Source organism: Lotus japonicus, chromosome 5, assembly GCF_012489685.1.
Source record: "Lotus japonicus ecotype B-129 chromosome 5, LjGifu_v1.2".
NCBI classification, from domain to species: domain Eukaryota; kingdom Viridiplantae; phylum Streptophyta; class Magnoliopsida; order Fabales; family Fabaceae; genus Lotus; species Lotus japonicus.
This window is the reverse complement of record NC_080045.1, coordinates 14,771,999-14,891,129: the sequence shown is the minus strand read 5'-3', so window position 1 is coordinate 14,891,129 and position 119,131 is coordinate 14,771,999. Positions and strand designations below refer to the sequence as shown.

The following is a 119,131-nucleotide window of genomic DNA, read 5'->3' as shown; positions in this document are numbered from 1 at the left end:
CACTGGTTTTCTGGTTAATGGAATTTTATATCTAGAGAGTAAAAGTATACATATAAGTTCATCATTATGGAACGATAAATTATTATTTTTTGAGAACATCAATTGAGAATTTAACTACAATATGAATATGCTAAAATAAAGGTCCATGATGGACCATTATGTAAACTTGATAGTTTTGTAAAATTTGGGACTATGGTGGACAATTAATGTGTTTTATGTTTTTTTATATTGTAAAATTTGCGACTATTTATGGTTTCTAATCTTCGCAACGGAGTCATTGCAGTCGTGGCAGAGTCACCGCTACAGCCATCATCACCCCATAAAACAAGCCAAAGTAAACCCTCAGATCCCCTTTCACTCCAACTTCGACCACTTTCCTAATGGCAGAGCTTGGAGAGCCCAACACTAGCACCTAATCCCTAATATGCACCATAAACCCAATGTTGAATGTGAAGAAGATGGTGGTAAGAGTGAAGAGGCAAACACTTGAAAGCATGCATGAAATGCTCTCTTTTCCATAAGCTTTTCAAGCTTTTCAAAGAAGCTACTGTTGGTCAATCTGCAAGTGTACAGAATCTACCCGGTTTTAATTTATCGAACCACAGGGAATTGGATTGCGAATTTAGTTTAAGATTCGAGTTTACGGTAGGAAAGCGAGTAAAATTCAGTTTTATGGTTGATTGTTTCTTGAGTTATGTAAAAAGAACAAGTGAACAAAAGATAAAGTGAGTGAAATTCAGAGATGAGAATGCCTTGGGTTCATGCTCAACTAATTCAGTTTTAGCAAACCTTTCCTACTCACAAAGTCTGGAGTCTCTCCTTGATGCTCTAGCCTAATTAGTCATCTATGAAGGTATGAAAAACGGTAGAAAGGGGGGGGGGGTTGAATAACGTTTTCAGAATAAAACTTTCACCTTAAAGATTTTGGCAAATCTTTCGAGAACAAATAAAGTGCTTAAGATAAGAGATAGAAAAGCACACAAGGATTTTATCCTGGTTCACTTGATGAATCACTCAAGCTAATCCAGTCCACCCGTTAAGGTGATTTCTTCCTTCTTAAAATGAAGGCAATCTACTAATCAGGTACTTGTTACAACTGCACTTGAAACCTACAAGTGACTAACAATACACTGACTTAGCTCACACTAAGATTCACTCTCTTAGTCTTCTCTAGGATCCGATCAAACTTGATCTCCTAAAGGTAACTAAACAACTGTTTTAGAAAGAATGTTTACAAAGAAATTGCTTCTGAAAAGCTAATAGTAAACACAATGAATTCAGATGAAAGAATGCTTAGAAGGTTTGAATATAGCTTGTGCGTGTGATATTCTTCCAACCGCATCTTTCAATCTTCAGCCTCTATTTATACTCCAAGGATTAGGGTTTGAACGCTGCATGGGAATGCTACCGTTGGAGGGCAGTTCTGGAAATTCCAGCTTCTACTGTGGCTGAGAATGTTAGGTAGGTCTTCAGGATAGTACATTTGCTTTTGTACTTTGGAAAGTGACTTGACCTTTAACCTAGTAGACTTCTGATCAGAGGAATGCTTCATGTTGGAACTTGTGAAGCTTGTTGATCAGAGTTAGAGGGAAGTAGGGATCCTCTGACCGTTGTACCTTCTGATTCTGAACTCAGAGGGAAGTACTTGGTCTTCAGAGCCATCTTGCTTCTGGACTTCAGAGTCTCCACTTTTCAGCTTCTGGATCTTCAGAGTCTTCTACACCATCAGAACATCTGAACCTTCAGAGTGTCTGGGTTGTCAGAACGTCTGGATATTCAGAACTTCAAGTGACTGAGTCAATGTCAGAGCTTGTATGGCTTCAGATCTTCTGAAGCTTTTCTACTGTTCAGAGTGAACATAGATGTTGCGAAAGCGTTGCTTTGGGTCACTCTTTAAGCACAGTGCTTCTGATTTGTGTGAGATAAAATTGAGGTCAGAGCCTGTAAATAGCACACTCAGAAAAACACGTTAGAGTACCATAATTGTTCATACTAAAATGTTAACTTGTAATCATCAAAACATAGAGTTGTACTACTCGATCAAAACTTTATCTTACAATCTATCGATGCCTCGCATAGACAACCATCTCAAGTCAAAAGATAGGCACAATTCCTTGACAACCTAAACATTTTCTAAAGGAACTAAGCATGCAATTCAGGCCAACAAACCCCAACCCTTCCTCTATTCCTAGTAGCAAGCATAGAAGAGGTAATCCCACAACAAGTCCCAATTCTATAACAAACTTCAGTTATGATTATAGAAAAGCAAAAAGCTAGCATGCATTCAAGCTTAAAAGATAAAGCATAGGAGTGAGATTCAAGGGTTTACTCATAACAACATGAATAGAAAAGGAATTATAGCTAAAACATCCAAAGTCTTACAAAGAACCCAAAGCAAAAAGGGTTTTAGCTAAACATGACTATAAAATTCATACAAGAAAAGAAAGGTTAAACCTGGACCATAGGACTTGGAGGAAGCTCCTCAAGCTCTAGAACTTAAACCCTCTCTTCTATCTTATTAAAATATTACAAAATGACAAAAAGGTTCCAAGAGAAATGTCTAAAAACCAATTTATAGGCAAAACAGGCAAGCCTGGGCGCTCAGGCGCCAATTCAGAGCGCCTGAGCACCAATTCCAACCAAAAACAAGCTCTCTGGAAGGTAATTGGCGCCTAGGCGCCAATTCCCAGCGCCTGGGCGCCAATTCCAGGAGGCTTCAGAAAAATAACTAGCGCCTAGGCGCTCAAAGCTCGCTGGAAAGGATTTTTAGCTTCTTCATAACTCCTCTTCAAGCCTCTTTAACCCTTTCTTCAATTCACCAAGCCACTTGACCTTCCTCATTCATCAGTTTCAGACCTGGTAACTTAGGCACAAAGTAAAGGAAATATCCAGAAGCTTCAAAGAGTTAATTAGCAAAGAGAACCTTCAATTTAAAATAGGAAAATCATGCAAGTCCTAAACTTACTTAAAATGCAACAAAAGTCCCTATAAAAATACAAAATTACCAAAGTAAAGTAAAAACACAAATAAAGATAAAAATGCATGAGAATGCATAAAACAGTACATGAGACTCAACAAAAAGACTCGAAACAAACTAGGAAATGACCCTAAAAACACTACTAAAATAGGGTTATCACACCACTATACTCAACGACAGCTCGCCTTCGAGCGTAAAGAACACTCGCTTGCCCTCAAGCGCAAGAAATGCTCCCAAAACAAGTGCTCAACAAGGAATACTTATCACAAAACCGGGGGATAAAGCAACTACAACTGGTTCCAAAAGAAAGACACAACAACCTACTTCATGCAACTTTTAGACAAAGAAGAGTGTAGAGTCCATCATGAGGAGCATATAGATCTAAAATCATAGGATGAGATATATATTTAGTGCACTGAGCACACAAGCAAATTCATAGGTTTTGGGTATCATTCACTCAAGAGCAACAAAGATCAAACATGCACAAATTCGAAGAGACTTCACAAGGGTTGTAATGTTGGCTTGGTGATGTACAAGGTGGTTGGTCCCTAAAGAAAACTAAGGCATTAAAGCACATTGAGTGTGTTCAAATTAGTAACCCCGGAGCTTCAACATCAAACATCATTAGCACAAGTCTCTTGACCCCTTTTTCAAGTTTCTTTTCTTCTTCTTTTCTCTTTTTTTGACACTCCAACTTTGATCAGGAGTTCTTTTTTCTCTTTCTTTTTCTTTTTCACTTGGGGCAAGAGACAATTTCAACTTTAATTCAGCTCCAAAACATTGCAAGGACCAACACTCCCCAAGTTCCAACCTATCCTTCATCACATTCATGTGGCTAACAAAAGAAATCTTCAATAAGGCTCAAATGGGACAATTAGGGACAAATGTACAAGTCAACAAACTCTGAAGCTAAAACAAAACCTAAAAGTCTAAAGAATAAGGCAAGTATCACAAGCATGCAAAGAATGAAATCAACACAGAACCAAGAAGTACAAGTGAGTCAGGATCCTCCAGAGAATTTTTATGGTGAAGGGTCAAAGATGGGCCCTTGTGGACTCACACCTTCTCTATCCAAAAGAAACACTCGGAAGACCGAAGTCTTCTCCTCTCTTCCCCAAACATACAATCACTCATCCCCAAAAGAAAACACAAGTATTCACAAAAAAAAATTCAAAAACAACAACATGTTAGAGAGCATAACTACGGGCAAAAGCATGTGAGTATAGGGAAGCAAAGACCCAGAAACGACTCTAATAAAACAATGCATGATCAAAAGAAAAATAAAAGCTACAAAAGAAAAATATGTAACAATGCATGAGCTTAACTATGGGAAAGAGTTGACCTCCTTTACAAGTTACCATGGAGGCCTTAGATACACCTCCTACACCAGGATTCATGCTCTCATTCACTGCAAAATGCAACAAACAAACAAGCAAAATAAAACAAGACATGGGTTGTCTCCCAAGCAGCCCTAAGTTATAGTCCTAGGTGGACTCTCCTTCCTTTGGTGTTAGGGAGGAAATTTCTTACCATCAATCCAAATCCTTGCTCCCCCCTTCAAGGAGTGAGGGAAGAGCTTAATCATGAGCTCATCACTAGTCACACCTTCCATCTTTACAAGGTGACTAGCTTGAGTGAATCGAGCCGTGTGGGCTTGGAAATTCTCATCTTTAGACCCCCCATACTTGTTTTCACTAACAAGCTTGATGAGAGCTTTATTAAGCTCAACATCTTTTTCACTTACCTTGGGGGTCTCCTTTGAAGACCTGGACAAGCTTTTGATCATATCACAAACAAAACCATCATTAATGTTAGTTTGCAAATTAGGATTGAAAACCGAAAATCTTACCTTGTCCTCACCAACTCTGAGAATGAGCTGACCCTTATCAACATCGATCTTCGCCCTGCCAGTGGCGAAGAAGGGTCGGCCAAGAATGAGAGGAATCTTAGCATCCTCCTCCATGTCTAGCACCACAAAATCAACTGGGAACACGTACTTATCAACCTTAACCATCACATCTTCAATGATCCCATAAGGTGTTTTTAGGGATCGGTCCGCCATTTGTAAGGAGAGCATGGTCGGGGTAACCTCTCCTAAGTTCAGCCTTCTAAACATGCTAAGCGACATCAAGTTGATGCTCGCTCCCAAATCACACAAGGCTTCAACAACAGTCAACCCCTCAATCTCCACTGGGATAGTAAAACTCCCAGGATCCCTTCTCTTCTTAGGCATTTTTCTTTGCAAAATGGCACTACACTCCTCGGTCATCATGATAGTTTCATCAACCTCACTCAACTTCCTTCTCTTATTTAAAATGTCCTTCATGAACTTAGCATAGATAGGCATTTGTTCTAAAGTATCGGAAAAAGGGATATCAATATGGAGTTTCTTAAAAACATCCATAAATTTTGAAAACTTTTTATCCAAATTCTTTTTAGCCAATGCTTTAGGAAATGGAACTTTACTAAGCTCAGGAATAGGATCATTCATCAATCTAGTTTTAATAGGAACACCCCTTTCCTTCTCACTTTTTCCCTCAATTTGCTTTTTTAACTCATGTGACACTCTCCCACTCCTAGTGGTAACAACAGCAGAATTTTCTTGTTCGAGACTGGGGATAGTATCGGAAGGAAATTTACCTTGAGGCCTTTCGGCAATTTGCTTGGCTAGCTGGCCAAGTTGGTTCTCCAAGTTCTTGATAGCCGCCTCTTGGTTCTTATGGTTGTTGTTCATGCGGTTGATGCAACTCTCCAATACTAAAATAGGGTTATCAGCTACGTACCACCATATCTCTTTGCCTTTTTGATCTAGGTTTTCTCATCTCATGACATGCTATTAAGCTCCAAATAGTTCCCCAGATGTGATTTCGTGTGTGTGTGAGGGGGGGGGGGGTGTGTTAGAGACAAAGAGGACTGGTGGGGCGAAGGAAATGTTTTTGACGACAAAGACGGTGTTAGAGGCGAGAAATTTCACTTATGGTTGGTGTGGATGACAAAAATGGTCGGCGAGGCAAAAAACTGGCAGAAGATGGCAGTGGGAAAGATCGGTGTTTCTACGATGGCTCCGCCAACAAGAAAGCTTGGTCGACGACTCGACGTACAGCTGAGTGGCTCTGCAACAATCAGAAATGAAGGAAAAAAGACATTGGAAATATCAAGAAGGGTATTTTGTAAATTAATTATAAAATGTAGAAGTTTAATTTTTAACATTCAAGCTTTAATTTTAAAAATGGGAGAAAATGTTTTATAACCAATAATTTGGGACCACCTAGGACTATGATAATCCGGGTCCATGAAAGATGACGCTCTTTATTTCTCTTGTAAAGTAAGTCTCACATTTTAAATGAGTCACTAATGGTTTTGTGGGTGCACACTTTACATTTTCATGGTAGGATGATTTTGTCTCAATCTCATGGAGGGCATTCATCACTGCCTAGGGCTTCACTTCATTTTGAGCACGTCTTGTTCTTTTGCTTGGCTAGGCCCCTTTTCCCTCTCCTTATCAACCTATGATATAGAGTAATTATACATAATTAAACATATATACATATTTATGGTGACATTCTTCATACATGTGTTAGCTTTTGTGACGACTTTTTCCATAACATTTTGTTTCGGTTTTAAATTGTGGTGCCCACTAGGGTGGACCAGTTTTTTTTTTGTCTACCGGTGCACCATGATTAAACACCGTTAGATCTGAGAATCTTGGAATATTCTTTTATTAGATGGTTAGGATTTGTTGGATAGCAAAAGGGCAAAAACATAAATTGACAACCCTAGAACCCTCCTCATCTTACTGGTTCTTCTTCTCCCAGCTCTGACACATCCTTCTCCTAGCTCCGACGTTTCTTGCTCCATCGCCGGCCGTATCACTATCTTCAACCTCGCCGGCCGTATCACTACCTTCAACCTCGCCGGCGTTTCTGTCTCCAGCACCCTCTACCTTCCCACCTTCACCTCCATACCCTCTTTAATTTGCAACACTTCCGTCTTCCTATTACAAAACCCAGAAATAGAAACCAGAGAAGAAAAAATGAACATTCTTGGTTGAAAAACAAAGGCAATGCCTTGAATAAGAAAGACGAAACTCAAAAACCCAGAAACAACAACAAGGGAGAAGAAAGATTGAATCTTTTTTAGTTAAAACCCATAAAAAATAGAGACATGACATGCATTGATCTGTGCTAGCAAAGAGAAGATGGAAGAAGAAAAAGAATCAGAAGAAAGGATGGAAGACAGATCTGTGAGCTTTTGATTTTTGGCACTTTTGATTTTGACTTTTGAAGAGAAGAGGGTGATAGATTTGTGCTAGCTTTTGATTTTCTGGGTCTCATTTTTGAGTTTTCTCCCAACGGCAGCCATGGTGGTTTTGATGGAACCCAAGTGAGAAGAGAGGAAGGGATGGGAGAGCAGCGGAGGAAGAGGGAGAAGCTTGTCATAGTCAAACACTTTACTTGACTTACCATGGTTTAACATGAAAGCAACAATCAATTCGTGGGATAAAGTCTGATGAGAAGAGTCTGTGTTTGAACAAAAAAAAAAGAGGGGCCTGTGTAAGGAGGGTTAAGAAACTGGGAGGAAGAGGGAGAAAAAAGAATAAAGTCTAAATTACCCTTTGTGCAAAGTCGAATTTATCCCTGGTGCACCGGTGGACCAAAAATAAAATGGTCCACTCTAGTGGGCACCTTAAATTGTCAATGAAACGTATGTTCGAAATGTGTCAACACAAATGGCATACGCTAATGATTTTTGTCAACAAAAGAATTTAACTTTTTTTTTCTTCTGGATTTAAACTTTGAAAGTTTCTGTTAATAGTACTTAATACTCCCTCCGTTCCTAATTATAAGACCTAGTTTCAAAATTTTCATGTTTCTAAATATAAGACCTCTTACAAAAATCTAGCAAAAGGTTTTGTACTCTTCCATATTCACCCCTCACATTAATTGTATGTTTTCAATTCCAAAGTTACCACCTACCATTAATTACTACTATTCCAACTAACTATGAATGCAATGATTATTAGTGAGAGAAAATGACAAAGGGTAAATAAGGAAGAATGTATACATTTTTAAAAAACCAATACACTAATTAGTCACATTAAGTGCTTTCTTAATAAGCGCAATTTTTTGGAATAAGTCTTATATTTAGGAACGGAGGAAATAGTAGTTAGGCGAAACAGCAGTTATCTGTCATTGACTTTTTTGCGGAAGAGTTGGTGATAATAAGTGGCTGGTAAGTACCATGGCCAAACTTAATTACTATTGGACTCAATGCAAACCTACCACATAAATGTAACCTTATAGTAGTTATAGAGAAGAAACACATGATCTTGTGTAACGTGTATTGATGGTAAGAGAATTATGTTTCTTTTCAAACTAGCAGCAGCTTTCGCATATACCTTGGGGCAATAGGGCCAGTTGTTGATTAACATTGGAGCCAAACCGATGCGACCCCAAAGCAAACCTGAAAAGACAAAAACTTACATAGAAGAGGTTGTTAATTTTGTGTTAATAAAGCCAACAAGTAATACCTTAATTACTACTATTTTAATTGACATTGACACCAAAACAAATTTTAAATTGTACTCCCTCCCTTCCAAAACTATTGTAGTTTTAACTTTTTTATTTTATTCCAAAACTATTGTTGTTTTACATATCCAAAGCACTTTATCTCATTCTCTTCCATTCATGCCCTCATTTAATATTACATCACCCAAGTATCACCTCTTAATTCCACCAATCACAATTCTCACCAATTAGTTGACCAATGATTTTCATTCTCTCTCTTTCATATAACTCATATTAAATAAGGGTGTTTCAGTCAAATTATAACATCAATTAATGAATTCTTAATCTTTGTGCATAACCCTTAAACTATAATAGTTTTGGAACGGAGGGAGTAGTACTTAACAGTTATGTTTAGTTTGGTACACCGGAAAAGATTGTAATAATGGAGCAAGTCTTATATCTACTATGTTCAATGAATAAGAGGTCAAAAAAGAGTTATTGAAGCAGTCTCACATTATCTAGCGTGGAGAAGCAAGAGAGAAGCCAAGACTATATATATATATATATATATATATATATATTGGGCCTCTAAGTTTTTTGTTTGTAGATACACCAATCAGTAGCACTTTATGCTCATATATGACTAGTTTAAATAATTTTTTTGTTAAAGTGCGGGTGTAATGAGGTATTGAGGTGAGACTGAAGAGAGTTTATGTGTTATAAAAAAATTCACATACTGTTATTCACATGTTGTCAGCCGATTTTGGAGTCTTTCCATGTTATATTCTTGTGTTTCGATTGTGCTTATTTTATTTCTTTAGTTGTGTTATTTCTTAACAGTGTTATCAAGAACCTCAGTTCAACGAGATATAACATTTTTACTATGCTCTGTGGTTGCAACAGTGTATGATCTTTCACATCATAAAAGAAGCGTGATATTGCAAAGATGTTGGAGAAGTGTGATGCTGTGAAAGTGTTGTTCTAGAAAGGTTCTGGCTAGAAAATATTTGATGCTTAAGCATATTTGTAGTTACTTACCTCTCTTTCCTGTGAGCCTTCCTGATGCACGGTTTACAGTGAGCTTACAACTCAAGCGTCGTTATAACGTTTGACATGGAGAGGTTTGTTAAATGAATCAACTTTGACGTACTTATGAAAAATACAAGTCAAGGATGTGCTAATACAATCAGGAATACACAAGACTCTAAAAGGAAGCACTTTCAAAATGAATGACGAGAAGTGGGAAGAACTAGAATTGAGAGCTGCAAATGCAATTGTCTGTATTTGGAAAAGAATGTACTTGCGCATGCGCAAAATCCGTCGTCAGCCAAAGAGCTCTGTCATATCAAACAAAGGGCATCTCAAACCGGTTGTTGCTGAAGGAGCAATTCCACAATTTGCGCATGAATGGTGGTGTGAAAATCTCTAATCATCTTAGTAATCTGAACGATATATATTGTCTCTAAAATAGAAATATTGGAGTAAATATTGATGATGTAGATAAACCCTTAAGACTCATATTGTCCATTCTATCTTCTTATGTTCATATCAAACCTATTTTGATGTGTATGAAATTGAAAACTGAGAGCTATAAGAAGTCTCACATTGTCTAGCGTGGTGAAGCAAGAGGGAATCCAAGACTATTGGACCTAGGCTTTTTATTTGTATGTTCAAGTCAGTAGCACTTTAAGCTTACATCTAGCCTACATTAAATATTTGTTTTGTGAATGTGTGAGTTACTGGGGTATTGGGGTGAGATTGAGAGAATTATGTGTTGTAAATTTTTTTCACATAATGTTTATTATCTAGTTGTCAATTTAGACAGCAGTCGTGTTTTTTTCCATGCTTTTATAATTTTTTCACGCTATATTATTGTGCTTTTATAATTTTTTCAAATGTGCTCCTTTCTTAAAAAGAAAAAACACATGAAGATTTGAAAACACTCAAATCAAGGTTTACCTCTTTCCTTTGCATGAAAGGAAATTTTCAGTGGATCTCATCTAAATAAAATTCTTCTCAGAATGGGAATGAAAATGAGAACAAAGGCCAAAATGTCTTTCATGTCCATTTCCATTTGCTATATGATGTGACATATAAATAATTCGTAAAAATATATATATATATATATAGGAATAAAATAGGAGTTCTATTATACTACTGGTTATTTTTTTCACTTCTCTTTTTATTTTCTCTTCGACCATATAACCTAAAAATTCACAGCTAATAAAAAGACCTAAATATTCACCTCAATTCCTATCCTTTTTCTTTCTACTTACTTTTGTACAATCTTAGCAATTTATGAAGCTTACATAAATTAAACGCATTCGGATGAGTTGTTGATTTAAGTGGTACAATATTTAATTATTTTTAAACTTATCTGAAATTCAAGTCTTAAAACTCTATTAAAATGTGATGTTCCACCTTGAACACAATTGATCTATTGACAAAAATAAACTGAATAAGTCAACTACCACATGAAAATTCCATTTCTATTCCTTAGGATGGAAGGTGCAAAGCTGTCCGTACGGAGCACACTAAGTAAGAATATCAAAGTATTCTCATATTCCCATGAATAACAAACAAATAGCCCTGAGGTCTAGGCAAAGTCTCTTTCTTAATCCCATTTCTGGTTTCTACGTATATTCAATTGATACACACCCCTTCAATCGTATACACTTTTTATTGATACATCCGAAAATCTTCAATTGTCTACACTTGAAATGGAATAAAAATATAAAGAGAAGAAAAGAAGAAAAAATTGTAAAAAGAAAATTATACTAAAAAATAAGATGAAAGAGAGGTGAAAGTATAATGGGTATGAAAAATCAGAGTTGGTAAACACAATCACATACAGTCATACATATCCTTCCTTCAATTGAGTGCTGAATCTTGAGTCTCAAATTATTCTATATATCATCACACTTTGGAAAACAGGCTGTTCATTTTTGTTTGTTTATTGCTTTTGAGTAAATGGTTGTAGCAATGTCGATAAGTTGCAACCTCTCATATGGGAAAGTAACACCTTTTAGGTTCTTGGCCAACCACCACATGACACGTCAGCATGTAGAATCGTTACCTGACTTTCCCTTCCATGAAACTGAAAAAAAAAATGTTGTATAAGAAAAACGGTAGAAGGAAAAATGAAGATAGGCGTAATCAACAAAGTCTAACATAATTAACATAATTGATTCATAAATAGTTAATTTCCTTAAATATCAGTGGGTTTGATCGTTAATGATGCGTATACTAACTAAGGTAATCAATAAGGTCTAGTATAATTAACTGATAGATAGGCGGTAATCAACAAAGTCTAACACAAACGTTAAATAATTTAAGTTCCTTAAATATCAATCAGATGCGATCCGTGAATGATGCATATCAAAATTGATTTATTGAAAAATATTCACCTACTTAATATGATCTCAGAGTCTGACCGACGTGTTGGGTCGTAGGGTTTTCTTTCGGTTTCACTCCACTGGAGTCCATGATGCATGGTTGGTTACGGATAAAGCACACAACCCAAAATAATAATGTAACAATCATGCTTCCTTGAGTTCCTTCCTTTAATTTTGGCGGTTTCCTTTCTTTCTTGTGCTAGTGCCTCGTTTTGTGCTCAATTTCTTTCTCTCTCTCTCTCTCGCAAATACAATGGTTACAACAAGGAAGTTACAATTAAAATATCACCCGTTCACAACAATGACCACTTAGCTAACGCTCTCTCTCTTTCTCACACACTCTCTCTTCGTCTCTTTCTCCAGTTGGTGATGGTGGTTGCAGAGAAAGAGAAAGAGAACGTGATGGAATCATCATCATCATCATCATGAATGTGCTGAATTTGAAGAAGAAAACGCCGCTAAACGCACACAAATAGAAGCAAACACAGTGAGAATTGAGAAAGAGAAGAAGAAGAAGAATGTTTAGACTGCACAAGCACAGGTCTGCGAAATCAGGTGACAGAATCGAGTTCAGAATCTCTCATCTCAAGGCTCTGCAGGTTCGTTCGTTCCTTTCTTCCTTCACTGTTTACTCGTTTTTCAATTTCGTTTTCTTCTTGCTAGCTCGTTTAGCTTTGCGTCGATGATCAATGTTACTAGTTTTCTGTGATTTTTTCATCTTCGGAATTGTTGATTGATTCGCAATGATACTTCATTGATGCAACTGAAAACTGTTAGATTCTAATTTTGAAGTAGCAAACACTGGTAATTTGATATCTGTGTGCGTTATTAATCAATAATCATGTGAAGTGCTTCCACATTTTGGAAATGGAAAAACGTTCTAGCTGAGTGGAGTGATTGAAGTTTAGTTAGTTAGTGCTGAATTTTAGTGGAAAGAAATTAGTTTAGAAGTTTAATTAAGAAATCTAAATTGCGGATCTTCGCGCGTTGTTTGGATAGCTGATGCATTAGCTTTGTGGTTTCTGTTGTAATGGTGATTTGAGATGCAGAACTATGATTCATATATGGTTTTTCGTAAGGATTATTAATTAACAGTAGACAAATCATAAAATGAATTTAAAGATGAGAAGGTACTGTTATAATGTTGCTTGATTTCCTGGCTAAGTTTTGTTTTGGAATTGCATAACGAAATGCTTTATTCTTGAGTCAATTGGCAAATGCGTGCTAATTCTGATGTTTGCAGGTACCCAAGGGGTGGGACAAGCTGTTTGTTTCTGTTGTTTCAATAGAAAATGGCAAAACAGTTGCAAAATCAGGCAAAGTACCGGTGCGGAATGGGAGTTGTCAATGGTCGGATACATTTTCAGAATCTATATGGTTTTCAAGAGATGATTCTTCCAAGGAGGCTGATGATTGCCTCCTCAAGCTTATTGTTGCCATGGTACTATCACTCAAACACTCACTAGTTTTGCGAATTTTACTATATGCACGCCTTTTTCTGTTCCTTGATCATAATCACCTTAAACAGTTTGAAACTTCTCTGTTTGGATTGTCAAATAAATCACAGGGATCTTTAAGATCTGGCATCTTGGGAGAAGCTACTGTTAAAATGAACAGCTATGTGAGTTCTGATACTGCTATTCCACTTTCAATCCCGCTTAAGAAGTGCAACCATGGGACAGTTTTGCATGTAAGTCATACAACTGAAGCTAAATCTTATTTGTGACTGATTGCATAAAGTGATAAAGCATTTCTTTTGTGATTTCCTAGATAGTTATGTTAGTACCATTTAGGATCAGATTCAAAGTTGCTGAAAATCTGGAATATGTAAGCTGGCTAATTGATTTTACAAATAAAAGATCTAAAGTTATATAAATTGTCGTCTTCATTTATTTCCTTTTCATATGAGTTGAATTGGTGTGATACTGTAATGTTACCATTTCACTTAATAAATTGCTCTTGGACAATTACTTTATTTCCTTCTTGCTGATGCTTGATCCTTTTTGACAAATCTCTGTTTCATTAAACATAAAACAACCTGATGATGATGGCACTGTCTTTTGAGTATTTTTCATCTTTTATTCTTTTTTTTGGGGGAGGGGTGCATGAGGTTTAGGTCTAATTTATGGAGACCATGACCCGAAGTGTACTACAATCACATATGACACGGCTTTTCACTTGTTACTCTTATAAAATAGCTGCAGGTTCTTCTTTTGAATTCACTTGTTTTACTATTTCATTAGAACTATCTGTAAAGAGAATTGTAACTGTTAGACATTTGCCCTACTTTGCTGAGAATCCGCTTTCTTGGGTTCATTTCTTCTCCTTCAAGCAGAATTCAATGATTTTCCTCTCCCAGTATAGGGGCAAAACTATTGGCTTATATTCATTATTGCTATTGCAGTAAAATGTCATTCAACTTAAGAGTTGAGAATTCAGTGGTTATGCATTTTGCAGGTAACTGTCCAGTGCCTTACACCAAGAAAGAAACTCAGGTTTGTATTGGTGGGTAGTCTTCTGTATTACAATGCCTATTATTCTTGTAAGTATTGATCTCTTAAACTTTTTCAGGGATCAAGAATCAAGTAAGACAAATTCCCATTTGCAAACCATGAATGAAAATAATCATGATGTGGTTGTTAAATCAGAAGAATCAGATAGTTCTTATGTACAGAGTGTTGAATCTTCCTCAGTTGATGATGGGGACTCTACCTTATCCACCGGAGGAGTTGAAACAAGGGTAAAATTGTACAATTTTCCCTTTAATCATTGTTCTGGTGCACAAATGGTTATAAAGTCCTACCCTTACAAGCATGTTGGTAAATAATAGTTCTCTGTACTATACTTATCTAATTAGTTTGCAGACTCAAATAGTTCTACAGTTAAATAGTTTGTTTATATTTAAGGCCTCCTGATGTCTACCAGGAAGAATTCATTAGGTTTATACTTGAAAAACTTTTCAGTTGCACTAATGGTCATCTCCACCAATTTCAAATTTAACTGGCTTTTAATGACCCTTACTTAAGTATGCAAACATCTGTTTTTGAGAGACTTTCGTGGGGAAATCATAACTTCATTTCATCCTAAATGGTACTCATACGTCATTCATTGTACAAAGGTGTGTTCATTCAGGTTCCGGGAATCAAAAGGATTTATTTATGTATAGCTATCAGCTTGCTTGAGTTGTTATGTTTGAGTTGTGGCATAATTTACTGTTGGCCTGTCTTTACCTGATACTGAAAGGTTGCACCTTATCTGCAGACAACAAGCTTCTCTGGATCTGTATCAAATTACAGCTTTAACTCAATTGAGGGTTTCACAGAAAGGGGAAATATCTCCCCATGTATCAGTGATGAGCAGAGCCCAACCGGAAGACAAGATTCAGCCAGTTCCCAGAGAAGTGTTTCCCATCATGATTACACTGCTAATAACTTTTCCCAGTCGAATCATTCATCATCTAATTCTCAGAATATGCAAGATATTGGTGCATCATCTCCTAAGATGTCCAGTGCTTCTAACAACCGTCTGGAAGCTGCAGAAGATAAAACTGAAGAGCTACGGGCAGAAGCAAAGATGTGGGAGATGAACGCAAGAAAACTAATGGGTGACTTGGACATGCTGAGGACAGAATTCTCAGATCAATCCAAAAAACTGGAAGGTCTGGAAATGAACCTTTCAGAAGCTTATGTAGAACGTGATAGTTTTAAAAAAGTAGTTGAGGAGTTAAAATTGTCATCAGAGGATCCTACAGTGAGGCAGAAAGCATCGGAAGATTCAATATCTCAAAGTGAGTGCATTCCAGACATTGAAAAATCTCTAAAAGATGAACTGAAGTTTCAGAAAGAATCCAATGCTAACTTGTCTTTGCAACTGAAGAAGAGCCAAGAAGCAAATGTTGAGCTTGTGTCTGTTCTCCAGGAGCTGGAAGAGACCATAGAACAGCAGAAATATGAGATAGAAAACCTTTCATCACTACCCTCAAAATTCAGTGATCTGGAGAAATCATTCCAACAAAGTATAGAAGAAAATAAGAGCTTAATGCACCAACTAGAACAGTTGGAGGAATCAAAGAAAAGTCTGCTGGTGAAAGTGCAAGAGCTGGAGGGGACCTTGGAGGATAAAATACGAGGCATTGAACATGCAAGGTTTCCAAACAACAAAGCTCTTTCAGGTGTGGAAATGGAATATGAAAGCAAATTATCTGCTAAGGGGGAAGAAATTTTAAATTTGAAAGAAAAGCTGGTCGAATCTCTCCCAGAAAGATGTAATGCGGAGACAGTGTCCAGTAATGTATCTGATGGATGCCTTTTGAGAGAAATCAAAGTATTGAAAGATAAAGTTCAGGAACTTGAGACTGACTGCAATGAGCTGACAGATGAAAACCTCGAGCTTTTAGGCCAGCTAAATGAAGCAAAGAGCAATTCAAAAGATGGAAATGGATTTCAAAACAAGCTCAAGGATCAATCTTTTGATAGCTTTAAGTCTGAAGTAAGCAACAATTTGTTCCGAATATTCAATTCAGAAGACATACTTCAGGGGAAAAGTGCCAAGAAGATTATTAAAAATGATCATATTCCAATTCAAGAGCTTGAGACTTCTAAATTAGCTCTAGAAGTCAGAATCACAGATCTGAATAAGGAACTAATTAATAGAACATCTGAGATGGAAGATCTTGAGGCTAACTTATCCTGTAAAGAAAAGGAGATTGGGGTTCTTCAGAAGCTCCTTTATCAGTTGGAGGCCAAGGTTTATGATCTTGAACAAGAGAAACTTCAACTAGAGGAACACATGGAGGTCATCACTAAAGAAAGAAAGCATGAGCTAGAGCTCCAGGTATCAGATATAGAACGAGAAAATAAACAATTATTGATGCTGGTTTCTGATTTAGAAGCCCAACTGAGAAATTTGACAAATGAACAAGAGTCCCATTTATCAGAGCTTGAGAACTCTAGATCTCAAGTTGCAAGGCTTCAAGAGAAGATTATGGAGATGCAACCTGAGATGGATTCTTCGATAGAAGATTTGAACCAAAAATTAAAGCTGACACAATTTGAATGGTCGGAAGCACAGAAAGAATGTGAATATCTCAGAGGAGAAAATCAGCAGTTACAAATTACCATGGAGAATCTCGTAGAAAAATGCAAGTCTTTTGAGAAGCTAAATGGAGATTTGAAGAAGCAAAAGTTGAATTTAGAGGAGTATTGCTCCCTTATTAGAGTCAGGTTGAGCGAATCAGATGAAAGATTTGCTGATTGTGCTGAAAGAGTGGAATACTTGGCGAAGAAATTTGCTTCAATGCTGGAAGATATTGAATCAAAGGAGAAGCATCTAACTTCAGCTTTAGATGGTCTTTTGGATAAAAATAGGGAACATATGGAGCAAGATGAGATCTTATTTAGTCAGGTGCAATTGCAGAAGGTGGTAGAAATTCAGAACCTCAAATTAGAAGTTGAAAACCTCAACATGAAACTTTCAGCAGCCTATGATGAAAAAGAGAGAATAGCTTCCAATGCTTTGCTTGAAGTATCCTCATTACATGCTGATAAATCCAAACTGGAATCTGCTATTAAAGAAGTTCAATTGAAAGTGATTTTGTCAAAGACTGAGGTTAATATGATGCAGGCGCAATATGAACAAAATCTGAAAGACCTAACAACCGAGCTTTCAGATTTCAAAACTAAAATGGAAATGCTGATGGATGAACGTGAAAATTTGTTGAAGCTGGTGGAGGACTACAGATCAAGAGAACTGGAATGCAAAAGCACTATAACTGCCCTTGAATTAAAACTTACAGTCACGGAATATGAGCGACAACAGTTCATGGACGAATATGGAAATTTAAAGGTTCAGTTACAACAGGAACATCAATTTGAAAATGAGATTATGGTTCTCAAGAATGAGCTCAACGATTGCAATTCTGAGAAAAAGAGCCTGGAAGCCTCATTGCGCCAGAAATGTGAACTATATGAAGATTTGAAGGCAGAGAAGACAGCATTTGAACAAAGAATATTAACCTTGGAGAAGGCTTCATCAGATCTGGAGGACTGCAATAGAACTAGATCATCTCTTGAAGAAAAGCTTATGCAGTTGGAGAATGAGTTGAAGGCAAGAGAAACAAGATGTATCCAGGATCCTGAGCTCAGCAATATCAAAAGAGTGAACAGCCAGCATCAACAGACCATACAACTACTTGAGCATGAAAAAGCTGAGTTCCAGAGAAAAGCTCAAGCCCTTGAAGAGGAATTGAAGCTGATTAAGGAACAAAAGCGAAATCATGTTTCAAAGCTAAACAGGAAAACTTTACCTCTTCATGATGATTTGAAGGCCTCAAAAGTTAGTATTTGTTTTTCATTAATAACATGATAGAATTGCAATGAGAGGACTTCTAAATTTTCATTCTTTCTTTGATTTAGCAGAATCCTTTGGTGAAGAATACCAATCAACATCGAATTAACAGGAAAAAGTCATCTTCAAAGAATGACAGAGAAATCCCGAAAGATCAACAGGATCCTTATTACAGCAACAAACATCAGAGTGAGGTGATGTGTTTTGAATTTCTTCATTATATTTTACCTCCTTGTCAAAGGTTACCGAGTTATTTTTTTATAACTTCAACTGTATGGCCCATAGTGATAAATATAAAAAATAATTGTGGTCTCACTGGAAACTCAATGTTTTTTTTATGTCTCCTCTTACTCAATAGGTGGAAACTGAACATGGACTTCATGACGAAAGTGTTCATGATGTTGAAGTAGATCCACTATCGAAAACTCGAGTGCTTCAGACTGAACAAGAAAAAGCTCAAGCCAATGACATTTATGAAGTTCAACTTAACAGGTTAGAGGAATGCATTGTGCCTTCAAAGAAATTAAAAAAAGACTTTCAAATGTGTGTATGACCCCTTATTCTGTTTCTGTTACTAGTTTGAAGCTTTTCTTTTATTTTGAAGTATGCAGCAGCATCAATAAAAACAGAAAGTTTTCCCACTAGTGGGTTCTTTTAGCAGGATAACTCCAATGTCCTAAAAGAAAGTTGCTTGAAACTTGAATATATTCATAGCATTGATTCTTCTCCAGATTAGGACAAATTTGAGTGAGAAATTGTTGGTGAAACTTTAAGCTTATGACAAACTTAGAACATACTAACAAAAAAATTACAACTTGGTGGATATCTGTCTGTCAAGAATGTTTAGGGTTTTAAGCAATTAAGCTATGGGGTATTTGGCTCCCATCAGCCATTATCAGATCAAAATACCACATAAAAGTTATAGAAATTAAAGAGCATTAGTTACAGAGATTGATACCAAACACCTTGTGATTAATTGTCATTTAGTTTGGTTCCGTATTATGTCCAATAGGAAAACCTATCCAAGGAATTTAAGGGCATCAAGAATGGAATTTTGGGGAGTGATTTGAAGGGAATAAAGGCTGGGTACCATCTATCTCATCTGTGCTCATATAACCAAGAATGGTTTTTCTACAGGTTAAAAATTAAACAAAAGGAGAAAAACAAATGAAGAAGTTAAAGAGGGAAAAAAAAAACAGTGGTGCTTCATCCTTACCCTAGATGTCTAGGATGAGTCTACAAAACACTGTCAAATTCCTCCATGTGATTACATATTCTATATGTGAAAACAAAGGATTCAGTTTCACTTGGGTGCCTATTGAGGCTGGTGTTTTGTTCTTTTTAGCAATTATTTTAATTTAGAACCATGTTCAAAATTAAGTTGAATATAGCTTTACTTTTCATTTTAGAAATATGTTCACTATAAAATGGCTTCTTAAATACCATATTCTGATGTTTTCCCATGCCTTATTGATCTATTAAGTCACTTGGGTGAAAAAGCTCCTTGAATTTTTATCCTGCAGATCGTCCTCTCAAGACCGCAACAACCAGGCAAATGCCCCAGTAAAATCAATGGCTGAAGAAGAACTAGTGACTAAAGAAAAGTTTGAACATACAAAATCAAAGCTAGAAGCAGAATTAATAGACATTCAGGAGCGATACTTCCACTTGAGCCTTAAATACGCTGAGGTAGAAACCGAGCGTGAAGAACTTGTGATGAAGCTCAAGTCATCATCATCCAAGACCAGAAAAGGATGGCTCTCATAGAACTATGACCACACCATTGACCTTTGATACCTTGTTTCACCAATTTGGAGTGCCACGGAGTTTTCACTCTGCAAAAGGATGTGTCCCTATGGAAATGACTCATAGATTAGAAAAATAGCAATAAAAGTATAATACAGTTGTAAATATCAGAAATTTTGAAGGTATAATTACAGTTAAAGTGATATTATGATTGTCTTGAGCACAAAATACAATTAAGAAACTTCCATTTTTTGTACTTCTACAAGTGTAGCTATTATTTACAACAGAAAACAGGAATATACAAAATAAAAATGTCTCTTCCACAGTGCCAGGTTGGTCTTCCACACTAGAAAAGCAGAGCAAGCAATATTATTACCTCGTCAGATGAGTTTACATTGTCCATAAAAATGTGCTAAGCTAAACAGGTTAGATTGAATGGCACAAATAAAGTCCTAATACGTTATGCCTCTGTTTAAAAAAATTATTTAAGTTTACCTTATAGCATAAACGTTTATATAATTGTCTCAGGAAACTTATGTAAATAGCTTATAATCAACTATAAGTTGTTTTGACCTTACTTCAATGGGTAGATAAGCATAATCTAAATTTTAAGTCAAATGGTGATTTCTGGGGCAACACTTAGAGCATCTCCAATGTAAGGTTCTTAGTTCTTATTTTTGAGTTAAGAACTAAGAACTGAGTTCTTAACCATTGGAGGTGCTGACATGAAGTTCTTAGTTCTTAAAAATAAGAACTCAGTTCTTATATAAGGAGTTTTACTTTTTGAGTTCTTAGCATAAAAAATTATTTTTTCTCTCTCATCCAAATTATTTTATTACTTTTTGAGTTTTGTTTTATTACTTTATTTGAGAATTATTTTCTTAGTTCTTAAAAAATTATTTTTTCTCTCTCATTGCCAATTGCAAACAAAACCTGAAATTTGAGAATTATTTGAATATGATTTTGATGCTATAGTGTTCAAAGTAAATCAAAGATTATTGTCAGCTGTAGTGTAATAGTATCGTCGGCCTATACACGCGGAGTATTGATACATACACACCTCACTTTTATTTTCCATCTTATATCCACACATTTTTCTTTCTATCTCTCTTTACAATTTATGTCACATCACAAATCAAATCACTCGTCTCTCTCTTTTCTCTTCTTCTACACCTAAGGTGGAAGACTGGAAGTGGAAATGGATTGTTAACATTACATAAAGCACAATGCTAATCAAGGTTTTTTTGGTAGAACCATGATACCATATATAGTTGGTCGATTTTGTTAGCCATAATCACCCTGGGCCTGGTACAAAGGCTTGTAATAACGATGCCAATGCCATATTTGCTTTCTCTTGGCAAATTGAATGAGCAGTGAGGAATCATTCTCCTTTCAACAACGGTTGGATGGAGAGTTTGATCAAGACTATAATAAAACCCCAAGTGTAGCAAAAAAGAGAAGACACGTGAAGGAAGAATGGCAAAGGTGTTTGTCCTATGTGGAACAATAGAGGCAGCATTAGCAAGGGCATATCCCATGGAAGATGCTAAATTAGGAACCTCCTTTTCACCCTTTATCACTTTAATTTATGTTCCCTTTAACCAAAAAGTGACCCTCCAACACCACACATGGTACTTAAGTCCTCTCACTCTTCCATTGCCATTATGACCATCAAGCAAATCCTATAACAAGGCATCCAAGCTACAATTTGAAACCCTCTCTGAACTGCACCCCATTCCAAACATGTAACAATGCTTTTACTAAAGCTTTTCTCACCCACCCCACTGCCCCATGGTGACACAACTTGGCAGTGGGGGTGGTGGAGATTTGGATGGTGTGTTTAGTGGTATTTGTGTTTCTATGCTCCTTTTCTTTCAAGGCTAAGATTGCTGCAGGGAATGAACCTCCAATTTCTTGAAGGTGATTTCTCTTGGAAAGGGCAACTTCGATCCTTTGGCATTTTTCAACTTCTTCACCTCCTTCGTATTGGCAACATCTCTATTATGCAGTACTGTACTCTTCTCTGATTTTCTTCTGGTCCTTGTTTTCTTTGTTTGTAATGTGATTTTAACTTCAAGCTATCTCTATCTGTATGATGTTGTCTACTATGAGTATGAACTAAAGTAGCTTTGCAATAAATGTACGTTTTATTATGCCTCTGGCCATAGTGTATTGTTGGTGTCGTTAATTGATATGGATATGAGTATATCTTTTTCTCTAATCTCTAGTGTTTTGGCATCTTTCGTGTTGTTGATAAGTCTCACACCGACTAAAGATATTGTCAAAAGATTCCTTATAAATGGTAAAACAATCCTTACTTCTAAGCTAGTTTTCTGGGTAGAGGATTATAATATGATATTAGAGATCAATATATGTGGAAAGGGTGATCTGCAACTTCTAAGGAATCAGAAAGCATGATCCCTTCTTTCTAATTGGTTGAGACATGAGACCATTGGTCCTATTCTGTTTTCTCTTCAATTTATGTTAAAAAATTATACCCTCATGTTAATTTAGTGTTTGCTAGAAGGAGACATTATGCTAGCTGATGATATTCAATTCACACGTCAATGATATTATCAACATGGTGTGGTCAGGTTCTGATGGCAATTACAAATTTAGGAGCTAGCTATTGGCTGGTACTGATAGTCTGATACAAAACTCAAACTGTATTCGTTAGTCATTGGCCAATCACAAGGGGAAAAGCGGGTCCCAATTAATCTCAGTGTCTTTGCAGTTACGTCCAAATTTGAGAATAACATGGTCCTTGCTCATATCATCTTTAAATTTCTAATATTTATCTGTCTATTTCTGACAGTTTAATTTCCATGTGAGTGCTTGCGTGACTGTGTTTCAAGATGTTTACTGCTAAATTATGCAGTCAAAGTTATGTTCATAGTTAACTAATTGCTGATTGTTTTCTGGTATCAGAAAATATATAACCGGAGTATATAAGTAAAAATTAAATCACATGAGAGTTTAGACATAGACAGAAATCAGAATGCACATGTGATAAATCTGGAGTCACTTGGGATTGTCTGTGATTGGGTATATATGACTATGAAATAGACAAAAGAATCAAAATTAAAGTTGCCTTCATGTATAAAGTGAATGAAAATTGATGATATGGTGTGAGGGATATTTCTCACAATCATAGCATGTGAGAGGCATGATTATTGATGTATTTTTATAAGGAGTAAGCTACATTAGTGAAGGATACCATATTTTTCACTCAAATTTAAGATAATGAGCGTGTATGGTCATTTCACTTATATATTATATATTATTCAACACCCTCTTATTTATATTTGCAAATTTTCAAACAATTTTACTGAAAGTTTGTTAATTACATTTTGAACATCTGTTTCAGCTTTCAATTTACAAAGATATACTCATAACATGACTCACAAGCCTAAAGAAAATTGAAAAAGAGAAAACACTTCTGAAATTTATAATTGAAATTTGCTTTGACTATGTTTTGAATACTCAATATATACATAGATTTGATTCCTTATTTATTGGTTGAGGAGGAAAATATTTATTGAAAAGAAATATAAAGATATGGAGTTGGGTAGAGTAGATGGCCAACCATAGAAATATGAGTTGGATAGTTGAACTAACCATGGACACTTAAACCATGTGAATCATGTGCACCTTGGCATTCTATATTATTCTCTCTTGGTCGAAAAAAGACTCGTCCTTGAGGCTAATCACTATTTTCGTCGTAATAAGGCGAATTCAGTGACACTGAAAGTAGAAGAAGCATCATACGAGCCTGGCCATTCTATCTTGTAAGCACTATCATTGATTTTATGAACCACTTGGAATGGTACATCGACTCTTGGAGAAAGTTTGACATTTTATTGTTTAGAAAATCTGTATTTTAAAAGCTCGCCATTGATCGAAAACCTGTCTCCTTCTTTGAAAGAGACTTGCCTTCAATATTTATCTCTCGGCTTCTTGTACTTTGAGTTTTGCTTCTCACTCGTGTTTCAACTTGTTCATGCAGTTTATTGAGATCTCTTTTGTTCTTTGTTTACCATCTACCCTAAACTGCTTATTAGTGGATAGATGAGCTAAATCCAAAGGATTCATGAGAGGTCGAGTAACATATACTACTTCAAAATGATATTTTTGTGTACCTTGATTGGTGTAATTTATTGTAAGAAAACTTCACCCAAACCAATATAATTAAGATCTCAATGGCAAAACAAAACTTCAATATGCATTTCCTAGAAGCCTATTGATTGTTTTTTTGATTTGACCATCAGTTTAAGGATGATTGACATTAGGGATGTTCATCGGATCAATTTGATGAAACTGACAAACCAAACGAAACTAATTAAATTGGATCGGTTTTCTTTGGTATTCGATTCAAAATCGATCCAAACTGATAAAGATTAGTTCGGTTCACGGTTCGAAGAGTTAAAATCGAAGAACTAAACCGATGATATATATATATATTTATTTAAAAAATTAAAAAATAGGGCACTTATATTGGACTAATTATGTTTGTTAAGCTTATTATGTTTCTCTTTTCTATTATTAATTTGTAATAGTACTAATATTAAACACTACTTTAGGCATTTTTGCATTGTTAAGTAATGGATTATGGATTATGAATTATGAATTTGCGAATTTATTATTAAGTGAGTTATTGATTTGCAACTTTTTTGCATTAATAAGTTGTGAGTCATATATGATTGCATTCCTTAAGGAACATAGGGAAACACATAAGACATTATTCTTGAACAAGAAACATTGTTGTTGATGGTAATGCTGAAAAGCTTGACTTTAAGTGGATTCCCAAATGTTGCATAAATATGGGTCATCCTAATTTTTTTTCATTTTTTAGTTTTTCATAAAAACCTACGAGCCAACACCCTAACACACATTGGGTTGAGGCGAGTTGATCATTTCATTGCTCACATAAAAATGAGTGAGCTGACTCATCCACTTTCTTGACAACCCATGGTGAACCAACCTTGTTGGGTTGGATTGACTAGTTTTGACAGCTCTAGTTCTTCATTTGCCTCTTAAATACTCAAATATATTCAACTATTTATTTGAAATTTATTTCACAAAATATTTACAATAGAGAGAATCATTGCATGGATCTTGTTCTCATACGGGCGGTTCTATAAAGTAGGGGACATAGGGAAAAACAGTGTATGACATCTTATTATAGATGAAAAGCAGCACAAAAATCGCGCATCCTTATGCTTAAGCATTGTTCCTTGGATCTTAGAAGCAAATAAGCCATATAAGATTACTCTATCTACGGACATTAGTTTTAACACCCCCTCAATTAATCTCTCACCCTTTTTTATGCACCAAAATGTCTAAAATACCCTTAAAATTTAATTTCATTCCAAACATATCCCTTTTCCTACCTTATCACTACCATCATCTTTGTTTGTCACACCACCCTTCACTTTTACTCTCATTTCATAATTTTCTTCGTTGCCACTTTTCACACTTAATACATGTGAAAACATTTCATACTTTATAAGTGTGAACCGAGGTATGTTCATTCTCTCTTCACTTTCTTCCTTTCGTTTTAAGTGTTTCGCACTCAGTGAGTGTGAAAATATTTCACAGTTAGTAAAAATGTTTCACAGTTAGTAATTGTGAAAATTTCATTTTATCACTGTTGTTTGTATTTCACACTTTAGAGTGTGAATTTGGTTTGTAGTTCATACTTTGGAGTGGGAAATAGTTGTTCCATTCACACTCAAAAGTGTGAAATTTACTTGTTTGCGAATTTTCCTTTTTGATTCTTACTCTTTTCCATTTCATGATAGCTAATCATGTCTCCTGTACTCATTGAGGAAGTCGATAATGTGGCTGAAGGGGATCATATCAAGGTGGATCATGTGAAAGAAGTATATAATGAAGTGGATGCTATGAAAGAATGGGGTCACATATTGAATGAGGATGAAGATTTAATGAATGCAATAAATCACATGAATGCATTATCTCCTGTTGTTATGGTAGATTGTACAGAAGCCTTCACCACTGATAAGATTCACATATCTCATGTGCTTAATATGATATATACAATTGATTGACTTTATTAAATAATAATTGTTTGTAAAAGTTCCAAAATCGGCATGAAAGTCTTTGATTGGGCTTGGTTGGTGGGGAAGGACAATGACTTTGTTGTTGTTATGATAAGGTCTGATTATGGAACCTTGAACGGGAAGGAAAGTTTGACATTAGCGTGTGAGCAGGGTGGTAAATTCAAACCATACAAGGGAAAGTTTGACATTAAGATGTGAGCTTGCATTTTTTCGCACTCTTGAATGTGAAATTTAATTATTAGAAATGAAATATTTAAAATTAAAAATAAAATTCTTAACAGTTGGTTCCTTCACACTCTTGAGGGTGAAATTTGAAAATATTTCACATGCTTGAGTGTGAAATGAAAATATAAAAAAAAAACCAAAAATTATTTTTAAAAATAAAATTATTAACCGTTCAATAACTCACACTATTGAGTGTGAAATTTGAAAATGTTTCACACACTTGAGTGTGAAATTTAATTATAAAAAACAAAATATTTAAAATTAAAAATAAAATTCTTAACAGTTGATTCCTTCACACTCTTGAGTGTGAGTGAAATGAAAATATAAAAAAAAACCAAAAAAAATATTTTTAAAAATAAGATTATTAGCAGTTCAATAACTCACACTCTTGAGTGTGAAATTTGAAAATGTTTCACACACTTGAGTGTGAAATCTAATTCTAAAGAAACAAAAAATTTAAAATTGAAAATAAAATTCTCAACAGTTGGTCCATTCACACTCCTGATCTTGAGTGAGAAACTGAATTGTGTTTCACACCCTTGAGTGTGAAACACAACTGTGTGAATCGAGTATGTTCATTCTCTCTTCATTTTCTTCCTTTCGTTTTAAGCGTTTCACACTTAGTGAGTGTGAAATACTTACTTTCACACTCATTGAGTATGAAAATGTTCACAATTAGTGAGTGTGAAAATACTATTTCACACTTTATTTATCGGCTTTTGTACCCAAATAGTATAGTTTATTTTGGAAATTACAGCTTTGGGGTACATTTTTTATTTATTTACCAAACTAGTATAAATCGCCACTGTCAGTGGCGATTCTATTTTTTTTTTTACTTTTTTAAAGAATCGCTAATGTTGTTGGCGTTTTTGTTTTTGTTTTTTCGTTTTTTAAATAAATCGCCAACCATGTTGGCGTTTTCTTTTCTTTTTTTAAAAATTTTTTTTTCCTTAAAATCGCCAACACAGTTGGCGTTTTCTTATTTTTTATTTTTTTCTTAAAATCGCCAACACAGTTGGCTTTTTCTACTTTTTTTTAAATTTTTTTTTAAATAGTAATTAGAATGATATTTAATCAATTGATACTCACACACAATTTTGTGTCATTACTTACTTTTGCAACACTTTGATCATAAATATTTGAACTGATATTTAAAAATAAACATATGCATTACATAATTTAGTTCAAGAGAAAATTAATTTTTATTGTGGAGTCGAGCAGCAATGGATTTTTTTTCGCACACGTTGGGGTCGTTGCCTTCGAGGTTCTTCCAACACTTGATTTTCATTTCCTTCATTTCCTTCACTTATGTAATGCATATGTTTATTTTTAAATATCAGTTCAAATATTTATGATCAAAATGTTGCAAAAGTGAGTAATGACATAAAATTGTGTGTGAGTATCAATTGATTAAATATCATTCTAATTACTATTTAAAAAAAAAATTAAAAAAAAGTAGAAAAAGCCAACTGTGTTGGCGATTTTAAGGAAAAAAAAAGAAAAAGAAAACGCCAACTATGTTGGCGATTTTAGGAAAAAAAAAAATTAAAAAAAGAAAAGAAAAGAAAACGCCAACCATGTTGGCGATTTATTTAATAAACGAAAAAAAAAACAAAAACGCCAATAGCATTGGCGATTCTTTAAAAAAGTAAAAAAAAAAATAGAATCGCCACTGACAGTGACGATTTATACTAGTTTGGTAAATTAAAAAAAAGTACCCGAAAGCTGTAATTTCCAAACTAAACTATACCATTTGGGTACAAAAGCCTTAATTATCTCTTTATAAGAGAGGGTATTGAGGAAATTTAGAAAATAAAAGAGGGTGTGAGATTAATAAGAGGGGTGTTAAAACTAATGCTCCTCTATCTACGGAGAAACTATGATTTGGTCATCTATTAGCCACATCACTAATGAAAACTAAGATATTATAAAACAGGAACGTGAAACCAAGTTATATTAAAGAACTAAAATCACTTGTCTCACAATGATGCTCCATTGTTTGTCCCTCCAGTAAGAAACTGACATGTTATTTAAAAGAAACGTATCATCATTTTAGTAATTTAACCTCATTACTAACATTGTTAAGTTGTTATGTACCAGTAACACATGGTCCTCTCTCTTTCCATGATTGAAACTATTCAGACCACCCACTCCTAAACCATGGCAGCAACGTCTCTGGCATGGTGCGACGTATGCGGGAGAAACTTTGACGCAATGGAAAAGCAACCAGTCTCGGTGCTAGGGTGAGTTGATGTTGTGACAAAGATGATGACGCTTTTTGCTTGTGGATATGAAATCGTAGCGGGAAAGAGAAGAGGGGGTAGTACAGCCTTAACGAGGCAGTTCAAAGGTGAAGCTTATGGTGATGCGAGATAGAGTGACCATGACTAGATCATCCTCACACCTGGAAGGAGCAAAAATCATGAGATAGACAAATAAGGGTTTTTTATTCAGAAAATACCTCAAGGGGGAGCGACAAGCACGAGTGTGATTCACCTTAAATGATTTGGAGGTAGCTATTGATCTAATGCGACAAATAGGAGTGAAGCGTCAACGGTTCACAAGGGAAAAGAAGACACACTCATTAAATAACCAAAATAATCAGGTCAACAATGGAAGCTACTAAGTCATCAGAAAGTGTTGACGTCAATCGCTCGGTGTCAATGATAGCCACCATGTGATTCACTTATGGTGTTTCAACTAATAGAAGTATGGTTAACAAGGTTAAATTACTAAAATGATGTGTTTATTTTAAATTACATCTCAACTTTTTATAGGAACCGTCAATGAGACATCATTGTGCGAATAAGTGATTTAAGTTTATTTATAAGAAACGGAAAAAAACTATAAAAATAAATATTAGGAATTGAACCAAAATCAAATTTGTAAATAAAGATCTACGTCTTAGTCAAATTTGGAGATGGATGAAGAAGTAAAAACTTATTTAACTCTATTAAATTTTAATACAAATTTATAAAAGAAAATTGGTGACATTTGGAAAACTATAAAAGCACATACATTTTTAAAATCAATAGTAGTAAATAAATAAATGTAATTATAATAATTATTATTATTATATTTACAGTAGTGAAAAAAATATTGATTGTTATTGTTATTATTACTACATTCTCCGAAATGTAAGCACGTCATCCTCCCATTCGATGAGTTCAATCAACCCCATCCTCTCCTCGTTTACTGAGCTAGTCAGTTACCAGTGACTCACTGAGTCAAACTCGTGGACCCCTCTCGTTTCTCCCATTCATTCATTCTTCAATCGAAATCTCCAAATCTCTCAAACCCTCACTCACCAAAACCCTCTCCAAATTCCCATGTTCCCTTCCTCAATTCACCTCCCAACCACTCCCTGATTCCGCCGCAACCCATGGACACCGCCGCCGCCATACCAGAACCCGAAGCGGCGCCGCCGCCGCTGTACGATTCCGCAATCGACAGCCGCAAGGCGCGGCGCGGCGAGGTGGTGAACGGTTACGTCGTTTACACTCGGCGAGGTAAGAGGACTGTTCGTTCTGAGAATGAGGAAGCAGGTGGTAATGCAGCGGTGAAAGCGGAGGAAGGTGGTGGTTCCGGTGAGGCGGTGCTCAATGATCTGGTTTGCGGAAGGCTCAAGCGGCATCGGCGATCTACGTTTAAGAAGGCGGAGGCTGAGGCGGAGGTTGAGGCAGAAGCTGCTGCTGCTGCTGCTGATGGTGGTGATGGTGGCGGTGTGATTGCGAAGAGGGAGATGGAATTGAAGGTGTCGACTGTCAAGGAGCTTTTCGATACTGGCTTGCTCGATGGAGTTCCGGTTGTTTACGTGGGATGCAAGAAGGTTCGTCCTTGTTCATGTCTTAATTTTATTTCACTGAAGTACTTGACTATGTTGCTTGATCACTGTTGAGATTATTCATTGCCTGTTCGTAGATCCTTTCGCAATTGATTCTGAAGTAAAAATCAATTATATTCTGAGGAGAAGCTTAGGTGGTTAACTTTGAGGAATGAAGTTAACATGACATTAGTAGGATAAGTGATTAAGTGTGTTACTCCAGCCTCATTTGGGTTGATTGTTTTGGGAAATAGTCTCAACCTAGTTTTCGGTACGAAGAAACAACGGATATTAGAGTTGTAGAACATATAATGTGCAAGAAACTATTTTAAAAAAATTAAGTAACCATATGAAGGTCCTTCGAAATGAGGAAGAATTATCAATATTAATCATTTTACAATAGTCAAAACATACCTTAAAATTGAAATATTTTTATAGATTATTTTGTCATTATTTCCTTGTATATTCATTATTATTTGCGTAGCGAATATTATCGTTCACAAAAGTTCTTTACATTATTATCTAATCTAATCATATTTCAGCAAGTCATTTTGCCGTTTATTATATAATTAAGAATAAATAATATCAACCTCTTTTTAATGAGTTGCAGTCATGTAATTGAGTGATACGATGATACTGCACAATGGAATGGTATTGTAAAAGATTTTAGATTAAGTGTTCGAAATTGAACTCTTTATCATCAGTAGTAACCTTTTTATAAGGAAAATACTAATGAATACGAAACGAAACTCAAGAATAATGCTAAAACTCCATTATGGTTGGTCACCGACTCTTGTAAAGTAGGCTTGGCTTCTAATTGATTTGAAATAGTGATATTATACTGAAAGCAATTACTTCATCGTGAGTTTCGTTGAATATATTTTCGTAATATATAGCAATGCTCTTTTACAAAAACAGGCTTGACTCGATGTTTATTTTAAATTATTATTTTAAAGTGTTGCTTTCGTGAATAATTACTCCAATCTCTGAGCTTAATATTGGTGTGTTGTGATTTTAGGATTCAACATCAGGATTGCGGGGTGTAATTATCCACGGGGGTATATTGTGCTCGTGCTGTCTGTGCAATGGACGCAGAGTGAGTTATCATAATCATTCTGTCTTTCGGTCATTCATGGGTGCCCGCAACCCAGTGGTTTCTTTTGTTCGGGACTGTTTTTTCATTTGTTTTTACTTGATTCTTCTGCCAATATAGGTTATTCCACCTTCCCAATTCGAGATTCATGCTTGCAACACATATAAGAGAGCATCTCAGTATATTTGCTTTGAAAATGGAAAGAGCCTGCTTGAACTATTAGGAGTATGCAGAGCAGCTCCAGCACATGCTTTGGAGGTGACCATTCAAAATTTTGTTGGTTCGCCGCATGAAGAAAAGTATTTTACTTGCAGAAGTTGCAGAGGTAAGAGCTTTGCTTTTGTAATTTTGTTGTTAAGTTTGTCACGCTGATCTTAGTTTTTGTGGCACAACTAAAAAAGTACACTGAAGATTACGGAGCGTTCATTTTATTTTTCTTTGTATTTGTAGAACTATTATTACCATAGGATGTGGATTGCTTTACTGTTACTAGAGTTTTTGTAGTTGTTGTTGGGTTTGTCATGCTGATTATAGTTTTTGTAGCACAACTAAAAAACTAAACTGAAGACTATGAAGCATTTTTTGTTTTGTTTTTTGTTTTGTTTGTGTTTTTCTTCCGCTTTCTTGATTGCTTTGGATGCTAATTAGTAACATTGTTATTATTACCATAGGATGTTTCCCTTCTTCAACTGTGAAAAGAGTAGGGCCTATTTGCCATTCTTGCGTGGAGTCAAGGAAATCTGAAGACAATTCTATTCATGCAGTTGGTAAAAGAGTCAGGTAGTCATTTCTTCTCCCCTCTGGATTTAATAGCTAACTATCTTATTATATTTAGTTTTAATTTAAAAATTTAAGTACTGAGTAAAGAAATTTAGGAAATTAAAATTTTGTTTGATTGGATTGGTTAATTATAGAGAAACTGATTAATTTGATTTGGTTTAATATTGACACTCTAAACACATGTCATAGCATAAAGTGAAATGTGATTTCATGATAAATGAGACTAAGGGCGTTTCGTGAGGATCGAGAATGGTAACTTGAATTGAATATGTAGAGGTAGATTATAAACCGAAATGGATAATGTAAGCATTACAGGGAGATAAATAAAAATATATCGTAAAAACACAAAAAGAAAAGTGAACTCTCTTGTTAAAAAAAAAAGTCAGTTTCTTAGACTCCGTAAACTTAATGGATTTAGTTTTACAAAACTGCTTGTTTGCTTATTTTTACTAGTTTTTAATCTAATGAATGACATTGATTTACTTGGGAAATTCTGATATAGTGATTTCTTCCTTTATTAGAAAAACCTTGTTCAATTTCTAGGTTGTTCAAATATATGTTATAATTTCATTGTTCTGAAATAATGGATAGAGATAGGGATTTCTCAGCAACTATACTCATATTTAAGTCACTGGTTCGACTACCAAGTTGTATGGTTGCTATATATACTGATATTCAGATGTTTATTAGTGACTGTTAAATTGATGATAATATAACATGTGCCTTCAATTATAACTGTAACCAATAATATCTTAATCTTAAAGTAGGCAAGAACATAACCTCATGAACAAAACCAAACTTATCCTGGATTCCAGATATGTCATCGTTCTAGTTTAAGTGTAAGTAAAGTGTTTAAAATGTTGAAATAATGCGTAAGGTGCAATGAAGCTTGAGCCCTTTTCCCCTCTTTGACTGTCTTTTCCTTCATCTTATTGTTACAATATTTCAGGTCCCCTCGACCCATGCTGTTCTCCAGTCCATCCTGTTCTTCTGAACTATGTATCTCTTCACGAACTAAAAGAAACTGGAAGAAAAGAACAAAGTTGGTATTTATAATTCTTTCATATATCTGTATGTGAACCTAATTTGTTAAGTTAGTTTTGGCTTAATAATTTTGGGCTAACTAATAATCTGTAATAACATGGTTTCAAGCTTGATGAATTTCATAAAAGAATTCTCTCATGTTTATATTTCATCTGCTTTCTTGTTGCTGTTTATATTTTCGTTTTACTTACATGCTATCAACCTGTTAATAAGGTCATCGAAACGGGTTAGCAGCTCAAATTCTTCCAGTGGTGCTTCTGTGCCTATTTTATTCCAAAAGAAAAGGTTGTGCACCATGGAAACAAAGTTTGTTACTGGCTTCATTTATTTAGCATCCTTGATATAATTAGGATAGTATACTTGTGGTTTTACAACCTAGTCAGTGTTCCCTCTTTATTTAATCAGTTGTTATTACTAGGTCATCAGAACTGTCAGTTAAATTGAAGATTGCTCCAGGTACTTTGAATCCGGAGATCTTACCTCCACAAAATAAGAGCGAGTGGAGGATTGCTAAAAAGTAAGTTTCCTTCTCCCTTTTCATTTGTGTGCATATGTATCTCACTGTAGTCTTTTTATTTCTTTTCTTTATAGTGATAGTGATTATTTGTTCACCCAATGTATTCTTCTTAAGGTATCAGAGAATGCATAAATTAATTTTTGAAGAAAATGGGTTACCGGATGGAGCTGAAGTAGCTTATTATGCACGTGGACAGGTGTTTCTTGTGTGTGATTCATGTAGAAGTTATTGTATGTCTATTACTCTGTTGACAGTTACATTCTGATTAGCAGAAATTTCTCGAGGGAATCAAAAGGCACTCTGGGATTCTTTGTCATTGCTGCAACACTGAGGTATTCATCTTACTTTTCTCTTCTATGTTTGTGGGCACACCTCAGGAATTCATAAGTTGTATAGTTGATGCTTTTAATATTTAAATTTTCTGCAGGTCAGCCCCTCACAGTTTGAGGTCCATGCAGGGTGGGCTTCTCGCCAAAAACCGTGAGTTTTCTTTTTCTTCCCTACGCCCTGGTTTGGTGGAGGGGTGCTATGGTTATGTGGAAGGAATATTCAGAAGCTTTTTAGAACTGTTTGTTGCTTGTACCTGGCTACCTGCGGATTTTCATGGCAGTGAAATGTTTTTGGCAGTTATACATACATCTACACGTCGGATGGGGTGTCTCTTCAAGACTTAGCAACACTTCTCTCTAAAGATCGCAAATACAATGCGAAGTATCATGATGATGCATGCAATGTTTGTTGGGATGATGGAAATCTGATGCATGGTGATGGAGGCCCAAGGGCATTTCAAAAAGGTCAGATTCAAATCATAAATGATTTGGTGGACTAAATACCTAGTTCCTAGTAGGACTGTTCATGGTTCGGTTCTTTGCTTGAACCGAACCGAACCGAACCGAACCGAACCTGAACCAAAATTTTGGTTCGAGAGAACCGAACCGAACCGATATAGTATGGTTCGAACCGAACCGAACCGGTTACAAATTTTGGTTAACCAGTTCGGTAAAATATGCATATTTATAGATGGTTCGAACCGAACCGAACCGATATACTATGGTTCGAACCGAACCGAACCTGAATCGGTAGTTGATATTTTGGTTCGGTTACCGAACCGGTTTTTCAATTTAGGTTCGAGTTCGGTTCGGTTCTTAAAGGTTCGGTTCTTAAACGGTTCGGTTTTCGGTTCGGTTCTTGGTTAGCTTCGGTTCTCAGAGAACCATGAACAGTCCTAGTTCCTAGTGTCTGATGTGTGTGGAATCATCCTTTTTCCGCCCTAATTATTTATCCTCTGCTATTGTGGCAAGAAGTTCTATAGCATCTACATTGAACAAAAGATATTTGAGAGGCAACCACTCTCTATCACTGTTTCACTTACAATGCTAACATAGGAAAGTGCTCCTATAAAAGTGAGCTTATCCATAAAATGCACAAGTGAGTATCACTCAGAATTTTGTGGGATAAAATACAGTGTATTTTAAATTAAGGAAACTGAACAAGGAACTTGAGAAAAATGCTTGTCTATCTCTTCTTTGCTTTCTTTAACATCTTTTTTTACCTCATTTGTTAAATGCCTTAATAATAGTTATGTCTATTATATTTTTGTCTAATATAATTAATTGGTGGATTAGATTTTTTATCCAGTAGACTTTTGTACTTTGGCCATCCTTCTGGCAGTTTGTATATGAACTTCTATAATACTTGAACATTACTGTCTTAAGGTATAAATCTTCAATTTCATATATTAAAAGATGAAACTTATGTCCTCAATGCATAAAAATTTAAAGATTTTACTTAATTGGAAGAAGCAGTTATGCTTTGTTAGATAAATTACAACATAATCATCTTCTAAGTGAACTTTATTGTTCATGTGTTTGGAAGTGATAGAATGTGCATGTGTATAAAATTTTCCATGTGGTGTGTGGTATTGTCAATTTGTGAAAATGTTCCTTGGAAAAAGATTTGTGACATACAATGCTGATATGCTGTGGCAGCTGGAAGATCGGAAAGAGTTGTTCCTGTTGATCAGATTTCCAAGAGATGCATTCGCATAGTAAAAAGTATCGACTCTGAGATTGGTGGATGTGCATTATGCAGGTGATAATTACATTGTATCGATAAGTACTTGGAAGCCAATGTATGGGCTTGGCTCTCATCTAACATTGTACTTCTTCAAAATCAGCAAATGTTACTGACTTGCTGCTCTTTTAGTTCAGTTTTCATGTTTAATCATAGACCAATGTAATCGATACACTATTTTCCTCCTTTATGTTGTAAAGAGAAAATTTTGTGCATCTAGGGGTTCTGACTTCAGCAGATCAGGATTTGGTCCACGCACAATAATCATATGTGATCAGGTATGCATTCTAGTCCATTTTCTTTTTTGACAATGCAAATAAGGCCCTAGTAACATATAGAGTCTAGTTGCCTTGTTTAAGGGTATGATCAACAAGATGCGCTTCATTCTTGAATGGTGCAAGTATCTCTAAGGGATTTATTTGGTTCTACGGAACAGAACTAACTTAATGCTGTTCTCTTAAACACCCTCGCTGGCCTCCCTTGTTTGTTGTAGTGTGAAAAGGAATATCACGTCGGCTGTTTGAGGGATCATAAGATAGCATATTTAAAGGTATTCACTATGTTGCTATGTCTTTATATGTGGATATACATTAGTTTGGAACACTGAGTTCCCTTTTGTCTATTGAATTTGAACATATATATGGAACCAATGTCAGGAATTGCCGGAAGGAAATTGGCTTTGTTGCAATGATTGCACAAGAATACATTCTCTTTTGGAGAACCTCCTGATTAGGGTGGCTGAGAGACTCCCTGAATCTCTTTTGGATGTCATAAAGAAAAAGCAAGAGGAAAGATGTTTAGAACCCCTCAGAGAGATTGATGTAAGATGGAGACTTCTTAATGGTAGAGTTGCTTCTCCTGAAACTAAGCCATTGCTTTTGGAGGCTGTTTCAATGTTTCATGTGAGTAGTGCCTGTTCTTATGAATTGCTCCATCACTATCATGATCATTAAATCTTCTTTCCCTTGGGTCGTTGAAGATGACAGTCCTCGGTTGTTCCCCAACATTGCTTTACAGTTTTTTTATTATTGGTGTAACGGTTGTTTTCTTGGTTTTTGAAATGATTCTTATTTATTTTATGCCTTTGTATGGTTGTAGCATGTTGTTTAACGGCCATTGAAGAAATACACATAAATTCATATTTAGTAGCATGTTGAAAAGTTTTGCTGAACATAGATGCATGTTCACCCGTTAAGATTTTATGACCTTTTTCTTCCTGCCGAAGATTCTGATGACTTGAATAAACTCGGTTGTAATGACTCTTTTCACTTGTTGCACAATATATACAACATGTACATAAAATGTCTGTCCATATTGTGCAGAGCATTTCTTGTGTATGTTTTGCACGTGAGTAATAATGTCGCCAGTGTGTCTGTGCGCGTGTTTATATTATGTATGTATATATCATAGTGCATCTCTATTTATGTTTGGGAAACCCTTTTTGAGTTTTACACCACTTAAATAATATGATAAAACTATTAAACTCCCTTACACGTTTCAGGAATGTTTTGATCCTATAGTGGATCCTGCTACTGGACGTGACCTTATCCCTGCAATGGTTAATGGGTAAGATATTCCTATTAGAATATTAGTTTGCTTCTCATTTTTCTCCTCAATTTCTTTTTTCCCTTTATCTCAGCTAACTTATCATTCACATTCAGAAGGAATTTGCGGACTCAGGATTTTGGAGGAATGTATTGTGCATTATTGATGGTCAAGTAAGAAGTGGTTTTCTTCATCTGTCTTATATTATTTCATATTTCTCTTTCAGATAGTTCACATTTTGTTTTTTTTGACATTGAAGTTCATCTGTGGCATCTGCGGCCATGCTTCGAATTTTCGGTGGCGATATTGCAGAACTCCCTTTAATTGCTACAAGAAATAAAAACCGTGGGAAGGTGCAAGACTGTACTGACTTTATGTAATTTATACTTGTGTCTCATCTCCCCCCAACCTCATTTCCTTTTCAATACTGTTCATGCCTTTATCTGTCTTGTGGGAATCTAAAGTGGGCATGCTGGGGCAAGGTTGAAGTGATCTGTTCAACATATCTGTTAAGCTACAAAGTCTGCACATCGTTAGTTGCATTCTTTAACTAAATTTCTGCTTGCTCTCTGTCTCGCTTGCATCATAATCTTTTCTCTTGAAGATTTTTGTTCTGTAAAATTTTGATATTTTACTGTTATTATGAGTTTTTTTTTTCTTTTTCCTTTTTCCTTTTTAACCTTTTCTGTTATTATGATTTGTCATTTGAATAGTGGGATTGGTAGATAATACTTGTTTTTTTGTGAGGTTACGATCACATGTGCCTATGTCTTGGTATTATTTTATATTAATAATATTTGTTTACCCCTAACAGGGCTACTTCCAAACACTGTTCTCGTGTATTGAGAGACTGTTGTCTTTCTTGAGTGTGAAAAACCTTGTGCTACCAGCTGCTGAAGAAGCAGAATCTATATGGATTCATAAATTTGGGTTTAGCAAGATGGAACCTGACCAGGTATATGTTTAGCTTGACTATCACTAGCTAGGAGTAGGTTAGCTTTTTGCCACTTACTAAGCATTTTGTTTTACGTTTTGAACTTATGCTGCAGCTCACCAACTATAGGAAGAACTACTGTCAGATGATGGCATTCAAAGGGACAGTTATGCTTCATAAAACGGTGCCTCAATGTCGGGTCACCAATACTCAATCATGAGAAGTCTATATTAACAGTGTCAATCATGAAAGGGGAAAACCCCTAGCTAGTTTGTTTCCTTTTATTCGTTATGTTAGTTTTCTACAAGAATCAACTATTGGTTATTTTAAGCCATTCCTGATCTCATTCATGGCATTTGTTTAACGTATATGATTCACTTTTATTATGTTTCGGTTACTCGGTCAGCCATGCCGGAGTTCTTGATGTTGGACCTGTGCTTTGCAGTTTGCAGTGCAACACAGTGCTGTTTTATATAAATTAGACGTTCTTCGTATAATTTAATACTTTATATATCAATGTTAGTATGTGAACGGGCAATCAAAATTTGCATTGACGCCGAGCAACCAATAGAAACCATGAGGTGTGGTGTGGTGGTTGCTCACATCGTCCTTTAATCATGAGGTCGAGAGTTAGATTATTGCCCATGTGAATGAAACATATTTCGTGACCCGCTGTTTACTGTGTAGTGCGAGCATCTTCTGTGATGGGGATTAGCACTGTAGTTTGCGGGTGATATTTTATGGAGTTTGTGAAAGGTCAACTAGGCTCACCAAACTCACTGATATCACATTTTTGTGAGTTTACTTGCCGATATTGCTTGTCTACCATGTTACCACGACAGAGTCTAGTGTGTGCCACTTAGAAAAGTGTTGTAGCCTATAAGATTAAATAGTCAAGGCGGTATATGGATTTCCCTCGCATTTTAAAGGCTTTTGAAGTTTCAATTGAGTTGTTCAGTTGTGAAGCATTTCCATTTTGCTTTCACTAGAATGACTTCTGACCCTCGCATTTCCACCACCACTACCACCATAGGCCCAGCCCAAACACAAAACATAACCTACCAAGAACCAACCCATTGAACCACCATAGCATCCAATATATAGTTTTGACAATGAACTTGTTAGCACCTACCGAATCACAGAAAGAGAACGAGTGAGGCGAGACTTCCTGAGAAGTTGAAAACACACATTAGCTGTTAAGGGAACCGTCGAAGGTGTAGAGCTAGCTTTCAACAGGGTTAAAAGACAAAAGGGATCATGCATGTGGGACAAGGTTTGAGGGAAAATACAAAATCTTGGGTACGAAGCTGGAAGCATTTGGCAAGCTTCTAGAACACTTTCACGTGTGAAAAACATCAATAGGTTCAATCTCGTGAGAATAGGGTAGGTTTCATTTATTGAACTAGTCAATACAATGAAAATCGACTCAAAACAACCTTTCAAGTTGACTAGGAGAGATAAAACACCAGCACCTCATGATCTACGAGTGCTTGTAAGGATTGAGAACGTGGGTTAGTGGCGAGTGATTCTCAACTGCTGTAAATTAGCCAAATTTAGTCCCTATAAATAGGGGAATGGTAATGGTTTTTTTTATAGGCAAATGTTAGTGGTTAATTGTTAGTAAGTTAGAAAATTCTTTCAAATTTCACTTTCAGGATTCGAACCCTGGACCTTCAATGGTAATGGAAAGAATGATAATGGAATGATATTCACATATTTATTTAATGGATGTTTTCACTATCTATGTATTAATGGGAGGGTGCGAATATTGAAGTATCCATATCCATAGAGTAAGAGTTCTATATTGTGTTTAATCATTTATGACTTTGTGGTTGAGTTTTGGGTTGTGGTTCTCCTTCAAGTAAACTTGTACAATGGTAATGGTAAAAAGTCCTTAGATTCAAGAAAGGGAGAAGAAAATAAGTATTCACCATCATGCGTGAACCATGAGTCTAATCTTGAATCTAACTTTAATTTAATAAATACAGTTAAAATATACTTAATGAATATTCATGTGGGTATGAAAAGAAAGAGGGATTCAATCTCATAAAGTTCAATTTCTGTTCTCAATCCATAACTAATTTGAGTTAGAAGTACATATTTTACCTATAGAGTGGGTGGTGGATATGTACTACCCATGTTTGCCCGTACCTATTAACATCCTTGTATATAACATAAAGGATGCATACACCTACTACCTTGAGTGACTTAAGGTTTTGTTTTATTTGGATGTAACTTAAATTCTAATATGGTATCAAAGTCTTATCTAACGGCTCATGATACAGAAGAAGAAAATTGAAAAAAATTTATAAAAAATATTAACATTAAATTCTAATATGGTATCAAAGTCTTAAATGACTGGTGTGTGTATATAACTTAAATTCTAACATTATTGTATCACCGTGTGTTAGAAATCATTAGTGAGAAGCAGCTAAAAACAAAGATTTAACTAAGAGAATCACTACCTAGCTATAATAGAATCTTTAACTTCGCCAACAAAGAATTCACTCCCAAATAAGAGGGAAAAGTAACACAGAAAAGTTGATCATGTCAAGAATTGTTGCTACATTAATTAACTTTCCATAATATCTTGAATTAAGCTTGAAATGTTGAAACGAGAGGAACCATCCTCCTCTAAAGCCCTTGTAGCCATGTTTCCAAGTTCTGTTGCTCTAATCCTCCTCTTTTCTCCCTCTTCACCTCCCTCCAAACACATCTCTATAGCTTCCACAACTCTACATTTTTCCACCAATATCCCAGCTTTCTTTTCATCACCAAACCTCACCTGAACCTCAACTCCAATTCTAACTCCAATCTTCAGAACTTCCACAATCAACTTCTCATTTAGAAATTGTTCAGCAAACAAAGGCCATGTTATCATTGGCAAACCGAAGCACAGGCCTTCAATTGTTGAATTCCATCCACAATGTGTCAAGAATCCCCCAACTGCAGGATGAGACAGTATTAGAATCTGTGGTGCCCATCCCTTAATCAAAAGCCCTCTTCCTCTAACCTTTTTCTCAAAGTTTTCATCTTCTAACCATTTTTCCACCTCTGAATAATTTTCTCCTGCAGTTTTAACTACCCAAATAAAGGGTCTATTTGATGCTTCTAAACCAAGCCCAATCTCTATTAATTGTGATGGAACAAGCCTACACAAGCTACCAAGGCAAACATAAATAACTGACCTTGGCTCCATTGAGTTAAGCCATTCCAAGCATTGTTTTTCTTCAATTGAAGGCTTATCTCCTCTCTCAAACTTGTCCAAACTCTCCTTGTTGCATAAAGACACAGGACCAATACACCAAACTCTCTTGTTCATAGCATTCTCATACTCCTCAGCACAACCATGCTCTAATTCTTTGAAGCTATTCACCACAATCCCATGAGAAGACATTTCAGCCTCATTCATTTTGTCCCTTAAATCATCCAAATCAGGAAGAGCAAAAAATGCTCCTGGAAGCTGTTTTCTTGTTATCTCAATCCTATGAGGTAATCCAGGAATGACAAAAGGCTCTGAGTCAGTTTTGACAGAGTGGTGAGCATTGTGAAGTTTGATGTTGGAAGTGCTGAGCAATGAGAAGCAGGACATCCCATGGAAAACAAGCCTTGTGTAGAAATGGTAAAAATGTTAAGTTAGTTTCATTGATAATAATTGCTTTGCAATATATTTATACAAAGATGATGCATGTTAACAGTCACAATAAAGTCATAAACAGAATGGGTAATTTGGTAAGCTAATCCTTACAGAAAGAGAACAAACTAACTGAGTATAAATCTAATTAATACCTTGGGATGTTGAACTTCTGAGCTGTTGTTGATGTCCATGAGATGAATTTGTCTGAGATAATGCAGCTTGGTGCACACGCATGATCTTGAAGGTACTGCTCCAATGGTTCCTGCAGCATGTGAAGTGCATTGTAAAAGTTTCTGAGGAGGTTTCTTGATGGCAGAGTGTCGAGATTCTCACAGCCTAGTGGAAGTCCAACTTTTTGGCATGGAAATGGGATTTTGAGAAGGTGGATTGGAAGGCCAGATTGTGCTGCTCTAGAAATTGTGTTCTCAAATCTTGAGGCATTTTGTGGGGTGCTAAGTAAAGTTACTATCACTCCTTGCTGGGCCAAGATCCTTGCCATGTCTATCATGGGGATCATGTGGCCTTGAGCAAAGAGTGGAACCAACACAAAGTGGGGCTGCTTATTGAGTTGAAAGGCCATTGCATAAGGAACTATGTACCTGTGCTTGTTTGATCTCTTGAGCTGGTGACTTAGATATAGTGTAAATAAATTGATCACATGGCTGAGGTCAGTGGATTAAGAACTCTCGTCCATGTTTGTTGTTTACTTTGATATCTCATTAATAAAATTGTGTCATGTCAATTAAAAATGGTATGAACATAATAATTGTAACCTTACACATGTAATTAATTTTTAAATGACATGAGACAATTTTATTTTGTAATCAAACAAGGATAAAGGAGGATTTAAATCAGAGGTTGGCTTAGTCAAGTCTAACGATTAAAAAAAAATTCATCAGCATTCCCCGTAATACTGAAAACTCAGTACATCCCTGTCACACAGTATGTCAGTTATGCTTCATTTTCTAATCTTAGAAAAAATTTAACATTACGAATAACTTATCAAGTGGTGGAGTATATACTACGGTGAGTACATAAACAATTTCCCATAGGATGACCTTGACTTTGAATATTTCAATTGTTCACATGCAGCAGCAGCAAGCGTTCACATGACACCACTATTATTTTTTCTTAGTAAGCTTTTCACCCTAAAATATATAACAAAATTCAATCCTGTGGATAATTCACTCCTTCAATTAAGATAGAAACACTGAAGAGAGCACTGAATTTTGTTCCTAAACAAAACATATATTTGCTTGACTTATAAGGATTCCGCGTGGATTGGGTCAAAATTTGCGTGAGAAACGAGCAAAAACAAATATCCCAGTAGTGAATTATTGCTATGTGTATCAACTACATGCAATTTCAAATGTTAATATGAATTTAAGAAAGAGTATAATACATGTATTCAGTGGACGGTAATTAATTTCAATAGTGAAAATTGAACTGAAAAAAAAAAAATTTACCTCATTGCAATTAGATTTGTATTCCCGTCCAACCTTTTTCTTTCTTTCCTTTTTTAACATTCATTGACCAGTAACCCTAATTCTCAAATTCCTATATAAATCATCTCATCCTATTCTTTAACTTCATCATCCCTTCCTACCAACTATTAGCTTCGAAATATACTTTGTTCTAATGGCTATCAACGATCTCGCCACCATCGATGCCTCAAAGGAGAACTGGTCTATTGTTGCAAAGGTAAACCGGTTGTGGCTTAGTCCGAGCTTATATGGCTACAAGCTTCCATTTTCCATGGACATGATTCTTATGATGACAATGTAAATCACTTTTTCACATAATGACCATGTATTACGTTCTTTTTTTTTAAACTATAAATCTCAAATTTTCTCATTTTATTGAATTTCAGGGTTGTAAGATTCATGCTACGGTTAGGAAGACTCTTATATACCGATTCCAATCTTTGCTGAGTGAAGGACGTGTATATCAGATTTTGTTTTTTGGTGTTGGTGAAAGCGGTCGTGATTTCCGTTCAACCTCGCACCCATTCAAGATCAACTTTGATATTCATACATTTGTGCGCTTGGTTCCCAACAAGGCCATCAACTTAAGCCCTTACAATTTTGTGCCAATATCTGATATAATGTTTAAGGACCTTTATACGTCTTTTCTTATAGATATATACTCTTTTTTAGTCTTTTGATTTTTAAATTACTGTTCTGGGTTTTGGATTAATGTTTCTATGATTTTGCAGATGTGATTGGAATTCTCACTGGCGCAAGTGCTGAAACTGAGTTTGAGAAAGATGGAACAAAGCAGAAAAGGATTACTGTTGAACTTGACCAAGATGGGTACACACAATGTTTAATGCTTATTCATATTTTTTCCATCTTTGATTATTATGAGTAAGGTTTTATAATTTCTCAATTTTCTTAATAGAGTTCGGGTTGAATGCGCCTTTTTTGGAAAGTATGTTGCTGAAGTCTTTGGTTATTCTCTTTATTGTTGACAGCATAAAAAAGATAACAAACAGTTTATTGATCATCTAATTTGAAGGTGTATTGACGTTTCTATAAGGTTAGTTTAACACTTTCAAATTATACACAATTTATATTTGTATTGGCACTGATAATTTTTTTTTTCCTTTATAGGTTCTATAGCTCAAATATGCTTGATTGACAACAAGCTCGGTTATGAAGTCTTTATCATTAATCATGGACTACAATTTCGAATAAGGGTTCATGTTGCTGTCATTGTTATGTTTATCTTATTTCAATTTCAATGTAATGCATTATTTAAAAACTTGACTTTTATTACTATTCAAGTGTTGACACTGTGAGGTATCTACAACCTCATCAAATTAATATATTTACTGTTGTCCATTCATCTACATGTTTGTAACATATGTTCAGTTCTATATCTTTTATACTTACTGAAAAGAGGCTAAACTAAGTTAAAACACATTACTACTGATTTATCTTTACAATAAAGAACACTAGTTCAGTGATATATTGTGTTTGAGTATAGAATGTGACCAGGAGCGAATTAGGACACTCATTATGAAGGGTCTCTCATTCTTCTCGTATCTAGTGATCATGCGGATATCGGAGGTGAGTACCTCAAAACTTTCTGATGCTCAAGTCCAAAAGATTGAATGAAAATATGGATTATAGCTAGATAGATAGTGTGTTGCTGATATGCGTCCCTTTATCATATCTATACATAGAGTTGTAACAAAGTTGGAGAGAATCAGGTGTAGATATGATATGATTATATAAAAGATATATTTTGACAACCATTGATATTTCCTTAATTAGTAATCTTTATTCTCACAATGGTAGAACCTCGTCAATACTAGACCACGCGATGTTCTTAATTGGCCTATCATTTTATTCTCTAACAGCTTCCCCCAATCTAAGTAGTTGGGGCAATAGGATGCTTTGAATGTCAAGATCAAACGTGTGACCGACCCTTTTTGTATATTGTGATCTAGAATGAGCTTATAAGCTTTTTAGGTGAGTATATATCCGGAGTACGGATAGTTCTTAAGGTTATGCTGCAGGCTCTCGCCTTACCAATGAGCACATTATTTAATCACGTGTGCCTCTTCGACTTGTGAGGATTGACATTTCCAGAAGGCCGCGTAATGATGAATCGTGGGGTGCGAAATGTCGCCCTTTGTAATTCAAAGAGAAGGGAGTTATTTATCCTTCTTCTACTCTTGCCATATTTGAAATTGCCTCTATCAGGAAGTCACCACTTCAAGAAACGCACATGTGGTTTCTTCCCCAACATCTCCAACCCATTCTTCAATTTGTTAAGTCCTTCATCTCATCTTTTGTCACTTCCTTCTTTGAGCATGTTTTCATGTTAGGATGTAGTAAGGGTTGGGGACTTTGCGTCGTCCTCTTGTAGGATATTCGGCTGATATGCCAGTGGCTGTCATGGGTTATCTCACTTCCTACCATCTTGGGCGATTTGGATAGTTTGAGATTTAGGATTTGATCATAATTCCCAGTTCAAAATATATGTTTCACGTCGGTTTAGAGTGACGCTAGTTCTTTAAAACGCATCTAGCAGCGGTTGTGCTGGCGATTGCCTTTTGCCGCCGCTAGTTTGCTTTGTGGCGCTGAATTTAGTGTTAGTTAGTTGACCGTCGTTAGTCCATTTAGCGGCGGTTCTAACCGACGCTAAACGAGGAAACTGACCGATGCCAAACCAGTGAATTTTTGTAGTGATCATCCTGTTACAAGTAGTTTATGATCATTATGACAAATTTTAAATTATTCTATATTTATTCTAATTATTTGATCATAATTGAATTTGTATATTTTTTAAAATTTTGGGAAATATGACTTGGGATCTCGAATCCTCATGGTTCAAATGTGAGCGAGGGCCCCAAGTCTCGTTGGCATTCACTTGAACGCTATCCAAAAGCAAACATGCCCTAAATCGATGGACGAAACATTGATGAGGAAATGACTTAAGCCATGTAGGATCTCCACCAAGAACTCCACATGGAGTCACGTAGGCATTTCAATTAACTCTCATTTACACGCGTATGGCAAGGGACTAACATGCTCGACTTTTGCACATTTAGGGTTTTTAAAACCATTTTCTTCTTCCATAGACAAAATTGCGAGCGCCATGAACTTTCATGGACCAAATCGATCATTTACTCAAAAACTTATTGATATTGTATCTAGAATTTTATTTATGTTTAACATTTGAGAAGGAAAATAGTTCATACACAACCTAATTGTACCTCCACATTGATAGAGATAAGAATAAAAGAGATATGACGAGTGATGTAATAAAAAAAAGAAAATAGAAATATAAAGAAAAAATATATGGAAATATGATAGAGAAGAAAATGAGTATAAATGTATTAAAATTGATATGAGAAACAATGTAATTGGCTATCGAGGATCAAGGCTTCTCCAAGAAAAACTTTTTCCTCTTCGCCTCCCACAACCTCGCTCCGTCCCACGACCTCTCTATTAGAAATATAATATAAACCATTTAGAGTAATTTATCTAATAGGTTAAGCACTACAATTTTATTTATGTTTAAAACTTGAGAAACAATGTAATTAGCAATTACCTCTATACTAAAAAAAAATCTAACGAAGAAGAGCCATATAGATAACCAAATGCATATAACTATGTCTATGAGAGAGCTTCAAGCATCTAACTGAAAAACTCATTCGAGGACTGAAGTTCAAACTTCACACTTCATTTATAAAAAAAGGTTATGAATATAACCACAAGTAAAAACCACCATAACAATTTCCAGAGCAGAAAAAAAAAAAAAATCAATACTTCCAACACCAAATGCTATCATTTAGAGGCAATGCCTTACCAAAACACAGATACAGCCTAGCTTGGATTTTGCAATTTCACATTCATTATGTCTTCAATCAGCAGAGACATGTTCCGATAAGAAGATCCACCTTGTTCAATCGCTTTCTCGGCTAATTCAGCATACTTCCTAGCCCTCTCTCTTCTCTTCTCTTTCTCTTCACCTTCACCCATTACCTTCTCCAAAGCCTCTTTCACATTGTCCCTAGTCACCTGAACAACACCACCAATCTCCTCTTCATCTCCAAAGTGTACAGAATTTTCAACCCCAATCCTCACCCCAGTCTCAAGAACTTGCACTGCAAGCTTCTCATTGTAAAACTGGTCAGCAAACATAGGAAAAGTCACAACCGGCACGCCTGCACAAGTTGCTTCCAGCGTCGAATTCCATCCACAATGTGTCAAGAACACTCCTATGGCTCGGTGCGAAAGGATCAACACTTGCGGCGCCCAACCCCGGATCAAAATCCCTCTTCCCTTCACCCTCTCTTCAAATCCCTCTTCCTCCAGCCACTTTTCGAGTTCGTCTCCTTTATATGCTCCTCTCAGCACCCAAATGAAAGGCCTTTTCGTCGCTTCGAGTCCTAAACCGAGCTCCATCAGTTGCTGTGGTGTAACCCTGTTAAGGCTTCCTAGACAAACATAGATCACAGAGCTTGCAGGCCATGAATCAAGCCACTTCATACATTGCGTTTCAATTTCACCATTTGAGTCTTTCCTACCTCTACTAGCTTTGTCAATGTCATCCTTATTCGATAGCGAAACCGGGCCAACACACCATATCTTGTGCCCTGTGACTCTTTGATACTCTTTCACATACTCTTCCTCCAACTCTTCAAAACTATTCACCACTATCCCATATGCTTGTGCCTCAGATTCCCTGATTCTCTCGCGTACAGCATTCAGCTTTTGGTTTGGGCCAGGGGTGAAAATCACAGGTAATTGAGATTTCTTCATTTCAATTCTGTGTGGCAATCCAGGGATAACTATAAATTGATTTGAATCAGATACAGTTTCACAGACCTTTGAAGTGTGCAAATTGTGATTGCATAGGAGATTGAAGCAACTAGTCCCATCAAAGATTATTCTTGGGACTTTGAATTTGGTGGAGATATCAGCAACACATGCAATGTTCTTGTCAGATACAATGCAGCTTGGAAAGGGGTTCAACTTTTCAAGAAGTCCTTCAAGTGGTTTCTGCCATAGACTCAAAGCTGTGAAGAAATTCTCCCTGAGATCCATTGAAGGCAGAGTTTCTAGGCTCTCACATCCTTCTGGTATTCCAGCTTCAACATTTGGGAATTTCACTGGTAGAAGTTGGATTGGTGAGCCTGATTGAATCTCTCTATCAATGCTAGCTTTGATTTTGGTGGCATTGAGGGGTGTGGTGACTATGGTGACTTTCACATCACGCTGGGATAACAACTTGGCCATATCTACCATTGGAAGAATGTGACCAGGTGCCATGAAAGGGATGAATATGAAGTGAAGGTTGCATGGTGATGTAATTGAACCCATTGCTGGTTTTTTTGTGTCACTAGAATGAAATATGAAGGCAATTCTGACATGTTTCAAGCGGCATTTCAGATTAGGATTTATATTGAGGCTGCTCTGCTATGATTCATTCATGTTCATGCATATCCTGTTATTCCAAAGCAGGACATCCTAATCTTAATTCCTTAAAGTTCAACAATTAAAAAAAATACTCTAAGAAGATGGTAGAATTTCAATTTTTTTTTTGTCATTAATTTATTTTCCAGATTTTCAATCTATATTTTTAGTAGGAATTTTAGTGCTTAAATAATCTCAATATAATATTTAGCATAATAATTTAACTCAATTACCTTCTTTCCTTATACGAAAATACAATGCATTTACCACCTCATTTCCTTTAAGAATTAATAATTACAATATTAATAGTAATATTTTTAATTTATTTCAACAAATTTCAGTCTAAAATCTCATCCTTAATTTTTTTTAAACAAAAAATAATAATTTTACGTTAATTATAAGCATAAACTTTAAATTTTATTAATTTTATTCCTCAACTATATAGTTATATGCATATATGTCCTGAATAAATATATAATAATGTGTAATAATATAGAAAGGAAAATATGTTACACGAGGAAAAACACATTATATGAAAAGGCACCAAGCTATAACATTTCATTGATTCTTGTACGTGGTTCAGAATGTCACAATTTCAATACTGTTTCAAATGTAATTTACTACTAGAAGATTTTAAAAATTTAAGGGTTTAGGATTTCTTATGTGAGACATTTATAAGATTATAAGGTCAATTGTGATAGTGTATCTTCCTCTTTCATTCTAATTGATATTTAAACAGTCTATATATCTATTTCTATTATAATATAGTAATTCTGAAGCGCGGGCTGTAGTGATGCAATATCATCTTTTTACTTTTATATAAATCTTTCATGTTAGCTTTTAATCCTAGGTGGCAATCTAAACCACGTCCTTGCATCTTCTCAAACAATTTCTGTTTTCACACTTTTGTAACAATACACAACACTAAACTATTATTACTCACAATATTGTATTAGTAACATATCAATTAATAACATTAATAAAAATGTATCAATTAACAATTTTAAAAACGAATCATTGAATACTACAATGTGAAAGATTTAGTATTAAATTAAATAATTAAAAAATGTTTTCCTTCTTCAACTTAAATCTTGAAACCCACTTGGTGGTTGAGTTCTAGATGAGTAGTTAGTGGCAAAAATGACAGCAGTGGCGGTGATCCTCGAATGTAATTGGATCATATATAGTCGACTATAACAATGACAAATGAGTCTCGTGATACAAGGATCCTAGCTTGCCTCATTTTTAAGTAAAACTGTTTAGATTTTAAGAATCATATATTCGACAACCTGTTTGCACCGGCCTATCCAATAACAACAGTTGCATTGCAATCAGTGTCAAGTGATAGCGCCCCCCGCGGATCTAAGTCTAGTTTCATTTATTTATTTAGAAGCATAGATCAATGTCATATACACATTATAGAAATATATAACATGGTTAAATAAGGTTTTGGTCCCTATATAATACGCTAAGTTTGGAAATGATCATTTTCCGAAACAAAGTTTGAACTCAATCCCTAGTGTTTTAGAAACTACTTGGTTTAGGTCCTTGTCAGAGGTGGTAGTCTGGTGGCCTTTGCCCCACGACTTCACTGATCTACGTGTAATTGCCACATGGCTTAACCAATCCTGTCGGGGTTATGTTAATTAATTAGTGGCGGAGGTCACCGACTGACAGGGACCAAAACCAGGTAGTTTCTCAAACAGTAGGGACCGAGTTCAAACTTTACTCCTGAGAATGACCATTTTAAAATTTAGCACATTATACAAAGACAAAAACCTTATTTAACCCCATATAATGAAATAAAGATGATAAATAGTTAAAGTTAAGGCAGTGCAGCGGTGTAACTTTATTTTACTGGTGAAAAGTTGTTGTTTAGTCTCTAGTTGAAAGTTTGATTTTATGAATTACTTTCTTAAGGAGACATTAATCCCTTACAACATCCAATCCCCTACAACATCCAAGTAAGATTACAAGAGCAATTTACAACACTAAAAGAATTTAACTTTTCCTTCAAAATATATATTACCTATTCCTATAGTGCAACTCCCAACCACAATTAGTGTTTTAAAAATTGGATCAGACCAACCAGTCAGGCAATCAGATCGAGAATTGAACCCGATCAAGATGTTTTTTGGATTCGCAACTAGACCGGTAAAAACTAAAACAAACAAGGCAGGGTCGGTCATTAATTGGATGATTGAACTAGACAAACTAAACTCGATCCAATAATGACTCACAAGTTGAACCACTGGCCAAAACGATCTAGTGCATCGAACTTATTTTTAAAACACATCCCTTAACCAATCCTTATATTATTCTAGTAAAATATATAATATATTAAAATATAATATATTAAAATATAGTATATTATAATATTTTATAAGTAATTATAAATTACAATAATATTCAATAATAGAATACTAGTTTATAACAATACTATTATAAAACTATTATATATTATATTATAATAATATTATATCATACTCTAAATTATATGATATGATATTATATTATATTATATTATATTATATTTAAGTAAATTATCTATTATATTTTATTTTATTTTAATGTTAAAATGAGTGATATATAAATAAAAAATGAAGTGGGGAATGATGAAGTCAACTCATGCCTTGCTTTTGTTCTTATCTGAACTCTTCTCCTACTTGTCCTTAACTCACTCTATTCCCCAACAACAACAAGCTCTTAGCAATAGCAAATGGCTTCACCACCCAACCACCACGACCACCACCTTCATTTCCTTCTCCTACCATATCCAAGCCCAGGCCACCTCATTCCCATGGCAGACATAGCAAGACTCCTATCCCAGCACGGCGTCTCCGTCACAATCGCCACCACACCCCTCAACGCCGCCCGAATCAGACCCATGCTCCACCTCTCCACCACTGTACCTGAACCCCACAATATCCAACTCGTAGAACTCCATGTTCCATTGCTCGAATCAGGCCTCCCAGAAGGATGTGAAAGCATGGAGCTAGTCCCCTCACGAAACCTCATCAGAAACTTCCTTGAAGCCTTCAGCAAGTTGCAGAAACCATTAGAGCAGTTAATCGAGAAGATGAAACCTGCACCAACTTGTCTTCTTGTTGATAAACATCTCCACTGGACACAAGATGTTAGTAGAAAGTTCCAAATTCCAAGGATTCTGTTTGATGGCACTTGCTGCTTTTATCTTCTGTCCATCCACAATTTGTTGAAATCAAAATCTTGTTATGAGAGTGTCCCTGACTCTCAGCCTATTATGGTGCCTGGTTTGCCTCACAAAATTGAGTTAACAAGATCACAGCTTCCATTAGACTTGAATCCAGAGTCACAGGACTTCAGTGATATTCATCAGAAGATAAGAGCTTCTGAAGAAGGAGCTTATGGGATGGTTGTCAATAGCTTCCAAGATTTGGAGTTGGATTATGTCAAAGAATATAAAAAGGTTAAAGATGGAAAAGTATGGTGTATTGGTCCTGTTTCACTATCCTATAGAGGAGAACAAGATTTGGCTAAAAGAGGTAACAAAGCCACTGTTGATGAAAACTTTTGCATGAAATGGCTTGATTCATGGCCACCAAGATCAGTTGTTTATGTTTGTCTAGGAACACTTAATCGACTTGCACTTGTGCAATTCAAAGAACTGGCTTTGAGCTTAGAAGCTTGCAACAGGCCATTCATTTGGGTGATGAGAGAAGATGATTCAGGAGAAGGAAATAAGTGGTTGTCAGAGGAGGGGTTTGGGGAGAGGACAAAAGGAAGAGGCTTTATAATCAATAATGGTTGGGCGCCACAAGTTTTGATACTTTCACATCCCGCTATAGGAGTGTTCTTGACTCATTGTGGTTGGAATTCAACTCTAGAAGCCATTTGTGCTGGTGTTCCAATGGTAACTTGGCCTATGTTTGGTGATCAGTTTTTGAATCAGAAATTGATTGTGCAGATATTGGGTGCTGGTGAGCCACTGGGAAATGAGGTTTTTGTCCCCATTGGGAAACAAGACAAGTTTGGAGCCATGATTAAGGGGGAGAAAATCTTAGAGGCTATAGACAAGGTTATGGGTGAAGGAACTCAAAAGGAAGAGAAAAAAGAAAGGTCTAGAAAGCTTGCAAAGTTGGCAAAGCAATCTATGGAAGCTGGAGGATCTTCTTATGAAAACATGAAAATGCTAGTAGAGGACATTGCAAAACTAGCCTTTGGCAATCCTCAATAATAAGGTCATGCATTCCCAGTTGTTGTAACAATTTAAGAATAGAGATGCTCCAATAACGGTTAGGCCAGAGGCTAACCCAATTAATGACTTGAAACAATATAATTATGTTTTAGCATTGACCATTGTGGTCAACGCGTCTGTTTAACCGACTATAAGCTGACACAACATACTTTGCATTACTGTCAATAATTATTGCTTATTAAAAAAAACTGTCAATAATTATTTATTATGTAGCGTCGATCGTACAAGTCAGCTCCAATTTATACTTCTTAACGTCGGCTGAGATGAAATTAATTTGTGGAATATGATTTTTCAGGTTTCTTCTAATGTTACCATATTCGAGAAACATGAAGACCCAATCATAGGTAATAACATAATATCATAGAGCTTCAACCACCTAATAACAAAATCCCAATAATTATGCTAGGAAGTTGGTTGAAGTTGATCTGTCAAGAACTTAAACAAAATTATGCATACAAGTTTAGTCGACACTCATGTAACTTTCATTCAATAAAAAAGTTGATCAAACAATGATAATGGAAAAAAAAACTAATTGTAACTTGACACAAGAAAAGTATATCGCATTCGCTAAGTTGGACATAAGTTTTTTTGGTAAGCCAAATGAATATATTGAAATGAAGTACAAGGGGTACTTCAAACCCAATACAAGAAGATACAAATAAAGCGGTAAAAATACAACTTGAAAGAGCAATAAAAACATAAAACAGCTCCTCAAACACCAGAAAACCCCCACTCCTTCTTGAGGAAAGACATTATATAACAAGCCTCATGTCCATAAGTTGGACATAAGTATATAAAATTCTAATTCTTTTGCATTAACAAAATGATCAAGTAATTAAAATTTTCTCCAACAACAACAGTGTTGCTCATTTCATTCTTTTCACCTTTTTAGTTCTAACTCAATTTGTTATCATGCGACATCTTTTTTCATGTCCTAAAAAAAATTCAAATGACCATAACTCAAAAGTTGCATTTCTCTACAACAACTCAAGCGAAGTATAAGATAAACGAAATAAGAAAGTGAATTTGAGAAAACGACTACCTCTAGTGGTTGAGCTAGTGATGCATGTAGTTGGTGAGATTGCATGCATAACCCTTATTGTTGACATTTCTACTACAAGACATCCTATAATCATCCGCTTATGAAGCTCAATAAAGTGTTAACTTGATGGTCATTTATTCTTAATAGACTAAGATGAATGTCAGATGAAGTAGAATTTTCAATTTCAATATTTCACAAAAGTTAGAACAATAAAAAATCTAGTTGGATAAACCCGCTTGCTAATAGATGTTTCCAGGATTTAGTAGTATTGTGAATACTCCACACTAACTATTATGATACGGAATACTAAAGAAAGATTGTTCATCTTAGCAAGAATTTCAGGGTGCCTTAAAATAACAGAACCGAGATACCTCAAAATGCCATAAAATATCATATATAAAAGGAAAATATTTACAATATTCTTAACTTAACGTAATTATTTACATAATATTGTGATTACACATGCTCACAAATATTAATTTCATACTTTTATAACTAGCTATACAAGCTCACAAAATATTATTTTCAAAGAAAAAAAAAGCTCACAAAATATTCATATTCAACTTAAGTGGTGCAAAACAATTTAAAGATGTCACGAAAAACCACACATACTTATACTACAAAATAAAGTAACACACATTAGGTTATTGTGACGTGCATGACCCATATATAGGTTGCCGACACCTTTTTTTGTCTATAAGTTGTAAAAGGTTCAAATTATCAACGTTTTGCTTGCCAATAAATCAGATGGTGTCATAAATGCTCAGGTTTAACAAATTACTAACGGTATAATTAAGCCATCAAGAAGTACCTGGTTCGAAAGGTCAGGATGATCGGAGAAATCAACTTGATAATAGTAAATGCATTGCGATGGAAGTACAAATCAACGCCCCTGCTGACATATTGATTTTCTGCAAAAAAGTATAACAAAAGTAATTGTGATGGAAGTAACCTACGCAACAAGGTGTTTACTAGGATGCATGTTCTATAAATATGAGATGAGTTGTTAATTCTACTCTTTACTTATCGGCATGGCAGGACGAAAACAGATGAACACAGTAGAAAAGAAGATGAACACGGTAGAGAAAAAGATGAAGGATTAGGTTAACAGATATGCCCGAAATTTACTTGAAATGTTTAAAATTAATTTCAATTTGAAAACTAGGAAATAAAAATTTTCTGAAACAATTATTGTGCTTTATCATATTGTAAAGTTTATAATATAAAAAGTTGGAGGAACAATTTTATAATTTTTTTTTGAATTTAATAATTTTATAAATTAAAATGACATAACATAAACCTCCACTTTGCATTTATTAATTGAGTGTGAGAAAAACACACTCAATTAATTGTGTAACCTTAAGCATTTTAAAGTTGGTGTTTGTTATGGTATTTTAAGCATGATCAAGGTATGATACCCAAAATAAGTTGAAATAGTAATATAATAATTGTATTTTCCCAATAATGTACCCTAAGGTTGGTGTCGATTCAGAAGGTGATAGGTCTCTCTCTAGATTGAAACCATGTCGCTCAAGTCCAATGCTAGGATTGAGATTCACGACAACCGCTTTAAGGTCCCGGTGGAAGCCAACACAGGTCGTCGTAAGATAGTTGAGTTGCTCAGTGAACAATAACACTATTGCCCCAGAATTATAACTTCAAAAATTATAATTTCAATTACTACATGTCATTAATCTATTGAACTACCTAATATGGCTATAAAAAAAAATGAGGGTACCAAATAGTGAACAGAAACAACACGCGTGTGGCCCCATGGCCCATATGTCTCTTTTTAACTTCAAGCTGTGCTGTCCTGATTGCTTTAGAGAGTGGAGTTGGTATGGAGTGGAAGTTTCCTTATTGTTCGTGGAAAACGTGCAGCCAAAACCTTACGCAATGTTTTGAATTTGATACTCAAACCGTTCATTTTAGAGTTGAAACAATGAAAATACATATTAATGGACATAATGAGATTAAACCCCACAAATGATCACCCATAGAGTTCTGCAAAAGTTCCAACCTACCTAGAGAAATACTGGGATCAAGCCATATACAAAAAAAAGTACCTTATATTACATATACTATGCTGCAAGGGTTTATTGATTTATGGAACTTCTTGATAAATTCCTAAAAATATCTATGTACCACTATTTTCTAGCAGACCGCCACAAATTGCATTGCAGGTGTCTAGCCGAAAATACGGTACATGAATAGGCGTACATGGTGTGCCCCAATCTAAGGATTGACATTGAAACTTCTTAATACTTGTGAACATATGGTGTACACTAATCTAAGGATTAACCAATTGAACATATTAGTACTAAGAAAAAGGCTTAATTGCAGTTTTGCTCCCTCATCTTTCACCTATGTGCGATTTGGCTCCCTCATGTTTAAAACGAGCGATTTTGCTCCCTCAAATTCTAGTTTGTGAAAATTGGCTCCCTCCGTCTATTTGCCGTCAAATTTCAGACGGAATTTGCTTGTTGCACAACCGAGGATGACTTGGCTTTGCTAATTGCACCACACAAAATGACACATCAGTAGATAAACAAAATTAAAAAAAAAATTAAAAAAAAATTAACCCTAAATGAATACTTTTTTAAATACTAATCATTCTTTTATCATCTTCATCCCCATCAGGCTATCACTTGCATCCTCCTTCTTCCATCATCTTAAACAAAACCCAGAAAATCTTGGTTTAATCCTTTAAACAAAACTGAAACAAATTAAGTTTGCTAAACAAGCCATATTATATTATTATCCTTTGTGATTTACTCACTAACTTCCAGTCGAAAAACACAATACCAAATTTTTGGTTATGCCACGAGCAAATTTGGGAAGTTGAAGCAGAGAAGTGAAGAGGCGAAGAGCTTGGTTTTCATATATGGGAAAAACTTAGGTTTTAAAACCTGAGAACAAAACCTTAATCTAGCTCACTTCTCACCCAACCTCATCGTCAGATCCATCATCAGCCACCTCCATTCTCACCACCTCCACTCCCTTCTCAGCCTCTATTTTCTTATCCTTCTTCTTACCTCTCCTTAAACCAGAACCCCAGCCACCATTAAATCCAACACCTAGACCTGAAACCCCCACCCCCTGAACGAAAACCACCACCCACAAATTCAATCGACCTGGAGATTAAAAAGATGAAGAGAAAGACCTCACACTCAAAGACCCATTCAACACACCACCACCTTTCTCATAGCCATCACCTTTCTCAATAAAGCCACCACCTTTCTCAATGAAGATGATGATGAACCCATATTTAATTAGGGATGGTATTTCATTTTTTTAATTAATTATTTATTTATTTAATTACTTTTTTTATTTATTTAGTGAAATGGCATCCAAGTGTTCAATCTGTGGGAACCATGTCATTTAATGAACGCCACGCCGTCAAACTTTAAACAGCTAACTAACAGAAGGAGTTGATTTTCACAAATTGAAAGATAAGGGAGCAAAATCGCTCGTTTTAAACATAAGGGAGCTAAATCACACATAGGTGAAAGATGAGGGAGCAACACTGCAATTAAGCCTAAGAAAAATCATTTTGAACTCTTGGTTTGTTGCATGATATCTTGAATAAGGAGGGTCACATTAGTGTGAGAAGACCCTCCTTCTTCCACAGCTCTCTTAGCCATCTCAGCAAGCTCTTGAACTCTTCTTCTCATTTCATGACTTTGGCTACTCTCATTCATCAACTCTTCAATTGCTCTCTCAACATCTTCCTTCTTCACCAGCACCCCTATTTCCTCCTCCTCGCCCCATTTCACAGGAGCCTCCACTCCAACTCTCACTCCAACTCCCAAAATCTGCACAATCAGCTTCTCATTGAAAAACTGATCCCCAAATAGTGGCCATGTAACCATAGGAACACCGCCACAAATCGCTTCCAAAGTCGAATTCCAACCACAGTGAGTTAAGAACCCTCCAACTGCAGGGTGTGATAGTATCAACACCTGAGGCGCCCAACCTCGAATCAAAAGCCCTTTACCTTTGTTCCTTTCCTCAAATCCTTCTTCCTTAATCCAATGCTCCAACTCATCTAATTGACTTCCACTCTTTTCCCTGATCACCCAAATGAAGGGTCTATTTGATGCTTCTAAACCCAAACCAAGCTCTATCAACTGCAGAGGAGTTAAATTGCACATGCTTCCAAGGCAAGCATAGATCACAGCCTTTGATTTCTGCAAATCAAGCCACTTCATACTGTAATGTTCATCTTCATCAATAGAAACCTTATTATTGTTGCTGAGTGAAACAGGACCAATACACCAAACCTTTTCATTCTTCACCTTCTTGTAACCCTTTGCATACTCTGTCTCCAGCTCTTCAAATGAATTCATAACAACCCCATAAGAAGCAGCTTCCGCCGCAGCGGTTTCGGCGTAAAAAGCTATCCGATTCTGGTCCATCCTTGCTCCAGAAGGCCCAGGAATCTGCGCTTTTGTCATCTCAATCTTGTCAGGGACACCAGGGAGAACAAAGTACTCTGTTTCTGAAGTCACGTTCTGGCGAACTTTGTGGCGGCCTATGTTGTAGAGACAGAACAGTGTGAAGCAGCTCTGTCCGAGGAAAGAGATTCTCGGGATGTTGAACTTGGCTGCTATTCTGGCGGTGTAAGGCAAACACATGTCGGAAATGATGCAGTTTGGTGGCGGTGTTAACTCGCTGAAAAGCTGTTCCACTGGTTTCTGAAGGTTGCTTGCTGCGTTGAAGAAAGTTAAGGCGGTGCCCAGTGAAGGGAGCATGTCGAGATTCTCACACCCTTCTGGTAATCCAGTTTCGTTGTGTGGGAATTCGAGTTCGAGGATTCTGATTTGGGATCTGGATTTGGTTGTGTGAGTGAAGCGTGATGCGTTGTGGGGGGTGGTGATTACTGTGACTGTAACATCTTGCTGCTGTGACAAGATTGTGGCGATGTCCATCATGGGGATCATGTGGCCTTGGGACATCAGAGGGAACAAGACGAAGTGGATCTGGGAAGCTTGGGAGGCCATTTTTGTGCTGAGTGTTGGAGATGGATATGCTGAAAGTGAGTCTACTACTACCTCTTTATCAATTAGGCTTAAATACTCTAGAAATCCCTGAAATTGTTCCCCGTATGAAAATAAGTCCCTGGAAATTTTTTTCCCGATTCTGAATCCCTAGAATTTTTTTTTTAATCAGAATAGGTCCCTACTCGTATTACCAGCTTAGGTGACTCAATTTTTGCTGAGTCATTGATTCCACGTGGCTTATGAAACGGCTAGCAAGTGGACACTTTATACACACTTACACCAATGAGATATAAAATAATTATTTGTTCACACTTCAAAATGAGGTGGAAAGAGGTACATGAGGAGAGAGATAGGAAGAAAATAAATTGTTAACATTATTCTATAAACAATAAAAGCATTTGGAAAAGAATCAAGTCTAATAATATAATTAAGTATGTCAACTGAAGTATCATTTTCAACTTTTATGATTTCTCTTAAAATTTTCAATTCTAAAAATAAGTCTAGTCGATCAAAATTAGAATTTTCATTGTGTTTTAAGGAACATTCAAGGTTAAGACAAGATTCTTTTAAACTTTCAACTTCTAAAGACTTTAACTTCTCAATTTTAAATAGAAAGCGAAGAATAACTTTATATTTATATATATATATATATATATATATATATTTTAAATTGTTCAAATCTACTTTGAAATAAACCAATTGCTTGATCTACTATGTACTAAAAGTAGTTGGATTTAAATGATTCTTTAGCAAATATTTTTTTAAAAGATGAGATCTTTGAAGTGGGCACGACCTCTATCAACAAATCAATTGTTAAGGACTACTAACGGCCAAGTTTTTCATATACTACTTTATTTACAAGGGATTGTCTAATAACAAGGCTGGTCCAACCCTAAGTGAGGCTTAAAGTAAACTTTAAAGTGGGGCATTTTTATCTAAAAAATATTTCTTTATTAAATTTTTTTATTTAAAATTTGTTTTTTTCAGCTTTTTGAGATGCAAAATCATTTATTAAATTATCATAATCAATTTGATTTAACATGTTTTTTTCAATTGATAATAAAGCCAATCCATTTAATCTTTGTTGAGGCAGGGTTGATCTAAGATAAGATTTTAGTAATTTTAATATTGAAAAACTTCTTTACGCTAAAACAACAGTTACATGAATTGTTAACATTATTCTATAAACAATAAAAGCATTTTGAAAAGAATCAAGTCTAATAATATAATTAAGTATGTCAACTGAAGTATCATTTTCAACTTTTATGATTTCTCTTAAAATTTTCAATTCTAAAAATAAGTCTAGTCCATCAAAATTAGAATTTTCATTGTGTTTTAACGAACATTCAAGGTTAAGACAAGATTCTTTTAAACTTTCAACTTTTAAAGACTTTAACTTCTCATTTTTTAATAGAAAGCCAAGAATATCTTGATATATATATATATATTCTAAATTGTTCAAATCTACTTTGAAATGAACCAATTGCTTGATCTACTATGTACTGAAAGTAGTTGGATTTAAATGATTCTTTAGAAGATTTTAAAACTTCATTGTCGGCAATCTCATCAAATTGTTTCTTTCTACGAATATTACGTTTTTCATGAAATTTGGGTTCTATATCCATTTCAATAGCAATTTCTTTAGCAGAAATTATGGCAATTTCAAATCCATCGTCCCTATATTTTTCAAAATAAGAAATAAGTCCTTTCAATTTCTCCATAGCAACATCAATACGCATATCTTTTGATTGCAAATTTCTACTAATTAAATTACAGCAAACAAGATCTCATACCAAATAGTCATACTTAACAAAAATAATCTCATTTTAAATTCTTTTCTTTCTTTTCTCCTTTTCTTTCTTCTTACTTTTCTTTTTTAATCAAACGGACCCAAAATCATCTATGGTAAATATTATGTGAAACGAGTTTTATGTGGGCTAATAATATTTTAATATGTGTTATGAATTAGAATATTCAAAAACATATGTTGAAATATTATTAGACCAATTAGAGTATTTACCCATCTAGCTCAAGTGGTAGGAGATGGGGGACATACGGGTTGGTAGGGGGAGGTCAAGAAATCGATTCTTGGCGGGTGCATTTTACCTTTCCGATGTGCCAAAAAAATAGCATTTACCCAAAGTAAATTTTAGGTGATTTTAACAACCCATTTTTAAAAATAGCTAAAGAAAAAATTAATTCCATGGTAACTTCATATAGTAGTACAAATTTGTATAAGATGTATTGGAATAACATTTTAAATAAATATATAGAATAAAATTAAGTATTACCATAATGTGTGAACATATAGGGGAATAATTTTTTGCTGAACAACTGAAATAAAGAAAACCGATCACTATACTAAGCTAGTATAGTCGCGTCTGTCCGAAGACAGAAGCAAAGTCAACTCAATAGAAGGCATAGACCACCTATGGAGATCAAATTGGGAAACACAATCCAACAACGCTAGCTTGTTGATACGCGTTCTGCAAGTGTTCAAAATGCCCGAAGTAATATAAAATAGGCTAACAGGCTTTTGTACCCAAGTGGTATAGTTTATTTTGGAAATTACATCTTTGAGGTACTTTTTTTTTATTTACCAAATTAGTATAAATCGCCACTGTCAGTGGCGATTCTATTTTTCTTTTTTTACTTTTTAAAAGAATCGCCAATGCTATTGGCGTTTTTGTTTTTTTTTTTCCGTTTTTTAAATAAATCGCCAACATGGTTGGCGTTTTCTTTTCTTTTCTTTTTTTTCTTTTTTTTCCTTAAAATCGCCAACACTGTTGGCGTTTTCTTATTTTTTTTATATTTTTTTTTTCATAAAATTGCCAACACAGTTGGCTTTTTCTACTTTGTTTTTTTAATTTTTTTAAAATAGTAATTAAAATTATATTTAATCAATTGATACTCACACACAATTTTGTGTCATTACTCACTTTTGCAACACTTTGATCATAAATATTTGAACCGATATTTAAGGATAAACATATGCATTACATAATTTAGTTCAAGCGAAAATTATTTTTTATTGTGGAGTCGAGCAGCAATGGATTTTTTTCCGCACACGTTGGGGTCGTTGCCTTCGAGGTTCTTCCAGCAGTTGATTTTCATTTCCTTCATTTCCGGTTGGAAGCACCGTTGGCGATTTATTTGAAAAAAATAAGGAACCAATAAATAAAAAGAAAAATAAGAAAACGCTAACGGTTGGCGATTTTAAGAAAAAAATAAGAAAACACCAACAGTGCTGTCGATTTTAAGAAAAAAAAAGAAAAAAAAAAAAAAGAAAAGAAAACGCCAACATAGTTGGCGATTTATTTAAAAAATAAAAAAAAAACAAAAACGCCAATAGCATTGACGATTCTTTTAAAAAGTAAAAAAGAAAAAATAGAATCGCCACTGACAGTGGCGATTTATACTAGTTTGGTAAATAAAAAAAAAAAGTACCCCAAAACTGTAATTTTCAAAATAAACTACACCACTTGGGTACAAAAGCCTATAAAATATTGTCGAATCACAAAGATTGGGGAAAAACCGATTTACAAGAGCAATGGTTGCTTAAACCTAAAGAAAAGGTAAAAAGACAAATTATAATTGATTGGTTGGTAGAGAACTTAGCAATCTGAAGTAAATAGGAAGAAACAATGTTCGAGAGCTTAACATTTGGGTTAGTTTTACCAAAATAAGTGATGCTTTAAAGAATCTGAATGCATATGGAAAAAGGTAAAGTTTTCATGCTTTCTATTGTTGATCTAGCCTATATCTCTAAGTGTTGATTCCTCAGGTAAAAAAGATCTTTCAAAATACTTCCCTTCTTAAATCTCAATCGATTCCTAGCCACCTATGAGCCGTCAAATTGAAGATTAAGTTCATTTTAGTTTCAGACCATCAACTACTAGTCGTTGCCCTTATTCCTAAGGCGCAAATGCTCCAATAAACGGACCCCCAGTTCCCTATTTCTAAAATAAACTTCTATTTGTGCAAAGAAAGGTAAGATACCTTGCATGGATTTCAAGTTCATATTAAAACAGAAGGGTAGACTCATAGAAAGAAAACTCTTTATTCCATATGAAGATTATGAAAGTTAAAACATTAACAAGTAAAGGATCGACATCCCAAATGATAAAAGAAAATTAGCCAAGCATGGCTAAGATAAACATGTTTCTAACCTAAATAGGAACCTTGGAAGAGCTCCTTAATCCTTACACAAGCTAAAACTTCGGAAAAACTAAGATAGAAAACTAAAATTGCAAATTCCTATTTATAGGCAAAATTAAACGCACATGCGTGCAAGCTTGGCTGAAAAGCCAAGCCACTGTGCCTCCACGCATGTGCGTGCAAGGGGGTGCACGCACATGCGTGCAACCCTCTCTGAAAGTGCCAAGCCTCTAACTTTGCATGCATGTGCCTGCAGTATGGTGCACGCACAAGCGTACACACCTCGCTGGTTGGGAATCTTCTCTTTAACTCATTTCTTCATTTATGGCTTCCCCCCTTCAACAGCTCTTTTGGCTTTCAATTCTTCATTCTGAAACCTCCTAACCTTCATGCTTCATCGAACCCTTGTAATTCTTCATCAATGCAATTCCTTTGACAAGAAAATCTTCCTTTAAAAACCTTTACTAAGGGCTGCACATTCACCATCAAGCCATTCTTTGTAACCTAAAACCTCTTAAACCAATGCATATAATTCCATGAAAGATCAGATTATAAGTTACAAGATTCCTTCCAACAATGCCCCTAAATGCTCTAACATCTAGACTAAGGACTTCAATGCAAAAAGACTCAACTATTATGGATTTAAAATGCAATAAAAGACTCAAAAAGGACTATAATGCAAATGATGACTCTAAAATAGTAAAAGTACTAAATGCAACTAAAGACTCTAATAAATCAACTAAAAAGATAATAAAACCTAGGAAAAAGATAAGAAAACAAAGACAAAAATACCATATTAATTCCTATCATCACTTGTCAGCACACACACATTGGCTTCACGCCTAACATGACAGAAAGAAACACACCATGGGTGGTTAGAGACAGGGACGGATGTAGGTAGGTGACTATGAGGGCAAGTGCCCTCACTTGATTTTGTAAAAAATCACTAGAAAAAAAATTAAGTAGTAAAAGTATGTGTTTTTTATGGCACCGTTGGTAAAAAAATTCCCTCACTTGTGCTCCACATTGCTAAATGCCCTCACTTGAGTAGTAAAAATTTGTGGTTTTTATGGTCCTTTATAAAAAATGTCATCATTGTGTCTCCTTTAGTAAAAAATGTCTCACTTCTAATAGTATGTGTTAATTTTTTTTTACAAATTTATATATATATATATATATTTATATATTGCCCTCACAACATTAAATTTCTGCATCCTGGGTCTAGTGGTAAGCAGAGACGGATTCAAGTACAACACCATGAGGGCATTTTCCCTCACTTAATTTTGAAAAGAATCATTAGAAAAAAAAATTGAGTAGTAAAAGTATGTGGTTTTTTGTGGCCATTTTGGTAAAAAAATGTCATCACTTGTGTTCCACATTGTTAAATGCTCTCACTTGTATTCCATATTGCAAAATTCCCTCACTTCAGTAATAAAATATGTTATTTTTTATGACTTCTTTAGTAAAAAATGTCTCACTTGTGTCCTCTTTTTGGTAAAAAATGCACTAACTTCTAATAGTATATATTAAAAACTTTTATACGAATTTACAGGTATATATTGCCCTCACTGAACCAAATTTCTGGATCCGTCATTGGTTAGAGATAGGAGCAATGTCCAACAACATGGCACCTAAATGCGATAATAGAGGAGGATACTCCAACATCATATTAGCATTTAGAGAGTCATTCTCACACAAACTCGCGTATAACTCAAATCTCAGACGAGGAGAAGGCTATGCTTGATGGCCATGAGCTTAGCGGAGAGGGCGCACGAATGAGTTGACGATCCAGAAAAACACCCAACCAACCAACGGATGCATTGCGCAAGAGGCCACCATAACCAATACGATGGTTGTTCACTCTGAAGCACCCATCTATATTGAGCTTTACCTAGTTTGACCTTTGGCAAGACCTTAGCAGTTTCCTAGATTGATCCTAATCTATAGTAATTGCATGCGTTAGGAACTCATCCCAGTTTGCAATAGAAGAGGCAACATCACGGAGAATTATTAATGATAGCATTGTTCTTCTAATACAGAGGCCACCAAAGAATAATGTCAAAGCGACATTGATCCTTATGATGGATCAAGAAACCAATCCAAGTTCGAACATGTTGGGGGAGACAGGGGAGCCCATGGGCCAAGGAGTAACGCCACATCTTAACCCAAAACCTTAAGGCATTAGGTTCATGGGTCCATCTTCTTATAAAGTCTTCTCCTCACCCAAACTTAACCAATGTGGGACTCCAACTCCGCACTTGAATTCTCAACAATCTCCCCCTCAAGTGCGAGTAACCACCACATTATCATGGCCCCCCCCCACCGCGGAAGCATATCCACCCTTGCACCGCCGTTCGCTTCACCGCGTCAACGGAACCCGCCGCCTAGCCACACCGCTAGGAAGACTTTCGACACAAGGAGCCGTAACCATGGCTACACCAACCATCGGCTCTGATACCACTTGTTGGGGGAGACAGGGGAGCCCATGGGCCAAGGAGTAAGACACCAAGAGATATCGACGCCACATCTTAACCCAAAACCTTAAGGCATTAGGTTTATGGGTCCATCTTCTTATAAAGTCTTCTCCTCACCCAAACTTAACCAATGTGGGACTCCAACTCCGCACTTGAATTCTCAACATAACACATAATGAAAGAAAGCCAAGTCTGTGGGAACCCCTAGTCTAGTTTGAACTTCCCTAGCATGGATGCAATCTCACATGCAATGATTTGTAGTTTCCTTACAATTCGAACACTGAGAGCACACATCAAAAGGAGCCAAACCCTTATTAAATCTAAGGGTACTAATGGTTGGAAGAGAGTTGTGGAGAAGAACAATAGGGAAAGAGCTTCCTTTTCTATGGAAATTTAAGATGCCAAAGCTGCAAAAATGTAGGATCACAAAGTGATGAGGATGAAATAGCATTCAGAGCCTAGACATACGCGGAATAAGTCGAATAAAGACCCTTTGTGTTACCCTTTCATCAAATCCAAGAATCCCCAACATTAGTATTTGAAGGCTAAGGTAGTATCGGAATTTAATGAGGCAACGCGAGTAGTCAAAGAATTCAAGGACCATGTACGTACCATTAGCCCAAACATCACAAACCAACATGTCAAAGTCCGAAATATAAACATAATCAACCTTGTGCATAAAGGGCCAAGACTTGACCAATTTATGTACCAAAACAATTAATGGTTGATAAGCGAAACTGTTAGAATATAATATAAAATCATTCATTTGGCCCTTACCTAACAACTTAAGCTTTTGCGATAAGTGGTTGTTTGACATGGTATTAGAGAATCTATGGCCGAGAGGTCTAGAGTTCGATCCTTACTCCCCTTACTTTCTAATTAAAAAGTGGAATTTAATTAAGCACATAGTAGGATGGCCTGTGCATTTATCCACACTTCAAGCCCAAATGGCTCTTGCGTGAGGGGGCTGTTTACACCAAATTTTGGTAAACAAATAAGAGAATCCAATGATCAATCTGGGGACTGGATTCGAGTCCTCTTGGGTTCTTTGGTGAAAATAAACTTAATTCAATCAAGAAAAACTAAAGAAAATTGATAGAAAGTTGGAAACAAAACAGATAAATTCGACTAAAGTAAATAAGGAAATAAGTAAACTTTCTGAATAACAATTGAATTTAAAGTACAAAGTGTTTCACGAATCCCTACGTTTTCCTCTAACTTGGCTTGTAATCATTGTGATCGATTGTAAGCGCTTGAGAGTTATTTCGAGTAAAGATTCCAAACCCCTAATTCTATACAAAAATCTACTATTTATAGACCCAACATGTAACTGATTCCTAACGGTCAAATGATAAAACAATTACAAGTGTCTTCTATGCGCTCCTTCGTCCTGCACGTGTCCTCACATCTTATACGTGTCTTTCATGAGCTGTATCCAAAATAACCAGCTTCCTGTGCTGAACTTCATTTACCTCGAAGGAAACTTTTTAGTCGAAATCAACATGTCGAGGTCACTTGACACTTAACAGATTTTTCCTGAATCTTCTAATTTTCGACTTTATCATCAAATCGAATTATACAACATAGGTCGAAATTATCCAAACTTTTTGGTTAACAGATGCCCCCCAAAATATCATTTTTTCGATCAGAAAAATGATATTTTCGTCTTACATGATTTCGACCGAACACTAAATGCTAGTTTTTCCCTTTTCATTTATGACAAGGTAAAAGTCCCTTTTAACCTTTAACAACTTCCATACTCCATTACCATAAATGTCTAATCATGTCAGACACGTTCTTCAATGGTAATCATGAAAATGGAAACTGCCATACCCCACTCAGAATTCAAACGGATTTTATTTATTCCCATTGAACAATGTTTGGAATCTGGTGCAATCCTAACCGCTCATCTTGCTCAGGCTCAAGCCTATAAATAAGTGAGAAAATTTCCCACTTCTACTTCTTCTTCAACCTCTAGCTTTTACTCTCTAAAAACCCACCTTCAACCTTCTGTAACTTTCTTGAGTTTCAGAGCTCTGTTAGAACCACTTTGGTTCACGCAAACCTTTACCGACACCACCATTGCGACATCGTCTTCATCCGGCTCTCCGCCAACTACCATGACGTCTACGTCTTCTTCCTAGGTCCCGTCCGCTGCATTTCTTCCAAAACCCATTGAGGTTGAGGGAAGAACTTATGTCCCGGAACCTCCCAATGAAGAAGAGAAGGTGAAAATCTGTAATTCCCAGGTAATTATCCCCTTCTTCATTGGTGATAAAACACATGCATATTTAGGGCCTTATCAACCCATTTTTCCTAAGAATGCATCTGCATTTTTTCCTTCACCTCTTCCAAATGAAAAGATTTTGGCCTTTAGGGATTCCTACAACCTATCTGTTCTAGGTGACCCACCTAGAGCTTTCCGGTCTTCACCCCCAGTGAAGACGAATCCCTACATTGAATGGCTTAATAAAGTCGAAAAAGTGAAAGACAATTTTTGGAAATCTTTAGGTATTTTCGACATAATCCAACTTTCAAGGTCGAAAATTATCTATCATCCTGCCATGTTAGCCAGCTCCTTTTTCTTTTGGGAATGTTCGACCAATACCTTCCACACTCCTCACGGGATGATCACACCTACTTTCCTAGATGCAGCTGCCATTGCTGGCCTTCGACCCACAGGCTCTTCTTTCACATTTGACCTCCATGTCAAAAAAGAAATCAAATTGGATTACAACCACTTGACCTATAAAAGCTTCATTCTGAGAAACCATAATAAGACCTCTGCAAATGTGTCCGACTCGGAACATGTAGCTTTCCTCCTCTTTTGGCTATCTGCTTTTTTCTTGTGCTCTAAGTCCCTCCAGGTTCCTCAAAAATTCGTGCTTCTGGCTCAACTTCTACACGAAGGTGCTGATGTTTGTTTGGGTAAGGTTTTGCTAGGCGAACTTTACCTTTCTTTAAGTCAAGCAATTACCTCTCTTCGACTTGTGAGGATTGACATTTCCAGAAGGCCGCGTAATGATGAATCGTGGGGTGTGAAATGTCGCCCTTTGTAATTCAAAGAGAAGGGAGTTATTTATCCTTCTTCTACTCTTGCCATATTTGAAATTGCCTCTATCAGGAAGTTACCACTTCAAGAAACGCACATGTGGTTTCTTCCCCAACATCTCCAACCCATTCTTCAATTTGTTAAGTCTGTCATCTCATCTATTGTCACTTCCTTCTTTGAGCATGTTTTCATGTTAGGATGTAGTAAGGGTTGGGGACTTTGCGTCGTCCTCTTGTAGGATATTCGGCTGATAAGCCAGTGGCTGTCATGGGTGAAGGTATGAAAAACGGTAGAAAGGGGGGGGGGTTTGAATAACGTTTTCAGTACAAGACTTCCACCTTAAAGATTTTGGCAAATCTTTCGAGAACTTAAGTGCAAAAGATAAGAGATAGAAAAGCACACAAGGATTTTATCCTGGTTCACTTGATAAATCACTCAAGCTACTCCAGTCCACCCGTTAAGGTGATTTCTTCCTTCTTAGAATGAAGGCAATCCACTAATCAGGTAAGAGTTACAACTGCACTTGAAACCTACAAGTGACTAACAATTACACTGACTTAGCTTACACTAAGATTCACTCTCTTAGTCTTCTCTAGGATCCGATCAACCTTGATCTCCTAAAGGCAAACTATACAACTGTATATGAAGTTCTTGTTTACAAAGAAAGTGCTTCTAAAAAGCTTATAGTAAACACAATGAATTTCAAGATGAAAGAAAGCTTAGAATATTTTGAATATGTCTTGCGCGTGTATGTTGCTTCTACTTAGTTTCTTCGCCGCTTCTTTCAATCTTCAGCCTTTATATATACTCCAAGGATTAGGGTTGAGCGTTGCATGGGAAATGCTACCGTTGGAGGGCAGTTCTGGAAAATCCAGCTTCTGCTGTGGCTGAGAACGTTAGGTAGGTCGTCAGGAAGGTACACTTGCTTTTGTACTTGGATAGCGACTTGACCTTTTAACCTAGGAGACTTCTGATCAGGGGAATACTTCATATTGGAACTTGTGAAGCCGGTTGATCAGAGTCAGAGGGAAAGCACAGATCCTCTGACCATTGTATCTTCTGATTCTGAACTCAGAGGGAAGAACATGGCCTTCAGAGTTTCTTGCTTCTGGACTTCAGAGTTTCCACTATTCAGCTTCTGGATCTTCAGAGTCTTCTACACCATCAGAACATCTGAACCTTCAGTGTTTCTTGGTTATCAGAACTTCTGGATCTTCAGAGCTTCTAGCGACTGAGTCCACATCAGAGTTTGTATAGCTTCAGAACTTCTGAAGCTTTTCCACTGTTCATACTGAACATGGTGAATGCGAAAGCGTTGCTTGGGTCACTCTTTATACACAGTGCTTCTGATTTGTGTGAGATTGAGTTGAGGTCAGAGCCTGTAAATAGCACACTCAGAAAAACACGTTAGAGTACCACAATTGTTCATATCAAAAGGTTAACTTGTAATCATCAAAACATAGAGTTGTACTACTAGATCAAAACTTGATCTTACAATGGGTTATCTCACTTCCTACCATCTTGGGCGATTTGGATAGTTTGAGACTTAGGATTTGATCATAATTCCCAATTCAAAATATATGTTTCACATCAGTTTAGAGTGACACTAGTTCTTTAAAACGCATCTAGCAGCGGTTGTGCTGGCGATTGCCTTTTGCCGCCGCTAGTTTGCTTTGTGGCGCCGAATTTAGTGTTAGTTAGGTGACCGTCGTTAGTCCATTTAGCGGCGGTTCTAACCGACGCTAAACGAGGAAACTGACCGATGCCAAACCAGTGAATTTTTGTAGTGATCATCCTGTTACAAGTAGTTTATGATCACTATGACAAATTTTAAATTATTCTATATTTATTCTAATTATTTGATCATAATTGAATCTGTATATTTTTTAAAATTTAGGGAAATATGACTTCGGATCTCGAATCCTCATGGTTCAAACGTGAGCGAGGGCCCCAGGTCTCGTTGGCATTCACTTGAACGCTTCCTCCAACTCTTTAAAACTATTCACCACTATCCCATATGCTTGTGCCTCAGATTCCCTGATTCTCTCGCGTACAGCATTCAGCTTTTGGTTTGGGCCAGGGGTGAAAATCACAGGTAATTGAGATTTCTTCATTTCAATTCTGTGTGGCAATCCAGGGATAACTATAAATTGATTTGAATCAGATACAGTTTCACAGACCTTTGAAGTGTGCAAATTGTGATTGCATAGGAGATTGAAGCAACTAGTCCCATCAAAGATTATTCTTGGGACTTTGAATTTGGTGGAGATATCAGCAACACATGCAATGTTCATGTCAGATACAATGCAGCTTGGAAAGGGGTTCAACTTTTCAAGAAGTCCTTCAAGTGGTTTCTGCCATAGACTCAAAGCTGTGAAGAAATTCTCCCTGAGATCCATTGAAGGCAGAGTTTCAAGGCTCTCACATCCTTCTGGTATTCCAGCTTCAACATTTGGGAATTTCACTGGTAGAAGTTGGATTGGTGAGCCTGATTGAATCTCTCTATCAATGCTAGCTTTGATTTTGGTGGCATTGAGGGGTGTGGTGACTTTGGTGACTTTCACATCACGCTGGGATAACAACTTGGCCATATCAACCATCGGAAGAATGTGACCAGGTGCCATGAAAGGGATGAATATGAAGTGAAGGTTGCATGGTGATGTAATTGAACCCATTATTGCTGGCTTTTTTTGTGTCACTAGAAGATTGAAATATGAAGGCAATTCTGACATGTTTCAAGCGGCATTTCAGATTAGGATTTATATTGAGGCTGCTCTGCTATGATTCATTCATGTTCATGCATATCCTGTTATTCCAAAGCAGGACATCCTAATCTTAATTCCTTAAAGTTCAACAATTAAAAAAAATATTCTAAGAAGATGGTAGAATTTCAATATTTTATTTTTTGTCATTAATTTATTTTCCAGATTTTCAATCTATATTTTTAGTAGGAATTTTAGTGCTTAAATAATCTCAATATAATATTTAGCATAATAATTTAACTCAATTACCTTCTTTCCTTATACGAAAATACAATGCATTTATCACCTCATTTCCTTTAAGAATTAATAATTACAATATTAATAGTAATATTTTTAATTTATTTCAACAAATTTCAGTCTAAAATCTCATCCTTAATTTTTTTAAACAAAAAAATAATAATTTTACGTTAATTATAAGCATAAACATTAATTTTATTAATTTTATTCCTCAACTATATTGTTATATGCATATATGTCCTGAATAAATATATAGTAATGTGTAATAATATAGAAAGGAAAATATATTACACGAGGAAAAACACTTTATATGAAAAGGCACCAAGCACTTTATACGTGGTTCAGAATGTCACAATTTCAATACTGTTTCAAATGTAATTTACTACTAGAAAATTTTAAAAATTTAAGGGTTTAGGATTCCCATGTGAGACATTTATAAGATTATAAGGTCAAGTGTGATAGTGTGTCTTCCTCTTTCATTCTAATTGATATTTAAAGAGTTTATCTATCTATTTCTATTATAATATTGTAATTCTGAAGCGCGGGCTGTAGTGATGCAATATCATCTTTTTACTTTTATATTAGTTTTTAATCCTAGGTGGCAATCTAAACCATATCCTTGCATCTTCTCAAACAATTTCTGTTTTCACACTTTTGTAACAATACACAACACTAAACTATTATTACTCACAATATTGTATTAGTAACATATCAATTAATAACGTTAATAAAAACGTATCAATTAACAATTTTAAAAACGAATCATTCAATACTACAATGTGAAAGATTTAGTATTAAATTAAATAATTAAAAAATGTTTTCCTTCTTCAACCTAAATCTTGAATCCGAGTTGGTGGCTGAGTTGTAGATGAGTAGTTAGTGGCAAAAATGACAGCAGCGGCGGTGATCCTCGAATGTAATTGGACTATAGTCGACTATAACAGTGACAATTGGGTCTCGCGATACAAGGATCCTAGCTTGTCTCATTTTTAAGTAAAACTGTTTAGATTTTAAGAATCATATATTCGACAACATGTTTGCACCGGCCTATCCAATAACAACAGTTGCATTGCAATCAGTGTCAAGTGATAGTGCCCTCCACGCATCGCGCGGATCTAAGTCTAGTTTCATTTATTTATTTAGAAGCATAGATCAATGTCATATACACATTTTAGAAATATATAACATGGTTAAATAAGGTTTTGGTCCCTATATAATACGCTAAGTTTGGAAATGATCATTTTCCGAAACAAAGTTTGAACTCAATCCCTAGTGTTTGAGAAACTACTTGGTTTAGGTCCTTGTCAGAGGTGGTAGTCTGGTGGCCTTTGCCCCATGGCTTCACTGATCTACGTGTAATTGTCACATGACTTAACCAATCCTGTCGGGGTCATGTTAATTAACGAGTTAGTGGCGGAGATCACCGACTGACAGGGACCAAAACCAGGTAGTTTCAAACAGTAGGGACCGAGTTCAAACTTTACTCCTGAGAATGACCATTTTAAAATTTAGCACATTATACAAAGACAAAAAACCTTATTTAACCCTATATAATGAAATAAAGATGATAAATAGTTAAAGTTAATGTAGTGCAGCGGTGTAACTTTATTTTACTGGTGAAAAGTTGTTGTTTAGTCTCTAGTTGAAAGTTTGATTTTATGAATTACTTTCTTAAGGAGACATTAATACCCTACAACATCCAAGTAAGATTACAAGAGCATTTTACAACACTAAAAGAATTTAACTTTTCCTTCAAAATATATATTACCTATTCCTATAGTGCAACTCCCAGCCACAATTAGTGTTTTAAAAATTGGATCAGACCAGCGAGTCAGGCAATCAGATCGAGAATTGAATAAATATATAGTAATGTGTAATAATATAGAAAGGAAAATATGTTACACGAGGAAAAACACTTTATATGAAAAGGCACCATGCTATAACATTTCATTGATTCTTATACGCGGTTCAGAATGTTACAATTTCAATCATGTTTCAAATGCAATTTACTAGAAGTTTTTAAAAATTTAAGGGTTTAGGATTTCTCATGTGAGACATTATAAGGTCATGTGTGATTTATTGTGTCTTCCTCTTTCATTCTAATTAATATTTAAAGAGTTTCATTTATTTATAACATAAATCATATCTATAAAATCTTGTATGAATCTAACATTGTTTAATATTAATTTAGATGCATAGATCAATGTCATATACACATTTTGAATATATAACATGGTTAAATAAGGTTTTGGTCCCTGTATAATACACTAAGTTTAAAAAATGATCCTTTTCCGAAACAAAGTTTGAACTCAGTCCCTAGTGTTTGAGAAACTACTTGGTTTTGGTTCTTGTCAGAGGTGGTAGTCTGGTGGCATTGCCCCATGGCTTCACTGATCTACGTGTAATTGCCACATGGCTACACCAATCCGTTCGGGGTTATGTTAATTAATGAGTTAGTGGCGAAGGTCACTGACTGACAGGGACCAAAACCAGGTAGTTTATCAAACAGTAGGGACTGAGTTCAAACTTTACTCCTGGAAAGGACCATTTTAAAACATAGTGCATTATACAAAGTCAAAAACTTTATTTAACCCTATATAATAAAATAGGCTAAAAAGCACTTTTCGCCCCTGATGTTTCAAGTTTGTGCAAATTTTACCCCCACTCTATTTTGTCGACGTTTCTACCCCCATGTTTTCAAAATGTTCATCGCTTACCCTTCCGTCAGCCAGGCGTTAAAATACTAACGGAGCTGCTGACCTGGACTTTTTTCTTTATTTCTTAATAAAGCCACGTGGATTTTAACAATGAAAAAAAATAAAAAATGAAAGGATTTGGGGACCCGGTTTGTAAAACCCGATTTGGGAATTTAGGGTTCTCCATATCCCTAATTTCAAAACCGTCTCAGAAAAACGAAAGAGAAGGAGAAAGAGTTAGTGGGGGGCAGAAGCTGTGATGGGTGGAGAAAGCAAAAATTGAGGCACCGTTGCTGACTATAAAATTTTTTTTCTCCACCCATCACAGTTTCTGCCCCCAATCGCTCTTTCTCTCTCCCCTTTCTCCTTCTCTTTCGTTTTTCTTCGACAGTTTTGAAATTAGGGATTTGGGGAACCCTAAATCCCCAAATTGGGTTTTACAAACCGGGTCCCCAAATCCTCTCCTTTTTTTTGTTTTTCAATGTTAAAATCCATGTGGCTTTATTGAGAAATAAAGGAAAAAGTCCAGGTCAGCAGCTCCGTTAGTATTTTAACGCCTGGCTGACGGAAGGGTAAGCGGTGGACATTTTGAAAACATGGAAGGTAGAAACGTTGAGAAAACTAGAGTGGGAATACAATTTTCACAAACTTGAAACATCAGAGGCGAAAAGTGTTTTTTAGCCAATAAAATAAAGGTGATAAATAGTTAAAGTTAATGTAGTGCAGTGGTGTAACTTTATTTTACTGGTGAAAAGTTGTTGTTTAAACTCTAGTTGAAAAGTTGTTGTTTATACTCTAGTTGAAAGTTTGATTTTATGAATAACTTTCTTAAGGAGACATTAATCCCCTACAACATCCAAGTCAAATTACAAGAGCAATTTACAACACTAAAAAATTTAACTTTTCCTTCAAAATATATATTACCTATTCCCATAGTGCAACTCTTGGCCACAATTAGTGTTTTAAAAATTGAATCAGATTGGCCAGTCAAGCAATCAGATCGAGAATCGAAACCAATCAAGATGTTCTATTGGATTCGCAACTAGATCGGTAAGAACTAAAACAAACTGGGCAGGGTCGGTCATTAACTAGATGGTTGAACTAGACAAATTAAACTCGATCCAACAATGACTCACTAGTTGAACCACTGGCCAAAACGATCTAGTGCATCGACTGATTTTTAAAACACATCCCTTAACCAATCCTTATATTATTCTAGTAAAATATATAATATATTAAAATATAATATATTAAAATATAGTATATTATAATATTTTATAAGTAACTATAAATTACAATAATATTTAATAATAGAATATTAATTTATAACATATACTATTATAAAATTATTATATATTATATTATAATAATATTATATCATACTCTAAATTATATTATATTATAATTATAGTATATTTAAGTAAATTATCTATTATATTTTATTTTATTTTAATGTTAAAATGAGTGATATATAAATAAAAAAATGAAGTGGGGAATGATGAAGTCAACTCATGCCTTGCTTTTGTTCTTATTTGAACTCTTCTCCTACTTGTCCTTAACTCACTCTATTCCCCCAACAACAAGCTCTTAGCAATTGCAAATGGCTTCACCACCCCACCACCACCACCACCTTCATTTCCTTCTACTACCATATCCAAGCCCAGGCCACCTCATTCCTATGGCAGACATAGCCAGACTCCTATCCCACCAAGGCGTTTCCGTCACAATGGCCACCACACCCCTCAACGCTGCCCGAATCAGACCCATGCTCCACCTCTCCACCACCGCACCTGAACCCCACAATATCCAACTCGTAGAACTCCATGTTCCATTGCTCGAATCAGGCCTCCCAAAAGGATGTGAAAGCATGGAGCTAGTCCCCTCAAGAAACCTCATCAGAAACTTCCTAGAAGCCTTCAGCAAGTTGCAAAAACAAGTAGAGCAGTTAATCGAGGAGATGAAACCCGCACCAACTTGTCTTCTTGTTGATAAACATCTCCACTGGACACAAGATGTTAGTAGAAAGTTCCAAATACCAAGGCTTCTGTTTGATGGAACTTGCTGCTTTTATCTCCTGTCAATCCACAATTTGCTGAAATCAAAATCTTATAATGAGAGTGTCCCTGACTCTCAGCCTATTATGGTTCCTAGTTTGCCTCACAAAATTGAGTTAACAATATCACAACTTCCATTAGACTTGAATCCAGAGTCACAGGACTTCAGTGATATTCATCAGAAGATAAGAGCTTCTGAAGAAGGAGCTTATGGGATGGTTGTCAATAGCTTCCAAGATTTGGAGTTAGATTATGTCAAAGAATATAAAAAGGTTAAAGATGGAAAAGTATGGTGTATTGGTCCTGTTTCACTATCCTATAGAGGAGAACAAGATTTGGCTAAAAGAGGTAACAAAGCCACTGTTGATGAAAACTTTTGCATGAAATGGCTTGATTCATGGCCACCAAGATCAGTTGTTTATGTTTGTCTAGGAACACTTAATCGTCTTGCTCTTGTGCAATTCAAGGAACTGGCTTTGAGCTTAGAAGCTTGCAACAAGCCATTCATTTGGGTGATGAGAGAAGATTACTCTGGAGAAGGAGAGAAGTGGTTGTTAGAGGATGGGTATGAGGAGAGGACAAAAGGAAGAGGATTTATAATCCGTGGTTGGGCACCGCAAGTTTCGATTCTTTCACATCCCGCTATAGGAGTGTTCTTGACTCATTGTGGTTGGAATTCAACTCTAGAAGCCATTTGTGCTGGTGTTCCAATGGTAACTTGGCCTATGTTTGGTGATCAGTTTTTGAATCAGAAATTGATTGTGCAAATATTGGGTGTTGGTGAAGAACTAGGAAATGAGGTTTTTGTCCCTATTGGGAAACAAGACAAGTTTGGAGCCATGATTAAGGGGGAGAAAATCTTAGAGGCTATAGACAAGGTTATGGGTGAAGGAACTCAAAAGGGAGAGAAAAGAGAAAGGGCTAGAAAGCTTGCAAAGTTGGCAAAGCAATCTATGGAAGCTGGAAGATCTTCTTATGAAAACTTGAAAATGCTAGTAGAGGACATTGCAAAACTAGCCTTTGGAAATCCACCACAATAAGATGCATTCCCAATTGTTGGCTTGTTGAAACTTGAAACAATTTAAGAACAGAGCAGCACCAACTTCTATATCTATTTTTTAAGCCTTGTGGCAAAAATTCTTCAATTTTATGTTCTTGTTTTGTTCTTATAATGGATTTAATTTTAAAACCACATCAACGTGAAAAAAGAGAACTTATAATGTTTAAAACATTAATGTGTGTATAAAGACCTTACAATATACTTTGTTAAAAGAAAAAATAGACTTATAATGCATAAAATATTTCATGACACAAAGGCCATTATATCATGATGAGCTAACAGAAGAATCTCATCTGAGACCTTCTTAATCCAGACTTTAAAACCGGTAGAAAAACAAAGTTTTGTTAGGCTATCGACAACAGTGTTACCACCACGACGCACAAAAGAAAAAATAGCAACATCAAAACAAGAAACTAAACAACGATAATCGCCAAAGATAGAGTCAAAGTAGGATGCTCCCCTAGTTATTCGCATCCACCTCTCAAAAAGATGAAGACAGTCAGTCTCAAGACAAACAAAACGAAAGCACAACTCTGTCGAAAAAACAAGAGCTCATGGAAAGCCCAAAGCCTCCGCAATCACCGGAGAGAGAGAGCCTCCATCAAGGAAGAGGTCGGTGAAGCCAAAACCAAGCCATCACTATCATGAGCAACAAGACCCAGACCTGTCATCTCAGAAGAAGAGAGTGAAGCTTTGAAATTGACCTTCACAATGTCCTCATCCGGTCGAGACCAAACGCAAGGAAGAGAAGGTGTGGAGGCAGCCACTATAGCATGCATCATCGCCGAGGGTAGCAACATCTGGACTCAGGCCAGCACACGCTCAAGGGCCAATGGATCATCAAGGAACAAGCAAGCATTCCTAGCTTCCCAAACACAGTACAAGATAGACACGAAAAGGCCAACCACAGTAGCATCGATCTCCTCCAAGATTCCTTGTTTATGCATGATTGACTCTGCATCTACTGGAACTTGGTTTCTTATGAAGTTATGATGAATATTGTCATGTTTCTTGTGTTCCTATCTCCTGTTTTGTTATCATAGTAGATTTAATGCATTAGTTACTTGGTTAATAGAGTTAGTTAGTTTGTTACTTAACAGTTAGTTAGTTTAACTGTTATGGTTAGTTAGTTGAACCAAGGTTAGGACCTACTTTACTCTTTGTATATAAACAATACACATTGTACAGTTTACTCATTCAATTGAATCAAATTTCAGTTCATATTCATTTTCACTTCTTCTTCTTCGTTTTCTCTCCAAGAACCTGCAAGTTTACAAGTTTGTTATGGTAGCTGCGCATCAATGGCGGCTGCACCAGAAGTCACGTATCCCTACTCTGTTCAAGATGCACAAACCGCTTCCCACACATTCTACATTCATCCCAACGAGAGCCCCTCCACCGTTCTGGTTTCACCACCGCTCTCGGAAAGGAATTACCACAATTGGGCGAGGGCCATGAAGATGAGTCTTCTGACGAAGAACAAGTTAGGGTTTGTGGATGGGTCGATTCCAGAACCTCCTCAAGATCATCCAATTTCATCGTTCTGGCAGAGATGCAACGTTCTTGTTCTTAGCTGGCTCATCAAGTCTATGAGCGTGGAGATCGCACAATCAATCTTGTGGCGTGACAAGGCCAGCGACGTTTGGAAGGAGCTTCGCGAAAGGTTCTCTCATGCCGATTTGTTCATAATTTCAGAGCTGCAGGAAGAAATTTTCAGCCTAAAACAAGGTGATAGCTCAGTTTCTAAGTTTTACACAAGCATGAAAATACTTTGGGATGAATTAGATGTCTTGAATCCTCTTCTTGTATGCACATGTAATCCTCGTTGTTCTTGTGGAGCAATCAAGAACATTGAGGATGAAAGGAACAAGAATCAGGTAGTGAGGTTCCTCAGAGGATTAAATGATCAATTCTCAGGAGTGAGGTCTCAATTGATGCTACTGGATTCACTGCCGAATGTAAATCGCATGTTTCCACTCATAGCCCAGCAAGAAAGACAATTTTCCACTGAGAATGTTTCATGATCCAAGGCAATGATGGTTTCAAAGGAAAATGGAGGTGCATCATCGAGTGGAGCTTCATCATCAGGTCATCAATCACATTCTGGGTCTCATTCTTCTGGAAATTCACAATCTCATTCAGGAGGTTATCAGTCAAGTTCAGGGAATAGGTACACTTCAAAGAAGTGTTCTTATTGTGGCAAGATGGGTCATACAGTCGATGATTGCTACAAGAAACATGGTTTCCCACCAGGTTTCAAGTTTAAGAACCCTAAGTATAGGTCTGCTAATTGTGTTCATGCTGTTGATGAGGACCAAGAAACTCAGGGAAGTGATTCGGGTCAAGATACAAGGTTTGGATTTACAGCTGATCAGTACCATAACCTGCTGGCTTTGCTTCCCACTTCTGAATCAAAGGGCTCATCATCAGGGCACATGGCTAGTGCCAATTCATGTGTTCAAGTTCATCCTGACAAACATGGTAATGGAAGCACTCAGTCTGCCTCAAAACATGGTAATGGAAGCACTCAGTCTGCCTCAACTTCTGGAATTTCAACAAAGAATGGTAATCCTTTTGATACTTTCTAGATAGTTGATACTGGGGCAACTGATCATATATGCAATAATCTTAGCTATTTTTGTTCATATCAACATGTTAGCTCTATTACAGTTTCCTTACAAAATGGTGTTGTAGAGACTGCATTGATCAAAGGCTCAATTAGATTTACCCCATCTTTCATTCTTGATAATGTACTTTTCTTGCCAAATTTTCAGTACAACCTGATCTCAGTCCACAAATTAGTGAAATCACTCCGTTATAGATTGAGCTTTTATGATGATATTTGTTTGATTCAGGATTCCACTACCTGCAAGAGGATTGGCATAGTTAAAGCAGTCAAGGGGGGCCTATACATCTTCAACAAGTCCTCAGTCACATCAGTTTCTTCATTACCACTTTGTAATTCTGTTTTCTCATCTGGAACTGTTTCCAATGATAGTTTTTCTTGTAAATTTGTTCCTAGTGTGCACAATTTATGGCACTATAGGTTAGGTCACCCCTCTTTCACCAAGGGGCAGTCAATAAAGGATTTGTTTCCCTATGTACATTGTATAAAAGACCACATTTGTGATGTTTGTCCTGTTGCAAAGCAAAGAAAATTGAGTTTCCCACTTAGCAGTTCTTCTACTTCAGCTATTTTTCAATTAATTCATGTTGATATATGGGGCCCTGTATCTGTTGTTTCATTACATGGCTATAGCTATTTCCTGACTATTGTTGATGACTATTCTAGATATACTTGGGTATATCTCCTAAAGTCTATGGCTGAAGTTAAATTCCTAGTTCAAGACTTTTGTGCATTAGTTGAAAATCAGTTTAATACCTCTGTTAAAAGTCTCAGAAGTGACAATGGAAAGGAGTTTGCATTGGATCAGTTTTATGCTAGCAAAGGGATAATCCATCAAACCTGTGTTGAGATTCCTCAACAAAATTCCATTGTTGAGAGGAAGCATCTAGAGCTCTTTTGTTTCAAGCACAACTTTCTAAACCTTTCTGGGCACATGCTATTGTTCATTCTATTTTTTTAATTAATAGACTGCCTACTCCTGTGTTAGACAATAAGTGCCCTTTCCAATGTCTTTATCAAACACTTCCAGATTTATCATTTGTCAGAGTGTTTGGATCTCTATGCTTTGCTTCTACTTTGACAAGCCATAGAACCAAATTTGACCCTCGGGCTCATAAATGTATTTTCCTTGGGTTCAAACCAGGAACCAAAGGATATATAGTTTATGACCTGAAAACCAAAGGCATTTCCATCTCTAGAAATGTTGTTTTCCATGAAAATATTTTTCCCTATTCATCTCTTTCCCTGTCTGATCATAACAGTTCTTCACAGTCCTTTCCTCAACCTTCTTTTGATTCAGAGGAACCATTTGACTACACACATCCTAGTGTAAACTCGAGTCAGAAGGGTGATCCACCTGTCTGATAACATTGATCCACCTCTCTTGCATACTCCTCTTCCTGTTACTGCTGAGAATAATGCACAAAGGGTGTCAACTCGAGTCAGAAGACCTCCCACATATTTGCAATATTATCATTGTACCCTCACTGCTTCTTCTACTATGCCAAGTACTTCTTCAGGTACAGGAACTCCTACAAGCAAAGGTACATCTTATCCCTTGTCCACAGTGCTTTCTTATCATCATTTAACCCCTTCATATAGAGCTTTCATCATGAATATTTCTACTACTGTTGAGCATAGTAGATATTCAGAGGCAGTGAAACATGACTGTTGGCGGCAAGCAATGGACAAGGAGCTTGAGGCATTGAATAGAAACAATACGTGGATTCTTGTGGACAAGCCTCCTGACAAGACACCCATTGGATGCAAATGGGTGTACAAAATCAAGTACAAGCAAGATGGAACTATAGAAAGATACAAGGCACACTTAGTTGTGAAAGGTTATACACAGGTTGAGGGCATAGACTTCATGGACACTTTCTCTCCTGTAGCAAAAATGACAACTCTTCGTGTGTTGCTTGCTCTGGTAGCCACACATAATTGGTTTCTTCACCAATTAGATGTTGATAATGCATTCCTTCATGCCAGCTTGGATGAAGAAATTTATATGGCCCTACCTCAAGGTCTTCCATCTTCAAAGCCGAATCAAGTGTGTCTTCTCAAGAAATCTCTTTATGGACTTAAGCAGGCCTGCAGGCAATGGTACAAAACTCTGTGCCAAGCTCTCCAAGGTCTTGGTTTTGTCCAAAGCTCTGCTGACCATACCTTATACATTAAGAAGGGAGAGTCAGGCGGATTTACTGCTTTGTTACTCTATGTTGATGATGTTTTGCTGGCAGGTAATGATATGTCAGAAATCATGAGAGTAAAGGCCTCACTTCATGCTCAGTTTCGTATCAAAGACATGGGTGAACCTAAATTCTTCCTTGGGTTAGAGATTGCAAGGTCTCATTCTGGAATTGTTCTGAATCAAAGGAAATATGCATTAGAACTGTTGTCAGATTCAGGGTTGCTTGGAAGCAAACCCATGAGCACACCAATGGATAGTTCTCAAAAACTCGGTGCTACTTCTGGCACACCTCTCTCAGATGTGAGTTCCTATCGTCGTCTTGTTGGAAGGCTACTCTACCTCACGACGACACGCCCAGATATTGCATTTGCAGTGAATCAGTTAAGTCAATACCTCTCTGCTCCAACAGATGTTCATCAAGTAGCTGCTCATCGTGTTCTTCGATACATCAAAGGAAACCCAGGTTGTGGTCTCCTCTATTCAGCCAGCTCATCTTCCACTCTCACAGCCTTTAGTGACTCTGACTGGGCAGGTTGCATTGATACACGACGTTCTATCACTGGATATTGCACATTCTTAGGATCATCCTTGATCTCATGGCGATCTAAGAAGCAGAACACTACGTCTGGTTCTTCCTGTGAAGCTGAGTATCGCGCAATGGCAGCCACTGTTTGTGAGATACAGTGGCTACACTATCTCTTAACAGATCTTCAGGCACCCCCAGCTTCTTCTGTGTCTATGTACTGCGACAATTAATCAGCAATCCATATAGCTCATAATCCCAGTTTTCACGAACGCACCAAGCACATTGAGTTGGATTGCCATATCGTGCGAGAGAAGCTGCACTAGGGTTTGGTTCACCTTCTTCCAGTCACTTCTTCTAATCAACTCGCAGATATTTTCACGAAACCTCTCACTCCAGCACCGTTTCGAAATATCTTCTCCAAACTGGGAATGCATAACATACATTCTCTAGTTTGAGGGGGGCTGTTATCATAGTAGATTTACTGCATTAGTTACTTGGTTAATAGAGTTAGTTTGTTTGTTACTTAACAGTTAGTTAGTTTAACTGTTATGGTTAGTTAGTTGAACCAAGGTTAGGACCTACTTTACTCTTTGTATATAAACAATACACATTGTACAATTTACTCATTCAATTGAATCAAATTTCAGTTCATATTCATTTTCACTTCTTCTTCTTCGTTTTCTCTCCAAGAACCTGCAAGTTTGCAAGTTTATTATGTTTCATTTTGAACAGAACCATAGTACCATTTTAATCTTAAGAGGTGTGATATTTGAAAAATAAAATTGGTTGATGAGGTCGGAGGGCCATGAGAGCTTAAAAAATGAATTTGGTTTAATAGTCGCATTCTGGAAATGGTTTTCGTAACCAGAAGGGTTGGGAAAGTTAGTTCTCAATTCCATTTGGATGCAGATTTTTTTTGTCAAACCAATTGAGTGTTGATTTCAATGGTTTACGATTTTGGAGATGATGCAATTATGCTCAATTTTTTCATATGCCAGCAATGAGGGCATTGTTATGGCATGTTGCCATGTTGGGATTCTGGGTTTGAAGGCGTTTAATTTGAAGGGTTTATAGCTGGTTCTGTTTTGGGTGGGATTCAGAAAGAAGAAGATTGAAAAAAGTGGAAATGAACTAAGATTAAGTATGTTCGGTTTTGGTAATGATTATTTGAGGAAGATGAAGAACACTTAAATTTGTTAATTGAAATAAAAGAGGGAGTTATAACTGAATTAACTAAATAAAAGTGGGGTCATTACAAAAATACTGAAAGAATTGGTATAAATTTAAAAATAGTATCAAATTATCACTCATTTATTCATCTCACCTTAATTGTATTTAACTATTTATTTTATTAATACATGTCACTAATGTATGGTCACTCCTTTGTAACCGGTTAAAAAAGCAAGCACCACATTTTATTATTGAATATCGTTTACACAACATATATAGTAGACGAGAAAAGTAGGATTCATGCGAGCATGCATCCCATGCGACGATGCACATGTATCATACTAGTTATTCAACAACATCGATCTCTAAATCCGTGCGTGGATATATAGGGGAATGCTAACTTACTCCCACTAGATTTTGTGAAGGAGTAAGTTAGCACTTAACACCTTTTCTTTTGGACAAGAACTACCCTCCACTTCTCATTACTAAAAAACTTCTCATTACTAAAAAACTGCAACACTTGGTAATTGGTAATTAACCACTTAAATTTTTTTTTTGAAAAAATGCATTTCCTAGTCTTTTTTTCTCAATTCTCTCTCTCTCTTCAAATCATCTCTGCCAATGCCATTCACGTTAACGTCTTCACCATTTCCATTCAAGCAATTCAAATTTCTAATGCAATCTAATACACATCAAAAAGGAATTCAGATTATTTTCCTTCTTCCAAATGAATCTAATTGAAGAAGAGGATAAGGAATTGAAACATCTGTAAATCTGTCAAAACCCATGAAATTCACAGGGACGGCGACGATGAACTCGAAAGGCTAACGGCACGACGACGCTCTCTTTCAACGGATGTGCGATGGTGCACGCGGTGGAGAAGACGAAGCGAAGGTGAATTTGATTTAGGAGCCAAGGAAAGGGAGAACAGAGACGACAAAGAAAGAAAAAAGGGGAAAGAAGAAGAAGAACGGAGAAGACAAAAGAAACAGAACGGGTTAATAAATGATGAGAGAGAAGGTTTTTAAGTTTTAAAATAAAATAATAAATTTTGGATGACCAAAATTACAATAAACCCAGAATTGAGAGTTTTTTAATATGAGAAGTGGAGGGTAGTTTTTGTCCAAAATAAAAGGTGTTGAGTGCTAACTTACTCCTTCTAAAAAATAAGTGGGAGTAAGTTAGTATTCCTCATATATATATGGCAAACTTTTACATGTTGGTTTGTGAGAGGGGGTTATAATGTTGTTTCTCTCATACCCAATCAACGAATGCCAAGTGTAACAGTGTGACATGTCATTTTAACTTATAAAATTCATAATTTGATCCTTTAACTATTTTTATTTTAAAATTTTACCATATATAAAAAACACAATTTTTTTTTTCCAGAATGTATATTTTCTGATTTTGAAATTGATTTTAACTTAATTGAAATCAATTCTAAACATTTTAAGTTCATTTGGGGCAAATTAACCTAATTCTTCCTTCAATCCTCCTCTGTGTTTCATCTGCTTCTGTCGTGTTCATTTTCTTCTTTGCCAGGACGTCGTATACTTTCCCGCTGTGCATTGTGCTTGATCCTCGTGCCATCATCGTCTGCTATACTGATGGAAACAGAAACAATTTCTTGTTAATATTCTTTTCTGCTATACTAATGGCAGGGGATGGAATATATAGCGTTGTTGCTATATCACGTGGATATAGATTTAGGGAATATGAAAATTGCATATAAAATTACAATTACTAAAGAAAGGCCTATAGTTGCTTGAGGCTTTTCCAGATTACATCATATAGCCTAAGTCCACTTAGGTGCTGTTCTCTCCTCTTTGAACTTACTGCACGAATCACCTCTTAGCAACATTTTCGGGTGGAGGGCATCCTTCATGTTCATGGTCTTCATCGTGTTCATCGAAGGGAGAGAGGAATAGTTGTAGGTAATTACAGATTTACTAAATTTGGGTATTTACTTAGGGTTTATTTAGAGTCAAATTAACTGGTGGGATTTAGTTGTGGGATAAAGTGCAAAACTTAAGAAGTTTAGGGACCCAAATTTAGAACATAAAAATTTACTAGTCAAATAGATGACATGGCACCATAGCATCTTACCATTGGTCACTATAAGGGGGGCATGACTGCTGTTTAAAACACAACCAACATTTTTAAGTTGAAAATGAGTATTAAAATTAAACTGTGGACCTAACTCCATTGCCCCCTCCAGCCGCAATGAACACAACTTGAAAAGGAGTACCACTTTGTGAAGCTATGAGACACATTTGACTCCTTTTACTATACGTTCGAATATGAACACAACGATTTTCGATGGAACAGAACACAAGCTTGTACCCACCACAATCTAGTTTCTGAATGTTGAAGGTGCCATCTAGAATATGTTGTCCTGGATGGTCTTCAACACCACCAATACTCACCGGTGCTCCGGGGTAATCAGTCAAATTACCTACCACTACCCACTTGGATGTGTCGGCACACTCTGGCTTCTCCACAAATGCAATATCAAGATGGGTGCCTGTTAAGATAGTACCAGTTCCAGGAGTTATTCCTGATACGCTGAATATTACTGGCTTGCCATCCCTACACTCAAAATATTCTTGTACTACAGTAAGTGGGCATGTTTGGTTCCCTGTTTTATCAGGACTTACTCCACCACTACGTGAGCCACGAAGGGCTGGCACGATGGAGTATCTGCGACCGGGGACTAAGGGGTTTCCATAAGCGTCCTTCACCTGTTCAGGATCTTGTGAGAAGGCCAAAGGAAAGAGGTAAGGGGTCAAGGCAAAAAGGAAGAAACAAAGGCTGAGTAATATTGTAGGCTTCATGGTTCTCTTCTCTGTGTCTATTTCTGGCTATATAGCTAGCTCAAAACCTGTATTTATAGTGTTCTTCTGAGTGGATTTTGTATATTTAAATAATTGTTTGTTAAATGAAATCAAGGATAAGATCCATGAGACATATAGATATTCATGCATTCTATACGCTTGCAAAATAGCTAGTAGCTTGACTGGATGGAGAATATTATGTCTTGGATACTCAGAATATGCCATCAATATGTAAATCTCAATTAAGACATATATATAAAACTATATATACCACACGAGAAGCTCATGGAGTAATTTTTTTTATAAACCTCCTCAATAATTAATTCACTGCTTTACTTTTTTTCTTTATAAGCCAATAAATATATTTAAATGAAGTACAAGGGATACTTCAACCCAACACAAGAGCAAAAGTTACAATTCACCTAAAGCTCTGCTCAAAAGATACCCCTTGGAGGCAGGACAATAGAAAAAATGTCTCATTAAAACCTTATTAAGAAAAACCTACTACACCACAAAAAGGATTAGGTAGCGGCCTAAAGGTAGCAGTTTTGAAGTAACCGCTACTTTATCACGTTTTTTTTTTTTAAATCAGCAAAAAAGGGGCAAAGGTAGTGGTTAAAATTCAACCGCAACCTTTAAACAGGCAATAGGTAGCGGGCTACGTGATAGATCAAGGAAAGTGGGCTTTGGCATCGGGTAAAAACAAACTGCTCCCATAAAAAATGCAACCTTAGAGTAATTTAAAAAAAAAAAAGATAGGGGTTTCTCCACAATTGAAGTGCGCGCGCCCTAGCTCTCTCCACACTTAGATCGTGCGCGGTTTTCACTATCGTTCTTCATCTGCTGCGTTTTTGCGTCTTCTTCCCACACTTTATCTCTGCCCTACTCCATCTTATTGCTGTCAATCGTCACCTTGTTGTTGTCCTTGTTGTGTCGTTTGTCGTCCCTTTACCACCGTGGTTGCAAGCGTGTTTCTGTCTCTGCCGTGCTCCGCCTTGTATCGTCGTTCCGTTGTCGTTCACATATTGCTGTTGTTGGCGTGGTTCGTTACTGCTGCTATCCACTATCGCACCCAAATCTAGGTAATCTCCTAATTCTTACTTTTGCCACTGTTTGATTTAATACATAGTTGCTTCTTGCTGTTATGGAATTTGTGGGCATGTTAGATAATCAAATAGATAGGACATTGAAGGGTGCCATTTGTTTTCTCTAGTTTAGTTTATGAATATGTAATGGGTTCTGTTTTGTGAGTTTGTAATCATTGGCTTATCTGTGTGCAATCTGAGGTGACTTTTATCTGATGTGGAACTTGAGAGCTGAATCCATTCCTTGAAGTAAAACAATGTTGAAAGTAATAGTTCTTATGTTGATATTTGCGTCTGTAGTGTTGCTCTGATAGATCCTTGTCCTGGTTATTTAATTTGCGTGGAGCATTAGTGGGTAGCAGGTCTTTTATTTGCAAAACAGAACTGTTTGGTTTTATCCTCTGTCTCTTACAAATTTGTAAATAGGTTTGGAGTACACCTAGTACTCTCCATCAATATATATTATCTTTGTTGATCAAAAGAAAAAAAAAACCATTGGCTTATCTAAATTGTAACCATTGGCTTGTATTGTATCATGTAACAATGGTGACTAGTTATTTATTAGTAACTGAGCCACTTCAGAACCCAAAACTAGTAAATGGCTTATCTAAATTGTAACCATTGGCTTATTAGTAAATGAGCCACTTCCGAATCCAACTAAATTGTGGCAAGAATACTTCTAAGAATACAAAACATACAACTTCCCAATCCAAATAAACCAGTAACATAATAGAAGAAGTTATAGTTTGAACACCTATCATAGGACAAAACACACAACTTTCATGCATGGGCAACATCAGGGTAATGATAATGTTTCATTTATTCGGATGAAACGAGGCAAATGTTTAGAACTGCAATAAGGAGCAAATAAAAATTGCAAGAGCTATGAGCTCAAGTTTTCATGAGATAAAAGCAATAGCCACAAACTGATCTTCTTCTGTCAAGACATGCCCCCTATTCTGAAACACTGAACCCTTAGAGAGTTATTCAGGATTAAGATTGAAAGAATAAGCCTTTTGCTGGTGAACCTTTGTTAAATCTCATAACATGAAGTGCTGCCTAGTAATGTAGTTGTGTTGGGCAGTCCAGGTATTTACTAAGATGATTCACAGCAAAGCTAATGTCCACCCTTGTGTTAGTCAAGTATAGATGGGGAAACTTGATATCAACATAGAACAAAATGATCAGTGTTTATGCACACTGTTTATTGAACTAGTGATTAACAGAATAATAAAACTAGTAACTACCCATGAATAACATAATTTATACTAACAAAGAATTCTAACTATAACTAACATCAGGTAAAATAAAAGCAGTAGCAAAAAACCATTTACTAGTACTAGTGATCTTAAATTTCAATATAGGGTAATTCCTTTCATCTCCCTTGTAACTCATTTCAGATTTTGAATAAAAGGATAGAAATACAAGTTAGTGTTTAAATTTTTACATTTTGGAAACCCTTACTAAAAATAGAGTAATGAATCATATAAGTAAGAATCTCATAATTTCCGTTTTCAAGTCTTCCAAGTGTGCCGGTTCGTTAAACATGTTTGATGTAATTAAACACACTTGAGTAAATGAATGTTTTAGTTTGAAAATTATTGATTGCTTCAAGCTTGAATTGATTCTGTATTTCATATAAAATTAGAACTGAAATTTTATTTTAACATCATCCATAGTTTAACAATTGTTGTTCATATATGATGAGGCTTGAAGTTTGCTGAAGATTTTCAGATTTTGTAACCTTCCAACATTTACATTTTTCACTGATTTGTTATTTGATATATGACATTTAAGTATGCTTTGGCTATACAATAAAATAGTCCCCTACCATAAGTCCATAAAAGAGTCACAATTTCCATATCTAGCTTTATGTCCCTGACTCTGTTGCATATCATGGGGTCTGCCAAAATTTTAAGTTCCACCCTTCTCCTGTTTGTTGAATATACTTTGGTGTATGGATCCACCCATAAGGTAGGGACTATTTTGAATGTAAATTTTGTTCAATTTACTTGACTCATTTCATGCGTGCTGTCTACATATGTTGTATGCTTCTACAGCCTCTAAGTATTTTTTGTAATATAACAATAAGTCAATATCATGCTAAAAAAGAACCAAGCGCTCACTCTCTTCTATCACATCCAAAGACAAACTTGCAGACACTAAGTGATTGTATGTAGAAAAGTACACCTTTTACTTTAAGCTCTCTAATCTCATAAAAATAGTTGAATTTATAGTATCTGGTGATTTGCAGCTCCACATTGGTATTGCGAGGTCATTAGCACAAAGGTGATTGTGATAGAGAGAAACAAAACAGGTAATGACATTTATTTGTCTTTATTTCGTGTGATTTTCTTTGTTTGGACTTTATTACTTGTATTTTATCAATTCTAAATTTATCGATTGTAGTTTTAAATTTAATCCATAGTTTAGTTATTATATTTAATCCATGTTCTAATAACCTTCAGACTTTAATTGGGCTTTTGCAAACTATTTTTAACTCAAGAACCAAAAGATTTTGAATGAAAAGGCAATAATTGAATTATCACTAGGTATCCTTGGTCCCTTCAAATTGCTAAGCAAAGGCTACAACATTCCTCATATGTAAATCAGAGATAGGCCAACTCTGATAAGTTGTCTTAGGTATATGTTAATTAGTAGATAGTAGTCTAACTTAACATAAGGATATTCAATTTTGATTTTTCTTTTATTGTGATTTTCTATTTTAACTTACAACATAATAATATTATCCCAATATGTTTGGTAGACTACGAAAGCATGGATCGGAAATGGATGTGTGCTAATCGATTGTCGCAGGAATATGGGGATGGAGTAAAAGAATTCATCAGTTTTGCAATTAAGAATGCTGAGGATTGCAACAGGATCATATGCCCTTGTTTACGTTGTTGTCATGGAAGGCGAGTCAATGCATCTAAGTTGGAAGATCATCTTGTATGTTATGGAATTGATGAAAATTATACATGTTGGACAAAGCACGGAGAGAGAAGAGATGTGTCTAGCAGTTCAAGGGCTAATGCGAGCCATACACTCGAAGATGATGCAGATATGTTTGAGGATGATATGTTCGTGGATGACCGTGTTGAGGAGATCGTCAATATGGTTGAAGATGATTTTCGAGAATGTCCTGAGATGTTTGAAAAGTTGAAGACTAATGCTGAGATGCCATTATATGATGGATGCACTAAATTTACAAAGTTGTCAGGAGTTTTAAATTTGTATAACTTAAAAGCTGGCAATGGATGGACTGACAAGAGCTTCACAGAATTACTTGCACTTCTGAAAAATATGCTTCCAGAGGATAATGTGCTTCCTAGTCGAAACTATGAGGCTAAACAAATGTTATGCTCAATTGGCTTGAGCTATGAGAAGATACATGCTTGTCCTAGAGATTGCATATTATTTCGTAATGAATACAAAACATTAAAGAATTGTCCTAAATGTACTGCCTCACGTTATAAGAAGAAAGGATCATGTCCAGCAAAGGTGGTATGGTATTTTCCTATAATACCGAGATTCAGGCGCATGTACAATAGTGCAGAAGATGCAAAACACTTAAGATGGCATGCTGATGAAAGGATTGATGATCGGAATCTTCGACACCCATCAGATTCACCTCAATGGAAAAAGTTTGATAGAGACAACGACGATTTTGGTAAAGAAGCAAGAAATTTACGCCTTGCACTGGCTACCGATGGAATGAACCCGCACAATAGCGGCTCCCACAGTATATGGCCAGTAATTTTGATGATTTATAATTTACCTCCATGGTTATGCATGAAGCGCAAGTATATGATGTTGACTATGTTAATCTCTGGACCGACACAACCAGGAAATGATATAGACGTATACTTGGCTCCTCTAATTGAAGACTTGAAACAACTGTGGGAGACAGGTGTGGAGGTTTATGACAAGTTCAAGGAAGAAAAATTCATATTGAGGGCTATGTTGTTTGGCACAATTAACGACTTTCCGGCGTATGGTAATGTGTCAGGATACACGGTTAAAGGGCAATGTGCATGTCCTATATGTGAAGATGACACTTATTCAATTCGACTACAACATTGTCAGAAAAATGTTTATCTTGGGCATCGTAGATTTTTGCACCCGAATCATAAATATCGAGGTTGGAGGAAAGCTTTCAATGGGAACACAGAAGAAGGTTTAGCTCCTACACCATCGTCTCGTGCTGATATGTGGATCAAAGTGAAAGATTTGTGTTGCAAATTTGGTAAAGATTTTTCAAAAGAGCTTCCCACGCGCGGGTGGAAGAAAAGATCAATTTTCTTTGAATTGCCTTATTGGAAGTCGCTGTATGTGAGACACTTCCTTGATGTCATGCACATCGAGAAGAATGTTTTTGAGAGTGTTATTAATACCTTATTGCATGTTCCTGGAAAGTCCAAAGACAGCATCAACGCAAGGCTAGACATGGTTAATATGGGCATAAGAGCAGAATTGGAACCAGTTCAGAAGGGAAAACGCACGTATCTACCTCCAGCTGCACACACTCTATCCAAGAATGAGAAAATTTCTTTTTTTGAGTGTCTTAATGGTGTGAAAGTTCCAGAAGGGTACTCATCAAATATCAGAAACCTCGTTTCAATGAAAGACCTAAAACTGAAGGGTCTAAAGTCTCATGATTGCCATGTGCTCATGGAGAATTTTTTGCCGATTGCCATACGATCTATTTTGCCCAAAAAGGTCCAAAAGACTATAACTAAGTTATGTTTCTTCTTCAAGGCTATTTGTAGCAAGATGATTGACCCTGAAAGATTGCCTTTATTGCAAAAAGAAATTGTTGTTACTTTATGTGAGCTTGAGATGTACTTCCCACCTTCTTTCTTTGATATAATGATACATCTAACTGTTCACTTAGTTAGAGAGACACAATTTTGTGGACCAGCTTATATGAGATGGATGTACCCAGTTGAACGTTATATGAAAGTATTAAAAGGGTATGTGAAAAATCGAAGTCGGCCAGAAGGTTGCATGGTTGAACGATACATTGTGGAAGAAGCTATTGAATTTTGTACTGAATATTTATCAAATGCTCAATCCATTGGGCTTCCAAAGTCTCGTCACTCAGGAAAGGAAAAGGAAGCTGGGGAAGGAATCATCAGAGAGAAAATTGTAACAGCCCCAAGTAGTGAACGAGAAAAAGCGCACTTGTATGTTCTTCACAACACTACTGAGGTTGATCCATATGTTGAAAAACACAAATATGAAATCCGTACCTCGAACCCAAATAGGAGTGAAAATTGGATAGCGAAAGAACACAACAAAACTTTCATAACTTGGCTGAGAGATTGCGTTCATTTAGAGTTGGAGGAAAATCCTAATTCTATTTCAGAAAGACTGAGATGGTTATCAAAAGGTCCGAGTATTCATGTTTTTTCTTACACGGGTTATCTGATTAATGGATACACCTTTTATACCAAAGAGCAAGATGATCGAACTACAATGCAAAATAGCGGTGTTACACTTATAGCTCAGTCTATGCATATCTCAAGTGCTAAAGACAAAAATCCAGTACATGAGAGTATGTCTTACTTCGGGGTGATTGAACTCATATGGGAGTTGGATTACACGATTTTTCAAGTGCCTGTGTTCGGATGTAGGTGGGTTGACAACAATAACGGTGTTCGAATCGATGACTTAGGGTTCACACAAGTGGATTTGAATAGGGTGGGGTACAAAAATGACCCTTTTATCTTAGCATCACAAGCTGAACAAGTCTTCTTTGTCACTGATCCTGCTGATAAGAAGTGGTCCATCGTGCAATTGTCAAATAAAATAAATGACAACAAAGATTATGATGAAAACCAGCAGAAATCTGTTGATAAAGAGGATGACCCATTCAAAGGGATATCACATTCACTAGATGATGATCTAATAGAAGATGATGATTTATATATGAGAGATGACCATGTAGAGGGAATTTGGATAGATCAATCATTTATTGACAAAGAGAGGCAAACAAGTCTTAAATTGAGGAAAAAAAGGAAAAGAATGCAATGAATGTGTAAGATTTTTTTTTTGGTCTACATAAGTTTCTGTATTTATGGTAAATATAGTTAGCTTTAGAATTTTATAATGTCCATATATCCTTATTAGGGTACTTACAGTTGACTTGTCTATTTTTTCAGGTGAATGGCATCTCCTAATGATGATGATTCATCCTCTGGTGATTCAGATAAGGAACCTAGGCGTGGAATCACTGTTTTGAAAAAGATTCGCAAATCAAGAAAAAGAGGAATAAGATTATCGGTAATTTCTTTCTCTAACACTTTGATTATATTCTTTTTGTTTCAATGTATGTTAATCTTATCACTTTGTTTAGGTTGGGTGGAACGATAGAGGTCAACCCATTAAACCCAACAAAAAAGATTTTGTGAATTATATTGGGATGATCACTCGACTCATTGTTCCAATTACATTTAACCATTGGGGGAATGTGCCAAAGATTATGAAGGACGGCATATGGGATGATGTATATGTAATGTTCTTACTCTTGTACTTTGCATTTGGTGTTTTTTATGCATATATTCATTTTGTAACTCTAACTCAAGTGGTTTATTGTACAGGAAGCTTTTGATATTAGTGAGGAACGTAGAACATATGTATTGCAAGAGGCAGGTCATTTGTTAAGAAACTTCAGAACCAAGATGAGAAAAAAAATAAAGAATAGAAAAGGAAAAATTAGAGACCTTCCTCCCAAGAAGTATTTAGATTTAATATCTGAGATAGACTGGAAACAATTTGTGGCTCACAATTATAGCGAGGAATTTCAGGTAACATAAATAACTATGTCTAAATTCAAATAGTTGACATTGTATATAATATTCATTTATACTTATACTTTGTTGATACTTTGTTGAAATAGATAGAAAGTCAACAAAACAGACAAAGAGCTTTGAACCCCCTCTATCCATACAGAAGGGGGTGTATAGGATATGCAGAACTAGAGCAACAGATGGTATGTATACATGTGCATAACAAACTTAAATCTCTTGTGTTATAGATAGTAATTTTTTTGATTTTTTGGTTGATATTTTTTTATTTAAAGCTTGCAGATGCGGAATCAGATATGACATCCATACCTCGACATGTTTTGTGGAGGATTGCTCACCAGAACAGAAAAGGGTTGATTGACAATGATAATGTTTTACAAGTTTTGGAGCAATGTGTAAGTGTTAAAACTTTTTGCATTAGGTCTCTTTAAACAAAACCAGTTGGGATATGAATTGTCTGCAAATCCGAGAATGTGCTTGGGGGTGGGATCAATATGGCAACTCTGATTAAACCTGTTTTTTCTGCCTGCATTAAGAATATTGGGAAAGGCTGGACAATTTTCTTTGCATATCTAATTACTTCCTCTGTGTGGTTTTGTCCCAATCTGTTTCCTTATGCAGTGCAGCAAAGTGGAGTGTCTGGTTAATGTTTGTCTGCAGGGAGAGTTTTTTTTTCATTTGGTTGTGTTGGTTTGCTAGTAATTTCTTGAATAGATTCAGCTGTAATGTTTATCTTCATGATTGTTTTGATCTAGTTTTGGAGCAATGTGTAAGTGTTAAAATATTGAGATTTTTTTTCACTTTTGTGTATCAGGGTAACCTCTCACAATTTGCATCTCAAGAGGACTTACAATATTGTGGTCGTGATGACATTCTTGGTAAAGCATTGAATGTCCCAGAGCATCCTGGTCGTGTTAGAGCTGTGGGATTTGGGGTCTCCCAAAAAGTCTATTTTAATTCTCGGAAACGACCACAAGAATATGAATCTGAATCAGTTAAGAAGATGCGAGAAGAGTTGAATGATCTTCGAAACTTAGTGCATGAACTACTGAAGAATAGCGGGCAGGCGCAAAAGAAGGCGGACGTGCAGCCTGGTGATTCCCCTTGCTATAGTGGCGAAGGTAGCTGCCCACCATCACCTATTATTCTACCTGAGGTAGCTACCACCATCACCCATTATGTCGCTAATTACTACACTTTATATATTTTTTACATTAATAAACTCAGTATGTTCTTAGTTAAGTGTATTAACAATTCTTTGCTTATTTTATACTTAGGGTATTAATGCATGCATTTTATACTTAGCGAGCCCAACTCATCGTAAGGTTGCGAGTGGGACAATGTATAACAACTCAACAGATACACTTCATAGTTGCCCATTACCTTCAGACCATGTGAAAGTGTCTGTTGAATTTGCAATTGAGGGAGAAGAAAAGTCATACATACCAGTTCCTATTGAGGGAGGAAATATCTTCACTATTGAGGATGCAATAGGTACTTTTGTAGCATGGCCAAAGAGGCTTGTATCCACTATGGTATGATTCTCCACAATTCTATATTAATTGTACCATTAATCAGTAACTAATTTATTGAAATAAATACATTTTTTCTGCAGACACCTGCATCATCCGATAACAATCACAAAGCAACAAGCCGTGCAAAAGGAATTACAGCTGTACAAGCAAAGAAGCCGGTTGGACAAGTAAAAAAGCCTGCTGAACGAGCAAACAAGCCAGTTGCGCAAGGAGAGAAGGTTCATGAACAAGCAAAGAAGCAAGTTGATAAAGGAAAGAAGGACGTTGGACAAGGAAAGAAGGCTCCTGGACAAGCAAAGAAGCAAGCTGATAAAGGAACTGAGATTCAACCATTGGGTGCAAGTAGTAAAGACAAATTGCAAAACTGCAAGTTTGTTTGGGCATATGCACGAAGTGTATTGAAATCTGAAGATCTTCTAAAAGTTCCTATGCCGGAAAACATACTCAACACTAACACTGAGGAGGAATTTGTGGAGCAAATTGGTGAAGAGCAAGTCAATGAAATTTATTACCACACAAAATTAAGTGCATCTGTCATTTGTGTGTATATGAGGTACGCTATAAAACTTTTAACACATTGATGCTTAGTTTTTCATGTTAATATTGAAAGTATTGCTAATTCTTTTTCTTTTTTTTTGAAGGTTCTTGTACTTTGAAGTATTGGTACAAAACCAATTGACCGAGAGGTTCTTATTTTTATCTCCTCATAACTTAAGTGCCTATGAATCTAGAGTATCTCAATATATAGCTGATGCACTTAAACAAAATGAACAGCCAAATAGAGTAACTTTTGCACCATACAACATGGGGTGAGTCTATTTTTCCAAACTTGATTTTTAATTCAAGGTCTCCAAAGGCATTGCCCGCCATTTCATATTGCTTAACTTACATGTATTGCAGTGATCACTGGGTGTTACTCGTCATCTACACCTCAGAATTTGCTATAGAATATTTTGACTCTTTCGATGGTGAACCAACTGATGACGTACATATGAAGAATATATTTGATGCGTAAGGATATGCATTTATCTATCATAAACAACTGTGTAACTCATAATTCAACATATGTATTTATATCAATTTTCTTAAATTTTTTAGGGGACTAATGATCTACCATGCTAATTCAAATGATGTGCCCAAAAAGAAAGTTAAATATATCAAATGGAGGAAGATGAAGGTAATTTACAAATTTCAGACCAATATAGGTAAAACAACCATGAAGTTAACACTTTATTTGCTTTTGCAGTGTCCTAAACAAAAGAATTTGACAGATTGCGGCTACTATGTATTGAAATACATGAGGGATATAATCATTGCTGGAGACTCACAGACCCTACAAGAGGTTGTAATTCTTGTTCTAAAATATATTGTATTCATTGAATTTATCACCTTATTTAGTTCAAGTGTAATATTATTCTTCACTTTTAACTTCAGGGTGATTATAAGGCTGGATGCAGTGCTTCTTTCAGTGAAGATCAAGTGGATGAAATAAGGGAGGAGTGGTCTTCATATTTGTTTCAAAATTTTATTATGAATAGAGGGGGGTGATAGCTGAACATATTGTTGGTATGTGTTTAATTTCTTGTTGCCTTTCATTTTGGTCTTTTTATAATTTTCGTGTTTCTGATTGGTTTGTTTTGTTTTTTTTTTAATTGGATATGAATAAGATAGAAATGACCCAAAATCAATACTGTAAAAAACACCGCATATGAAAAATTCTTTTAGGTTATGTAGCACCACATATTCCCTACAGTTCATATAACCATGTACCCCTATAAATATTTGCTTGCCGGTTCCTTTAAATTACAGTCATGAGCCATTAATCATGGGCTTATGTATACAATGGGCCAATCGTTTTGTTGTTGCTTTTTGTACATTTTCATCACCCAAATCAGCATGATCACAATACCAACAACATGATATCGTTTAAGTTTTTTTTGGTCAAATATTTATGAAGTTTCGGTTCATTTTTCTTGTTGCTTTTTGTACATTTTCATCACCTTTGCTACTGTTGTTTCCTACTGCTAATGTGGCTACTATACTGCCCTGCCCTTTGTTGGTCTTTCTCTCCCTCTCGGATGTTGGAATGGTTGATGTCCTGTGCTATTTGCTGCTGGTTCTCTTTGCCTTTTTTGCTGCCCAACTTTTGTTTTTGTTTCCTTTGTTGTTATTTCATTGTTGTTCAATTTCTTGTGTATATTTTTGGGTGACATGAACCTTTTGCTACCTGCTGTGTACTCTTTGTTCTGTTTTGTAAAAATAATAATGGTACAACCAAGTGTTGGGTTCATTGTTAAAATCTTAATTTTGCTAGGGTAGCTAAAATAGAAGATGTGAGGACTTGAATTTAATTTTATCGGTTGATTTTAGAGGTTCATGGCTTAGCGTTGTTTATGTCATAGCCCTCTTTGCTCGTGCTTTGATAATGTTGTAATTGTATTATCACATGCATGTTGACTTGTTTGGATTCTTGTTTTATTGATGCAGGTTTATGGATATAGTGAAGTCTTTTGGATTTTAATGAGCAAGCTATTGGAGAATTTGGTGGTCATATTTTTGTATCGTACTTACTCTTTCATTATTATATGTGTAGGTGTATACACTTAATATGTATGTTTATTTTAGCCTATTTTGTTTGGCAACCTTAAAAGATGAACTTTGTCATGTTTTATTGTATTTCCATTTAGCAAATATTATTACATAATCAAGATACTTGGGAACTATGTAAATTTTCGTTTGGAAAAATATTTAGCATGTTTCTTTTAGCAAGGAATGTGAATGCCTACGTTACTAACAATATATTAAAAATAAAAAAAAAACAAAAAAAATTAACGCAACGGTTTGGAACAGCTGCCTTTGTTGTTAATATCAAACCAAAGGCAACGGTTATAACCGCTACTAATCCTATCCAAAGGCAGCGGTTAAAACGGCTACCTTTGAAGCTCGCTGGTGGTGTTATTTGTGCAGTATTGGTAGCGGTTCCTTAAAAACCAACCGCTGCCTTTAATGTTTAAAGGTAGCGGTTATGAACCACTACTGTTGGACACAGTCTATGGCTATGCCTTGCTTTTCTGCGGTTATAACCACTACCTTTGCTATATTTTAACCGCTACCTTATCTATTTTTTGTACTAGTCTCATTGGAATAAAAACTTAGTGCAGGAAAAAGAATTCAAATTTCCAAATCTCATAATATATATCCTCCAAGAAAGCCAGGAAAGAAAAAACACCATCCTAAACCAAAGAAATCAATCACCATCGTTCCTATGCCAGTACAAACAACCAGACCCGGCCTTCAAATAGAGCAAACAATCCCTTCTTCCCGTGTCCAAAAACAGCCAAGCATGCCCACGGTTTCATTTGTTTAATTATCATGAAATAGTGGTTTATTAATGATATTGAATTTGTTCTGAGTCAGAGGGAGCCGCCCACATGCATGGTTCTTTATTTAAAAATGTGCTGCTGCCGTCCAGTTTTTGTTTTATATATGGTCATTAAGGTTTGTTAATTACATTGAAAGTGAGAGCATATATATTAATTGAAAGGAAAATGTTTGGTGAACACCAAATAGGTGTAAAAACCTAAAGATCGAGAGAAAAGAAGATATATATTAGAGAAGTTAAAAATTTGATGTATGCATTGTGATGGGAAGAAAGAAAATAAGTGAAAAGAAAAATGTGGTAGTATGTACTATTTTGAGGTTCATCAATGATAATTCATAACTCTAATTAAAATAAACACAAGAGAGTGCACATGTTTGTAAGTTATCCTCCTGTAGTATTGTGGTGGATTGTATCCTTGAAAATGGTTATTTATGTCTCATCTTTTTTTTTTTTTTGGAGATATTTAAGGTTGTATTCCTTAAAAGGGTTACATGTGCTCACCGCTCGGTTGGACTGTATCGTTGAAAAATGTTACTTCTGCTCAATCTTCATGGATAGTATCCCTGAAAATGGTTACTTGGGTGCAATCCATGCTAAGACAAACGTACTATATTCCTTAAGTGGATTACTTTTTAAAGGTCAAATCTGCTTGGACTTTTTAATCTGCAAGCAAAACTCTTAAACACAAAAGCAATTTCTTGAAACATCAATAGTCAGCTTTATCAATTTTAAACATGGTAGAATTGAAACGAGAAGTGAAATTGGAAATTGCTTGACAAATGTAAAATTCACAAGATTGTGATTTTTTATGGCGGATACTTGTTGAAGATTGTATGTGTCGAGCAGATCATTAAGTTGTCTAAGCGAGACCCCTTCTTATCAATATCCAAGCTGATGTTCTACCAACTTCTAGCCGCTTCTTGTCTACCCTGAACATCAATCACCACTCCATCTTTGTTGACAAATTTTAAGAGCATGTACCGAGTCGAGGTTAAAGCCCCTAAGTTATTTAAAGACGGTCGTCTGAGGTAAACATTGTAGGCTAAGGGGCAATTCACCACTAAGTGAACAGTTAAATAGGAACAAAATAAATTCTTTAAAGTTGACTGTTAGAGATAAATAGGCGTAATATCCTCCGGGATATTCCTTTATTTTATTATTGATTTATTTTGTAATATGCTCAGAATATTCTTAGCATATTCTGTCTCTTTATTATATTATAAATAATATTGTCTAGCTCACACACAATTTGTGGTGAGAGTATCCAATCTTACATGGTATCAGGTTTTTGGTTCAAACCCTAGCCTCCAAACCTGTCGTCACTTTCTCTCTCTTTTTCTTAGCTGTGCCCGTAGCCTTGCTTTCCGTGCAAGTGCTTTGCTTTTTCTTCACAGCCGCCACCCGTGCAGCAGCTTTCCTGTCTCGTTCTTTGCACCGCTGACGTCATTCCTGTGCAGCCGACATCACCTTGTCCCTGCTGACGTCTTCTTTTTGCGCGTGCCGCGCGTGTCCCTGGTGCCTCCCACGAGCCCGACACGCCAGCCCTGCTGCCAGACCTCGTGCTCTGTGCGTCCTTGTCTCTCCTCGCCCCACATGCGCCGCCAGTCAACAGATTCCGTGCCAGGTCCTCGCCCCACGTGCGCCGCCAGCGACCGTTTCAGCCCTGCGTCGTCAGATTATTATTTTTTTGGAATTTCACTGGTTTTGTATTTAATTTTTTTTTCTCTCTCCAGCTTTTGGATGTTTTTTGCCAGATTGAGAAATTTTTTGTTGACCAGGAGTTGAGCTTTAATTTGCTGGAAGGTTATTGCTATTTTTTGACACAGTTGTTCCCATTTTCCCATGGCTTCCGATGCTACTCCTCCGACTTTTTCCATGAACACATTGGTGCATATGCTTACGGTGAAACTTAAACCAGATAATTTTCTTCTCTGGCGTAAACAGGTTACTGCTCTTCTTCAGAATCAGAACTTGTATGATATTGCTGACCCTACCGTCAATCCTCCGCCGGAATTTATTCAACAGACATTTGCATCAGCCGTTGCTCAACCACAACGCAATGGTGCTCCTTCTCCAAATCCTCTTTATGCTGAGTGGCAGGCTCGAGATCGTAATGTCAACAGTCTGCTTATTTCTTCCCTCACTGAGGAGGCCTTATCTGAGACTCTAAGCGCAACCACTGCTCGTGATGTATGGGTTGTTTTACACTTTGCTTATGCCTCTCGCAGCAAGGCACGTGAACTACGTCTCCGTGATGAACTTCAACTCATGCGTCGTGGTTCTCTATCAGTTTCTGAGTACGGGCGGAAATTTCGCACTATCTGTGATCAGCTGGCTGCTATTGGTGCCCCTGTGCCTAATGATGATAAAGTTCACTGGTTCCTTCGTGGTCTTGGCCCCTCATATGCCAATTTTTCCACGGGTCAGCTTGATCAGGTACCCCTACCTTTCTTTACTGACATTCTTTGTAAGGTCGAGAGCCATGCTATTTTTCAGGCTTCTCTTGAGGAATCAGTGACTCCTCCGCCGGCTGCCTTCCATGCGAGCAATCAACCCCGCTCTTCTGGTACTCAGTCTTCCAATAGTGGCAACCGTGGTAATTCCGGTGGCGGTTCTCGTGGTGGAAATCGTGGAAACTCTAATGGAGGATCTCGTCAGCGACGCAACAATGGTGGCTCTGGCCGCCGTGGCTCTTATACGCCTCGCTGTCAAATTTGTCGTGAGCAGGGTCATTATGCTGATAAGTGTCCGGTTCGCTGGGATCGTTCTTCTAAGTCTGCAAATTTTGCAGAATCATTTGCTGCAGGTTGTTCGTTGGATACCTCCAACCGTTCTGATTGGTATATGGATACAGGTGCCACCTCTCATATGACTCCTTCTCTATCTCAGTTGACGGACTCTCAGGCTTATTCTGGTAATGACCGTGTTCTTGTGGGTAATGGGGCTGGTTTACATATTACTCACACTGGTTCTCGTTCTGTTTCACATTCTGTTCCTTTATCTAATGTTTTGGTTGTACCGCAGTTAACTAAAAATCTTGTTTCTGTTAGTAAATTGACTCGTGACAATCATGCTAAAGCCATTTTTCTGGATGATTCTTTTGTGATTCAGAACCGAAAGACAGGCGCCGTTCTGGGAAGGGGCCGATGTGATCAAGGACTTTATGTGCTGAATCAGGACTCGCAGGCGTTGCTTACTACCAGTTCTCCCTTACCCCGTGCCTCCTTTGAATTGTGGCACTCAAGATTAGGACACGTCCATTTTGATGTTATCAAACTATTGCATAAACATGGTTGTTTAGCTGTTTCCTCTATTTTTCCTAAGCCCATTTGTTGCACTTCGTGTCAAATGGCCAAAAGTAAACGATTAGTATTTTATGATAATAATAAGCGAGCTTCTGCAGTTTTAGATCTTATTCATTGTTACTTGTGGGGACCGTCTCCCGTTGCTTCTGTTGATGATTTTTCTTACTTTGCTATATTTGTTGATGACTTCTCCCGTTTTACTTGGTTTTATCCATTGAAGCGTAAGTCTGATTTTTATGATGTTCTTCTTCGCTTCAAAGTGTTTGTGGAAAACCAATTTTCTCGGTCGATCAAAGTTTTTCAAAGTGACAACGGCACTGAATTCACAAATAACAAGGTACATACTTTGTTTACTTCTTCTGGAGTGCTTCATCGTTTTTCATGCCCTCACACTCAGGCTCAGAATGGCCGGGTTGAACGGAAACACAGACATGTTCTTGAGCTTGGACTTGCTATGTTGTATCACTCGCATGTCCCTACTTCCTATTGGGTTGATGCCTTCAGTTCTGTGGTATACATTATTAATCGTGTCCCCTCTAAGGTGTTATCTGATCAGATTCCATTTCAGCTCCTATTTCAGGTTGCCCCTACGTATGCTAATTTCCATCCTTTTGGATGTCGGGTGTTTCCATGCTTGCGTCCCTACATGAAAAATAAATTTAGTCCTCGGAGCACTCCTTGCATATTTCTGGGATACAGCAGCACACACAAGGGATTCAAATGCTTCGATCCGACGACTTCTCGCACTTATGTGTCCCGTCATGCTCAATTTGATGAATTTTGCTTCCCTTTTGCAGGTTCAAACTCTTCTCCCCATGACTTGGTGACTTCTACATTTTATGAACCGGTTGCGGGATCTTCTCCATCTTCACACCCTGTTATTCCTGTTGTTCCGGAGAGTTCCTCACCGACTAGTTCTCTGCCTTATTCGTCTTGTGCTGACCCAGATGTTCTGCTGGTTCCTCCTGATGCTGCACCACCTTCGCCGGTTCCTCTGGATGATGCCCCCCTTCGCCAGCTCTTGCTTCCCCAGCACAGCCGGCCACCCCTCCTATTGTGACTCAGGCTCCGCCTACTTCACCGCCGGCTCCTCCTCCTCCTCCTGCAGTGGCTCAGGGACCACTTGCTCCTGTTGCTGCTCGTCCGCAGACTCGCTCTCAAAATGGTATTTTTAAGCCGAATCTGCGTTATGCCTTGGTTCATACTCAGCCTACTGGACTTCTTACTGCTTTGCATACTGTTACTGAGCCTAAGGGATTCAAATCTGCGATGACGCATCCTCATTGGTTGGCAGCGATGGAGGATGAACTTTCCGCTCTTCATAAAAATTGTACTTGGACTTTGGTTCCTCGTCCTTCCACTACCAATGTTGTTGGAAGTAAATGGGTTTTTCGCACTAAATTCCATAGTGACGGCACTGTTGAGCGCTTAAAAGCGCGTTTGGTGGCCTAGGGTTTCACTCAGATTCCAGGGTTTGATTACTCTCTTACTTTCAGTCCTGTTGTCAAAGCTACTACTGTACGCCTTATTTTATCTCTTGCCGTGCTTAATAATTGGCAGCTTCATCAGTTGGATGTCAAAAATGCATTTCTTCATGGTCATCTCACAGAAACTGTTTATATGGAGCAGCCTCCTGGGTTCGTTGATCCTCGTTTTCCGACTCATGTGTGTCGGTTGAACAAGGCCCTCTATGGCCTTAAACAGGCGCCTCGTGCTTGGTTTCAACGCTTGAGCTCCTTTCTCCTACGTTATGGTTTTTCGTGTAGTCGGGCTGATCCATCCTTGTTCTTTTTCTACACAGGACATATTACTCTTTATCTTCTTGTGTATGTGGATGACATCATTCTTACCGGTAGTGATCCCTCTCTTCTGACTCAGTTTATTGCTCGCCTTAATGCCGAGTTCGCTATTAAATATTTGGGTAAGCTTGGCTACTTCCTTGGTCTTGAGATCACTTATACTACTGATGGCTTGTTCTTGGGACAAGCCAAATATGCACATGATTTGCTTTCTCGTGCTATGATGCTTGAGGCCAGTCATGTTTCTACGCCCTTGGCTGCTGGCTCTCATCTTGTCAGTTCTGGTGAGGCTTACTCAGATCCTACGCATTATCGCTCTCTGGTTGGGGCCTTGCAGTACTTGACTATTACTCGCCCTGACTTGTCATTTGCTGTTAACACCGTTAGTCAGTTCCTTCAGGCTCCGACTGTGGATCATTTTCAGGCTTTCAAATGCATTCTTCGTTATGTATGTGGCACGCAACATTTTGGTCTTACGTTTCGTCGTACCGCTTCCCCCGCTGTTCTTGGTTATAGTGATGCTGATTGGGCTCGTTGCACGGACACTCGTCGCTCTACTTATGGCTATGCCATTTTTCTTGGTGATAATCTTTTGTCCTGGAGTGCCAAGAAACAACCTACTGTTGCTCGCTCTAGTTGTGAATCTGAGTACCGAGCTATGGCCAATACTGCTTCTGAGCTTGTTTGGTTGCTTAATCTTCTTCATGAGTTGCGTGTTCGGTTATCCGTGACTCCTCTTCTTCTTAGTGACAACCAGAGTGCTTTGTTTATGGCCCAAAATCCCGTTGCTCATAAGCATGCCAAACACATTGACTTGGATTGTCACTTCGTCCGTGAGCTGGTTTCCTCTGGTCGATTAGCTGTTCGCCATGTGCCCACTTCTCTCCAGCTTGCTGATATTTTCACTAAGGCGTTACCTCGTCCGTTGTTTGAACTTTTTAGATCCAAGCTTCGAGTTGGTCTTAATCCAACGCTAAGCTTGACGGGGGGTGTTAGAGATAAATAGGCGTAATATCCTCCGGGATATTCCTTTATTTTATTATTGATTTATTTTGTAATATGCTCAGAATATTCTTAGCATATTCTGTCTCTTTATTATATTATAAATAATATTGTCTAGCTCACACACAATTTGTGGTGAGAGTATCCAATCTTACATTGACAGTTAAATAGGAATGGAGGGAGTACTTATTAACGTCGGCTGAGATGAAACTAATTTGTGGAATATAATTTTTCAGGTTTCTTCTAATGTTACCATATTCGACAAACATGAAGACCCAATCATAGGTAATAACATAATATCATAGAGCTTCAACCACCTAATAACAAAATCCCAATAATTATGCTAGGAAGTTGGTTGAAGTTGATCTGTCAAGAACTTAAACAAAATTATGCATACAAGTTTAGTCGACATACTCATGTAACTTTCATTCAATAAAAAAGTTGATCAAACAATGATAATGGGAAAAAAGAACTAATTGTAACTTGACATAAGAAAAGTATATCGCATTCTGTTGTTGATTGCGGACTATGCTTGCAAGAGGTAGAATTCTGTAACCATTTTTTTTCATCTGCCATATCAGTTGGCGGGTCTGGCAAAAAATTATTAACTGGATTGGAATTGTTTCTATTATGCCTGCGGATCCTGTAACCCACTTTTTCCAGTTCCGTGCGTCTTTGGGAGGAGATGCTAAATCTGTGAAAGCGTTATCTGTTAATTGGGTAGCTTGCCTTAGCGTCATCTGGTACTCTCGGAACAATGCTATTTTCAAGAATGAGGAAGTGAATGCTGAATGGATTTTTGAGCTAATTCAATTCCGCTCCTGGTTTTGGCTAAAGGCAAAGGAGAAGAATTTTTTAGCTTCTAATTTTGAGTGGGTTTCAAATCCTACCCACTGCTTTAAATCCTTGATCTGATCTGGTGTGGATGAAGGGTTGTTGTTGGGTGTGTTGGTTACTGATTTCTTTCTCATCTGTAGGGGACGGTTTTTCTAGATTTTTGAGGGGTTGGTACATTAGTTTGTTATATCTGATAATTTTTCAAAGTCCATGTTGTAGCTTCTTTTATCTATAATCTTGTTACTTTCTATCTTGTATTTGGGTAAGCACCCATTGTGCTTTATTTGAATACAATTGACTTATCAAAAAAAAAAAATATATCGCATTTGCTAAGTTGGACATAAGTATATAAAATTCTAATTCTTTCGCATTAACAAAATGATCAAGTAATTAAAATTTTCTCCAACAGCAACAGTTGCTCATTTCATTCTTTTCACCTTTTTAGTTCTAACTCAATTTGTTATCAGGCGACATCTTTTCTTGTGTCCTAAAAAAAATTCAAATGACTATAACTCAAAAGTTGCATTTCTCTACAACAACTCAAGCGAAGTATAAGATAAACGAAATAAGAAAGTGAATTTGAGAAAACGACTACCTCTAGTGGTTGAGCTAGTGATGCATGTAGTTGGTGAGATTGCATGCATAACCCTTATTGTTGACATTTCTACTACAAAACATACCGAAGAAAGTGAACAAGCAGGGACAAAGGTTCGGATTTGTTAGATATCTTGAAGTGCAGGAGCCAAGGAGATTGGAACAGCAACTGGTTAGTGTTATTGGGGGTAGCTTGAATATGCAAATTAACCTACCAAGGTTTGTGAGGAATACAGGGGAAGCAAAAGCAATTGAGTACTAGAAGGGAAAATCTGGAGTCATTGCAAAGGAAAGGACGGTGGAGAGGAAATCATTGTCCGATGCAGAAGCTGTCAAACAAGGGGAGCGGGGGCACCCAACAATAAATACTAATAACCGGGACGACACAGTGGGAAAGAAGCGACATGGAACGGTGAGGAGGAGGTGGATACCGAGGAAGAGCGACGATGAGGAAGAGTGGAAATGGCCAGTGCTTCAGTTTCAGAGCAACAATTTGGAATGGTTGAGGAATAGCTGTGTTGGGAGCCTCTATGATCCATTAAAATTGGAAACGCTCCATGAAACGTTTCAGCTATTGGGGTATAACTCAATTAAAATCAGACACCTAGCTAGGGGATAACCTGGTTTTATTATCAGATGTGGATGGGGGTAATGTGCAAGAACTATTGTCAGGGGCAGAGGACTGGCTGGAGACCATTTTTGAATATGTAAGTTTGTGGTCACCGGCTTTAACTCCGGCGGGTAGACTTGTATGGCTGAGGTGTAGTGGGGTTCCCCTAGATGTTTGGCATGATGATTTCTTCGAGCAGCTTGTGGGGGGGATCGGTTAGTTTATGTGCATGGACATAAACACAAGTTGCTACTCAAGGATTGATTTTGCACGCATACTAGTGAGAACTCAGATGCAGGAACCAATAGCAGTAATCAAAAGGGTCAAAATCAATGATTTGGCGTTAACTGTCAGGCTCATTGAGGAACTTGGGGGGGAAGTACTGAAGCGATGCAACTGTGTTCAGAGAGAAAATGATGGGGGGATGAACTCAACTTCTTCTGAATCGGAAAGCAGTTTTGGTGGACTAGAAGGAGAGGATGACTGGGAGTGTAACTCGATGGTACCAGGAAGCGTGGGATTTGAATCGGTATGGGAAAAGGAAAATTATGGTGTTGTCTCCGGCGAAGTAAGCCTAGATGGTGAATTCCAGGAGGTGGACGGGAAGGAAGGTGAACCGGCGGTTCCCGGTTTCCAGTCAGTAAGAATAGACGCGGATCTCAACACAAAGGGTAATTCAATTAATGCTATTGAGGGGCTCGACAAAGTAATTATGGAAATTGATGGGAAGGAGGATTCAGAATATACAACGGCTCATAATAGAGAAAGTGGAAAGATGGGGAAAAGTTTGACTAATGAGGGGTCACGTGAGATGCTGCCATTGGGTTGGTGTGATAATGGGCTGGGTGATGGTGCTAAAAGGCTAAGCACTGAGCCCGAAAGGGTGGATCTAAGTTGGGAAGGAATTGAACAGCTTGGTAATGGGCTAAGTGCAGAAAGCCCATTAAGAGAGGATGTTGGTGTGCGAATTGCTCAAGAAGGGAACTATGAGGGCCAAGTAAAGGAGGTCAACTTGAGTCATCAATATGAACCCAGAATGGCAGAAACGGAAAATCATGAACGGCCAAAGCAAACCAAAGAAATGTTGAGTAAGGAAATTGAGGATGACGATAGAATGGGTGGCGACCAGGTTGTGAATGGGGGTGACATGGCTGTTGCGGTTGAGTCTGGGCCTGTGAACCCATCAGAAGGGTGCGATGGCCCAAACAGCAAAGATGGGACGGTGATGAATGACATGGGGCGGGAGCAAGGTGTAGAGGGAGGAGGAATGAAGAAGGATAAAGCTATACAAGAGAGAACACTTCAAGAGGAGGGTAGCACATCTGGGTCAGAGGGGGAGCAATCGGGTAAGCAAGTGAAAAAGAAGAGTAAAACCAGGAAAATGAGGGAAAATATCAAGAAGAAGGTCAGATCAAATCAAAGAAAGGTCAGTAATAATGTTCACAGCCTTAGTAATTCAATTTAAGATTCTCATATCCAAGTAGGAAATAGAAGGTTCTGGGCATATAACGCAGAGTTGGAAGCTAATAAATTATGGGACATTGGGATGGCATTATGAGTCTCTTTTAATGGGGAAAAGGATAATATAATTAGTAATTTTGTTGGAATGGAAAAGAGGGATAATTTAGAGTTAGAAAAGGCAAGTAGGGTAAGGGATAATGAGGGTACTGTAGGGATTCCATGAAAATACTAAGCTTTAATATTAGGGGGTTGGGGGGGGAAGTGAAAAAAAGGGAAGTTAGAAATATAGTACATAGGGAAAATATAGACTTAGTATGTATTCAGGAAACCAAGAAAGAGGTGGTTGACCACTGGCTGTGTAAATCAGTATGGGGTTCTGAGTCTTTTGAATTCGCTGCTAGGCCTTCAATTGGGTCTGTAGGAGGTCTGTTAATTATTTGGGATAAAGGAAAGTTCGTCAGGTCTAGTTCATTTCAAGGAGATGGGTTTGTGGGGGTTAAAGGGTGTTGGGGGAGCTCTAGCGAGCCTTGCATCATTGTAAATGTATATTCCCCTTGCTCCATCAATGAGAAAAGAAAATTGTGGGAGGATTCGTTAGAGGTTAGGAGAGCGGAGGGGGATGGGTTATGGTGCGTTGTGGGCGATTTTAATGCTGTTAGGAGGAGTGATGAGAGAGTAGGACAGAACTTTGGGGGGTCCCAAAGAGGAGTGGAGATTAGGGAGTTTAACGAGTTTATTGAGGCCATGGAATTATTAGATATTCCGATGGTTAACAAAAAGTTCACTTGGTACAGGAGTGGGAGTACTGCTAGGAGCAGGATAGATAGGGCATTAGTATCTGTAGAATGGCAACAAAAGTGGCCAAATTGTGCGCAACATGTTCTTAAAAGGTCTGTCTCTGATCACTGTCCGTTAGCGGTTAAGCATTCAGAGGTGAATTGGGGGCCCAAACCGTTTAGGATATTGGATTGCTGGTCTAGGGATACAAAATTTGCTAAGATGGTGGGGGAAAAGTGGAACGAGGGTAGTGTGAGTGGGTGGGCTGCATTTGTATTTAAGGAAAAATTAAAGAGGCTGAGAGGAGAAATAAAGTTGTGGGCTAAAGATAATTCAGGGGATCCTAGAGAGGAGATTAGGAGGACAGTGGATGAGATAAGTAAACTGGATCTGTTAATTGAAATGGAAGAGATGAGTGAGCTAGATTTAGTGAGAAGAAAAGAGCTAACTGCAGAATTTTGGAGGTTTGCAAGAATAAATGAATCGGTGCTTAGACAAAAGTCTAGATGTAGGTGGGTTAAAGAGGGGGACAGGAACACAAGGTACTTTCATGCAATCATTAGTAAAAGAAGAAGTACAAATTATATTCATGGTATTAGGATAGGAGATGATTGGGGAGAAGAGCCGGCTAGAGTAAAGGATGAGGTTAGGGCATTCTTTGAAAACAGGTTTAGGGAGCTGAACAAAAATAGGCCTAGCTTGGATGGAGTCAACTTTAGGAATTTAAGTGAGGCTCACCGTAGGCTGTTAGAGAAACCTTTTGATGCTGAGGAGATAAAATTAGTTGTGTGGGAATGTGAGGGTAGCAAAAGCCCAGGTCCCGATGGGTTCAATTTTTCATTTATTAAGAGGTTTTGGGAGGTGTTAAAGGAAGATGTTTGGACGATGATGAATGAGTTTCATAGAAATGAGACACTTCTGAAGGGATGTAACTCGTCGTTCATAGCACTTATTCCCAAGGTTGGGTCCCCACTAAGCCTTAATGATTATAGACCAATTTTCTTGGTGGGTTGCCTGTATAAAATATTAGCAAAAGTACTGGCTGGTAGGTTGAAATTAGTAATCAGTAAAGTTGTAGAGGAAAATCAATCTGCTTTCTTGGGTGGGAAAAATATGCTTGATGGGGTAGTAATAGCTATTGAAGTGATTGATGAGGCTAAAAGTAAGAAGAAACCATGTTGCCTTCTTAAATTAGATTTTGAGAAGGCTTATGATTCTGTGTCCTGGGATTTCCTCTATTATATGATGGGTAGGATGGGTTTTGGGTATAAATGGATTAAGTGGATTAAATGTTGTGTTGAGTCTGGAACAATTTCTGCTTTGGTAAATGGGAGTCCAACAGGTGAGTTTAAAATGGAAAGAGGTTTTAGACAGGGTGACCTCATTGCTCCTTTTCTATTCCTGAATGTGGCTGAAGGGTTAGGTGGTTTGATGAGAGAGGCTGTAAAAAAGTTGTTCTCTGGGTTCAAGGTGGGTAAGAATAATCTGGAGGTATCTCACATTCAGTTCGCAGATGATACTTTACTGATTGGGGATATGATGCTGGAAAATGTGTACACAATCAAAGGCATCTTGAGGTGGTTTGAGTTGGTATCCGGGTTGAAAGTCAATTTCTACAAGAGCAAATTAGCAGGCATAGCGGTGCATGAAGAGGTGACAAACCAGTTTGCTGCTCTATTAAATTCCAAGGTTATGGTTGCCCCCTTTGTGTATTTGGGGATTGAGGTGGGAGTGAATCCTAGGAGGGCTAGCACATGGGAACCGGTGTTACGGAGGTTGCAGAAGCGGCTGACCACTTGGAAGATGAAGCACCTCTCCTTTGGTGGGTGCCTTTGTCTCTTAAACTCGGTACTTAGTTCTATTCCTCTCTTTTATTTATCTTTTTACAAAATTCCCTTATCTGTGGCTAACAAAGTTAAAAAGTTGCAGCGTTCATTTCTTTGGGGAGGGGATGGGGAGGAGAGAAAAATATCATGGGTTAGTTGGGACATGGTGTGGAGACCAAAGGAGCAAGGTGGGTTGGGGGTGAAAGATATAGTAGCATTTAATAGGGCCCTTTTGTGCAAATGGAGGTGGCGTGTAATGAATGATGGGGATAGTTTGTGGGGGCAGGTTCTGTGTTCTAAATATGGGGAAGGGGTTCGGATCGGTGAAGAGTCTAGTTGGAGAAAAGGGTCTAGGTGGTGGAGGGATCTAGGGAAAGTGGGGGTGTGTCGGGACAAAGGGGAGTGGTTTAGTAGGAACGTGAAGAGAGTGATAGGGAATGGAAAATCAGTGAGATTTTGGGATGAGTGTTGGGTAGGAGATTTGAAGTTAAAACAGAAATTTAAAAGACTATTTGAGCTTTCTGAACAGAGGGATTTGGTGGTGGGGGAATTGGGGGAGTGGGAGGGTATGAGTTGGAAGTGGAAATTTAGGTGGAGAAGGGATCTTTTTGAAAGAGAGCAACAATTGGTTGAGGCTCTAATACAGGAAATTTCAGCAGTTCAGATCAGGAAAGAGAAGCATGATGGCTGGACCTGGGCATGTGATCTAGTTGCTGGCTATACTGTTAAGTCAGCGTATCTGGCCCAGTGTGTGGCAGTGTGTGAATCTGATTTCTTCAAGACTATGTGGAGAAGTCTTGCATGCTCCATCTAAAGTACTAGGACTGGCGTGGAAAATTGCTCATGGAAGGATGCCTACACTGGATAATCTCTTGAAGAGGGGAATGGATCTAGGCAATAACAATGATGGTCACTGTTTTTTCTGCTCTCAGCATACAGAGGAGGTCTCTCATCTGTTTTTTAGCTGCGACTTTTCATACAAAATATGGATGGGGTGTTATACATGGTTGGGTGTGGAGACTGTACTTCATAATGCTTATGATATTCATTTCTTTCATCATGAGCATTGGGGAAAAAACAAAAAACAGAGATTAGCGTGGAGAAGTATTTGGCTGGCTGTCCTTTGGTGTGTTTGGATTCATCGAAATGCTATTGTTTTTAAAGGGGAACAATTGTGTTTGGAGGTGGTGGTGGATATGATAAAATTAACATCTTGGCTTTGGCTAAAGTCCATTATGCAGGGATTCATTGTTTCTTTTTATGCTTGGGATAAGGAACCTTGGGTGTGCTTGTCTGGGTTATAGGACAGTGGGGGACGTATAGTGGGGTGGGCGGTCCACTGTAATGTAATTTGCTATGGTGGACATACCCCTAAAGATTTGATCATTTCAATTTATTTTCTATTGTGTGTTGCTTTAACTTGTTTCCTATCTTGTACTTGGGTTGGGGCACCCCTTGTGCTCCTATTTAATTTATTTTGGCCTTTCAAAAAAAAAAACATCCTATAATCATCCGCTCATGAAGCTCAATAAAGTGTTAACTTGATGGTCATTTATTCTTAATAGACTAAGATGAATGTCAGATGAAGTAGAATTTTCAATTTCAATATTTCTGCAAAAGTTAGAACAGTTAGAACTCTAATTGTATAAACCCGCTTGCTAATAAATGGTTCTTCCAGGATCTAGTAGTATTTCGAATACTCCACACTAACTATTATGACATGAAAGACTAAAGCAAGTTTGTTCACCTTAGCCTGAATTTCAGGGTGCCTTACAACAACAGAATCGGGATACCTCAAAATGCCATAAAATATAATACATACAAGAAAATATTTACAATATTCTTAACTTAATTATATACATAATATTGTGATCATACATGCTCACAAATATTAATTACATACTTTTATAATTATACAAGCTCACAAAATATTTATATTCAACTTAAGTGGTGCAAGACATTTTAAAGATGTCCCGAAAAACCACACATACATATACTACAAAATAAAGTAGCACACATTAGGTTACTGTGACGTGCATGACCCATATATAGGTTGTCGACACCTCTTTTTGTCTATAAGTTGTAAAAGGTTCAAGTTATCAACGTTTTTCTCGCCAATAAATCAGATGGCTTCATAAACGCGCAGGTTTAACAAATTACTAAGGATATAAGCCATCAGGAAGTACCTGGTTTGAAAGGTCAGGATGATCGGAGAAATCAACTGGATAATAGTAAATGCATTGCAATGGAAGTACAAATCAACACCCCTGCTGACATATTGATTTGCTGCAAAAAGTATAACAAAAGTAATTGTGATGGAAGTAATCTACACCACAAGGTGTTTACTAGGATGCATGTTATATAAATATGAGATGAGTTGTTAATTTTACTCTTTACTTCTCGGCATGGCAGTACGAAAACGAAGAGAACGATGGCACATCGACGAAGAAGATGAACACAGTAGAAAAGAAGATGAACACGGTAGAGAAAAAGATGAAGGATTAGGTTAACATATATGTTCGAAATGAACTTGAAATAAAGATTAAAATCAATTTGAAAACTAGGAAATAAACATTTTTTGAAAAAATTATTGTGCTTTATCATGGTAAAATTTATAATATAAATAGTTGGAGAAACAATTTTATAATTTTATAATTTGTTTTTGAAATTTAATAATTTTGTAAATTAAAATGACATAACATAAACCTCCACTTAACATTTATTAATTGAGTGTGAGAAAAACAAACACAATTAATTGTATAACCTTAAGCATTTTAAAGTTGGTGTTTGCTATGATATTTTAGCCTGGTCAAGGTAGGATACCCAAAATAAGTTGACATAGTAATAAAGACTCATGTATTAGGATGGGGCCTCCTCTGCTAGGGTTTGGCCAAGCGGCGGCGTTGGATCTTGTGCAACCTTGTCGGCAGAGTGCGCTTGATTAGGCAACAGCCGCCATCTTCCAATCATTACCAATCATAAACACTTTTCTTTTCTTTTTCTGCATTAGATCATAATTCTGTTTGTCTTCGAAGTTTTCTCGACGTGCTTTCGCCATCACGACTACACTCACTGGGTCACTCAACGTTGACGATGGACAAAGGAAAAAAGATAGTATTGACGGGATCTGAAGCTAAAGTCCTGAACCTTGGTGCTGTGAAGGTCAACCCAAGGCTTGGTAAGGAGGTTTGGCTTGTAGGGAAGCTGTTGTGCCGCGAACCGTTCACGGATCACACCTTCCGGAATGTCTTTCAGGATCTGTGGAAGACACGTAACGGCGTGGAAATTCGCCAGATTGATGACAACTTGTATACCTTCAGGTTTGCCTCCAAAAGCGACAGGGATATGGTGCTTCAGTCGGGACCTTGGACCTTCAATAGATTCTCTGTAGTTTTGGAGGTGCTAGTGATGACCCGGGATTTAAGGCTATTTTCCTGGTTTATTTGCATGTAGTTTAATATAGTTTTTAGGATATTTCGGTCATTTTAGGACACTTTAGGCTTAGTTCATGTATTTTAATGTTTTCATTTAGTTTTAGTATTTTTCTATATTTTTTATGTTATTTTTATAGATTTCATTAGGATTTAATCAAGTTATTTGAATTCGGTATCTTACTCTATCTTCTAGTTAATCTCTATTATTGGTTTTTAATTATTTTCATTTATTATTATTGTTATTTTAGGAGAAGATGTGGAATCAATGAGCAAATCAAGGGAGAGAGCCAAGAATCTCGAAGTCTGGAGCAATCTGGATTTCTTTGCGCCAGTTCTGCACCAATTTCCTGTTGCATTTCGCGCAGACGCGCCAAGGAAGTAGCTGCTGGAAAATTCTGCGCCAGTTTTGCGCGAGTTCCTTCACGAAGTTCGCGCATTTGCGCGAAATATCTGTCAAACTCTATTTAAGTGCGTTTTAAACCTAATTTAGATACTTTTTCACGTTAGAACTTGGAGAGCTGTGTTTTTGGGTTTTTGCTTAGAGCTTACTTGGTTCTTTGTCAAGATTTTGAGGTTTGGCTTGAATTTTGATTTGTTTCCATGACTATGTCAGGCTAAACTCCCTTTGTGTTAGGGTGATTGATCTAGTTTTCCTTTAAACTATGTTTTGAACCAAGTTTCAGTTATGATTATGATTTCTATTTTAGTTCATGAATTTCTCATCTATTTTAATTGATACTTTCTATTGCAATAGTTTGTCGCATTATTTTCTATGCAATTGGAAAATTGGTAGAATTTAGGGATTTGGGGAGGAATTGAGCAAGGGTCTTTACACCTTAGGGATAAGGGTAACAAATTGCTTGTGTTTGCCTGATCTAAATTGAACTTTTATCTCTGATTAATTAGGATTAGGTACTAAGGAATTAGCTATCACTAATTAATTGGAAGGGTCACTTATGCAAGGAATTGATAAGTGGACAATTAGGCTTAGCACCTTGAAACTTAATTTGATACATAATTATAACTGATTGGGGAGATACATAGGGAGAAGGTTAATGAAATCAGGATCCCTAGCGCGCTTTTAAATTGAATTCATTTCAACAGTGTTATTTGCTTTCTTTAATTTTATTGCAGTTAAGTTACTTACGAAAAATCAATCATCTCTTTATTTTTATTTTTATTTTTACGTCCTATCATTCTAAGTTTAGTTAATTTAGAGTATAAACTACGCAATCCTTGTGGTTCGATCTTTTTATTACTTCGAGCAATCTGTACACTTGTAGATTCGCTATCAAGTTTTTGGCGCCGTTTCGGGGATTGTGTTTAGTTTATCCTCTAATTTTCCTGAATCTATTTGTTAGGATTTTTACTTTAATTCTCTTGTGCGGGTATTACAAACTTCTATTTGTTAGTGCATGCGAGGTACAATCAGTCCTGAATCTTTGTTGTTTGATCCAGAAATCGAAAGAACGTGTCGATCTAATCGTGCACAACAGAGGAAGAAGAAGGGCCAAGCCAAAGCTACCGCTGCAATGGCAGAAGCACAAGATGAAGCAAGAAATCGAGCTGAGTATGAAGCGAGAGTGGAAGCTGAAGTTGAAGCTCAGATCCTTCGCCAGAAAGAAGAAGAAGCTGAACATGAGGCTCAGAGAACATTGAGGGAAATCACTGCCCCTCGTATGAACTACACATATGAGGGCAGCGTTGTCCTTCCAGCAGACATACCAGACAACTTTCAGATTCCACGTCATTACATTTAGTTGGTGAGCCAGCATCAGTTTGGAGGTAAAGCTACTGAGGATCCGCATGCTCACATGGACAGATTCACCAGACATTGTGAGACCCTGAAAAGGCGTGAAATCAGCTTGGATACAGTGCGGATGATTCTTTTGCACTATACTTTGAAGGATGCTGCAAAAGATTGGTTGAGGTCACAACCCCCTAACAGCATTCGAACATGGGAGGACTTGGCGGAAAAATTTATCGCCAAATTCTTTCCATCCACACGCATCAGAAAGGCGAAGCAGGAAATTTATGCATTTAGACAAAGCAAATCTGAAAATTTGTATGAGGCTTGGGAGCGTTTCCAAGAACTTCTGAGAAAGTGTCCAGGTCATAATATTTCTGCTGGTGAACAAGTTGACAAATTCTATTCATCACTGTGTGAGTACGCGAGAGGTATGTTGGACGCAGCAGCTAATAGTGCATTTGATTCATTGCCTGCACACAGAGCTCTTGAGATCATCGACAATTTGGCCACTAGATCTTCACAGTCAGACTATGATAGAGAGAACTGGGAAAGTGTGCATGAAGTTGGGACAAATGATGATGTTCTCGCCTCCAACAGGAAGTTGTCACAAAAGATGGATGCCATAGTACAACGTTTGGACGGTCGGAAACCAAGTGTTGAAGATGCTGATTTTGACGAGGAAGTAAAGGCAATGGGTAATCCTCAAAACAACCCTTACTCAAATACCTACAATTCGGGTTGGAGGAATCACCCTAACTTCTCATGGAGAGATCAAGACAAGTCTGGAAATTCGAGGCAGTACTCTAATCAAAGGGGTTATAGTCAAGATCAAAAACCTCCGTCCTCTCAAGAGCAAGGAAGTGGAAAGAAGAGCCTGGAAGAGATTGTCGGAGAACTGGCACAAGCTACTAGCAAGCTTCAAGTGTCGACAGATAGCTTCATCAATGAATCCAGAAATAACTTTAAGAATCAGGAGGCTTCAATCAAAAATTTGGAGAATCAGGTCGGTCAAATTTCCAAACAATTATCTGAGAGACCTCCAGGTATGTTTCCTAGTAACACTGTGCCTAATCCTAGGGAGAATATTTCTGCTGTTACTCTAAGAAGTGGAAAAGTTATGCATGAAATTGAAAAGAAAAAAAATAATGAAAAGAATAAGAGTGAGACTGGGAATAAAAGTGAATCTGAAGTGATAAGTAAGGAAAAAGAACAGAGTAAAGATAGGATAGTGAAAGAGAGAAAAGTAGATTTAGAAAGTAATAAGTTTACAAAAGTTCATTTTCCCCCTTTCCCCACTAACATAGCAAAGAGGAGGTTGGAGAAGCAATTCTCCAAGTTCGTTTCTATGTTTAAAAAGTTGCGTATAGACCTCCCATTCTCTGAAGTTTTAGAAAAGATGCATCAATATGCCAAGTTCATGAATGAGATACTTTCTAAGAAAAGGAAGTTGAGTGAAGAGAATGACATCGTTGAGCTTACTGAGGATTGTAGCGCTATTCTGCAAAAGAAGCTTCCACCTAAATGAAGGGACCCAGGTAGTTTCACTCTACCTGTTAATTTTGGGGCTTCAAAGGAAGTGAGAGCTTTATGTGATTTGGGGGCAAGCGTCAACTTAATACCCCTATCAATGTTCGAGCGACTTAATGTTGGAGAGCTGAAGCCAACAATGATGATGCTTCAATTAGCAGACCGCTCCATGGTGACTCCTTGGGGAGTTGTTGAAGATGTGCTAGTGAGAGTAGGAGAGTTTGAGTTCCCGGTGGATTTTGTGATAATTGATATGGACGAGGACTATAAAATACCATTGATTCTGGGAAGACCGTTCCTAGCCACTTCACAAGCGAAAATAAATGTGGGAAAAGGAACAATATCTTTAACGGTAGCTGATGAGAAAATCACTTTCACCATATTTGACCTGAAGCCAAAGCAAATTGAGAAGAATGATGCATTCTTGGTAGAGATGATGGACGAGTGGAGTGATGAGAAGTTGAAGCAGTTCTTCCTTAAAGAAAAAGCTGGAGCATCAAATAAGAAGAAAAAGAAAAACACGCAGAGCGACCAAACTGAGAAAGTCTACTCAATGAGCATGGTTGTCAACTCAGAGCAGAAGGAGGAGAACCTGGGAAATCAAGCTGAACCAGTTCATC

At 36.8% G+C, this 119,131-nt stretch overlaps 12 protein-coding genes and 1 pseudogene across 18 annotated transcripts; 8 read left to right on the top strand and 5 right to left on the bottom strand.

Annotated features, from left to right (window-relative positions):
• Positions 1 to 12,041: 12,041 nt before the first annotated feature.
• On the top strand, positions 12,042 to 20,301 carry LOC130717359 (uncharacterized). 3 transcript variants are annotated; one of them, XM_057567566.1, is made up of 9 exons: positions 12,042 to 12,478; positions 13,123 to 13,320; positions 13,447 to 13,569; positions 14,337 to 14,374; positions 14,451 to 14,619; positions 15,141 to 18,212; positions 18,296 to 18,418; positions 18,583 to 18,716; positions 19,748 to 20,301. In XM_057567566.1, exons 1-9 carry the CDS (start codon positions 12,398 to 12,400, stop codon positions 19,989 to 19,991), a joined length of 4,182 nt encoding a protein of 1,393 aa, XP_057423549.1. In that variant the 5' UTR covers positions 12,042 to 12,397; the 3' UTR covers positions 19,992 to 20,301. The 3 variants fall into 3 exon arrangements, with proteins under 3 accessions (XP_057423549.1, XP_057423548.1, XP_057423550.1); XM_057567565.1 differs by having other exon boundaries at positions 18,293 to 18,418; XM_057567567.1 differs by lacking the exons at positions 12,042 to 12,478; positions 13,123 to 13,320; positions 13,447 to 13,569; positions 14,337 to 14,374 and having other exon boundaries at positions 14,564 to 14,698; positions 18,293 to 18,418.
• Positions 20,302 to 29,433: 9,132 nt separating this feature from the next.
• Positions 29,434 to 38,581, top strand: LOC130717776 (increased DNA methylation 1-like). 3 transcript variants are annotated; one of them, XR_009012390.1, is made up of 20 exons: positions 29,434 to 30,104; positions 31,117 to 31,194; positions 31,312 to 31,516; positions 31,863 to 31,971; positions 32,921 to 33,013; positions 33,229 to 33,300; positions 33,434 to 33,532; positions 33,647 to 33,728; positions 33,805 to 33,864; positions 33,960 to 34,012; positions 34,160 to 34,326; positions 35,521 to 35,623; positions 35,826 to 35,883; positions 36,099 to 36,155; positions 36,262 to 36,507; positions 37,107 to 37,171; positions 37,267 to 37,323; positions 37,410 to 37,526; positions 37,965 to 38,105; positions 38,200 to 38,581. XR_009012390.1 is itself a non-coding variant. In XM_057568137.1 (20 exons), the coding sequence occupies exons 1-20, from the start codon at positions 29,658 to 29,660 to the stop codon at positions 38,302 to 38,304; spliced, it is 2,391 nt and encodes a 796-aa protein (XP_057424120.1). In that variant the 5' UTR covers positions 29,435 to 29,657; the 3' UTR covers positions 38,305 to 38,581. The 3 variants fall into 3 exon arrangements, 2 of the variants coding, with proteins under 2 accessions (XP_057424120.1, XP_057424121.1); XM_057568137.1 differs by having other exon boundaries at positions 29,435 to 30,104; positions 37,410 to 37,503; XM_057568138.1 differs by lacking the exon at positions 33,229 to 33,300 and having other exon boundaries at positions 29,435 to 30,104; positions 37,410 to 37,503.
• A 1,953-nt stretch (positions 38,582 to 40,534) lies between these two features.
• Positions 40,535 to 42,366, bottom strand: LOC130721057 (UDP-glycosyltransferase 73D1-like). Its single transcript, XM_057571789.1, has 2 exons — positions 41,874 to 42,366; positions 40,535 to 41,692 (listed from the first exon to the last, which is right to left on the bottom strand). Exons 1-2 carry the CDS (start codon positions 42,299 to 42,301, stop codon positions 40,657 to 40,659), a joined length of 1,464 nt encoding a protein of 487 aa, XP_057427772.1. The 5' UTR covers positions 42,302 to 42,366; the 3' UTR covers positions 40,535 to 40,656.
• Positions 42,367 to 43,306: 940 nt separating this feature from the next.
• Positions 43,307 to 44,168, top strand: LOC130721058 (uncharacterized). 2 transcript variants are annotated; one of them, XR_009013335.1, is made up of 2 exons: positions 43,307 to 43,502; positions 43,592 to 44,168. XR_009013335.1 is itself a non-coding variant. In XM_057571790.1 (2 exons), the coding sequence occupies exons 1-2, from the start codon at positions 43,360 to 43,362 to the stop codon at positions 43,883 to 43,885; spliced, it is 357 nt and encodes a 118-aa protein (XP_057427773.1). In that variant the 5' UTR covers positions 43,307 to 43,359; the 3' UTR covers positions 43,886 to 44,168. The 2 variants fall into 2 exon arrangements, 1 of the variants encoding a protein (XP_057427773.1); XM_057571790.1 differs by having other exon boundaries at positions 43,307 to 43,422.
• Positions 44,169 to 46,881: 2,713 nt separating this feature from the next.
• LOC130719144 (UDP-glycosyltransferase 73C4-like) lies at positions 46,882 to 51,427 on the bottom strand. The gene is made up of 2 exons (XM_057569784.1): positions 51,335 to 51,427; positions 46,882 to 48,653 (listed from the first exon to the last, which is right to left on the bottom strand). Exons 1-2 carry the CDS (start codon positions 51,425 to 51,427, stop codon positions 47,061 to 47,063), a joined length of 1,686 nt encoding a protein of 561 aa, XP_057425767.1. The 3' UTR covers positions 46,882 to 47,060.
• A 26-nt stretch (positions 51,428 to 51,453) lies between these two features.
• Positions 51,454 to 52,869, top strand: LOC130719143 (UDP-glycosyltransferase 73C4-like). Its single transcript, XM_057569783.1, has one exon. The coding sequence runs from the start codon at positions 51,454 to 51,456 to the stop codon at positions 52,867 to 52,869; it is 1,416 nt and encodes a 471-aa protein (XP_057425766.1).
• Positions 52,870 to 57,337: 4,468 nt separating this feature from the next.
• LOC130717922 (UDP-glycosyltransferase 73C1-like) lies at positions 57,338 to 58,994 on the bottom strand (annotated as a pseudogene). Its single transcript, XR_009012453.1, has one exon. The product of XR_009012453.1 is annotated as a UDP-glycosyltransferase 73C1-like (transcript).
• Positions 58,995 to 70,586: 11,592 nt separating this feature from the next.
• LOC130719142 (UDP-glycosyltransferase 73C1-like) lies at positions 70,587 to 71,294 on the bottom strand. The gene has a single exon (XM_057569782.1). It carries the CDS (start codon positions 71,292 to 71,294, stop codon positions 70,587 to 70,589), a length of 708 nt encoding a protein of 235 aa, XP_057425765.1.
• Positions 71,295 to 76,040: 4,746 nt separating this feature from the next.
• Positions 76,041 to 77,408, top strand: LOC130719141 (UDP-glycosyltransferase 73C4-like). Its single transcript, XM_057569780.1, has one exon. The coding sequence runs from the start codon at positions 76,041 to 76,043 to the stop codon at positions 77,406 to 77,408; it is 1,368 nt and encodes a 455-aa protein (XP_057425763.1).
• Positions 77,409 to 85,991: 8,583 nt separating this feature from the next.
• On the bottom strand, positions 85,992 to 86,814 carry LOC130721572 (kunitz-type serine protease inhibitor DrTI-like). Its single transcript, XM_057572372.1, has one exon. The coding sequence runs from the start codon at positions 86,773 to 86,775 to the stop codon at positions 86,125 to 86,127; it is 651 nt and encodes a 216-aa protein (XP_057428355.1). The 5' UTR covers positions 86,776 to 86,814; the 3' UTR covers positions 85,992 to 86,124.
• A 3,824-nt stretch (positions 86,815 to 90,638) lies between these two features.
• On the top strand, positions 90,639 to 93,899 carry LOC130719140 (uncharacterized). Its single transcript, XM_057569779.1, has one exon. It carries the CDS (start codon positions 90,639 to 90,641, stop codon positions 93,897 to 93,899), a length of 3,261 nt encoding a protein of 1,086 aa, XP_057425762.1.
• Positions 93,900 to 107,965: 14,066 nt separating this feature from the next.
• Positions 107,966 to 109,201, top strand: LOC130719139 (uncharacterized). The gene has a single exon (XM_057569778.1). The coding sequence runs from the start codon at positions 107,966 to 107,968 to the stop codon at positions 109,199 to 109,201; it is 1,236 nt and encodes a 411-aa protein (XP_057425761.1).
• Positions 109,202 to 117,048: 7,847 nt separating this feature from the next.
• LOC130719138 (uncharacterized) lies at positions 117,049 to 118,509 on the top strand. Its single transcript, XM_057569777.1, has one exon. The coding sequence runs from the start codon at positions 117,049 to 117,051 to the stop codon at positions 118,507 to 118,509; it is 1,461 nt and encodes a 486-aa protein (XP_057425760.1).
• The last annotated feature ends 622 nt before the right edge of the window (positions 118,510 to 119,131 follow it).

Excerpts from the sequence above, each read along its gene's own strand:
- LOC130721058 (XM_057571790.1), top strand. The coding sequence starts at position 43,360 with ATGGCTATCAACGATCTCGCCACCATCGATGCCTCAAAGGAGAACTGG. Across the intron at positions 43,423-43,591 it reads ACTGGTCTATTGTTGCAAAG|GGTTGTAAGATTCATGCTAC; the intron begins GTAAACCGGTTG and ends ATTGAATTTCAG.
- LOC130719141 (XM_057569780.1), top strand. The coding sequence starts at position 76,041 with ATGGCCACCACACCCCTCAACGCTGCCCGAATCAGACCCATGCTCCAC.
- LOC130719138 (XM_057569777.1), top strand. The coding sequence starts at position 117,049 with ATGGACAGATTCACCAGACATTGTGAGACCCTGAAAAGGCGTGAAATC.
- LOC130719140 (XM_057569779.1), top strand. The coding sequence starts at position 90,639 with ATGGATCGGAAATGGATGTGTGCTAATCGATTGTCGCAGGAATATGGG.
- LOC130717776 (XM_057568137.1), top strand. The coding sequence starts at position 29,658 with ATGGACACCGCCGCCGCCATACCAGAACCCGAAGCGGCGCCGCCGCCG. Across the intron at positions 33,533-33,646 it reads GAGTGGAGGATTGCTAAAAA|GTATCAGAGAATGCATAAAT; the intron begins GTAAGTTTCCTT and ends ATTCTTCTTAAG. Across the intron at positions 34,013-34,159 it reads TGGGCTTCTCGCCAAAAACC|TTATACATACATCTACACGT; the intron begins GTGAGTTTTCTT and ends TGTTTTTGGCAG.
- LOC130719144 (XM_057569784.1), bottom strand. The coding sequence starts at position 51,427 with ATGGTAGGAGAAGGAAATGAAGGTGGTGGTCGTGGTGGTTGGGTGGTG. Across the intron at positions 48,654-51,334 it reads TGTTGTTGTTGGGGAATAGA|AGCAGCCTCAATATAAATCC; the intron begins GTGAGTTAAGGA and ends GAATCATAGCAG.
- LOC130721057 (XM_057571789.1), bottom strand. The coding sequence starts at position 42,301 with ATGGCCTTTCAACTCAATAAGCAGCCCCACTTTGTGTTGGTTCCACTC. Across the intron at positions 41,693-41,873 it reads CAGAAGTTCAACATCCCAAG|GCTTGTTTTCCATGGGATGT; the intron begins GTATTAATTAGA and ends TTTCTACACAAG.
- LOC130719139 (XM_057569778.1), top strand. The coding sequence starts at position 107,966 with ATGGACATAAACACAAGTTGCTACTCAAGGATTGATTTTGCACGCATA.
- LOC130717359 (XM_057567565.1), top strand. The coding sequence starts at position 12,398 with ATGTTTAGACTGCACAAGCACAGGTCTGCGAAATCAGGTGACAGAATC. Across the intron at positions 12,479-13,122 it reads CTCATCTCAAGGCTCTGCAG|GTACCCAAGGGGTGGGACAA; the intron begins GTTCGTTCGTTC and ends TGATGTTTGCAG. Across the intron at positions 13,321-13,446 it reads TCAAGCTTATTGTTGCCATG|GGATCTTTAAGATCTGGCAT; the intron begins GTACTATCACTC and ends AATAAATCACAG.
- LOC130719143 (XM_057569783.1), top strand. The coding sequence starts at position 51,454 with ATGGCAGACATAGCAAGACTCCTATCCCAGCACGGCGTCTCCGTCACA.
- LOC130719142 (XM_057569782.1), bottom strand. The coding sequence starts at position 71,294 with ATGGGTTCAATTACATCACCATGCAACCTTCACTTCATATTCATCCCT.
- LOC130721572 (XM_057572372.1), bottom strand. The coding sequence starts at position 86,775 with ATGAAGCCTACAATATTACTCAGCCTTTGTTTCTTCCTTTTTGCCTTG.